This window comes from Elaeis guineensis, chromosome 3 (assembly GCF_000442705.2).
Source record: "Elaeis guineensis isolate ETL-2024a chromosome 3, EG11, whole genome shotgun sequence".
Lineage (NCBI taxonomy): Eukaryota > Viridiplantae > Streptophyta > Magnoliopsida > Arecales > Arecaceae > Elaeis > Elaeis guineensis.
The window spans coordinates 4,637,848-4,782,026 of record NC_025995.2 but is presented as its reverse complement, the minus strand read 5'-3'; the positions used below and the strand labels follow the sequence as shown (position 1 = coordinate 4,782,026).

Genomic DNA, 144,179 nt, shown 5'->3' with positions numbered 1-144,179 from the left:
TTCCGTTAATGTCGTCTCGGGGGAATCCCAGCAGGAGGCGATCGGCAAATCAGCTGCACCCCCAAGCGGCAAAAAGTCGAGGAACCCATAGCCTTCACTGAAGAAGACGCCCAGGGAGTCCAATTCCCTCACAACGACGCGGTCGTAGTTTCCTTGAACATAGCAAATTATGATGTCCGTCGCGTTCTCGTCGACAACGGAAGTTCGGCTGACATCTTGTTCTACAACGCCTTTTCAAGAATGACCACTCTTGGCGGTCATCTAAGGCCGATGTGCTCCCCCTTGATAGGGTTTACTGGTGACGCCGTTCCTACGGAAGGAACGATAGCTCTAACTGTGACCGCGGGTCAGCATCCAAAGCAGTCCAGGGCTCTGGTGAATTTCCTGATGGTAAAGGCGCCATCTGCCTACAATGCAATTCTTGGCCGTCCCGCCTCAATGCCCTCAGAGCCGTTGTTTCAACCTATCATTTGAAGTTGAAGTTCCCCACTGATAAGGGGATTGGAGAAGTTCGGGGAGACCAGGCGCTGGCCAGGCACTGCTACAATATTGCCTGCAAAGAAGCGATCAAGCGGACCTTTGTCCAGTCGACGGGTTGGATGCACGCGACGACCTCACTGAAGAGAGGGGGGGCCGATCGAGGACCTAATACCAATTCCTTTGAATGATGGGAATGCGGAGCACGTGGTGTTGATTGGCTCCAACCTGGAGGAGGAGGTGCGGACGCATCTCGTGGACTTTCTCCGAAGAAATGCGGACGTTTTCGCATGGGTCCCGGCGGATATGCCGGGGATCGAGACAGAGGTCATGAGCATCATCTGGCGGTCGACCCTAAACATCGGCCAACAAAAGAAAAAATCCGGAGTCATGCCCCGAAAGGCAGAAGGCGATAGCCGAGGAAGTGGATAAACTTCTCCAGGCCGGATTCATCAAGGAGGTCAATTATCCAGAGTGGATCTCCAACGTTGTCCTGGTCAAGAAAGCAAACGGCAAGTGGAGGATGTGTATCGACTTCAAAAAGCTAATAAAGCTTGTCCAAAGGACAGTACCCCCTGCCCAGGATCGACCAACTGGTGGACGCTACCTCGGGCCACGAGCTTCTCACTTTTATGGACGCATTCTCCGGCTATAACCAGATTAGGATGCATCGGAAAGATGAAGAAAAGACTGCTTTTTATCACTAGTCGCGGTCTTTACTGCTACAGGGTTATGCCGTTCGGCCTCAAGAACGCAGGCGCAACCTATCAGCGGTTGGTAAACAAAAATCTTCAAAGAACAAAATCGGCCGAAGCATGGAGGTGTACGTGGACGATATGCTCGTGAAAAGTAGATCTTTCGAAAATCATGTTGCCGACCTCGAGGAAGCTTTTGGCGCTCTTCAAAATACAGAATGAAGCTGAACCCGACCAAATGTTGCTTTTGGGGTAACCTCAGAAAAGTTCTGGGCTTCATGGTGTCGGGGCGTGGATTTGAGGCCAATCCGGAGAAAATTCGCGCCATCCAGGAGATGGCCGCCCCGCGGTCGATCAAGGAGGTTCAGTGCCTCACTGGGAGGATCGCAGCTCTTAATCGCTTTGTCGCGAGGTCGGCTGAGCGATGTTTGCCCTTCTTCCAAATCCTCAAACAGCCGAAGAACTTCTGTTGGACCCCTGAATATCAACAGGCATTCGAGGAACTAAAGAGCTACCTTAGCTCACCTCCACTACTGGCAAGCCCGAACCTGGGGAGGAGTTATTTTTGTACCTGGCAGTCTCTCCCACATCCCTCGCGGCAGTCCTTGTCAAAGAAGAAATAAAAATCCAGCGGCCGGTCTACTTACATTAGCCGCGTGCTAAGGGACGCCGAGACCAGGTATACAAATTAGAGAAACTGACCTACGCTTTGTTGATTGCAGCTCGGAGACTCCGACCTTACTTTCAAGGGCACACGGTACGTTGCTCACCGACCAACCGATCAAAGCGGTTTTGCACCGAGCTGATATTTCTGGGAGAATGGCGAAATGGGCAATCGAGCTCACAGAATTCGACATCAACTACCAGCCTAGGCCGGCAATAAAGGCCCAGGTATTGGCGGATTTCATAGTAGAATGCACCATCCCTGAGGAAGCAGAACCTGAGCAAAGCAAAATTGATGACCTGAAGACTCAACCGGACTCCTCCGACGAAGAAGCCAGTTCCTTCGATGGCTTTTGGACCCTCCACGTGGACGGATCTTCCAACATGGCGGGCGCTGGTGCAGGCCTGATCTTGACCAGCCCGGAGGGAGTCGTCGCGAGTACGCTCTGCGTTTCGGATTCCCCGCAACAAACAATGGAGCAGAATATGAAGCTCTAATCGCAGGATTGAGGGTCGCTAAGGAGCTTGGAATAAACCAACTCTGGGTGCACAGCGATTCCCAACTTGTAGTGGGACAAGTCAGCGGGAGCTTTGAAGCGCGGGAGGACAGTATGGCCAAATATCTTGAGAAGGTGAAGGAATTCACCCCCGCCTTCAACAATTTCGACATCAAGCAAATTCCAAGATCGGAGAATGCCAGAGCCGATTTCTCTCTAAGCTAGCAACCTCGGCTCCGGCCGAATTGCCCAAAGGCGTCCTCTTTGAAGTTTAAAGCACCCAAGTACGGAAGAACCGCAGCTCGTAATGGATATTGACCAGAGCCCAGCTGGGTCGACCCGCTGATAACCTATCTTAGAGATGGGATTCTCCCCCAAGACGCGAAAGAGGCCCGGAAACTCCGAAATCAAGCATCCCGGTACATCCTCTATGAGGGCAAATTGTACAAGAGATCGTACTCCTTGCCTCTCTTGAGATGTCTCCGACCCTCAGAAGCCGACTACGCTTTATGGGAAGTGCACGAGGGAGTTTGCGGAAGCCATTTGGGTGCCAGATCTCTATCCCACAAACTACTCCGCCAAGGGTACTACTGGCCAACAATGCATCATGATTCAATCGAATATGTCAAAAAATGCGATCGATGCCAAAGGTACGCCAACGTCCAGAGACAACCTGCTACCGAGCTCACACCCCTGAGTGCCCCATGGCCTTTTGCGCAATGGGGGATGGATATTCTTGGCCCCTTTCCCATGGCGTCCGGTCAAAGGAAATTCCTCCTTGTAGCAATCGACTACTTCACCAAATGGGTCGAGGCCGAACCACTAGCCAAAATCACAGAAGCGAAAGTGCAGGATTCGTCTGGAAATCAATAGTGTGCAGGTTCGGTTTACCTCGAACACTGATCACTGATAATGGACGGCAATTCGCGGGAGCCAGATTTGCTGAATTCTGTGAAGACCTAAACATCTCCCACAAGTTCACATCAGTGGCCCATCCCCAGGCAAACGGCGAAGCCGAGGTAACGAACAGAACCTTTTGCAGGGAATCAAGACAAGGCTTGAAAAAGCGAAAGGAACTTGGGCGGACGAGCTTTACCATGTGCTATGGGCGTACCGAACTACCCAGAGGTTGCCTACAGGAGAGACTCCCTTTGCTCTAGCCTTTGGTACAGAAGCCGTCATCCCGATCGAACTCAAACTCCCGTCGGCACGAGTCGTGGCGTTCGACGAACCCCAGAATGCACAAAATCTCAGGGCCAACCTCGACCTACTGGAAGAAAGGCGGGAGATCGCTCAGGTCCGAATGGCGGCCTACAGACAGAAGGTTGCCCGATATTATAACGCCCGAGTCAAGAACAGGACATTTAGAGCGGGGGATCTTGTACTCCGACGAGCTGCTGTCTCACAGCCGCAGGCCCAGGGGAAGCTAGCCCCAAATTGGGAAGGACCTTATGAGATCAAAGAAGTAGTCCGACCTGGGACTTATTATCTTAAGGAGCTCGGAGGGGCCGACCTCCCGCGACCATGGAACTCAGAAAACTTACGGGTATACTACCAGTGATTTCATCCTAATCGAAAAATGTGTGCCCACTTGTCTAGGGACAATTCAAGCAGACGGTATCAAAAACGAGAATGCAATCTTACAAAAGTCGAAGGCCCGGTTCCTTTAGACCGGATGGGGGGAGAGGCCTCACAACGCCCATATGTGCCCCCACAGCCCTGTTAGGGACAGGAGGAGAACCTCGCCCCTAACTTGAGCAAAGTCGAAGGCCCGGTTCCTTTAGACCGGATGGGGGGAGAGGCCTCACAACGCCCATATGTGCCCCCACAGCCCTGTTAGGGACAGGAGGAGAACCTCGCCCTAACTTGAGCAAAGTCGAAGGCCCGGTTCCTTTAGACCGGATGGGGGGAGAGGCCTCACAACGCCATATGTGCCCCCACAGCCCTGTTAGGGACAGGAGGAGAACCTCGCCCTAACTTGAGCAAAGTCGAAGGCCCGGTTCCTTTAGACCGGATGGGGGAGAGGCCTCACAACGCCCATATGTGCCCCCACAGCCCTGTTAGGGACAGGAGGAGAACCTCGCCCTAACTTGAGCAAAGTCGAAGGCCCGGTTCTTTTAGACCAGATGGGGGGAGAGACCTTACACGCCCTAACGCGCCCCCACAAGCCAGGCTGATGACGAGAAACCTCGCCACGGCTCAAGCGGGAGTAGGCCCGAACTCTACGGGAGCCGGGTTCCGCCCGCCAAGGTAAAGCTTCACCCGGACTCCTACGGGAGCCGGGTTCCGCCGCAAAAGTTCCCCGGACTCCTACGGAGCCGGGTTCCGCCACCAAAGGTCTTCACCCGGACTCCTACGGGAGTCGGGTTTCCGCCGCCAAGGTAAAGCTTCACCCGGACTCCTACGGGAGCCGGGTTCCGCCCGCCAAGGTAAGCTTCACCCGGACTCCTACGGGAAGCCGGGTTCCGCCGCCAAGATAAAGCTTCACCCGGACTCCTTACGGGAGCCGGGTTCCGCCGCCAAGGAGCTTCTTCGAACCTAGCCCCAACTCCAGCGGAGAAAGATCCCAGCAAACCTGACAAGTGGACATCTCCTAACGGCAGGAAAAACCGAAAAGAAGCCCGGCGAAGGACGACCCATATAAACTGAAAAGGTCGCCGACGGTCTTGGAACGGCATGACACAGGCGAAGAGAAAGAAAGAAGTTCGGCAGACAATTATTTGACACGAGAGGTAAACAAGGTACTGAAATCACTATTTTATTTGATAGAAGCACACGTTACAGGACCCGGCGGGTCAGGAAAAAGAGAAAAGAAAATACATGTCTCACAAAGCACCGGTTCGAGCAGGATGAATCGGAGGCCGATCCAAGCTGCAAATTCCTCTTCCCGTCTCTGTTCTTCTCAGTCGCATTCTCCAGTGCGTGTAACATCTCTCGCCCCATCTCCCTTCATTTTGTCCCAAAGTTCCGACCTTAGCGAAAAAGGGGTGGGATTGATCTCCGAAGGCGGGGGTAACGACGGCAGTAACGAAGACCTGTTTCAAGAAGAGCCGTAGCCATGACGGCCGCCACCTGAGACGCTCCGGCAAGGTCGGCATGCGCTACTTCCACCGTCTCCGCAACAAGTTCTACCGCCCCGCCGTCGACCGTCTCTGGTCCCTTGGCCCCGACGGCGTCAAGGATCCCGTCATGACTTGTGACGTCTATTCTGCCCTCTTGACCGGTATTGCCCCGCCTTACTGCTCCGAAATTCGCGGGCAGAATAGCTTCTACAACAGCCCCCGATATTAAACCCCTGTTGTTGAAGGAATTCTTCCTTGGGCCCCCTCTGAGATGACAGAGATTCTCACCGACCGTCGTCCTCCTCCTCACCTTCCTCCGAGCCCTAACAATCCCCTCAAGAACAGCCTCCAGAGTTGAGGACATGGTGTGGAAACCCTCAGAGAAGGATTGAGGCAAAGGCGGCGAGAATTGGCACGAGGGGAGCAAGACTCTCAGGGAAAAGAAGAACGCCAGGATGAGACCGTGAATGGATCGAAGGGTTTAAATAGCCGGCGGATCCTGGCGCAGTTATGACGGCGAGAATTCCTGGGCCAGATGGTGTGTGCCGCGTGTCGCGCTTATCCGCTTCGTTGCTATCGAGGGTTGACCGCTCACAGATTCCCACAGGCGACGCCTGGGATCGCGTTTCAACGGGGGTTCGAAAAGACTTTTCAAGTCGCCTTTGCCAAAAAATGGATTCTGACACGCGCGCATTAAGTGGGGGCAGCTGCGCACAGGATCGAGGGGCAATTTCGGCTGCGCATCTCTCTCTGTGTACTTCCTTCGCTTGAAATTCAAACTTGGAAGTAGGGGGACTGGTGTTGGGTATAAAATACCCGCGGCCGAAATTCCATCAGAAGGCTCCGCCCGGACTCCTACGGGAGCCGGGCTCCACCTCCGACATCAGAAAGCTCCGCCCGGACTCCTACGGAGCCGGGCTCCACCTCCGACATCAGAAAGGCTCCGCCCGGACTCCTACGGGAGCCGGGCTCCACCCGACATCAGCAAGCTCCGCCCGGACTCCTACGGGAGCCGGGCTCCACCCGACATCAGAAAGCTCCGCCCGGACTCCTACGGGAGCCGGGCTCCACCTCCGACATCAGAAAGGCTCCGCCCGGACTCCTACGGGAGCCGGGCTCCACCTCCGACATCAGAAGGCTCCGCCCGGACTCCTACGGGAGCCGGGCTCCACCTCCGACATCAGAAGACTCCGCCCGGACTCCTACGGGAGCCGGGCTCCACCTCCGACATCAGAAAGGCTCCGCCCGGACTCCTACGGGAGCCGGGCTCCACCTCCGACATCAGAAAGCTCCGCCCGGACTCCTACGGGAGCCGGGCTCCACCTTCGCCATCAGAAAGCCTCCGCCCGGACTCCTACGGGAGCCGGCTCCACCTCCGACATCAGAAGGCTCCGCCCGGACTCCTACGGGAGCCGGGCTCCACCTCGACATCAGAACGGCTCCGCCCGGACTCCTACGGGAGCCGGGCTCCACCTTCGACATCAGAGCGGTTCCGCCCGGGCTCCTACGGAGGCCGGACTCCAACCACGGCCGAACCTCAATCGACAGATCCGCACCCCCTCGGCAGGTCGCGACAACAATCATGATCCTGTTCCAGGTCCTACAGCGGATTCTACGCGGCTCCAGCAGCGGACCCATTACTCCCTGACAGGCTGTAGCAAACGGCCACGATTCTGTCCCGCTCCCTGCGGCAGGTGCTGCACGATCCCACTACTCACTGACAGCTAGCGGCAACGGACGCCGCCCCACTATCCGCAACAGGCCATACGTGGCAGGCTATTGTCATTCTTTGGACCCATTAATGGGGGTTATGCATTGATTCTCTAGATCCAGCTGCCAATGAAGATTGTACATTAGTTTTTTAGACTCTGCTAATAGAGGTTATACGTTGGTACTCTAATTGAGCTTACTGTTTATGTATGACCCTGCCATAGGATACAAGTATGGTCATAGTTAAGACTGTTGAGTTATACGTTATTTGATTCAAATCAGATTTATGATTATGTATGCATATGAATATTTAAAAATATTTAATTCAATTAAATAAATATAAATATATTCTATATTTATTCATAATATTTATTTTTAAATATTATATATTATAATAATATCTGTTGGTGCAAAAATCTGCTTGCGTCGGAGAAGCTGGAGTCGAGAGAGTCACGGTCGCCATCGGGACCTTCAAAAGAAGTCTAAACCGGAGGTGGGTTGCTCCGGCAAGACCCTCCGACGCTCAAGTCAGTTCTCTGCCTCAACAAGAATGGAGTGCTCGAACGAAGATTTTAGCAGAATTTCTAGGTAAAAAATAAGAGCTTATAGAATAACGTATCTGGGGTCTCCCTTTTTATAGACGGAGGGGGCAACAAACTGATAGCGATGCCTGTAACCGTTCGCAGTGGGCCACCCAGAGTCAGGGAAGTTTGTTGGGAGAGTAGTGGAGTGGATCCATGGCTATCACCGGGGCATGCCACGTGAGTCTGCCACGGGGATCGGAGCGACGTCCGTTGTCGCAACTTGGAAGAATCACGCGGTATCCGTCGCAGGAAGTGGAGCAGGATCATGGCCATTATTACGGCCCGCCAGGGAGTGATGGAGCCGCGTGGAATCCATCGCAGGAGGTGGAGCAGAGTTGTGGCTATTGCTGCAGCCTGCCAGAGGGTGATGGAGCCGCGTGGAATCCGTCGCAGGGAGTGGAGAAGTGCTACCGTTACTGTGGCCTGCCAGGGAGTGATGGAGCCACGTGGAATCCATCGCAGGAGGTGGAGCAGAGTCGTGGCTATTGCTGCGGCCTGCCAGGGGGTGATAGAGCCGTGGAATCCGTCGCAGGGAGTGGAGCAGTGCTGCCCGTTACTGTGGCCTGCCAAGGGGTCCAGACTTGTCGGTCGGAGTTCGGTTGGAGTCGGTAGCTGGAGTCGAAAGTGAAGTCCGGCACCTATAGAGCTCGGACGAGGTCTTCCTGCAATCGAAATAGAAGACGGAGTCTGGCTCACGGAGTCCGAACGAAGTCTGTCTGCCGTCGGAGTAGAAGGCAAATCGGCTTCCGTGGGAGTTCGGACGAAGTCTGCCTATAGCAGCACGCGAAGTCGTGGGCGGAGCCAGACTCCCATAGGAGCCCGAGCGAAGCCTTCCCGCAGTCGGGTCGAGGATGGAGCCCGGCTCCCATGGGAGTCCGGCGAAGCCTTCCAGCAGTTGAGGTTGGGGACGAAGTCCGGCTCCCGTAGGAATCTGGACGGAGTCTTCTCGAGCTGGGGATGGAGCCCGGCTCCCATAGGAGTCCGGGCGAAGCCCACCTGCAATCGAGGTCAAGGACGAAGTCTGGCTCCCGTAGGGGTCCGGACAGGGTTTACCTGTGAGTGAAGTCGCTGGTGGAGCTCGACTCCCATAGGAGTCCGGGTGAAGCCTTCCAGCAGTTGAGGTTGGGACGAGATCCGGCTCTCGTAGGAGTCCGATCGAAGTCCACCTGCAATCAAGGTCAGAGACGAAGTCCGGCTCCCGTAGGAGTCCGAATGGAGTTTACCTGTAAGTGAAGTCGCGGGCGGAGCTCGGCTCCCGTAGGAGTCCGGGTGAAGCCTTTCAGCAGTTGAGGTTGGGGACGAGACCCGGCTCCCGTAGGAGTCCGATCGAAGTCCACCTGCAATCAAGGTCAGGGACGAAGTCCGGCTCCCGTAGGAGTCCAGACGGAGTTTACCTGTAAGTGAAGTCGCGGGCGGAGCTCGGCTCCCGTAGGAGTCCGGGTGAAGCCTTTCAGCAGTTGAGGTTGGGACGAGATCCGGCTCCCGTAGGAGTCCGAACGAAGGCTGCCTGCAGCTAGAGTCGGAGACGAGATCTAGCTCCCGTAGGAGTCCAGTCGAAGTCCACCTACAATCAAGGTCAGGGACGAAGTCCGGCTCCCGTAGGAGTTCGGACGGAGTTTACCTGTAAGTGAAGTCGCGGGCAGAGCTCGGCTCCCGTAGGAGTCCGGGTGAAGCCTTTCAGCAGTTGAGGTTGGGGATGAGACCCGGCTCCCGTAAGAGTCCGGACGAAGCCTGCCTGCAGCTGGAGTCGGAGACGAGATCTGGCTCCCGTAGGAGTCCAATCGAAGTCCACCTGCAATCAAGGTCAGGGACGAAGTCCGGCTCCCGTAGGAGTCCGAACGGAGTTTACCTGTAAGTGAAGTCGCGGGCGGAGCTCGGCTCCCGTAGGAGTCCGGGTGAAGCCTTTCAGCGGTTGAGGTTGGGGATGAGACCCGGCTCCCGTAGGAGTCCGGACGAAGCCTGCCTGCAGCTGGAGTCGGAGATGAGATCTAGCTCCCGTAGGAGTCCGATCGAAGTCCACCTGCAATCAAGGTCAGGGATGAAATCCAGCTCCCGTAGGAGTCCGGACGGAGTTTACCTGTAAGTGAAGTCGCGGGCGGAGCTCAACTCCCGTAGAGTCCGGGTGAAGCTTTCAGCAGTTGAGGTTGGGGACGAGACCCAGCTCCCATAGGAGTCCGATCGAAGTCCACCTGCAATCAAGGTCAGGGATGAAGTCCGGCTCCCGTAGGAGTCCGGACGGAGTTTACCTGTAAGTGAAGTTGCGGGCGGAGCTCGGCTCCCGTAGGAGTCCGGGTGAAGCCTTTCAGCAGTTGAGGTTGGGGATGAGATCCGGCTCCCGTAGGAGTCCGGACGAAGCCTACCTGTAGCTGGAGTTGGAGACGAGATCTGGCTCCCGTAGGAGTCCGATCGAAGTCCACCTGCAATCAAGGTCAGAGGACGAAGTCCGCTCCCGTAGGAGTCCGGACGGAGTTTACCTGTAAGTGAAGTCGCGGGCGGAGCTCAGCTTTCGTAGGAGTCCGGGTGAAGCCTTTCAGTAGTCGAGGTCGGGGACGAGATCCGGTTCCCGTAGGAGCCCGGGCGAGGTCCACCTGCAATCAAAGTCAGGGGCGAAGTCCGGCTCCCGTAGGAGTCCGGACAAAGTTTACCAGCAATCGGGGTCGAGGACGAAGCCTGGCTCCCGTAGGAGTCCGGACGAAGCCTTTCCGCAGTCGAGATCGGGGACGAGATCTGGCTCCTGTAGGAGTCCGGGCTGAGTCTGGTAGTTGTAGGAATCTACTGTTAGGGAAGTTCAGCTGTTGGCGGAGTCCGGGTAGTTCGGATTGTAGTTGAACCCGACTGGAAGAAGTCTGGAAGGGTTTCGGGGAGCAGCTGATAGTCGTAGAAAGTCGGCTGACGGCGGAGCTTAGTGAGCGCTTAAGGCGGTTTAATAGATAACTGGGGGAACTCATGTTGAAGGAGCTCGGGTGGTGTAGTGGGAGTTCGTCCGTCGGGGGAATTCAGTCAGCACTGTGGGAATCCGGCTGTTGGAGAAGTCCGGGGAGATACCATCTACTGTCGAAAGCCGAAGGAGTCTTGGGAGGGTCAATCCTGTTAAGAACTTCGGCTGAGGGTATTTTATACCCAACACCAGTCCCCCTACTTTCGAGATCGAATTTCGAATGAAAGAAGTACAGAAAGATTGTCACAGCTCCTCCCTCGATGTCCGCGCGCGATCGTCCTCAGATATTTTGGCATTTAATGCGCACATGCTGGAGCCTTTTTCCGATTAGGGCGACCCGAAGAGTCTTTTCGGAACTCCCACCAGGACGTGATCCCAAGCATCACGCCGTGAAAGTCCGCGAACGGTCAACCCTAGGTCGCGGTGAGTGGGACACGCGGTGGCACTGGTTGGCCTAAGGACACCTGCCACCATAACTGCGCCAGCTCCGTTGCCTATTTAAGCCCCCACCTTTCCTCCAGGGGCTTCACTTCGCCTGAGGGCCGACATCCTTCTTTCGCTTGAGAACTTAGCCACTTAGCCGCTCCATCGGTGCCCCTTCCGACTCCGAATTCCTTTGCGTCGGTCTTTGCCATCTCCACCGGCTCTCCGCCATCTCCAGTCCCCCGAGTCTTTCTAAGGGTTCCCCCGTCGGAGCCTCCGCCCCGGAGGCCAATCTCAAGAGGATGCCACGGACTAGGAAGAGTGCAAGGAGGAGAACAATAGTCTGCGAGTTCTCCGATTGTCAAACTGCCGCTGAGGGTTCTGTCGTCTTAAAGGGGCTCGAGGGAGAATTTCTTCAACAACAGGGGTTTAACAACGGGGACAACCGGTGAAGGCGTTCCGCCTGAGAATTTTAGAGTAGCTGAACGGAGCGACACCGGTCAAGGGGGCAGAGCTGTCGTCACAAGCCGTGGCGGAATCCTTGATGTCGTCGGGACTGAGGGACCAGAAGCGGTCGGTGCCGACGGTGGGGCAGTAAAACTTATTGCGGGGACGGTGGAAGTAGCGCATGCCGACCTTGCCGGAACACCTAGGACGGCGGTTGTCATGGAGCATCCGATGGTGGCGCATATCTCCGGTGCCATCGCTGCCTCCGGGGTAACTCCGATTCTTCTTGAAACAGGTCATCGTCGCCGCTGCCGTTGCCCTTGCTACCCCCTGGAATCTATCCCATCTTTTTCCCCCTAGGGTTGGGGTTTCGGAGGTGGAGCGGAACGAGGCGGGGGCGAGAGCCGAGAGGCTTGTCACACGTGCTGGAAAATGCTGCTGGGAAGGATGGAACCGGGAAGAGAAGTCTACAGCTCGAAGTAGCCTCCGGTGTATCCCTTTCGAGTCTTGTAATAATGTTTCCTTTTTCTGGCCCTCCAGATCTTGTAACGTACATCGAGAAATGAGAAGGAAATTTTGTTACTTCGCTTGCGCTTTGCATCGAATTGTTGTTTGCCGAACTTCCTTTCTTTACCATTGTTGTGGTTGTATTCCCTTCTCTTTACTTCTCTTCTTCTTTCTCTCTTTTCTCTTCTCTCTTTTTCTCTCTTTTTTTCATTTGGAATTTTTCCTCCGCTCTTGGTGGGGCTACAGGAGTTCGGCTCCCGCAAGTGAAGTCGAGGCGAAGTCCGGCTCCCGTGGGAGTCCGGACGGAGTTTACCTGCGATTGAAGTCAGAGGCGAAATCTGGCTCCCGGACGGAACTTACCAGCGGTCAAAGTTGGGGACGAGATTCTGGCTCCCGTAAGAGTCCGGAAGGAGTTTGCCTGTAGCTGGAGTCAGAAATGAGATCTGGCTCCCGTAGAAGTCCGATCGAAGTCCACCTGCAATCAAGGTCAGGGACGAAGTCCGGCTCCCGTAGGAGTCCGGACAGAGTTTACCTGTAAGTGAAGTCGCGGACGGAGCTCGGCTCCCGTAGGAGTCCGAGTGAAGCCTTCCAGCAGTTGAGGTTGGAGGCGGAGTCCGGCCCCCGTGGGAGTCCGGACGGAGTTTACTGGCGGCCGAAGTCAGGGATGAAGTCTGGCTCTCGTAGGAGTCCGGACGGAGTCTTATCGCGAAGGGGCCACTGGAGAAGGTCCCCCCTTTTTCTCTTCTGGTCTTGAACGACCAGACTTTAATTGATGCTGGGATGAGGTTCTTTCCCTATTTCTGTCGTAACAGGTTTCAGCTCTAGTTAGGACGAGGTCGACCTCTTGTCTCTAACACGACCGTAGGCGTACATATGGGCATTGCTGGGCCCTTCCCCCCTTCCGGTCTAAAGAGAACCGGGCCTTCGACTTTGCTCAAGTTAGGGCGAGGTTCTCCTCCTGTCCCTAATAGGGCTGTGGGGGTGCATATGGGTGTTGCAGGGCCTCTCCCTCCATCCGGTCTAAAGAGAATCGGACCTTCGACTTTGCTCAAGTTAGGGAGAGGTTCTCATCCTGTTCCCAACGGGGCTGTGGGGGCACATAAGGGTCGTCGCAAGGGCCTCCCCCCATCCGGTCTAAAAGAACCGAGCCTTCGACTTTGCTCATGTTAGGCGAGGTTCTCCTCATGTCCCTAACAAGGCTGTGGGGGCACATGTGGGCGCTGTTTGGCCTCTCCCTCCATCTGATCTAAGAGGAATCGGGCCTTCGACTTTGCTCACGTTAGGGCGATGTCCTCCTCCTGTCCCTGACGTGGCCGTGGGGTGCATAAGGGTGTTGTAGGGCCTCTCCCCCATCCGGTCTAAAAGAACCGGGCCTTTGACTTTGCTCACGTTAGGGTGAGGTTCTCCTCCTGTCCCTAACATGGCTGTGGGGGCGCGTAAGGGCGTTGTAGGGCCTCTCCCCCCATCCGGTCTAAAAGAATCGGGCCTTTGACTTTGCTCATGTTAGGGCGATGTTCTCCTCCTGTCTCTGACATGGCTCAGGGGGCGTCCAAGGGCCGTTATATGGGCCTTTCCCCTGATCCGATCTTAAAATAATCGGACTTTCATTTTGCTCATGTTAGGATGAGGTTCTCCTCCTATTCCTAACATGACCTTGTTTTAATTGTTTGAAGGGGTCGCCTCCAATCGTAACAAGTCCATGCCGAAAGGGAAAGATATGTAAAGTCGAAAGAAATTTTGATTCAAGGTAAAGTCGTGAGCAATACATTTACAGGTTTCTTGAGTTCCATGGTCGTGGAAGGTCTACTCCTCCTTGAGGTCCTCCGGTGATGGAGTCGATGGTCCCGATTGGAGGCCGATCTCTGGGCTGCTCCTCCCTCCTTGGCGGCTCAGGTTGCGGCAGGGCCCTTGGCCGATCTTCTCTACCCTCAGGCCGGCGACGAATGAACCTGTCGAGTCGACCTCGCTGGATGAGCTCCTCGATCTCGTCTCGAAGCTGGATGCATTCCTCCATGTCGTGGCCGTGGTCGCGATGGTAGAGACAGAACTTATTGGGGTTGCACTTCTCGGGGTGTGTGCGCATCCTCTCTGGCCTAGGGAGCTGTTCCCTGACCTCCATCAGTACCTGGATCTTCGAGGCATTGAGGGGGCATAGTTGCGGAATCTTCCTGGTGGAGAACCCCGCCGGACTCCGTGGTCCGGACTTCTCTGTCTGCATACCCGGGAGGAGTATGGACACACTTGTGCCCAAGAGGGGATCGAGAATGCGGTCGAGCTTCTCTCGGCTTTTTTTCGACTGCGGGCTTACTCGAGTCTCCCGCCTGCCGCTCTCTCACAGTCTCCTCATCCTTCATTTTGAAGGCCTCCTCTGCTCGGGCGTACCCTTCAGCCCGAGCCAACAAATCAGCAAAATTCCTGGGGTACTTCTTCTCCAGGGAGAACAAAAGGTCATTCTTCTGAAGGCCGCCCTTCAGAGCGGCCATTGCTACCAATTGGTCCAAATTCTGGACCTCCAGTGCTGCGACATTGAAATGGTTGATGTAGGCCCGAATTGACTCCCCCTCCCTCTGCTTGATATTAATGAGGGACTCCGAGCCCTTCCGGGGGCGCCGGCTGCTGACAAAATGGGCCACAAACTGGTGGCTCATCTGATCGAAGGAAAAGATGGTACCCAGCTTCAGCGTCGAGTACCAGTTTTTCGCCGCTCCCTTCAAGGTGGTTGGGAAGGCTCGACACAGAATGGCGTCGGGTGTGCCATGAAGCAGCATCATCATCCGGAAGGCCTCCAGATGATCGACTGGGTCCGAAGTCCCGTCGTAGCTTTCGAACTGGGGGAGTTTGAAGTTTGGCGGGATCGGTTCCTGCATGATCATTTGAGAAAAGGGAGGATCAGTGCAAATATCCTCATCGTAAGCGGGGGGAGCGTGGCGGAGTTCTTCGATCCGCTGGTTCATCTCCTGGAGTCTCCGATCCAGGAAATCCTCTCGACTTCGGGTCTCGAGGGTCCTCTGGCAGAATGGGGTAGGGATCTTCCAGGGTGGAGTTATGATCCGATTGAGGGCTCTCCACCCTCAGGTTCGTCTTCCCAAGAAAGACGGGGCGGCTGGCCCAAGTGGCCCGCCCCACCGTCGGATTTTGGTGTTTCGGTGACACTCTTTCCAGGCGCACCGATGCCTGCGGCTGCTGCTACTGCTGCATTGCCTGCACAGCTTCAGTGAGGCCTCTGACCTGCTGTGCCAGCAAATCAAATTGCTCCACGCCGACCGCCGTCGCCGGAGGAGGAGGAGGAGGCTGGAAAACTGGAGGTGAGGCCGGAGCCTGAGATCTGACCGCGGAGGCTGTGGATCGCCGTGTGGATACCTTACGGGGAGGCATCGGGCGAAGATCAAGTGGAGGAAGGAGGGGAGGGCACCGGAAAAGATGCCCGGGGGCAATCCCGTTGGTTATATATGAATATATATAAAAAATTACAATGGAATTATGATATATAGGGTTTGATATATGATGGACAATTTAGGGATCTTGTTATTATTAGTTGGATTTTGATCTAAAGTAATTGTAAGAGGATTAATCATAAATTTTATTATGCATTGTGATTATTAATTTGATTATCAGTTATTTAAGTGAATTACAAGCTTAAATTTGATATGAGAAGAATACTATAATATTGCTTAGTTTGAATTTATTGTTTTGTGACAAGATAATTCTTATTTATAATAATGTGTTCCATATTTGGACTAAGAACATTTTTAATATATTTGATTGTAATATTTCTTGAGGTTGAACCTAGAATGTAGATCGTGTATGAAGCTTGCATGTAGAAGAAAATTATATTTGGGGACATTGCTAATAGGTCTATTTTTTTATTGAAGGAACTAATTTTATTTTGAGGTTTGAAAGGATCCACCGTGATGGAATCTTTGATAATTTTGATTACCATTATTGGATAAAAAATATATTTTATTTATGTCTATCATAAACTATGTGGTGCATATGAAATTTAATTCAAAAATTTGAGTTTACGAGTTGACATAAGATTTTGCCATCCTTATTGAGGTCACTGGTGAAATCAATATGGCATGGAGAATTTAATTTTTAAAGGTGTTCATGATAACTATGGAAGGTATTTGATAGATGTTGAAGATTCTAAGAAAAGAAACTCTAGAAAAGATGATTGAGTTAGTTTTATTAATATATTTTGATTTAAGTCTTAATTTGATGGAGCATCAAAAGGTTTTCCTTATTGATTTTACTTATGAGATTTTGATTTGAAATTATCTAACTAAATTGATATAAAAATTAATATTTGATTTATATTGAATTATAGTAAATTTATATGATGATTTTGAATTTGTCAATTGACTGAAAGATTGATTTTAATAGATGTGCTCAATACGTATTGGGGATAAGACTTAAACTTTTTTTATCAAATTTTAGATTTTTTTCAAAACAAAGTAATATTTTGATTGAAACTTATTTATTGCATCTAGAGAATTTTAATGGGTTAAATCAAAGTGCGCAATGAAAGTATGATGGTTTGGATGATTTTAAACTAATCAGCAATATCAACTTTTTGAATTAAAAAGATTATAATAGATTATTTGATTTGATTTGATTTTCTCTATAGAAAAATTTATTGATAATAGAAAGGATAATATTTTAGATTCTAGATTATTTTGAATGTCATTGTATGATTTTTCACAAGCAGCTCTCCTATCTACCATGCTAAGAAAATTTTTTTAGCATTTTGAATCTTAGTTAGTGAACCATCAATTTTGATCTTGGAGTTGAAATATATATAGGTGAATTTCTCTTCTTCTAAAATTGAAGCTTATGCATCTCTATTTGTTGGAAATAATGTAAGATTGTGTATTGACCTTTTGTTCGAATGTTTGTTTACTGAGAGCATATTAGAGTTTGTTTATGATCTTATGATAGATCACTTAAATCATTAATAGTTGATATTTTGGCAAAAAATCTTATATTCCTTTTTAGAATTAAGATATTGATTTTGATTATTAGAGAATGATTTTTATTTAGATCAACTATTGTGTTATTGACCTTTTCCTTGTGAGATGATTTAATCATGAAATTACATTGAGAATTAAAATATCAAAAAGTTTGAGGATGAAATTAGAACTATAAATTTTCAACTTTTGAAAGCATGGATAACAAAAATTTTAAGGATAAAATTTCTTTTCAGGGAATGAGAATATGATATCCCAATCTAGCTCACAAAAAGAAGTTGCACGATTTTAAAGCACCAAAAAAGGGGAAAGAAAGAAGACTCTCAATGGGAGTCTTCTCTCTGAATTCATTGAATGAAGTTTGAATTTGGGTCAGACTCTAGCACCCCTCTGGCTCAATTTAAGAGCCTAATCCCCCTCCCTCTGATCCCTTACCAATAATCTTACATTAGATGGGAAAAATGTCGGTGATTGCCAGATTTTCGTTCGATGACTTTTACCATCACAATGGTTCAAGCACTGTCAGAGACAAAGGTAAGGTTCCCTCAATCTTTCATATTATTTTTATTCATCTCCTTTATGATTGTGGGTCAAGAATCTTGGTCGGCTATCATCAAATTTTTTTTGAAAAATCGAGCCTCCAATTTTCCCCTATTCTTCGCATCTTCTCTTTGATTTTTCCAACTGTTCACCATTGCTGATTTGCCAAGTGAGGAAATCTGATAGTGCCGCCATGGCTGGTGGCTCACATCTCCAACCACGACCATCTTTGATTGATGCCCCCACTTATTTCGGGAAAGAACGGTGACCCAAAGTGCCTTATTTTGTGAAGAAATCGAGGAAAAGAAAAGAAAAGGAAGAAGAAAAGAAGGAAGAAAGAAAAAGAAAAGAAAAAAGAAGAAAAGGAAAAAATGGGGGAAGAAGAGAGAGTTCTCTTCTCTCCCCCCTCTCCTTCTCTCTCTGGAATTATTTCTCTCTCTACTTTCTCTCTATGATTTCTCTATCTAGACCATTTCTCTCTCTCTTTATGTTTCTCTCTCTATGATTGATCTAGTAAAGGATTTTCATTCAATGATTCTGATCTAACTCTGGTGAAGAGAGTTCTAATTCATGATTGTCGGGCAACGTATCTGCACCCATCTTGGCCAAACTAGGTATCCCTAGATTTGATTGTCAATGATTTATATCGAACCATCTATACATTAGTTCATTAATGATTTGACTAAAACCTTGATTGGATTGATGGGGATGCCGACTAGTATCGCTTGGTCAGCTTTGTTCCACTCTCTTAATTCCTTTATCTACTTCTCCATCATTCTCTCTACTTGATTTGTGAATTTATTGAAAGGTATTGAGCCATGTTACTTTGAATCCGAGTTGATGTGATAGATAGATTTTGAACCATCCTATAGGTCGAACAGCATATCCATAATATCTGAGTCTGTGTTGAGCATCGCAGGATCTGATCATTGTTGATCTCTATTAAGTTCTTGTATCTTAGCTACCTTTAATTAGATGAAGTTACTTGATTGAGTTGACTTTTGATCGTTGAACTATATATTGGTCTCCACTTTGGTTCTTGTCAAACACTACTAATTTGATCATAGTTGATCTATGTTGAACCAACTATCTCCTAGCATAATCTTGGTCAATGAAGTTATGATAATTATACTGACCCAAACTGTTGGATGCGAATATCTGTCAATGCTATATTTCATGGTTATTCATACCCTTCTGAATTATTGAACTTAATTCTTTATAAGGATGTGATCATCTTGATAAAATGATATCCAACAGTGAATTCTGCAGTATGATCTGTTTATTGAAGATTGGAAACAAAACTTTTGAATTTATTTGGATCTTTAATTTATGTATGATTTATGAAATTATATTTCAATAGAAAGTGATTTACAAATATTAATTTTTTTTAAATATAATTTATTTATTTATTATGGAATATGTTGGCCAAAATTATGACATATATGTTACCTTGCAAAGGTATTCTTGTATATGCATTGGATTTGAACTCTCAACCTAACTATGTTTAGTGTGCCCTACTAATGAGGGTTATATATTGATATTCTTTAGATCTTGTCAATGGAGATTATGCATTAGTTCTCTAAATCATATCAATGGGAGTTGTGCATTGGTTTTTTTTGACTCTGTCAATGGAGGTTATGCATTAGTTTTCTGGATCCTGTTAATATAGATTATGCATTCACATTTTGATTGAGCCCATTGCTTCCATTCTAGCCCCACCATAGGATATAAGTGTAGTCATAGTTAATATTGTTAAGTTATATTACTTAATTCGAGTAGATTTATAATTATGTATGCATATAAATATTTAAAAATATTTGATTTACTTAAATTAGCATGAAATATGTTCTTATATTTATCTATCGTATTTATTTTTTAACATCATATCTTATCTGAAATGTATATATTGACTCTATAATTAATTTTGATGATTCTAAAATTTTGAGTGATTATGTTACTAATCATGTGTTCATGAGTAAATATAGAATTTTTCAAGTGCTGAAAATGAAGAAATTATCCATAAAAGAAATCTTCTTAAAAAAAGTTAAGTCAAAGAAAAGAATGATTTTAAATGCTCAAGTAAACTTCAAACAAAAAGTTTTTGGAAGCCTTCATGATGGGAAAAACCATAAAAATCAAGATGGAAGAAGTCCTCAAAGATAAAGTCAAAAAGTCACTTATATAGAAATTTATTCAGAATTTTTCAATTAGCTGTCATTCGAATCGACTCAAATTTTATCTAAGTCAACTCAAGCTGAAAAATAAAAGAAAAGAGGGTTTTGGCATACTAAAATTTCAGCCGACATGCACTCGATTTGACTTGAGTGTCATTCAAGTTGACTCAAAGGAAAAAGGATAAAAAATCTGAGTAGACTCACAGAAATTCAAGTAGACTTGCAGAAATTCAAATGGTAGTTTGAGTCGACTTGAATTATTCGAGTAGAAGTTGCAGAAAAAGATAGGGAGGAGTGTTTTGGGAAGGTAGACTCGAAGGTTATTCGAGTCAACTTAAGTTACAATGGCTAGGTCTGCAGAATTTTCAGAAGTATGCAAAATTATTTCTAACAATTAGTTTTTTACTCCAAGGGCTAGTCCAAGCCTCCTAACGATCAAAACTCATTATCCAGCAAATATCAATCCTATTAAAAGTTAGAGAATCAATTTAAAAAGGAAGATTAAGATAGATTGAAGAGAAAAATATTCAAATAAGTGAGGTTCATTAAATATCTTTGAAAAAAAAAAGAGAAGAACATTGAGCACTGATCTTTGAAAGCTTTCAAGAGAAATCCTTACCAACATCTTCCACGTCCTCTCAAACATCATTTGATGAGAAGTCAAGTCTCAAAGAGCAATCCTTCGATTTCTACTTCGAGTTTCAAAGAGTTCATTTCTATTTTTATTTTTATGCTAAAAATTTTTATCTTTGTAATTTATTTTTTTTACAAGTTTCTTTGGAGGAAAACCTTGAGGTTTAGGCCCGTCTAAGTTCGAAATTAGATAAATGTAGGTTTTAGTTTGTGAGCCCATAAAATCAATTGAATTGATTATGAGCCCGAAAAACAATCAGTGTAAAGTTTTGATTAGTGATCCTAAAAAATTAATTGAGTTTGTTTGTAAGTTCGGATAAAACAAACACACTGTAATCAAGAGGATTATAGTGAAATTTCTAAAAGGCTCTTAGAAAGTGGATGTAGGTGCGGAATTACACCGAACCATTATAAATTTTTATATATTTGAGTTTTGCCCTTTCATACTTGTCTTGCTTTTAATTCTTACTTTATATTCTTACTTGCTTTTATTATTTCAATTTCGCTGCAACATAATTGCATACATCCTATAATCACTTAAGATAGCTTAAATTGGAGCACATCATTATTTAAATTATTGATTTAGTTAAAATTTTTAAAGAATCCAATTCACTCTCCTCTTGGATTACTATCTTTCTAGGCAACAAGTGGTATCGGAGCAAGTGCTCTGTTATTTGTTGTTGACCTAATAGTCTAGATCCAAAAATCATGGCAACCCAAATGAAATTCTTTTTTAATGAAGGCCATTCTATAGATAGACCCCCACTATTTAATAGATCAAATTACATCGATTGGAAAGCTAAGATGAAAATTTTTATGCAAGCACATGATTATAATTTATGAAAAATTATAGTCAATGGCCCACATGCACTCAATACATTTATTGATAATAAAGAAATGATCTATTTGAATGCTAAGGCCATGAATATACTTTATTATTCATTGAATTTAAATGAATTTAACTTAATTTTCTCTTGCATTTCGGCAAAATAAGTATGGAAGAAATTAGAAATAACTTGTGAGAGAGCTAATCAACAAGAAGATAAGGAAGCTCACCCCAACTTATGCCTCATAGCTCATGAGGATGAAAAGAAGAAGAAGAAACAAAGAACAAAAAACTTTGATTAAGGGGGACCAAGGCAAAGAAGAGAAAAATATGGAAGAGAAAAAAATATTACAAATCCTTGCCTCATGATTTGCAATAATGAGGTAAATATTAAACATTCTTTCAATTTTACATTTGATGAAGCCTTTGATGAGTTAATGGATGAATATAAAAAGATTGAACTAAAAAATAAGAAACTTAAAAGTTCAAATATATCTTTAGCTAAAGAAAAGAATAAAATTTTAATGGAAAAAGAAGAACTTTTGAAGAAAAAAAAAGTATTAGTTGAAGAAAAAAAAATTCTTTTGAAATCTGAAAAATCTCTTATACAAGAAAATGATAATCTTAGAAAAGAGATTGTAGTATTGAAGCCTATATTTGAAAAATTTACAAATGATTCACAAAAGTTTCAATTGATTTTAGATAATCAAAAAGCTAATTTTGATAAAGCTGGCATTGGGTTCAATCCTTCCAAAAAATAGAATTTATCAAGAACATATTTAGTAAAGCTTCATTTAAAAATCATTCTATCACATATTTTAAATGCAACAAAGTAGATCATAAAATTTTTAAATGTAATATTAAAAGAATTGATCATACTTTAGTAAAATAAATTTGGATTCTGAAAAAAAAACATATGTTCTAACTCCAATAGACCCAAGAAGACTAGGTACCAAAACTTAGAAAATAATTTTGTAGGTATGCTAAGCATCCAATGGCATAAAAGGAGCAAATGCTTAAAGAATGGATGTTTAAGACTCAAAATGGATGGGTGATGATACTTGACAAAAGCTAAACTTATTTTGACATCACACCATTAATGTTTGCTAAAATTATTTTATTGAATTGATTGATTTTGATGATCCATTGACATTTATGCATGTATGCTTATTGTGATTCCTTGCTTTAAATATTTTTTATGTATTACTAAAAATTAACATTATTGATTGATTTTGTTGACTTCAATATTTACAATGATCTTACTCTATGTCACGCCCCTGATCCGAGATGTGAATCAGGGTCATAGCAACCGCGCATACTTATAGAATACTTTTCCATAAGCATGCAAGGCATCTCATCATGATATCTTCACAAACAGTTAAATAAATTTTTCTTTATTCAATAATCAAACCTTGGTTCAAATAACAAATCAAAACTAAGTGTTCAAAAGAAAGTAACTGTCTGACAAAGTCAATACTAAAAACAAAACTAAAGGTCTTGAATCAATTCTGAGAAAAATCCTAAATCAATGAGTTAACTCCATCTCTAATCGCTCTCCCAACCGAAATCCCACATCATGCTAATTTTCTGGATCTGTAAGAAAAACATAAAACTTATTATGAGCTAAATAGCCCAGTAAGCAGTGTATACCTTTAACTGAATAATCAGGCAAATAATACTATGCATAACAAATCAATATGTAATTTCATGAAATCATATTCATACTGTCAATCATATATAAAAGTCAATTCATCATAATTTCTAATTATGCTTTTCTTCTTAAATTCATCAATTTCTTAAATTCTTCTTACCAACCATGACTATGACCACATTATCCCTGTGGCAGGGTCATAATACCGCGTATCTGCTTGCGGTGGGCTGTGAATCATCTGGCAGCCAAGTCCTTTGGAACCGCTGGTCTAGCTGGCGGTTTTGTCGCTGGTCTATCTGGCGACATGTCGCTAGTCTCACTGGCGACATAAATTCTCAGGACAGTCAATTGCCAACGTATATGCCCCCATTGGCGGGGTCCTCAACACAGTCAGGTTGTCAATTTCATATTGTCTTCCAATTCATATATTATTTTCAAGAATAATAAAATTAATTGATATTCGAGTCAAATCAATTATAACATTCTTTGAGATCATATATCATCATAATAATTGCTCAACAAATAACTTCAATCATAAATAATTTTCTACAATTAACTTTCATCATAAATAATTTTCAACAATTATTTCAATAAATAATTTCAATCGCAAGCATGCATAAATTTATTTAATTCATAATATACCAGATAAATTCAGTAAAAGTAAACACTACTTACCTCAAAAGAAAGTCCAAACTAAAATTCTAGGGATCTCGAAAATCTTTCTCAGAACCTGATACGTCAAATATCATATTTTAAATCAAAATTTCATCGAATTAAAAATAACTAAATTATTAAAATCTAATATCCCCACTAGGATCAATTCGTCGACAGCATCCCGGTTTTCGAATTAATCCATGGACATCCTAATTTTATTTTTAATTTAATTTTTTTTAATTAATTTCATAAATCCTAAAATCTAGAGAGAGAGAGAGTTTCTCTCTCTCCGCCCCTTCTCTTTCTTTTTTTTCTTTTTTTTTTCTTTTTCTTTTCCTTTTTTTTCTTTTTCTTCTTTTTCTTTTCCTTTCTTTTCCTTTTCTTCTTTTTTTTTCTTCTTCTTCTTCTTCTTCCCGCGCCGGAACAGAGGACTCTTGGTCCTCAGGCCTTGATCGGCCGTTCGGGCCGCGGCCGCCACGGCGGAGGCCGGCAGCCGACGGGCCACTCCTCCGGTCACGGAGGAAACATGACCGGCGATCAATTCCGATCGCCGGCGTCAGAGATTTCAAGGAAAAAAAAGACTCAAAAACAGAGTCTCTTTCCCATCGGTAGATCGGCGACACTCGTCACCGGCCACCGCGCACAAATGCACGGGGGAAAGAGGAAGGAAGGGAGGAAAAGGAGGGAAACTTACCTTGACCTCCGGTGACTTCGTCGGAGAGAAAACACGACGAGAAACCCAACTGTGCCCGCGGCTCTTCTTCGGGAAAAACGGAGAGAAAGAGAGGGAGAAGAGGCCGATGGATTGATTCCAAAGAGAGGAGAGACCTTCTTATAGAGAGTCCTAGGATTTCGAGGGATCCTAGGACTCCTAAAGTCCCTGGGTCTCGCCGGAGAAGAAGACTCCTACCGGGAGTCTTCTTCCCGGTTTAACTCTATTTTTTTTTTTTTTCGTTTTGGGCTTTTGTGGGCTGTAATGGGTTTGGGCTACAACATTCTTCACCCCTAAAAAAAAATTTCGTCCTCAAAATTTTTCATACCTGTAGTCTCGAAGAGCTGGGGATATTTTTTGCTTCATTTCTTCCTCTAGCTCCCAAGTAGCTTCTCTTTCTGAATGCCGACTCCACTGTACCTTGACATAAGGAATGTTGCGACGTCTCAGCACCTGTTCTTTACGGTCTACGATCCGTATCGGGTATTCTTCATATGTTAGATCCTTCCTGGCTTGTACTGGTTCAAGTTCGACAATGTGACTTGGATCTGGTAAATATTTCTTTAACATAGAAACATGAAAAACATTATGTACTCCTGCAAGTGAAGGGGGTAAGGCAAGTCGATAAGCCACCTCACCAATTCTTTCCAAAATCTCAAACGGACCCACATATCTAGGATTCAATTTACCACGAATGCCAAATCTTGAGATTCCTTTTGAAGGAGATACTTTGAGAAACACATGGTCACCGACTTGAAATTCTAATTTCCATCTCCTGTTGTCTGCATAACTTTTCTGTCTGCTTTGTGCTGCCCGTAGTCGTTCTTTAATTAATTGAATCTTCTCGACTGCTTGTTGAACAAGTTCGAGACCCAATATTTTTCGCTCACCGACATCATCCCAGTGAATCGGTGACCGACATCTTCTACCATATAAAGCTTCGTAATGTGCCATACCAATGCTAGCCTGATAACTGTTATTGTAAGCGAACTCAATCAAAGGTAGATGCTCATCCCATAAACTTTTCATATCCAAAATATAGGTTCTCAACATATCTTCTAAGATCTGAATAGTTCTCTCTGACTGACCATCAGTCTGTGGATGAAAAGCTGTACTGAAGTTCAATTTTGTTCCTAATGCCTTGTGTAAGCTCTTCCAAAACTGTGATACAAATCTGATGTCTCGATCCGATACGATGGTCACTGAAATTCCATGTAGTCTTACAATTTCTTTCATATATAACTTCGCTAGTCTTTCCAAAGTAAATCCAACTCTAATTGGTAGAAAGTGTGCAGACTTTGTCAATCGGTCCACAATCACCCAGGCTGCATCATTTTTACTGGGGGTCTTCGGTAGTCCAGTTACAAAATCCATAGTGATATATTCCCACTTCCAGACTGGAATATCAAGAGGTTGAAGTAGTCCCGCCGGTCTTTGATGTTCAGCTTTAACTTGTTAACACACCAAACATTGAGCCACGAATTGAGCGATCTCTCTCTTCATATTATTCCACCAGTATATTTTTTTTAAGTCTCTATACATCTTAGTACCTCCCGGATGAACTGTATAACCGGTCTGATGTGCCTCCTGAAGTATTTCATGCTTGAGTGCTGAATCAATGGGTACGCAAATCCTGTTGTCGAACCTTAACGAACCGTCTTCATGTATCTTGAATTCAGATTGAACACCAGCTTCCACTGAATTTCTTCTTTTCATTAGTTGTGGATCATTATTCTGGGCAACTGTAATTCTTTCTATGAGTGTTGGCTGAACCCTCAAGTTGGCTAACCGTACTGTTGAGTCATATATTCGGATGTCTAATTCCAGTTTTCTTATATCCTTTAACAATTGACTTTGGTGTGTGATTAAAACCGCCAAATTTTCTACAGATTTTCTACTAAGGGCATCAGCAACAACATTAGCTTTTTTCGGATGATAATGGATTATTAAATTATAATCTTTTAATAGTTCTAACCACCTTCTCTGTCTCATGTTTAATTCTTTCTGTGTAAAAATGTACTTCAAACTCTTATGATCAGTAAACACTTCACACTGCGCACCGTATAAGTGATGTCTCCAAATTTTTAGAGCAAAAATTACTGCAGCTAATTCCAAATCATGTGTCGGATAATTTTGTTCATATGGTTTCAATTGTCTTGAGGCATAGGCTACTACCTTACCATGTTGCATTAATACACAGTCGAGTCCCTTTTTAGATGCATCACTATATATTGTGAAACCTTCATCTCCTGTTGGTATAGTAAGGATAGGGGCTGACACTAATCGTTGTTTTAATTCTTGGAAACTCTGTTCACAATCTTCAGACCACTCGAATTTAACCCCTTTTTGAGTAAGACGAGTCAAAGGTGCAGCTATGCGGAAAAATCCTTCTACAAATCGTCTATAATACCCTGCCATTTCCAGAAAACTTCGAATCTCAGAAATATTTGTAGGTCTGTTCTACTGCATCACAGCTTCCACTTTTGCTGGATCCACAGAAATTCCATCCTTAGATACGATGTGTCCTAAAAAGGCTATTTTGTCCAACCAAAATTCACACTTCTTAAATTTGGCATAAAGTTTTTCTTTCCTCAATATTTGTAGCAGACACCGTAAATATTCTTCATACTCCAATTTACTTCTAGAATATATTAAGATATCATCAATAAATACGACAACAAATTTATCAAGATAAGATCTGAATATTCTGTTCATTAAATCCATAAAGGCTGCTGGAGCATTGGTTAATCCAAAAGGCATCACTAAAAATTCATAATGTCCATAACGAGTTCTAAATATCGTCTTTGGTATGTCCTCTATTTTGATTTTTAACTGATGATACCCTGAACGAAGATCAATTTTAGAAAAGACTTGTGCACCTTGCAACTGATCAAACAAATCATCAATTTGAGGTAGAGGATACTTATTTCTGATAGTATTTTTATTCAACTCTCTATGTCGATACAGAGTCTCATACTACCATCTTTCTTCTTCACAAATAAGACTGGAGCTCTCCAAGGAGATACACTAGGCCTTATAAAACCTTTATCCAATAAATCCTGTAATTGATCTTTTAACTCCTTTAACTCCATAGGGGCCATTCTATAAGGAGCTTTAGAAATCGGACTGGTATTGGGTGCCAACTCAATAGTAAATTCAAGTTCTCTATCTGGGGGTAGTCCGACTAAATCATCAATGAATACATCCGAAAATTCATTTACGATAGGAATATCCTGTAACTTCAATTCATCATGTTCTTTATTCTTTATTGATACTAGGTAACCTCTACATCCCTTTCTTATCATCTGTCTAGCTTGTTCGAGTGAAATAATACGTGGAGGGGTGGTTCCTGTACTTCCATCAAAACTAAAAGTTAATTCTCCCGGTATGTGAAAGTTCACTCTCTTTCCATGACAATCCACAGAGGCATGATAAGTAGCCAGCCAATCCATTCCTAGAATGACATCGAAATCATGCATATCCAGGACCACCAAATCTGTCGGTAATTCTCTTTCTCCTATCTTGATACTACAAGACTTGCACACACTTTCGGTACTCAAAATACCACCAACTGGTGTCTCAACATATAATTTGGTTTTCATGGGTTCACAACCTATATCATGCTGTCTAATAAAAGTAGTGGATATAAAGGAGTGTTTAGCACCAGAATCAAACAAAACTGAAGCATGAATACCAGATACAGGAATGGTACCTGTCACCACAGCATTGGAGGCCTGAGCATCCTGTTGTGTGAGAGCATAGATTCTTCCTTGAGTTTTCGGCCTTTGACCTCCATCCTTTGCTTGTGTTGATCTATTTTCGTCCATCTGGGGGTAATCTGCAATCTTGTGTCCTTTCTGGCCACATCTAAAATACGAACCAGTATTTCATGGGCAATTAGAAGTCTCATACTCTCTTCGGCCGCATCTCGAACATCTAGCTGCCTCATTCTCACGATTCTTATCAGTTGCTGGCTTCTTTGCTGGAACCTTATTGTTCTGGTTTCGTCCTTGAGTTTCACTAAACCTATTTCTCTTCTTCTGATTCCGTTCACGCTCCGCATGAGCTTCATTAGCTTCTCTCTCAATTATTAGAGCTTTGTTCACAACTGAGGCATAGGTAGTTAGCTCATAGGGTACAACCTGTCTCCTGATTTCTGTCTTCAGTCCCATTTTAAATTTGTGTACTTTGTCTTGCTCAATCTCAACTAATCTCGGAACAAATTTGGCTAACTCCGTGAATTTGGCTTCATATTCTGCAACGGATCTGTTACCCTGTCTCAGGTGAATGAACTCCTGTTCTTTCTTATTCTGACACTTCGGAAGAAATACTTGTCAAAGAATTCATCTCGAAATCTCTCCTAAGTAAGTGGTATCCCATCGTGCTCATATTTTTTGTTCCAGTATACGCCACCAGTTGTATGCCTCGCCTTGTAACAGATATGCTGTATAGCGGATCTTCTCTTCATCGTGGCATTCTTGCACAGCGAAGGCCTTCTCCATTTCCATAATCCAGTTATCTGCTTCTTGTGGCTCGATGGTCCCTTTGAAGGCTGGAGGAGCTAGCTTCTTAAATTCAACGATATTGTTTCTCTGCATCGGATGTTCTCCATATCCAGGTATCGATGGAAATTGCTGACGTGGCTGTGCATGTTGTTGTTGAAGTAACTGTTGCTGTGTTTGAACTACTGCGATCAGAGTTTGCATTAGTTGAGTCATGTTCGGCTCCTCCTGTACTGTCGGAGTATTTTCGGTAGGATCATGGATTCCCTCCTGCTGTGTTGTGCCACTGTTTAATTGGGGAGTATTATCGCCAAGTGGATTTGATGTCCCTCCTACCGCTCCTTGAGTATTCCTCACTCATCGTGGAGGCATATTGACCTATGATAGATTTGAGATAATAACTTATTCTTAATAAGATTATAACTTGTGACAGGTCAAATCATAATCATCATAACTAACCTTTCAATTTCCTAATGTCTACCCATCACTCGCTCACTTTATTCTACATGTCCTTATCTATCTACTTATGCTCTGATACCATATTAATTGTCACGCCCCCGACCTGAGATTGTGAATCGAGGGTCATGGCAACCGCCGCATACTTATAGAATACTTTTTTCATAAGCATGCAAGGCATCTCATCATGATATCTTCACAAACATTTAAATAAATTTTTCTTTATTCAATAATCAAACTTTGGTTCAAATAACAAATCAAAACTAAGTGTTCAAAAGAAAGTAACTGTCTGACAAAGTCAATACTAAAAATAAAACTAAAGGTCTTGAATCAATTCTGAGAAAAATCCTAAATCAATGAGTTAACTCCATCTCTAATCGCTCTCCCAACCGAAATCCCGCATCATGCTAATTTTCTGGATCTGTAAGAAAAACATAAAACTTATCATGAGCTAAATAGCCCAGTAAGCAGTGTATACCTTTAACTGAATAATCAGGCAAATAATACTATGCATAACAAATCAATATGTAATTTCATGAAATCATATTCATATTGTCAATCATATATAAAAGTCAATTCATCATAATTTCTAATTATGCTTTTCTTCTTAAATTCATCAATTTCTTAAATTCTTCTTACCAACCATGACTATGACCACATTATCCCTGTGGCAGGGTCATAATACCGCGTATCTGCTTGCGGTGGGCTGCGAATCATCTGGCAGCCAAGTCCTTTGAAACCGCTGGTCTAGCTGGCGGTTTTGTCGCTGGTCTATCTGGCGATATGTCGCTGGTCTCACTGGCGACATAAATCTTCAGGACAGTCAATTGCCAACGTATATGCCTCCATTGGCGGGGTCCTCAACACAGTCAGGTTGTCAATTTCATATTGTCTTCCAATTCATATATTATATTCAAGAATAATAAAATTAATTGATATTCGAGTCAAATCAATTATAACATTCTTTGAGATCATATATCATCATAATAATTGCTCAACAAATAACTTCAATCATAAATAATTTTCTACAATTAACTTTCATCATAAATAATTTTCAACAATTATTTCAATAAATAATTTTAATCGTAAGCATGCATAAATTTATTTAATTCATAATATACCAGATAAATTCAGTAAAAGTAAACACTACTTACCTCAAAAGAAAGTCCAAACTAAAATTCTAGGGATCTCAAAAATCCTTCTCAGAACCTGATACGTCAAATATCATATTTTAAATCAAAATTTCATCGAATTAAAAATAACTAAATTATTAAAATCTAATATCCCCACTAGGATCAATTCGTCGATAGCATCCCAGTTTTCGAATTAATCCATGGACATCCTAATTTTATTTTTAATTTAATTTTTTTTTAATTAATTTCATAAATCCTAAAATCTAGAGAGAGAGAGAGTTTCTCTCTCTCCGCCCCTTCTCTTTCTTTTTTTTCTTTTTTTTTTCTTTTTCTTTTCCTTTTTCTTTCTTTTTCTTCTTTTTCTTTTCCTTTCTTTTCCTTTTCTTCTTTTTTTTTTTTTCTTCTTCTTCTTCTTCCCGCGCCGGAACAGAGGACTCTTGGTCCTCAGGCCTTGATCGGCCGTTCGGGCCGTGGCCGCCACGGCGGAGGTCGGCAGCCGACGGGGCCACTCCTCCGGTCACGGAGGAAACATGGCCGGCGATCAATTCCGATCGCCGGCGCCGGAGATTTCAAGGAAAAAAAAGACTCAAAAACAGAGTCTCTTTCCCATCGGTAGATCGGCGACACTCGTCACCGGCCACCGCGCACAAACGCACGGGGGAAAGAGGAAGGAAGGGAGGAAAAGGAGGGAAACTTACCTTGACCTCCGGTGACTTCGTCGGAGAGAAAACACGGCGAGAAACCCAACTATGCCCGCGGCTCTTCTTCGGGAAAAACGGAGAGAAAGAGAGGGAGAAGAGGCCGATGGATTGATTCCAAAGAGAGGAGAGACCTTCTTATAGAGGGTCCTAGGATTTCGAGGGATCCTAGGACTCCTAAAGTCCCTGGGTCTCGCCGGAGAAGAAGACTCCTACCGGGAGTCTTCTTCCCGGTTTAACTCTATTTTTTTTTTTTTTTTTCATTTTGGGCTTTTGTGGGCTGTAATGGGTTTGGGCTATAACAGTTTCGATCCATGGCCATCAATATCAAAATACCATATCTCATCTTGAAGCTATCAAATCATATATATCACATTTCTATCACCAATCGGTTAGCTCAAATGTCAGGTTCCGACATCAAGTTAGCTATAGTTGCAACTAAGATTCGCCATCTCGACATCAGGACCCATACCAATGAAACTCACTATAATATCGGTTTGCGGTCCGATACAATACATGTGTATCGATGCATGGTAGTTCGATGTACTGATACGCTACCGATACAATATGATATGAGATATACTGGATGGTTCAATTTAGTACGGAATTCTATGATTGTAATCTTGCTCGTAGGAACCACCACATAGCTATGTTTTAGCTCAAATGTGAGCCGCAAAACAAAAATATTATGTTCAAGCAGCTAGTCCAGATGTCTCTTTTCTTGTTCAGAAAATTATACAAGTTTTTAGCCCAAGATCGGCAATGAAAAAAACTTCGTTGCAACAATCATATCACATCAAACTTATCATAACTCAATGAGAATGTTTGTATTTCATTATATTTCATCGATTCTTGTGACGATATCCACATGGTCTCACCGAATTTTCATTTTTTATTGGGTTGTTGCAAATTCGACATGGTATCACCATTGAAATGAAAATCTTCCCGCTGGCGACGGTATGCTTGCCGTATTTAAAATGCATATACACGTGTATGCGCATCTTTGCAATGCATCCAGCCAGGTTTCTGGGATTAGTGCTGCTAGCTGTAATTGTGGATTAGTGCTGCCGTAAGCCAGTTGCTTTTTAGCAAGAGAAAGCTTTACGCGGCGTCCAACCCAAAGGTGCGAGCATGCGCTCTAACGGGCACCGATCGCTACGAGATCCTTTGTCCTATCCAAGAAGCTTGAGTGTTGGGTTCAACGGGCACAAAAGGCATGTAGAATTGGACGGATTAAAGGATAGTGTGTGAAAAATGGGCCACCCACATTCAGAGTATGATCTCACTTGAATCCTTTTGTAGTGCCAGTGGTCTTTACACCGACACATTTCAATTTTGGAAGTGCCAAGAATACAAATTTAAGGAGCTGCAGACGCCCATAAATTTAAGCCCAGAATTAAAAAAAGATCATTTAAATTTAAGCCTATGAGAAAGCTGTTGCATACACTTCCTGAAACCCTCCACGGGTTGCTGTCACTTCTTCTACCCCCCCACCACACCAAAAAAAAAAGCCAAAATTTTCATAGAAATAAAGGTTTGAATAATGAAACTTATTCTTTAAGTTGGGTTAAAAAATAAGCATATAGACTGTGCTCCTTTAGTCAATTGAAGTACAAAAATTGAAGCATAAAGTCAACGAATGTAAGAAAACGAAGGAAAAGTATAAATATTAAAAAGAACTTACTTAGGGTTTGCTTTGGAAATTTAGCTGCCTTAGATTCTATCTAAACGCTCAAACAGGTCCCTAAGTTGGATTGTCCAACTTCCTTGTCGAACCTTCCATGAAAAACTAGGTGATCCAATAATTATCTGACTACAAATTTGATCAATTTAAAGCGATTCTTAGATTAGTTTTCAAATTCTTAGTTATGATTGTTGGTACATTTCAATAGGAAAAATGTAATTCATGTGAAATAAAAACAAACAAAATTTAAGCAAGCCCTGTGATTCAACAACATCCTACAGAATGACGAGTGCTTCCTGTAACTTTACCCAGAGGACAGCTTCCATTGGATTGCTGTTCTCTTGCGTCATTTCACCATTCAAAGGGGGGACACCAAAGAACATCATATGCACAACATACTTTATAAGGTTGTCATGATGAAAGCAAAGGAAAAGTCACTGCCACAAGGCGAGAGATCGAGCAATCATCTTTCAAGTCCGAGAAATGTGGTTGCCCGAGAGTGTGTTTCGAGGGTGAAAAAGAAGAATCGGCGATTCGATCCAACAAGGTGTAGTTGTAGCCACGTAAGCCCACTAAAAGCTAGCAAAAGAAACCATCGTCATCAGACGCAGCGGCAGAATTGGCAGTTTCCACAACCAGCATAAAAATCACATAAAATGAGGTTACACGTAAGCAAGATTGTCTTGATCTCCCAATATTTAGAAGTCATGGAACCGGTGGGGCCTAAGTTCCATCGGCCAAATCACCACATGGCGTACTTGACTTCTGATCAACGCAGAAATGGCCACAGATTGAATCAATCCAATCGGGAAAAGAAGACAATGAGATCCGGCGCAGAATTCGCAGTTTCCACAACCAACATAAAAATCACATCAAATGAGGTTACACGTAAGCAAGATTTAGAAGTCATGGAACCGGAGGGGCCTCAGTTCCATCGGCCAAATCACCACATGGCGTACTTGACTTCTGATCAACGCAACAATGGCCACAGATTGAATCAATCCAATAGGGAAAAGAAGACAATGAGATCCGGCAAAGGTGTCAAGTTGTTCTTGTAACAAAACAAGCTACTATGAATACCTCAAACACTACCCACATCTCAAAGGTGAAGGTTTATTGCTTTGATCACAAAAATTTAGTTAAGGGAACCAGATTGTCCATTGCGCCTGACGGAATAATGGAAGTCACCTTTGCACTGTGGATTGCTTTGGTTTCTTGTTTTGAATTTTGAGAAATAGCTTTTTGGTCCATTTTTAACTAGCATAGGTCACTTTCGCTAGAAGTTCAACAGCACCAATTTCACAAGGGATCTTTTCTAAAAGATGCAAGATTGAACAATTGTCATACTCTAATTCCATGCCAATTGATTCTGTGCTGACAAGAAACACACGTAAATGATGACTTTAAAAGTTTAATTTACGAAGTCATATCGATATGGAAGTACATATATTTCAGAGACCACACTTTAATAGATGACAATAGCCTGGATTTTTGAAGATCTGATTCCGTTAGTAAACATCAAAGAGTCCCAAAGCAACAACACTCACATGTGTAAGCTGGTAAAGCCGTAAAAATACACCATCCCTTGCAAGCTTGCAAGAGAATATACCCCTTGTTCCGAGCTTCATCCCATCAGAACAGGCAGCCAACAATGCATTAAGGGCGACAGATCAGACACCACCAAGTCAATCCATCATTACACTTCTGAATTAGCAACCGACCTACATGCTGCCTGCTGCTGCGCCACCATCCGTACAAGAATTGCTAAACAATAACAAGAGAGACTGGCATTGCTATTAGAGTGCCAAAAGCTCCATCAAAAGCTCCTCCGATGATTTTCAGATGTTCAGTAAAAATTTTGTAGCAGCTCCCTCTTTTCGAAAAACTGAATTTTAAATTTTTAAAAAGAAAACTATAAGAAATTTATAACTTTCAGGCAAAAGCTCAATCTAAGACACGTCATAAAGCTATCTTGGCCTGAAAAACCCAAATCCAAGTCTTGATAATAATTTTTTAAAACAATATTTTAAAAAATTATACATTAACAACACTTTATCATAATAATTTCTGATGGACAATAATATAATATAATATTTTTGAAGCAAAATATAATATAATACTGTACAATTATCATCATCATTATTCTATTATAATAACCATATTATAATACTATTGTAAAATACTAAAATAATATTAATTTTTAATAATCATAATAATATTACTACTATAATATAATAATATGCTATAACTACTTTTATAATTATAATAAATGTAAAAATTTATTACTCATCATGCTATTTAGATTTAGCATTAAAATAAATATTTTATAAATTAAAAATACTTTATAACAATATTTTTAATAGTATAAATGATTAAGTAATTAAACACATATATATATTATTTTGTCATTATCTTCTGATGCTTAAAAATATTTTATTAATTTAGTGTTTCAATGTTTAAAAAATATAATTATCAAACAACAAACAGTTTTTTATTAAAAGCACTGCTAAAGAGGGCTCAACCATCCAAAGCTCTATAAACAAAAGCACTACCATTAAGAGCACTGCCACATAGGGCCTGATTCATTGTGGAAGGCAATGGCATCCAAACCAGTCATTAATGACAAGGCTAACAAATATATTCACCAATACGAGTAAAAGAACAAAAGATGTAAGAACTGGATATCCTATATGACCTGACACAAACTGCTTGTATGTCATAAAAAATTTACATGGTACAATGATCAAGTGAATGACATAATAATCTTAGAGAGCCATTCAAAGATCAAGATGGAAAGTCTCTTGTGAAGCTTCGGGTGCGCATTCTGCCTCCTAAAGGAGGCGTAACTTTCCGACGTTTGCAAGCTTGCTGTTCTGATCTCTTCACGGTCTGCTGCCCATCATTGTTGCCATCCAATGAATACCCATCATCAACTATTACGATATCTTGACTGGATGCGGCAGGGAGATCCTCTTGGCAAGGACCAGCATGCAGCCCACACTCCGATTCAGTGGCATCAACCTTCTGACATTCACCATCCAGACAATCCGCTTTAATAACATCATTCTTTTGGCACTCTTTGCCATCTCCATCATCCGCCCTGGTAGCATCCGGTTCCTGGCAGTTTCCACCATCTCCATCCTGTGTCTCAGTTGTACTTGGCTCCTGGCAAGCTCCACCAATCCCAATCTTGGCCTCAGATGAGTGAACTTCCTTGCAATCTGCACCATCCCCACTGTCCCACTTCATTGGATCAATTACCTGGGAATCTTTGTGATCCTCATTCTTCACCTTAACAGTATCGGTTTCCTGAGAGAACTCGACACAACCATCCTGTTTCTCCGCAGAAGAACGGGAAGGGCTATCTGAAACATACCCTAAGCTTTCAGGCAAGGCAGACCCTGACTTTACGGCTTCCTGGTTCTTATCAGAAACTGTATGGTTCATGGTAAAAGTTTCAAGTGATGTAACAACTGCTTCATTTTCTTGCACCGAGCTCCATGATGTGCCATGTGTTCCAACAACCTTTGGGGAATATGTAGTTGAACAAATCTGGGAATTGGGGCTTCCATCTTGTGGTCGGGAATCATCCTTGTCAGGGCTTGAGGAAACTACTTGCATGTCTGCATCCACTTGTTCCTAGTCCACAAACATACCATGTTACTACAGTGATAATGAGTAATAGACGTAATGAAAGAAGTCATGCACCAAACAAAGTAACATTTTCAATCTTGGAGAATTACAACATTAAATAGATATTGAAGTGAGCCAAACTAGTCAACATTCAGGAAGAATATCACTACCAGATATGCTGTAGATGCAAGTTTCTGAAATGGTTCATCCTGTTGACAAGAATTTTCTTGGAGCTTAGGATAAGACTCTTCAGTTGCTCCTGGTTCAAGAAACTCCTGCAAAACCAATCCCACTTGTTTATCACATTGGGTGACATTACAAGATAGTTCAATTTGAAGTCCTCTGTCAGCAGCAGGCCCTAATGAATCACAAATTACTGGCTTAGCTGGACTGCACAACTGGGGAAGAAATTCAACCACTGATACTTGCACAACATCATTTTCATTTTCTTTGCCAGTAGGAGCTATTGAATCACTAACTGCTGGCTTGTTTTCACGGGAATGCTCAGGCGAAAATTCTATGATGGGTTCATGATCAACATCAATTTCCGGAAACCCTGAGGAAAGATGTCCATTGCTACATGTAGCTGGGACAACCTTTGGAGAGGAGTCCTTGAGAAGATCATGTATCAGCTTCCGAATAACAGTACGCTTCAGAGAAGCCTCGACTGGTGAAAACCAATCAGCACCAAGCTGAAAAGAAACCGACATCATCTTTAGAAAATCCTGGACCGGCACTTCTTAACTTACAACAAAAATGATGAGTTCCGAAAGATATAGTGGTAATTGGAACTCCACATAAAAATTAGGGTCTTTCCAATAAGTAGATTGTTCTCTTAAAGTGACGTGGGAACAGAGTAATAGAGGTACATGTTCTTCAACTGCTAAGTAACCTATATTGAAAAGGTTATCTACAGACATCCCGGGCAAGTCCAGGTGCCGTCAACTTTTCTAAGTGAAACAATCTTCCACCATTAGCATCCTAGATGTTCTCCCGTGCTTAGGATGATATTTTGTGCCCCACATGCATAGGTACGAAGAGATGCGGCATTAATATTGCATAGTTTTCTATAAAGATATATATATGGACATAATAAAACTAGCAGTCAATAATCTTTTGCATTAACAGAGTTCTAGCTTAATATAGGAATCAATAAAAGTTGACCATCCAATGTGACAATCTGATCCAATCTGGTAAAATTGCAAGTTCGTGGGCAAGGGTTCTTCTTCTGAACTCGAGTTTTGGTCAACACAAGCATGTCAGCAGTGCAGTAACGACTGCAGGAAGGAACATGGGTGAATTTCAGCAAATAAGAGGGGTTGACTAGGATCCAGTCGAATGGATCTCTACTCAAATCTAGTTAGGTCATGATTAGAGAATAGGTGTCCAATATCGATGATCCAAGTCGTTGGATGAAATCTAACAAAAATTGTGATTAGGAAACCCCAAGCATATGCATCAGCTGGTCAAAAACATGTATTGTTTCATATTATTTAAACTGCTCATTTTTTTTGACCACGTGATGCATAAGCTAAAGATCTCCAAATCACACAATTTTTGGTGTGTAGGCATTTTAAAGGCAATAGATCACATCCAATGGCTCAGCTTATCAACATTGGAACCCCATCCCCCAATAATGTGTGTTTGTATACATATCATGTATCATAATCATTTAGCTCTTTTTCTCAACTACTAGGGGTTGGCTTTATGGATCCTCGTCCTCCTAGTATACCTGTCTAATGCCACACGAAAAAACACACACACACACCAATGTGTGTGTGTGTGTGTGTGTGTGTGTGTGTGAAGAAGTGTATACATATATATATCGACCGACAGATCGAGGAGGTTGGGATGCTTCTGAAAGCATTTGACACCAAAAGCTCCATAGTCAGAAATAATAAAGGGCTCTCGAAATGAAAATCAGCACCATTGATGACCATCTATGACATTGAATTAGCTAGAAACCAAAAATCATGCAATTTTAAGGTCTTTTACACATGCACCGAATAACAACAAAGTTGACTATTTCAACAGTATGATATCATATTTCAGTTGGATGTATAGTTTAAAAGAATCCAAATTAGTTAAGTACATATTTTAAAATATTTAGATCAAGATCAGCCATTTATAATTGCAAAATATATAATTTATACTATGTTTTTCGTCACTAACTATATTCTACCATTCATTTTTCTAGGCTTAATGCATAAGCAAGAGACATCAAAAGTGAAAGGAAAAAAAATAAGTGTATAAGTATTTTATATATCATAAATCATGATCAACAACATTGATTTTCTTTTGAAAGGCCTTTTGACTAGGAAGCATGCCAAATGCTCTCATATGCATCCTAGCCTCCCCGCCCCCCCCCCTCCCCCCACAAAAAAAAAAAAAACAAAATCTATATGTATATTATATATTATTAAATAATTATTGTAAAATATGTTATATCACGTACACATATACATATATAGTCAGATCATTACCAGATTGGATCACCATTTGAATTATATTTATATCTTTATATCTATCCATTGATCCATGAATCTATCTATCCATCTGCAAGCAAATATTATTAGAAATTATTGCAAAATATGCTATACCAGGCACATACATACATACATACATACATATATACCCATTCAGATACGTATATAATGATTGGATCGCTATTTGAATCATCTTTATAAGTGAATTGATCAATTGGATGAGATCCTTAACAAATTACTGTACCAAAAACTCCCCATTGCACATAGGCTTGGATCAGGTTCTTGTAGATTAAGATCAAAATCTGATCTATCGGCAGGTTTATTAACACCATTCATGTTACACCATTAGCTTTCTAGACAGCTCAAGCAACTGTTTTTTTAAGAAAAAGACCTATTTATGATTAGACCACAGATTTTTATTTAAATTATAAACTTTTTTTTTTACAAAATTAAAAAAAGGCACCCACACAGTCGTCCTGAGGTTGCAATTCAAGAGACTCCATATTTAATTAGAGCTAGAGGTGAAGCAAAACTCCTGCTTATCCTGCCTACGTCTCTGTATACTTCAGCCTATGAGCCTTTGCAGAAGTGGGCCAATAAATCATTCTCTTCCTTAAATTATCTCTTTGTATAACAGGATAGCCATGACTCCAGCTAGGGCTGGAAGTGGGCTCGGGCCGGCCCGAAACCATTCAGACCAAGCTCGGGCCAAAAAAAATCGGGCCCGTTTTGCTTTCGGGCCGGGCTCGGGCAAACCTTTGGCCCGGCCCGGGTCCGAGCCTGAAACACAACCCAAAATTCAGCCCAGGCCCCCACACTATCCATTGTGTATATTCTCCCGGATTTGCCCTACTCGGTGAGTAGCGACAGCCAAGCCCAGCAACTCACGGACTAGGCGTGGGATCTGGGAGATGTGGGTGGCCTTGGCAGCGTGCTTGACGAAGGGCATCACGGTGGCCATTTGGTCAAGCTCTTGGAGATCACCCTTTCCAAAGTCGGCCTAGTCGCAGAAGCCGGAGATGGTGACCATCCCCAAGCCCTGGTCTCCCCTCCGCCTTCCTCCCCTCTCGCATATCTCGTCCAGTCGTCCTAGCCTCCCTCCCCTCACCCTCCGACAAGCCCCCTAAGAACCCCCTTCTCTCTCACTCATCCAATCAAAGAACGCCAGCCTAGGGCTTGCTGACCCATGGCGGCGAACGCAGCAAAGGGGGCCGAGGAAGAAGGCGAAGGGGGAGGACACATCCGGGCCGGAGGGGAAGTGGGATCTTCCAGCAATATAGACGGTGACAACGGCCATGGAGGTGATGAGGCTGGACATCGCCACCACCAGGTACATCCGCTGCTCCGCCTGCTTCCTCGCGATCTTCTCCACCGTCCGGTCCAACAAGATCCATCGCGCCTCGTCCTCCACCGCCAGATCAGAGCTCTCTATCCCCGATGCCTCCATCTTTGAATGCTGGTTCTGCCCCACGACGAAACAGACAACAGCACAGTGTGAATTGTGGGCTGGCCCAATTGGGTTCAGACCGGGCTCGGACCTGAGTCTTTTAAAAAATTTCAGACCTAAGCCCGACCCAAAGTCCGAAAAAAAATTCGGGCCAGGCTCGGAAAAAGGTATAACCCAGCCCAGTCCGGCCCGGCCAACTTCCAGCCCTAATTCCAGCATACATGTTGGACTATGGGGCCTCCCTGTTTAGCATACAATTGCATGCTGGCTTTTGGGGCAAGTCCCCTATAGAAGCTGAAGCAAATGCCTCAGATCCGCGGCCTCCCTTACATTCCGCGCACGGATCTCACATCCAGAAATATCATTTCAATCAAAAGCACATGCAGATCCAGATTCTAGTTCTCACAATACTAGAAAAGCCTAAAGGAACACCCTAACCATCAAAGAAAGGTGATCGTGGGTTTCCATTTTGTGGTTAAGAAAGAATGTTGATTTTAGTAGCCTTTGCATAATTTCCATTTCTTGTAACAAGAAATCCATTGCCTGATAGATTAAGTAGGAAGACAAAAGAAAATGTGATAAATGGATATAGTTATATGCAATGAGATCTCACAAACGATGCTACACTAACTCAGAAAATTACACAATAAAGTCAGTGGTCTTACACCACCCAGTTTGCTTCATTATGTGTGCAAGAAATTCACAATGCCAATACGAAGGGAGAAATGAGAATACAACAAACCAGTTAAGTGACTTATTAAAGTTTGAAGTTACTTTAGCATTTTCCATGTCTCATACTCAATTGAATGAAAATTAAACATGCATTCCATGGAAACATGTGAAAAGAAGACCAGAAAGTACTAAGGATGATAAATTTAGTATTCCAAGGGACCTGGGCAAATCCACTGCTAAATTTAACAGTGGACAGATGCAGTGTCAAAGAAGTATCCACAAGACCGATCACTCGATCATGTACAAGATTCTGCTTATTGTGAATGGAGTAGGAATCTATCATTTCCTATGCAATACAATTTCTTTAGACCTCTTCTGCTGATTTTACAGCATAAGCATGCAACTTCCATGTGATAATCCTAAGAGAAAGCATGACATTTTCAATTGAAAATGAAATACTTGGACATTAATGCAAGCAAGAGGCATAATAGGCCAAGTAAATTTAAAAGAATGCGATAAATAAATAAATATTAAGAGGATAATTATATAATTCGATATAGTAAACATACAGGCCTTTGTAGGAGTTAATTCCAATTTTCAGACAAATGAGTTACGTAGAGAAAAAGGGACTCACAAAGCTGGAGAATTTGGTGATTTTGAAAGGGCTGAAATCTGCTGGAGCTTCTTCCAGAAACAACTCCACATAGTGAAGTAAGAAAAGGCCGCAGTCAAATGAATTCTCCTGTTGCGGCAACTGTGACATAAAGTAATAAGTTAGTAAGGAACTACTAAATCAGAAAAAAGAAAATAACAGATATTATCCCAACATAGCTACTCAACCAAGAACTGAATGAAAAATTAAGCTAAGAGCGGCAAATAGAAGATTAATGCCATGCAAATGTCAGATTCATAAATACGGATGAAAAAACATAAATTTTGATAAAATGCAGTGGAAGTCAGTCAGCATTACGAGCATAAATTCCATTGAAAATAAGGAGGCACTATTGAACAATATTGACTTTGAGAAATCTGTCAGGCAGAAAAGCAACATACTTGTCAAACGCCATGACAAAATCTGATTTAATAAGCCAACAAAGAATAAAACAAAAGTAGTAATCAGGAAAACATTATGCTTCAAGAAACAAATAACAAGAAACACAATGTTCAGAATTTGTATCCCTTAAAAGAATAAAAAATAAAAAAAATAAAAAAAGGAAAATCATAGGACACAACAAGACCCAAATAAAACAAGGCTGTCAACATGGCTAGGCAAAGCCAGGCAGTGGACACACTTTATGAACCAGGTGGAGGCCCAGGGACTTAGGCAACGGCCTAGGGAGGAAAGCAACTTCAGTTCTTGATAATGAACACCATTAGATATACATAAATAAGTAGTTATTTATGATACATACACTCGATTTTCACAATATATGGCATCATGGAACCTTTTCTTCATGCCAAAAAAAAAAAAAAAAAAACAAAGATCAAAATCCACGAGGAAAGAACCAATTGCACTGCTGCTACTGCAACACCCAGCAAATTAAAGAGCCATGGCGAAGCAGCCAACACCCGGTAAGGCATAGAAGCAGCAGGAGGACAGGGAACTAGTGAAAAGCAGGCTGCAGGGCCATACCAAACACCCATCAAAGAAGAAGCAAGCAGAATAGGGGCTAGCAAGCATGTGAAGGGGAAGAACATGAAAAAAAGGGTAAGCATGGCCTGATGAAAAAGTAATGGTATTAGAAGGAAAGGAGGAAGAAAAGCCAAAGGAAGGACTAGAAGAAGAAGAAGAAGATGAAGACTAGTCTGCAATAGAAGAATAAAACTAAGGAAAAAAAGTAAATCGAAAATAAGCACACATAATTGGCACCGATACTAGTGACCCATCATGGCCTCCATTATCCTCCTAGATGTCCCATAATGGGTTCAAATAAGGAAAGAAAGATATAAAAAGATATCTTCAAAGAAGTAGGCTTTTGGCCAGCTTGCACTAGGTGAATTGGCGGAATTAAGCACCTACGCAACCTCCTTTGACAACACAGCTCCTAAAAGTAACATTTCTAAAAAAGAAAACTAAATATCAAGAACTGCAATGGTAGTGTCGAGAATCGTATCAGTATGTTACTAGTTTGACCTGGTACACATCCTATGCCAACACAAGCTCCCAAAACCTTTTGCTCACTCCCAGCCATGGTACCGCCAAAATGGGTGGTAAGGGTTAGTATCAGGTGGTACAGGGAGGTTCTGCCAAGTACAGGCATGTATGGACCAGTTCAGCTCATGTACCAAGCCGAACCTCAAGTAAGGTACATCAATAGGAGAAGGTACAAGTTACAGAGGAGACCTTGCTAAATATTGGCTGGAAGAGTGCAGCATGTGTACTTGATCCAGTTGTAGAATGTGGAACAGTGGGGAGGTAGCATGCCAACATTATAAGACTAGATATTGCTTTTGCGACTAAGGTATGATATGAACCAAGATGGCATACAATGTCTCACACTCATATATTCTTAAAAGCAGGGTTTTCGGAACTGTCCCGAACTGTCCGATTCGGGACGTTCCAAACCGAACCGGGCCCGGTTCGGCCATGAAAACTGGCACCAAAAAAATAATAATAATAATAGTGAACCGCCCGATTCATCCCCAAACCAGGCGGTATGGGGACCGAACCGGACGGTTCGGCCCTGTTTCGGACCGACCCGACCATTTCGGCTGTTTTAAGAGGGGAAATGGCCTGAGAGAAAGCCGAAAGACTCTCTGTTATTTCGACACAACAGAGGCATCTTTCATCCCTTTTCCATTTCAAGAACGGTTGAAAAAACGCGCGATCAAGCTTGATTAGAGGTACGTATCCGATCTTAGCTCCCATTCTTCACCTTCCCTCTTTTTTAAATTCGTGAAAAATGAAAAAACAAGGAGAAACTATGTCAAAATTTTATTTTTTTGTTTGATTTTAATATATGTTGTAGATCTATGGAAGATCTACACAATGACACTAAAATCATTAATTTTCATTAAGTATATAATTTTAGAATTAAAAATATATTTGCGAAATAAAAAATTATTTAAAAAAAATAAAACTCGAAAAAAACTGTAAAATCAAATTATGAATGAGGGTCTTACAAGCTACTTTCAACATAAATTTGGTGTCGATTGATCAATATTTTGACGCATTTTGCGCATAGTATTCTAGGCTTAAATTTCCAAAAAAAAGCATTTTATTGCTCTTCACGGACTAAGAAATTTATATGTAGCATAAATGGTGGGATCCTACGTGGGTCTAGGATCAATTTTTTTCATAATTTTTTATTTTTATAATATAAATATTTTTTAAAAATAATAAAAAATAATTAAAATATTAAAAAATATTAAAAAATTAGATAAATGAAATCTATCATTTTTACGTAGTTATTAAAGTAACATGCTTGTCAATTCTCAAGAATGCATCCACCGTGGAAGAAGGATGTCTGATTTATGTATTGATTTAAGTATTTTTTCAGTGATACAAACATTAGTTCGAATACAAGCACTAGAATTATGGAAGTACCTCAGACTTTATAGTTCAGATATCACTAGTTATAGTTCGGATATCGCTAGTTAAAAAGTGAACAAAGAATTGCAAGATCATAGATATACTTAATGAAATTGAAAGAGAAAAAGGGTTGTCAACTTGTCAGGACTGTCAATCCGAACATCTGGCCTCTCCTTTAAATTATTTGTCAATTCGTAAAAAGATAGCTTTTTTTTTTGGATACTCATTCTTTCTAAAAACACAATTTAGGATCAAAGAATAGTTTTATTAATCAAAATTTCTCAAAAAATAAAAAAAATCATTAAATACTCCTTTAAAAAAAATGGCGTGCCAGTTTGACCGGCATGCCTGCCGTATCGTGTCAGTATAGTACCGAATCGGTACCATATCGCACCGAACGGCAACCAGAACGGCATCCGGTACCAGTTCAGAAAACCTTGCTTAAAAGCATAGCCAGTAAACAAAGGCTGACCTATAGTAACCGAGATACTATAACATAAATTACACCCAAAGGCAGAACAGAACATCTGATCAGGTGATCTCTATATGCTGAACTTTGACAAATTTATACGCTCATATGTAATATAACAGTGCTGTGTTTCTAGGGGAATAAGAAACAGGGTTTCAAAATAAGCAATTTTAGTCAGCAATCACATGAAAAGTCTCTTGAAGAATATATCATACTTCAACATATTGGCCATGACCTTATGCATTGTTTCATTCAAAAAACTTCATTTGGATGGAAAAAGATAAGTATAAATTCGTTGGAGAACTCTAGGCTCTTGAGAAGATAACATATTGTCATGAAAGACTTGCACAATAAAAATACCTAAAATTTGCTTCAATGCTGATCCAATGTGCATCATAGCCTGATTCTTAGATGCCAGAAATGGGAGCAGGTGCAAAAGTAGATTCAGTTGCAGGTATGGGGATGGGTCTCTCAAAGAAAATAAGGAAATTAAAACAAGTGCTTTGGTAGTAGGCATGAGGACAAATTTTTGATGTGGATACCCACCCTTAGTAGAAGTTTTTAGCTATTAAGGCCCGGCTTTGGCAACTAGAATGTAGTTTCGAATTTTTGACACTACATTAATTGCTTTCAACACTATGGTTGAAGGGTTGCAGGCATGGGTTCAATAACACTCTCATTTAAGGTTCAATTAACTGCTAGAAGGAGACAGTATGACCAGTACCAAATTGTCCCGACGCAAAACTAGCACCAATGCAAATGCCAGAACACCAAAACCGTGTTCCAGTATCTACCAGCCAAACAGATGCATACTGGTCCACATCACTGCATACAAGCCGTATCATACCAACCACACCCATGCATGCCAAGAGTCTTTCATTTTCCTAAGTTGTCAAGTTCAGTGTGTACTGTCAGAAACAATAACATAACAGTATGATAATGGTACCATACCATGCCAATCAAAAAATGTTCTAGGTTCAGTATCAGCTTTTAAAACCTCCATCTCAGGCATTTAGGCTTCAGTTGGTCCAACTTAGGTTGCTTTAAAAATTATGGAAGCATTAGGGAGTAAGTTCCCAATCAAGGATATAGAGAGCCAGTTTCAGGACCATTGTTTATGAAGCTGCATTTAAAAGGTTAATGCCTCATTAGACTTCAACATTATGATTTAATGTTGCACCAAGATGTGTTATTTGCATTGCTAATACCGAGGGCATTAATAAATAAAATCTAAGCTAAACGGATTTGCATATAGTCTCAAAATTTGGTTGCCCAAAACTTTGTAATGGATCTATCACATTCAGTTCCTTGCTGGTTGACAAGAAGGCAGTACAAAGAAACTCACAATAAAGGAGCTGAAGTTTGTGATGCATGCAATTCTAATCACAAATCTTAAAAGAATTGAATCATACAAGATGCTATAAAGAGTTTCACCCTGTTCCCATTATACTGTCTGTAGCCTGAAATATGTAGAAGTAAACCAATTAAAGCGTCTGGGCCAAAACAAGCTGAAAAATCAGAAATCAACCACATGATTGTGGGAGTTTTTCTGACCTTTCAGACCATGATTCACCAAAATCAGATCTAAAATTGAAATTATTACCTAATGCCACTGACACAAAAGAGCCTTAACCTGAAAAAGATTGTAGTAATTACATTTGGACTGGTTTAATGGGCCCATGAATCATCCAAAAGAATTCAGTGGATCAAACCAAAATACAATGCCAAACCAGCAGGTTCGGGCATATGCAACTAGACTGAACCGGTCGGCTACTGGCACGGTTCGCTAATATCAATTCGCTTTATAACCGCTCGTCCTAAGCATTTTTTCCGTTCAATAGTAGCTTCACCCATCCCCCTCCCTCGAAACCCTAATCTCCATAACCAGTGCTCAACAACTATGCCAAATGACCATGAGATCCAGTAAGTCTCTCTCTCCCCCTCCCCACTCTCGACAACAATAGTCTCTCCCTCCCTCTCCTTTCCCTCTCCCTCCCTCTCTATGTTCCTCTCACACCCCCCCCCTCTGATGATGACAGCCTTCCGGCCCTTCCCTCTCTCTCACAGCCTTCTCTCTCTCTCTCCCCCTCCCCCTCTCTTTTTTCCTCTCTCTTCCCCTCACTCTCCTTCTCCATCTCCCCCTCCCCTATTATGGTCCAGCCCCGGAACGGCACGACACAAACCGATACCATGCCGAACTGGTCACCAACCGGTATGCCCTTTGATACCAATTCGACGAACCTTGATACCATGTTTCTTCAAAAATAAAAAAAAAAATCTAACCACGGAAAGCCATGAAGATATTCTCCTCTGCAACTTATCTAACATGCCAATAATTTAAATAAATATAACACTCCCCTTCCACCTCACTTTTCTTCTAAAACCAATGTTCAGATTTATGCTAACATATGACCAACTTCTACAATAGATTATCAATATCATTAGATTAACAATTCCAACACATAAAAGCACTTTAAACAAAGATACAAAGTATCCCGAGTTAAAAATATATCAGGGATCATGAACCAACAAGAAGTATGCTCACCAACACCTATCTCTTTGTATATACGCCAACAAACAAGTAAAGCATTCATTTATTCTCAAGAGCATACACAAAGTTCCAATTTGAATTGTCCCTTAACATTAGTAGCAAAAATTCGATTATGCATAACCTGTTATAGTCAATAATAGCAGCTTTTCCTAGTTTCATTAAGCTGTCATGAAAACAAAGAAACAAACCTCGAGTGAGACAAATCTTAAGTTCGAGAACTTTGATGAATTATCCTCCGATGATTCTGGGTGTCTTTCTTTCCATTCCTCCCATAGGTAACTGCCACTCTCCAGAAAAGAGAAGTAACTAAGCATTGCATTCATTTAAGCAAAGTTTCTAGTAAAACTGCTGGATATCACGTCAAGGGTGAAAGAAAAATAAACAGTTTCATAAATGGGAAACATATAAAGAAAATATGTCCTCCAAACAACAATTCTACCAGGACAAAGGACATTCTAAGTCCTTTAAAGCTTTTTCAAAAGTTTAGTGGACATAATGAATCAAAAGTCGGATTGACCTCAGGAAGTTTATATACTACAGTTATATATGTGTTAGTGGTGAAAATCTTTAATAAATGGATATTCATCCAAACAATTACTTGGGTAGATTGCATAAGCTTTCTATGCCTCTACTGTTTATCATATGCATTGTAACCTGTAATTTTACCAAATAACAGTATCAATAACATCCACAGCCAAATGCAAGATGGGCAATTACTCACTTTATATTGTATGCAAAATGTTAAATGCATTGACAAATTAAATGAGGTTTTTTGAATCATAGTAAGGCCTTCCATGGGCCAAAGCTGTAAGGAACACCTCTTGGATTTACCACCAAATATTAGGAACCCTCCAAAACTAGATACCATTTCCCAAACCTGAATAGCTTATGCCCCGTTGATCACTTAACACTCCCCAAAAGAGTAAACCTCAGAAGCATCCCATTCAATTTAGAGTTGCCCAAAAACCAATAACCCCCCACCTGACGCTCTTTACTCAGAACCCAATACCCTATAACAGCATAACTTACCTATCTGTTAAACTCATATCTCCAAAAGCCTAAAAGCCTATACTTGTGAATCCAACCTCAATGTATCATCAATATAGCCCATGAAGCCCAACTGACCATCTTAGTCCAAAAACCAATCCCAACCATCATAGACCCAAGGTCAAACCATATGGCCACCATTAAAGCATCATACTAGACACTTGAAAGATGAAAACCTACTCATCTATTTTGCATAGATGCATTCAAAGATTCCGGTAATGGCAACTTCAAAAAAAAAAAAAAAAAGAAGGCACATGAAATTTATTTTATGCCTTTGAAAGTTTGAATGTTATAACATGGTTTTAGCGATAGAAAACTACCATACTAATATCCAAGTATGCACATCTACTAAAATATATGGAAGAATATTGCTTATTATCCTATGTTCTCCACCAAAAGCATCTATGTATCAAGGATTTTAAACTTGGTTTTGGTTTCGGTTTTGATCCCTTGGATATTCGGTTTCAACAGTTTCTGTCTAAGCTTCGCAGTTTCAGTCTAAAAAAAATAAACAGAAAAGACGACAACAGTTATCATACAACAATTTAAATTATTTGAGTTATACAGGTTATCTACAGTTTCTATAATTTAAGGCTGAAGTTGGAGTTGCAAGTTAATGAAATTAGGCATATTAATATTTTGTACTATGAATATATGTGTATGCATGTGTGTTTGTATATATGAGCGCAAGCATACATTATTTATTTTTTGAGCATCAGTTGTTTAAAATTCATTCCATTTGATATTTAGTAGAACTGAGCAATACATTGAAATTTGGCATTTTTCTCACATTTTTTAGGCTAGGACTCTATTTAGTCGAATGCATGCACTTGTCGGATGTGACATTATTTTAAATAAAAATGTGTTATTTTTGTGTATTGTGTTGTGTCCAGTTGTTCGCGTTAATCCTAACTCTCTACAGAGTACAATGATAAAGGTTTTTTTGAAGGCCTTGGTTCATCAAAAATCTATCTCCTCTTTTAACTCAAGTAAAAGAATAAAACAGCAAGAAAAAAAAATCCCTAAACCCTAAAATCGATACTCCATAACATATCAATGTTTTTGGTCAGTTTCAACCGAAACTGGCCAAAACCACCAAAATTGGACCAAAATCGGCCAGTTTCAGCTGAAACTGACCAAGATCACTGAAATTTATTGAAACCAAAAACTGAGGTCGATTTCTGTTTGTGTTTGTTTTTGACTGTGTTTCACTATGGCCAAAATGAATCGGTTTCAGCTGAAACAGAAAAACATATCTTTTATCTTGTGCATAGAATGCACAACAAAATCAAAATCCATATGTCAGACAAAAGAGGTAAACTTCGACAAAATTTAGCAAGCATCACAAGATAGATCTTCCATTGCAGGAAATGCACATGTATATATAACATACTTCAGATGTCTTGCTCTCACTAGTTAACAACCTAAAGTCTCCACCCTTTTCATCCCAGCAGCAGTTATGTGTAATATATGGACAGACCTACTTACCACATCAACCAGAGAGCACACAAATATGTGAATGTCACCATGATTTTAGCAACTCCAGCAAATTCTCAGCTTATACAAGGGTTTAACTGTATCACTGCCTCATAAAGCCTCAAAAATATAATAATGCAAAATCAATATAATTGGTGCACATATTCCAAGTTATCATACAGAAGAGGGAATGAAAAATAAAATAAGGAAACTTTCATTAAATAAATTATCACATATGAATGACAAAAATCAAGATGAAAAGGCATTAAGAAACCAAACATTCTGTGAACACAGAAGATTACAGTTGCATGAACAGTACAGAAGATTCATTACAAGCTCCCGACAATCATGGACAGTATGCACCTAAATTATTTTTTAAGGTTAAAAACATGACATATTTATTTCATGGATAGTACACACTGTATTCTGTAGTTGTACCAATTGCTGGAGCTTTGCCTTTTCTACGCCATACAATATGATAGAATATATCCAGCAACATGTCTATCCTTGGATGGAATGGACATGATATACGATACCCTAAAAACCATGAGTATAGAAGGATTTTCACACATGAAGGCTGCATAAGACATTAGAAAAGGTCAATAAGGTACAAACCTTTGAATAATATTCTTGAGACCAGTATGACTGCCCTTAATGGAATCCATATGCAATATACAAGGTACTTTAGAAGACTCCTTTATGTCATCATCTGCAAAACAAACAAACAAAAAAAAACAATTGACTACAAAATGATACTTGTAGGATGAAGTAAAAAGATTCACACAGAAACTCTTACCTCTGAAAGTTGCAACTTCTCCAGGATGACAAACAACAAGCAAACTCCAGTGCAGACTGTGCGTTGAGGTCGTAATTCAAATTAGCATTTGATGATTAATTTCTTCAAAGTTATATAAAAAAATGTGAATAGTATTCTTACTTGAAGTTAACTGGTATGAAAATGTAATCTTTCGCAAATATATCTACTTTCCTTGTCCATTTATGGACACGTAGGAAGGCGGCTCTACCTTCCGAAGCATTGCCCTGATCTTTGTCTAGATCCGCTAGCTTACGGAAGAAAAAACTGTTGAAGAAATGGAATCTATGCTTCTCATTAGGTTCAACCTTGTTCTTCAAATATCTGCAATCAAGTACATCACAAAAAACTCTAATTTCATAAAGTTCCACATAAACAGGACAAGTGATAAAAAGAACATCCATAATAAGAATAAAAGATACAGTTTATTCCAAATTCAGAAAAATGATGGTATATGATAATAATTAAAAAAAAAAAAAAAACTGTTTCATAACCTTATTGCTTCTTTTTTCTACTTCATGGTAACTGCAAAAGATATTTCTACAACAATAGATTAAACAGGCAATTTGAGTCACAGAGCGATGTTAGCATTGTCTTTTAGAAAATCTCTTTTTAAAACCACACAATGATATGGTATCTATGCAATATTGATGGTCAAACGAGACACATGACCATATAAAGGACCCAGCAGACAGTCAACAACCCTGTCATCTTGGTGATATTGTTCCTAATTTGTAATAATGCTTGAATAACCTTATCCAATAACTACCAGCAAGCTAAATCCAGGGAAAGGAAAATATAATCAAAAATCAGCTTTGCTCGAGTCAGTTTTGTTCCAAGGCTGACAAGGGAAAATTACTATTTCACACAATCATTCAAACTGAAGGATCAAACACAACGCCTTTATTAACTTTGCTATGGATGAAATATCGCATGTATGCAATATGGCATCGTTTGCTTCAAGATGTAATAATCGACATAGTAAAAATATTGCTCCATAAAACATGCTGCAACATGTGATCATCAAACATCTCTGAAAGTAATACTTGATGACAGAGGAGCAATGAAGTGACCATTTTGGATCAGCCCATTTTGGAGAATCATATATCATCCTAAGTCAAAATACAGTAAAATACATTTATTAGACAGCTAATAGCTGGTGTTTAAGATTGATGTGTTCACAAATTTGGCATGCGACTTTTTCAACACTTCAGGTTTCACTAGTAATGGTTCATGTCAAGGATTGTGGAACCGTCCCAAATCGCCTAGTTTAAGGTGTATCGAGCCATGCCGGCCGCAGATTGGTATGGTCCGGACATTCAAAACGAGAAACCGATGAAGGGGAGAGGGAGAAGGGAAAAGAGGAAAAGAGAGAGGGGAAGGGAAGGAGAGGTAGAGGTAGAGGGAGCGAAGGCAGCTGGAGGGCCACTGAGGCTGCTAGAGGGTTGGAGGAAGGGCTCTGCCCTCCTCCCAATCGAAACAAGGCCCCTAATTCATTTTTTATTTTGCTAACTCTCAGTGAAGCCAGGAACCATGTTTCGATCGAAAGGAGGGCAGAGCCCCTCTGACCCTCCAACGGCCTCCATGGCAATCCAGTAGAGCTCCCTCCCTCACCCTCTCTCTCTTTTCCTCTCTCACATTCTTCCTCTCCCTTGCCCTCGCTATCGTGTCGAGCCGCATTCCACTGGCTTCTGCCAGCCTTCACCATCTCTATCCCTCCCTTATTCCCTCTCCCTCCCCCCCCCTCTTTTCCTCTCTTTCATTCTCCCTCTCCCCCACCCTCTCTGTTGCGTTGGTACGGGCCAGGCATGGAATGGCACAAGGCCGTACTGAACCGTGCCATCGACCAGTTGGTCCAACCATCGATACCAACATAGCGAACCTTAATTCATGTGTTTGTCATCTAAAGTTCTTAAAAGTAGTTAATTTTTGTCTTTCAAAAAGTTGATGTATTAATGCAAGGGTTATGACGAGTCATATGATGTCCATTTATAGAAGAGAGAAAGAAAGCAATAAAGATTGCTATATTTAAATTTATACCAATTTCAATCTAGCAGAGGATTCCACTTGATATCTTCCTTTTCCAACTTTCTTCTCCTCTATCCCAGTTCCTCTTCCTGCTTCACTAAAAATCTACACTTTATAGTGACCCTTGGTAATAGAGCAACCAAGGATCATCAGAACAGAACCAAGGGTCATATCGGCTAGCAACCAATTTAGCATGTATGTATAGGTACACATACCATACTAACCCGATATGTACCAAACCGGAGGGAGGGAGGGAGAGGGAGAGGGGGGAAAGGGAGGAGACAGGTAGAGGGAGAGAGAGGAGAAGAGAGCGAATGAGGGGGAGAAAGAGGGAGAAAGATAGGCTTACGAAACGGGGGTAGAGGGAGGAGAAGAGACAAAGGAAGGGAGAAAAGGAGGAGGGAGGGGACGTACCTCATCAACATTGCTGGACGGAGGATGGGAGCCATCTTGATAAGGTACAATGGCACAACATAAAAGAGTAGTCTCGACAAGGGATGACAACGGACACAAGGGTTAGAGCTCAAGGAAGAGAAGAGCAGAGTAGAGTAAACCCTAAGTTCGGGGGGTGAGAGAGCGAGTGGGAGGTCGAACGAGAGTGAGAGGAGACTTTTATAAACCAAAGCAAATCAAACGGCCAAAGCATCCTAATTTCATGTCCAATCAATTCACTACACACCAAATCACCCGATTCAAGTCGGTTCAACAACATTGAGAGCAACAGTTGGATTGTTCATTCTTTCTTCTATTGTCCTCTTCATGAGAATATATCCTTTCCTAAACCATGGTTTGCAACAATAAGGAGCTTGAGATAGTCCATCAATATCATGATAAATTACCTAGACATCATGAAGCAATGTTTTAAATCCTATGGGATGGGAGCGTCTCAGGTTCTCGGTGAAAGGGGATGCCCTACATCTTGTCCCATCTTGGCAGCCATCCTCGTCAACTATCGCAACACTTACTCAGAACACCCTTCTCTATTTTTTTTAAATTTTCCTTAATTTATCTTAGAAGTTTCATTGTTTCATTTCTTTTATAAATATTTGAATGGGGATTTGATCATTGACGGGAAACAAAAGGGACCTGGTCCCACTTGAAAACCCAAAAGTAGAAATGCCTTGGAGGATTAAGTCCCACTTAAAGAAAGACATAAGAATAGAAGGGATGAACTCAGTGTAACAGAAGCAAGCGGACCCTGCACCTAGATCTGATTCTCTGCTCTTTCCTTCGCCTAACACCGGGTAGTTGCCCTCTCTTTCCCATTTCGTCTTCTTTCTTTCCTCTCTTCCTTCTTTCCTTTCTTTCTTTTCTTTTCTTCTTCTTTCCTTCCTTATTTTCTTTTGTCCTTCTTTCCTTTCTTTCTTTTATTTTTCTTTCCTTTCTTGCTTTTTTTTTGTACACCTGGCTGATTTGAGTGTTGTGTCCAACCAGTCCATAAGGGGGTTCTATCCAAAGATTGGAGGCAAGGAATGCATCTCATAGGCCTCAATAGACCGAAATCTTATCCTCCAAATTCTCCTCCTAGAGCTTGCACACCTTTAATTCTGGAAGATCCAATGACCTAAAGACCTAAAAAAGCTTATGAGCACATTAAACCCAAGATATTCAAATGTCCAAATAAAGGGAGTAAATTTAAAGTTACATACTTCTATGGCAAAATGAAAGTTAAAGATGTCAAAAATTAGATTTTATGCCTGGAACAAAATTTCAATTCACATCAATTACCAAAGGGGTAAGGCTCAATGTATCAGCCAAATTCACGAGTTTTAGCCCAAATTTGGTGCCAATGCCCAAGGTAGCTAAATGCACAATCCAACATAGAAGATATTACAACGTGGTTGCATATGAAACAAGGTTTTCAAGCTCAAGTCATTCCAATGGATTACATTCAGTCCCCTCACATGAGGATCTAATCATCATGTTTGATAAGAACTTGGAAAATTGATCATCATTCCAATGGTGGCCATGCTAACATGAAACACTCATGATACAGATGCAGTTATCAAAAAGCTTCAATTTAGTAAAGACTACTGGAAAATTTATTGCATCAACAAACTTTCCAATGCAAATTAAAAATTTCATGACATGATTTATGAACTTGGAATACCTATCATTAAAATGTAACTATGACTATGGAACTTCTGAAATACACGTTCAAATGATACCAATGAAAACACTGTTTGCACATGTAAACAATCTCAGGGTCAAGTACATGGATCCAACAGTGGTTAATCCTGTTCCCCTTGGTATGTCCTCATTGAGAATTACCTATATTTTAAGAATAACCAACCTTATAAGGTGGAGGTCAGCTGGTTCAAATATTTTGTATACTGGTGAAAGATTACACCTTAATGGCACTATTTGCTTCAACAAGCAAAAATGGCTTCTATACCAGTCATGCTCTTAGTACTCCATGGTTACATCAATGTAGAATGCTGAAAGAAACCTTGCAGAATAGAAATTCCAACTTGCCATCCAAATTTGTCCAGATGATGTGGTCCCATCTGTTTGTGCATGACCTCCCAACCAAAGAAAAGTCATGCTGCGCATGATTCAAACCATGGGTAAACTTAATGTTTTTGAGGGGCAAAGATAATGCAAACATGGAGGCCTTTAAAGATTCCTACATACTTGTTAAAAAGCTTTTTACCTACTAACCATAAAAAATACTTGGGTGCATGTGTGAGCGTACATGATAATCCAAGCATCAGAAAAATCAAAGTCATCCAAATAATCTAGATCAAATTAATAACATGATAACTACTCAGGCATCAATTGCAGGTCATACAACAAAGAACGTTCCTTACTATAGCAACATTACCAAACTTAAATTTGTAATTCAAAATACCAGAAGCATTTAATTACACTTACTTGATATAAAAGTCGATAATGGTGTCGTTGATGAAAGTTTCTGGTTGTAACAGGTCAATATCTCTTTTACTTAAAGAGACAGCATCAGGATCTCCTTTAGGGTAGATGACATCTTCAAAGGGCTCCACAACTCTGCAAAGTCCACAATTCTTTTCTTTTTGAGCAAAGAAGTCCACAATGTTTTGTAGTATTAAAGAACAAATTAAATGCATTAAAAAAAGGATAAAGTAGTAATCAATTGTCAAGGTCAATCTAAAATCAATAATACAAACTACAAAAGGTTAACATATTTCTATGCATTGGATAAAACTATGTTGCAACTAATGGAATCATCATGTACAAATATCAAAATCACCAAGTTCAATCCAAATCACGAAGTGGCATTTACTTTAGCAAAAGAAATTCAGAAGATACATAAGTTGAACCTAGACCCTATATGGCAAAGCTTTAAGTTCAACCGCAACAAATCCACTTTGGCTGAAAGTCATTGTTTGTGGCTAAGACCAAAACAAAACTAACCTCTAGTTTTGGATTTTGCCAATTTCATCCAGAACCAATTGCCTTTGGTCCAGTTTCAGTGTTTTCAGTCAATTTCATCTGAAACTGACCGAAACTACTTACAAATGCTTTTTATTTGTTTTATTTAGTATTTACTATTGCATTGGACTCATTTATATTTGCATACAGGCTATATTCATCAGAAAACGAATATCACATAACTGAATGTGAGAAAATTAAGACTACTAACGATGTGCCAAAAGAAAAGGTAACTTTGGGGATGTCAGCGATGACTTTTGAAAATGGCAACTGACACCAAATAGAGCACTCCAAAAATTGTTATTTCTCCAAGTGACCCTTGTTATGCTTCCACTGAAGCAAAAAAACAAAACTATCAAGGATTCAAGCACCTCAACATTTTAAAAGAAAAAAACGATATCCTAGGGCATAAATTCAAATCCATGACTAAAATTAAAGAGCTTTAAATGTAAATTAGAATTTAACCAATAGAGAGTGAATTATCATACAACTCTACATCAGATCCGAATTTATGCAATGGCCCCTCAATTTCTAATAATATCATAAACAAATCCTTCTCTTTTTTATTAAATATAAACCCTTATCCATCAAAAACACTCTCCCAAATTAACAATGCTTTCATGGCCACAATTGTGAACAACACCTTCCTTAGTTGTTATTAGGATCAGACGATGGATCAAGGATTAAGGACCCAGACTACCCCAATAGTATTGTAGTTGATCAAAGATAGACAAGGTCACAGGAACATCTGCGACCCTGGATCTCTCTAGAGCATCTTATCCTGGGCACATAAAACTCGGGCAAAGTACCATGGTAGTGTTCTGACACTTGGGATGGCTTGGCATCATGGGAGATCATTTTTCCAATTTATTTTTATTTTTTTCGCTTCATTCTCTTTGCTAAAGCTTGTTCATGTCCATCTCAATCAACACCAACCCAAGACCAAACCAAGATGGGTCCTGGTACCATAAATCATTGTGATTGTCATCTGTTCCATAACATGTTTTGGAAGTCTTTGATCTATGTGAACTACTAAATGTACTCACACCCTCGGAGAGTAGGGTGGGAATAGGCTCAAGCTCACACAAGGCCCTTCAGGCTAGGCCGATTTTTTGATGGGATTTGGGCCCAACATGAGGTTTTGGTCTGGCTTTGGCTAAAATTCCAGGCCAAAATGGGCTTCAAGTCAGATTCATATTAATCCTAGGCCGAACAGTGCCTGAAGCCCAAGACCAAACTTTGAGTTCGAAGCCCAAACCTAAAAGCCATTTTGATTAATCATCAACCTAAAAATCCTAACAGCCTCCTCTCAAAACATCATTGCCCTTACCTATGCAACTCTCAATTCCCAACAGCATCTGCTACCTCTCCACCATATCCTTGTAAGTTGTAACCTCCTCCCCTATGCCCTTGCGGCACCCCCTCCATGAGGTCCTCTCAGAGGTTCGCTCCTCCCCTGGCTCTCCTCCCTTCCCCCTCTCTCAGGTCATCAAGTCAATGTCCTGACCATCAAGTCAACAGAATGGATCGAGTTAAAAGTAACAAAAATATGTAATAAATTTAAACATAATTAATATATTATTAGAAAAATATGTATAGTTAGTGATAATTTTCTTTTAAACATTATCCTTTAAACCACATGGGTCCCTATTTTATAGTACTCTTTAGTTTAGCAACATGAAATAATCATGAGTCATCCCTTATCACCAAGAAAATGTTTATATATAATGTAGAAAATATTTAGAACTTGCTAATATTTTTAGCAAAGTTTAAAATTCAAAATAAATAAAATGAAACAGTGTTTCAGTTTCAGTTTTGTACCAATAACAAGAGAATTAATTTTTTTATGTATTGAGTTTTAGAAGTTTTTTAAGTTATTTTAGATAGTAAGGTTTTAAAAATATCCAAATGAACCAAATGAAGTGGACAAACTTTTCTGAATTTATATCAAAGAGAAAAAAACCAATTCTTTTATTTTATGAATTGATTATGACTTTAAAGAGGCAGAGGTTTGAATCTAGGGATTATTATGTTTTTTATATACTTATCTAGATCTGGTTAATTGGGTCTAGATAGCGCAGATCATCAATTTGTCCAAAAAACCAACCAGATTGGACGTTTGAAACAGGTCCCACCATAGTTCCAATCCTAAGGAAAAACTGGATCATCCGAGGGTCCATTTCACCAGTTTCTCGATTAGACCAGCTAGTTCAGTCCAATTTTATAACCACACCCTCAATTACTGAAGTTTCGCCTAACTTTCTTTCACCAACACTAAGCAAGCCATTATTTTCCCTCGCTTATGCTCCCCCTCTTTTCTTTTAGTTCCCGGAGTCCATCCACTAGAGGCCACTCAGCTCTTAGCGTACAATAATCGGAAGGCCAACTTGAAGCCCTTGATGGCAAAGGTTTTTCAAGTGAGGGTGGGATTAAGGATATGTGTGGATAGGGATAACATTATGGGATAGTGGATTATGGCTTGTAAGGGGGAAGGATGAAAATCAAAAAAAGGGAAACTCAGGCCAGATTCAAATCCATGCCCCATTTGGGCTATGGGCTGGAGCTTTGATCAGCCTCAAGCCAGACCGTACCTAAACTTTGCAGGCCTAGGCCCAGCTGAAAGCTTGAGAAATTTTCTGGGCCAAGCTCCAGCAAGGGTGGCCCAACCTGGCACATTTCCACCCTACATTGAGATGGGATTTCGACAGGTTAGTGCCCCTTTCTTTGACACAATTCCAAAACAGGCCATCTGCTTCTAAAAGGGTAGGTAGCACCTGACTTTTGGTAACTAAGATAAAATGGTCCATGCTATTCAACTAGAACTGATTTGATTAATTTCCATCTTCTTGATGATCATCATAGCCTTCAATCTTTTATTATCAAACACAACTCTTAAGTAAAGGTGAGAGGAGTGTAAATCATCTATCAAAATAGCATGTGTTGTAATAATGGAATGTTTTGAAGCATAGTCATTGCAAAACTGGATGGCAATTAATAAAAAAAGGATTGGATCAAAAGAAAATGCTATTTTGGAGTTTTATCAACAATTTACATGTGTAGGCTGGGATCCGATATTTTCTTAGTAGTTATGTAAGGAATTACAAAAAAAAAAAAAATCAAAAAAGAAGTGAATTATGAAGGATTGGTTGATGAAATATGAACTAGAGATTGAATCTTGATATACCTCAGAACAATATATTTTTGTTACCACGAGATGTATTGGCTGCTGCGAATCATTTGATAGGAGTGAAATTTGGAATGGTTTGTACCTCACCCAAGTTCAAGAGACAAGGCAGTTGAAGCAAATGAAAGGAGGCTAAAGAGCATAATAGAGGGCCAATGTATTAGTGGTGCTAGCACCAAGTCCATCCGAAAGCCTACGGGTTGAATAAAAAAAGCTGCAAGATGTTCAGAAGCATCATGAAAAATCAAAAGTCAAATCCTCAAAGTCAAATAATATAAAACTGAGTTGCTTTGGAATGCCCATGTCAACGCCATGTTGTCCAACCAAGGGTGAAATTGGATAAGTATCCAAAGTTAGAGGTGAAGCATTGGTCCATCTGATGCGATGAATTCACTTCATTGCAATCTAGGCCCACAACTTATAACCAGTGGAATGCAAGCTCAAGATGCATGCTGGAAGAAAAAACTGAAGGAATTTGTCAAGCTACTGGACCACACTGGCACTAAATCCACCAAAAGCCAACTGGTTGAAGCAGAAAAGACCAAAACATGTCCAAAAGCATCAAGAGAAATTCAATGTCAAACACTCAAAATCAAATATATCCAGAACTACCTAGCTTATCCCACAAGTCAAAAGCCAGCATCCATGGTGACATATTGGATCCATCTTATGCAAAAACTCAGCATGGGAAAGCCCAAGCATAGGGTATTCTGATTTCTAGCTGGTTTATTCAAATAGAATTTTCTTTATAGTCTTACTAGTTTATCTAACAAGCCAAAAGTGCAATAAAAGACCCACCCAGTTTCGGAGGCGTCGTGTCAGATCCATCTTATGCAAAATCTTAGCATCCAGCATAAGGAATTCTGATTTCTAGCAGGTTTATTCAAATTAAATAGATCTTTAGTTTTAATAGTTCGAGGAATATATTTAAGGCAAACATGAGTCTCGCTAAAGTATCCCTAGGAAACCATAAATATAATCTTTATTCAAGCTTGGACAACCAATGAAATTAACCACTTTATCTCAACTCCATGAGTGTTTATTCTTCATAAGGTGAGGTCCTCAAAACCCTTGGTGGATTCTGAGGGCACTTGTTGGTGGATTAAAGCAAGCCAACAAATGTTCCATCAAAAACAAAGGTGGTTTAAAATAGCGAATAGGTGTTTTGATAGCACAGGTTCAGTATCAATTACTGAAACAGCAAAACCCAAAAACTTATTTCTCAATAGTCACTAGCTAGCAATTCAAACTCAAAAATTATAGTCACAAGCTTGTCTGGTCTTATTCACGATTTGATTTGTTGCTTTAATACTATGCAACAACAATCATGATCATGATATTACCATTCTGCAAAACAGTTACCCTGTTAGCCCATCCTGTGTGCTGACCAACATGCCCAATAAAGACAGTTCTACCAGTCTTATCAAGCCATATCAAACAGTACCAGTTCAGTATTCTACCACATCAAATGTGACCGACCTTTCTTTTGTTTTGATGCATTCGCTTGTTTTCTTTTGTTTGGGAGGTGAGAAGCTTGGTTTCCAGAATGGAGAGCAACCAACTATGCCAAATTGACAAGTCTTTATGAAATTGACAAGTGATCATTGCCAATGCATGATATCAGCATTGCCATGAGATCTTAGCATTCCAAGAACTTCATTCTTATTTTAATTGACTCAATTAACTTATGTGTTTTAGCAAATGAAAATCATGTATATTCATCATTTAGGGGCCATTTGGTTGCTTGCAAATACTTGAAGACAAATGATATGCCAGCAAATGAGTTACATGTAGAGTTCTGCAACTGTTTAGTCACCTACAACTTATTTGCAAGGCTACAACCATATTAGAAAAAGGCCCTTTTTTCATTCAAATTGGGTTCAAAAGACTTAAACTTAGAGTTGCACATTCGTTGGGAGACCTCTCAAAAACCCATTCAAAATAAAGACAGCAACACCACCACCCGTTTCCATGCCCAAAGGCTTCTCTGTTCAGTTTGCATACTCCATCTTCTCCAACAACCTCCCTTCTGGCAACCCCTGGCGAGAAATATAACTCACTCATTTATCACCCTCTCTCTCTCTCTCTCTCTCTCTCTCTCTCTCTCCATGTTCATCCTTTGATAAGCTTCTCATGGCCAAATCTAGCCGAATACAATGACCACATTAATAGCTAGCCAGATCAACACAGCACACTCCCCTCTCATGCCACTATTGCCAAATCCATGACTCTATAGCCACCTCCCTTGGCACCCAGTTGGACCATCCTCTTCTACCTTCTCTTCAGTCATCTTCGATCACCTTTCACCACCCTTCTCTTCCCCCGCTAATGTCAACTGCCTCCTCCCTCCTCTTCCACATCTCTCCCTCCCCTTTTCCACTGCCACCTCCACCCTCCACAGTCAATTGCCCACCATCTTCCACTTCTTTCTTTCTCTGGTGATATGGTCACCAGCATGACTCATGAAACTTGGCCTTAATTAATTAGTTCATTGGACAAATCATATTCACAGTACTCATATTGGTTTAGGAATATAAACCTTTTGATCAAAATTCATATTGTGGTTTAGTTCTTGAATAATATTGCATATTCTAGGAAATCATATGTCCAAGGGTGTAACTTTACCAAGTCACTTTATGTACACAACAAATGGAAAATTACAGTTTTCAACACTATGTTCACATGAGTACCTGAGGTTCAAGGCATAGCTAGGGGCGACCTCAAGATCTTGCCTACCTGAAGCCAAGGCTTCATCAAGGCATCAAAAAGCATGCAATGTGCACGCCTTGCTTGGGAGTTGAGACACAAAAGATACATGCATTGGTAACTCTGTATGCACTCATGGGTGGCTGAGATTGTGTTATGATGTGCAATAGGAGATTTTTGACCTTTTATGGGTGTGGCAGAAATTTTTGAGGTGCTTATATCTTTTTTCTTTTGTTTTCTGTTTGTTTTTTGTTTCTATGTATATAAATACATAAACACATAAATATATACATATGCATTTATATATATGCATTTATAACACATACATATGTAACATATACCCATAAATACATGAACCAATGCATATACAAAAATATATGCACGCACGCGTGCACATACATATAGTGCCTTCTTTTACGCCTTGCACTTAGGCTCCAAAAAACCTTGGTGCCCTGGCATCCTATGAGCCTTTTTTTTTTTGGGTAGGAAAAAAATAAAGGAAAAATTTGGTTATCATTGACATGCTATGATGCTTTAATAATTTTAGTTATCATTTACATGCAACAAAATGGAAAATTTTTTTTGCAACCACAAATAGAATTGCAGCATTGCTATTTGCAATTACAAATCCTGTTGTATGACATATTACCTTATAAAATGTACTGCATGGTAATTAGCAATCATGCAAGTCCTGCCTTCTGATTTTAGTGTAAACTATTTTAACTTTGATCCTAGTTTTCTTCTTCTTTTTTTTTTTGTCATAAGACAAAACCTAAGATCCCTACAATTGTTTAAAAATGAAAAGAAGGCGCCAAATATGTGCTTCTACCTATGCCCTTGGATGCCCACTGTGTGCTTATTACCTATTTTTGTGTCAGAGAATGACATTCAATTCCCAAGGGACAGCAAGTCCCTGGTTTATATGAATGTTTTACACTTAGTATTTAAAAAAACAAGCAGCAACAGCATATGCCATGAACAAAAAAGGGAAGCAGAACTAGTTGGTACACTAACCAGTAAATAAAGAGCAATAAAACTGAAATAAACAAGAACTCCATGATCATGACCAGTCAAGAACAAAAATTCAGTTCTCAAATCACTACAAAATTATGCCCATTATACTCTGCATCTCACATTTACTGGGTGTTAAGTTTCACCTGCCTTGGCATATCTTTGCCATAAAAGGTTTGGTGGCTTACTTATTGTTCAATGTTCATCAAGTTTTCTCTTTCACTACTCACTAGATACCATGTTCCAAGTGTTAAATCACAACCACGTACCTCAACATGAAAGTTTCTTTTTTCCCTACATACTGTACATTAACAAAATGAGACAGAGCTAGGAATGCATGATAGAAATAGATCCCATGCATGCACAAATGAGTGTATGCATGCATGTCTGCCAACACAACACAGAGAAACCAATCTCCATATATAGACAAGCCTACAAATAGCTGTGCAAGCTCTTATTTGCTTCCACATACACAGTATGTGTGTGCATGCAGTGTTTAAATAAAATATATACGTGAGCAACGGATCTCAAAAATTTCCAACCAAAAAGAAATAGACATGCCGATATGAGTCGCACTCACTCAGTAAAGCACTGTCTTGAAAACAACATTTCAGGGACCAAGGCGCCGTCTTCCCCCACCAGATCATCACTGCAAACACAGAATCATGAGTTGCCAAAAAAAAAAAAAAAAAGATCAAAACATGCTGAGTTTGATAATCTTTAAGGGGAAAAATAGTTACATATGTGATAGCTAACAGTATTCATCTGCAGGAGAAAGCACTATCTGGAAAACAAATAGAAGAAAGCTTTTGGTATTTGTAGTAAATTTATTGGTGAAGTTACAGAGCAAACTAATAATGCATCAAAACATGTGAGGCATCAAAAAAACCTTTATACATACAAATATGCATGCATAGTTACATATATACATACATACACACATATATAAATACATACATACATATGTTCACACATACATACATATGTATGCACGCACGCATGCACATAGAATATATAATTACCTTAAAAATAATATGCATTGAAGTGCATCATTGCATTTCATTATATTCATAGCTGAAACATGTTGCACAGACACTAGTCATATTCAACAAAAGCACAGTTGATTATTTCATCTTTTAGTGCCCATTTTTGAAGCATGTTTTCATTCATTTTAATATATATGGGTAATTACTATAGTTCTGGGTCATTTTTACAATTTCAAGTTAAACAAAGAGATTCTGACTCGCACAGTTGCAGCTATCATCTAACCAAATTACTCACTCCAGTAAATTTTCAGATAGTCCAAGACATGTCAAATGCGTTAAGTATTTGTGGCTATGAAAAATACCTAAAATGCTACCACTGACTCTTGAGTGATAAATTCAGTCACCAAAAAAAAAAAAAACACACACACACACACACAAAAAATAAATAATAAATAAATATAAATTATTGGGTATAAAATACCCGCAGCCGAAATCCTCAGCGGGTAAGCTCCGCCCGGACTCCTACGGGAGCCGGGCTCCACCACCGACATCAGAACGGCTCCGCCCGGACTCCTACGGGAGCCGGGCTCCACCTCCGACATCAGAACAGCTCCGCCCGGGCTCCTACGGGAGCCGGGCTCCACCTCCGACATCAGCACGGCTCCGCCCGGACTCCTACGGGAGCCGGGCTCCACCACCGACATCAGAACGGCTCCGCCCGGACTCCTACGGGAGCCGGGCTCCACCACCGACATCAGAGCGGCTCCGCCCGGACTCCTACGGAGCCGGGCTCCGCCTCCGACATGAACTGCGGATAAGCTCCAACCGGACTCCTACGGGAGCCGGACTTCACCTCTAACTTTGGTTGCAGCACGGCTCCGCCCGGACTCCTACGGGAGCCGGGCTCCGCCCTCGACAACGGCTCAACTCCACCCGGACTCCTACGGGAGCCGGGCTCCGCCTCCGACATCAACAGCGGCTCGGCTTCGCCCGGACTCCTACGGGAGCCGGGCCCCGCCCTCAGTGTCAGCTGCTGGTAAGCTCCGTCCGGACTCCTACGGGAGCCGGACTTCATCTTTAATTTTGATTGCAGAATGCTCTGCCCGGACTCCTACGGGAGCCGGGTTCCACTTTCAGTATCCACTGCAGGAAAGCTTCGTCCGGACTCCCACGGGAGCCGGACTCCACCTACAACCCCAACCGGAAGGAGGACCCTTCTCAGACTCCTACGGAGGCCGGACTCCAACCGCGGCCGAACCTCGATCAACAAATCCGCGCCCCTTGGCAGATCGCGATAACAATCATGATCCTGTTTCTCGTCCTGCAGCGGATTCTACGCGGCTCCAGCGGCGGACCCATTACTCCCTGACAGGCTGTATCAATAGCCATGATTCTGCTCCGCTCCCTGCGGCAGGTGCTGCACGATCCCACTACTCGCTGACAGCTAGCAACGGACGCCGCTCCACCACCTGCAACGAACCCTACGTGGCAGGATATGACAATAGCCACGGGTCTAGCCCACTACCTTTCGCAATCAATTCCCCTGATCATGGGCGGCCCACTACCAGGCGGTTACAAACGTCACCATCAATCCATCGCCTTCTCCGCCTATAAAAGGGGTACCCAGATACGTTATTTTCTAAGCTCATTTTCCTTATCTCTAAACTCTGCTAAATTCTCCGTTCGAGCGCTCCATTCTTGTTGAGGCAGAGAACTGACTTGAGCGTCGGAGGGTCTTGCCGGAGCAACCCCACCTCCGGTTTAGACTTCCCTTGCAGGTCCCGGCGGCGACCGCGGCTTCCCCGACTCCAGCTTCTCCGGCGCAAGCGGATTTTTGCACCAACAGGATTGGCGCTAGAAGGAGGGCCTGTGTCTTCGCAGCACCCTTGTTCTTGAAGGAGCGCTCAACGGATCCGCTTCCGGTCATCTTTTCCGGCACCCAATCCTCCTTTCCCCGTCCGATGCCTTCTCGCGGGGTTTCTGCACAACTGCCTCCGGCTGTGGTCGCCGGTAAAGGGTGGCAGGGCGACCGATCTCCGCCGGATTCCGTCAATGTTATCTCGGGGGAATCCCGGCAGGAGGCGATCAGCACATCAGCTGCACCCCCCAAGCGGCAAAAAGCTGAAGAACCCATAGCCTTCACTGAAGAAGACGCCCAGGGAGTTCAATTCCCACACAACGACGCGGTCGTAGTTTCCTTGAACATAGCAAATTATGACGTCCGTCGCATTCTCGTCGACAACGGAAGTTCGGCTGACATCTTATTCTACAGTGCCTTTTCAAGAATGGCCACCCTTGGCGGTCATCTAAGGCCGATTTGCTCCCCCTTAATAGGGTTTACCGGCGATGCCGTTCCGACGGAAGGAATGATAGCTCTAACGATGACCGCGGGCCAGCACCCAAAGCAGTCCAAAGCCCTGGTGAATTTCCTGGTGGTAAAGGCGCCATCTGCCTACAATGCAATTCTTGGCCGACCCGGCCTCAACGCCCTCAGAGCCGTTGTCTCAACCTACCATTTGAAATTGAAGTTCCCCACTGGCAAGGGGATTGGAGAAGTTCGGGGAGACCAAGCGCTGGCCAGGCACTACTACAATATTGCCCTGCAAAGAAGCGATCAAGAGGACCTATGTCCGGTCGACGGGTTGGATGCACGCGATGACCTCACTGAAGAGAGGGGCGGTCCTATTGAGGACCTAATACCGATTCTTTTGAATGATGGGAATACGGAGCATGTGGTGTTAATTGGCTCCAATTTGGAGGAGGAGGTGCGGACGCATCTCGTGGATTTTCTCCGAAGGAATGCGGACGTTTTCGCGTGGGTCCCGGCGGATATGCCGGGGATTGACACAGAAGTCATGGAACATCATCTGGCGGTCGACCCTAAACATCGGCCAACAAAAGAAAAAATCAGGAGCCATGCCCCGGAGAGGCAGAAGGCAATAGCCGAGGAAGTAGATAAACTTCTCAAGGCCGGATTCATCAAGGAGGTCAACTATCCTGAGTGGATCTCCAATGTTGTCCTGGTCAAGAAGGCAAACGGCAAGTGGAGGATGTGTATCGACTTCAAAAAGCTGAATAAGGCTTGCCCAAAGGACAGTTACCCCCTTCCCAGGATCGACCAACTCGTGGACGCTACCTCGGACCATGAGCTTCTTACTTTTATGGACGCCTTCTCTGGTTATAACCAGATTAGAATGGCATCAGAAGATGAAGAGAAGACTGCTTTTATCACTAATCGCGGCCTTTACTGCTACAGGGTTATGCCGTTCGGCCTCAAGAACGCGGGCGCCACCTATCAACGACTGGTGAACAAAATCTTCAAGGAGCAGATCAGCCGAAATATGGAGGTTTATGTGGACGATATGCTCGTGAAAAGCAGGTCTTCCGGAAATCATGTCGCCGACCTCGAGGAAACCTTTGGCGCTCTTCGAAAGTATAGAATGAAGCTGAACCCTACCAAATGCGCCTTTGGGGTAACCTCAGGAAAATTCCTGGGCTTCATGGTGTCGGGGCGCGGGATCGAGGCCAATCCGGAGAAAATTCGCGCCATCCAAAATATGACTGCCCCAAGATCGATCAAGGAAGTTCAATGCCTCACAGGAAGAGTCGCGGCTCTTAATCGCTTCGTCGCGAGGTCGGCCGAACGATGTCTGCCCTTCTTTCAAACCCTCAAGCAGCCGAAGAACTTCTGTTGGACCTCTGAATGCCAACAGGCATTCGAAGAATTGAAAAGCTACCTTAGCTCGCCCCCACTGCTGGCGAAGCCCGAGCCCAAGGAGAAATTATTTTTGTACCTGGCAGTCTCTCCCACAGCCCTTGCAGCCGTCCTTGTTAAAGAGGAAATGAAAGTCCAGCGACCGGTCTACTACATTAGTCGCGTGCTGAGGAACGCCGAAACCAGGTATACTAAATTAGAAAAACTGACCTACGCCTTGTTGATTGCAGCTCGGAGACTCCGGCCTTACTTTCAAGGGCACACAGTGACATTACTCACCGACCAACCGATCAAGGCAGTCTTGCACCGAGCCGACACCTCTGGGAGAATGGCGAAATGGGCAATCGAGCTCACAGAATTCGACATCAACTACAAACCTAGACCGGCAATAAAAGCCCAAATATTGGCGGATTTCATAGTAGAATGCACCATCCCCGAGGAAATCGAACCTGAGCAAAACAAAATTGACAACCTGAGGGCTCAACCGAACTTCCCCGACGAAGAAGCCAGTTCCTCCGATAGCTTTTGGACCCTCCATGTGGACGGATCTTCCAACATGGCAGGCGCGGGTGCGGGTCTGATCTTGACCAGCCCGGAGGGAGTCGTTGCGGAGTACGCTCTGCGTTTCGAATTCCCCGCAACAAACAATGGAGCGGAGTACGAAGCTCTGATCGCCGGATTGAGGATCGCCAAGGAGCTGGGAATAGGTCAACTCCGGGTACACAGCGACTCCCAACTTGTGGTGGGACAAGTGAGCGGGAGCTTTGAAGTGCGGGAGGACAGTATGGCCAAATATCTTGAGAAGGTTAAGGAGTTCACCCCTGCCTTCGGCAATTTCGACATCAAGCAAATTCCAAGGTCGGAGAATACCAGAGCCGATCTTCTCTCCAAACTGGCGACATCGGCTCCGGCCGAATTGCCAAGAGGTGTCCTCTTTGAAGTTTTAAAACATCCGAGTACGGAGGAACCGCGACTCGTAATGGAGGTTGACCACGAGCCCAGCTGGGTCGACCCGCTAATGACCTATCTCGGAGATGGGATCCTCCCCCAGGACGCGAAAGAGGCCCGGAAACTCCGAAATCAAGCCTCCCGGTACATCCTTTATGAGGGCAAATTGTACAAAAGATCGTACTCCTTGCCTCTCTTGAGATGCCTCCGACCCTCAGAAGCTGACTACGCTTTATGGGAAGTACACGAGGGAGTTTGCGGAAGCCATTTGGGTGCCAGGTCTCTATCCCACAAACTACTCCGCCAAGGATATTATTGGCCAACAATGCATCGTGATTCAATCGAATATGTCAAAAGGTGTGATCGATGCCAGAGATACGCCAATATCCAGAAACAACCCGCTACCGAGCTTACACCCTTGGGTGCCCCGTGGCCTTTTGCACAATGGGGGATGGATATTCTTGACCCCTTTCCCATGGCGTCTGGTCAAAGAAAATTCCTCCTTGTAGCAATCGACTACTTCACCAAATGGGTCGAGACCGAGCCACTAGCAAAAATCACAGAGGCGAAAGTGCAGGATTTCGTCTGGAAGTCAATCGTATGCAGGTTCGGTTTGCCTAGAACCCTGATCACTGATAATGGACGGCAATTCGCGGGTGCCAGATTTGCCGAATTCTGTGAAGACCTAAACATCTCCCACAAATTCACATCAGTGGCCCATCCCCAAGCGAACGACGAAGCCGAGGTAACAAACAGAACCCTTTTGCAGGGGATCAAGACCAGGCTCGAAAAAGCAAAAGGAACTTGGGCGGACGAACTTTATCATGTGCTATGGGCTTATCGGACCACCCAGAGGTTACCTACAGGAGAGACTCCCTTTGCTTTAGCCTTTGGTACGGAAGCCGTCATCCCGATTGAGCTTAAACTCCCGTCGGCACGAGTCGTGGCATTCGACGAACCCCAAAACGCGCAAAGTCTCAGAGCCAACCTCGACCTACTGGAAGAAAGGCGGGAGATTGCTCAGGTTCGAATGGCAGCATACAGACAGAAAGTTGTCCGATATTATAACGCCCGGGTCAAGAACAAGGCGTTTAAAGCGGGGGATCTAGTGCTCCGACGAGCTGCTATCTCACAACCGCAGGCCCAGGGGAAGCTTGCCCCAAATTGGGAGGGACCTTATGAGGTCAAAGAAGTAGTCCGACCTGGAGCATATTATCTTAAGGAACTCGGAGGAGCCGACCTCCCGCGATCGTGGAACTCAGAAAACTTACGGATGTACTACCAATGATTTCGTCCTAATCAAAAAATGCATGCCCATTTGTCGGGGGACAATTCAAGCGGACGGTATCAAAAACGAGAGGGCAACCTCATAAAAGTCGAAGGCCCGGTTCTTTTAGACCGGATGGGGGGAGAGGCCTTGCAACGCCCTTATGTGCCCCCACAGCCCTGTTAGGGACAGGAGGAGAACCTTGCCCTAACTTGAGCAAAGTCGAAGGCCCGGTTCTTTTAGACCGGATGGGGGGAGAGGCCTTGCAACGCCCTTATGTGCCCCCACAGCCCTGTTAGGGACAGGAGGAGAACCTCGCCCTAACTTGAGCAAAGTCGAAGGCCCGGTTCTTTTAGACCGGATGGGGGGAGAGGCCTTGCAACGCCCATATGTGCCCCCACAGCCCTGTTAGGGACAGGAGGAGAACCTCGCCCTAACTTGAGCAAAGTCGAAGGCCCGGTTCTTTTAGACCCGATGGGGGGAGAGGCCTTGCAACGCCCTTATGTGCCCCCACAGCCCTGTCAGGAACAGAAGGAGAACCTCGTCCTGACATGAGCAAAGTGGAAAGCCCGGGCTCCTACGGGAGCCGGGTTCCGCCGCAAAAAAGACTTCGCCCGGACTCCTACGGGAGCCGGGTTCCGCCGCAAAAAAGACTCCGCCCGGGCTCCTACGGGAGCCGGGTTCCGCCGCAAAAAAGACTCCGCCCGGACTCCTACGGGAGCCGGGTTCCGCCGCAAAAAAAAAAAAAAAAAAAAAAAAAGATTTCGACCGGACTCCTACGGGAGCCGGGTCCCTACGCCAAAGAAGACTTCATCCGGACTCCTACGGGAGCCGTGTTTCAAAAAAAAAAAAAAAAAAAAAAAAAAAAGAGGGGGGGAAAAAGAGACTTCTCCCGGACTTCTACGGAAGCCGGACTTTACTTATGACTTTGATTACAGAAAGACTTTGCCCTGACTTTTACGAAGACCAAGCTACTTTAACTTCCGAGGACTTCTCCGTTCGGATTGTCAAGAGAGCCGAACTTAGCCCCGACTTCAGCAGAGAAAAATTCCAGCAAAACCTAGCAAGCGGATATCTCCTAACGGCGTAAAAGCCGAAAAGAAGCTCGGCAAATGACGACCCCACATGAACTGAAAAGGTCGCCGACAACCTAGGAACGACGTAACACAGACAAAGAAAAGGAAAAGAAAATGAAGAAGTTCGGCAGACAACTATTTAAACACAAGATGCAAACAAGGTACTGAAATCACTTTTTCATTTAACGGAAGTACACGTTACAGGACCCGATGGGTCGGAAAAAAAAGAAGATACACGTCATCGCAAGTATCGCGAGCACGGTTCGGGCAGGACGAACCGGAGGCCGCTCCGAGCTACGAACTCCATCTCTATCCTTCTCAGTCGCATTCTCCAGTGCGTGTAACAGCTCTCGCCCCATCTCGCCTCATTCTGTTCCCGAAGTCCCAACCTTAGCGGGAAAGGGGTGGGATAGATCTCCGGAGGCGGTGGGGGTAACGGCGGCAGTAGCGAAGACCTGTTTCAAGAAGAACCGTAGCCACTTCAGGAGCGGTTGGGACACCAAAGATATGCTTCATCTCCGAATGCACCACGACGGTCGCCACCCGAGACACTCCGGCAAGGTCGGCATGCGTTACTTCCACCGTCCCCGCAACAAGTTCTACTGCCCCACCGTCGACGCCGACCGCCTCTGGTCTCTCGGCCCCGACGGCGTCAAGGATCCCGTCATGGCTTATGACGTCTATTCTGCCCTCTTGACCGGTATCACCCCGCCTTGCTACTCCGAGATTCGCGGGCAGAATAACTTCACCAACAGCCCCCGCTATTAAACCCCTGTTGTTGAAGGAATTCTTCCTTGGGCTCCCTTTAGAACGACGGAGATTTTCATTAGCCGCCGTTCTCCTCCTCACCTTCCTCCAAACCCTAAAAATTCCCTCAAGAGCAGCCCCCCGAGTAGAGAACATGGTGTGAAGGAAAGAGACAGGGACTGAAAAGCAGGGCTCTCAGATGAAAGAACAGCGCCAGGATGAAACCACGAAGGAACTGGGGGGTTTTAATAGCCGATGGATCCTGGCGCAGTTATGACGGCAGGTATTCCTGGGCCAACTGGTGTGTGCCACGTGGCGCGCTTATCCCCTTCGCAGCCATTGAGGGTTGGCCGCTCACAGATTCCCGCAGAGCGACGCTTGGGATCGCGTTTCTGCGGGAGTTCCGAAAAGACTTTTCAAGTCGCCTTTACCGAAAAACGGATTCTGGCGCGCGCGCATTAAGTGGGGGCGGCAGTGCACAAAGATCGAAGGGGCAATTTCGGCTGCGCACATCTCTCCCTCTGTGTACTTCCTTCGCTTGAAATTCAAACTCGGAAGTAGGGGACTGGTGTTGGGTATAAAATACCCGCAGCCGAAATCCTCAGCGGGTAAGCTCCGCCCGGACTCCTACGGGAGCCGGGCTCCACCACCGACATCAGAACGGCTCCGCCCGGACTCCTACGGGAGCCGGGCTCCACCTCCGACATCAGCACAGCTCCGCCCGGGCTCCTACGGGAGCCGGGCTCCACCACCGACATCAGAACGGCTCCGCCCGGACTCCTACGGGAGCCGGGCTCCACCACCGACATCAGAGCGGCTCCGCCCGGACTCCTACGAAGCCGGGCTCCGCCTCCGACATGAACTGCGGGTAAGCTCCGACCGGACTCCTACGGGAGCCGGACTTCACCTCTAACTTTGGTTGCAGCACGGCTCCGCCCGGACTCCTACGGGAGCCGGGCTCCGCCCTCGACAACGGCTCAACTCCACCCGGACTCCTACGGGAGCCGGGCTCCGCCTCCGACATCAACAGCGGCTCGGCTTCGCCCGGACTCCTACGGGAGCCGGGCCCCGCCCTCAGTGTCAGCTGCTGGTAAGCTCCGTCCGGACTCCTACGGGAGCCGGACTTCATCTTTAATTTTGATTGCAGAATGCTCTGCCCGGACTCCTACGGGAGCCGGGTTCCACTTTCAGTATCCACTGCAGGAAAGCTTCGTCCGGACTCCCACGGGAGCCGGACTCCACCTACAACCCCAACCGGAAGGAGGACCCTTCTCAGACTCCTACGGAGGCCGGACTCCAACCGCGGCCGAACCTCGATCAACAAATCCGCGCCCCTTGGCAGATCGCGATAACAATCATGATCCTGTTTCTCGTCCTGCAGCGGATTCTACGCGGCTCCAACGGCGGACCCATTACTCCCTGACAGGCTGTATCAATAGCCATGATTCTGCTCCGCTCCCTGCGGCAGGTGCTGCACGATCCCACTACTCGCTGACAGCTAGCAACGGACGCCGCTCCACCACCTGCAACGAACCCTACGTGGCAGGCTATGACAATAACCACGGGTCTAGCCCACTACCTTTCGCAATCAATTCCCCTGATCATGGGCGGCCCACTACCAGGCGGTTACAAACGTCACCATCAATCCATCGCCTTCTCCGCCTATAAAAGGGGTACCCAGATACGTTATTTTCTAAGCTCATTTTCCTTATCTCTAAACTCTGCTAAATTCTCCGTTCGAGCGCTCCATTCTTGTTGAGGCAGAGAACTGACTTGAGCGTCGGAGGGTCTTGCCGGAGCAACCCCACCTCCGGTTTAGACTTCCCTTGCAGGTCCCGGCGGCGACCGCGGCTTCCCCGACTCCAGCTTCTCCGGCGCAAGCGGATTTTTGCACCAACATAAATAATAAAAGAAAGACTTATACATTTTGACATTGTAAACCATTGGGAGTTAAGTTCCAAGAAACTCGAGTGAAAATCTACCTTTCTTTTGGATGTGACTTTTTTGAGTTTTGAGAAATTGTATGAGAAGGGAGAGAAAACGGCCCCCATCATTGAGACAACATTCACGAGATTTTAACACAATTTTATGTGATATTTGCTCAAATCTTATAAAAAATTCATGATCTATGCATAATTGTAGTTTCATTTTCCCCTCAAACTTCAGATTTGTGGTATATATGTTTTGCATTGGTATTTATTTGATGGTAATCCAGACATAGAGTAATTATTTGCATGCAATTCTATAATTGCATAGGTTACTTTTTTAGATATCAAAATAGTTAAGCATTGGATAACTTGACTGGTGAAAAACGTAACAGTGTATCCTCCTTCAAACTGATTTGTCACATGAGTTTGTGGGAATTTTTGTTGTATTTTATTTATATTAATTTTTGTTATACTTTCAGGCATTCCTTTTTTTTGCTAAAATTGTTTTCACTATCCATCAGAATCACCAAAACAGTACATCCAATATTTCCAAACAAAACCAGATATTCTAAATTCTGTAATATAAGCTTTCTAATGTTGCTCTGAAATTTTTTTCTTAATTTTTCATTATATTGTTGTGACCTTCAGACCAAAACCACAAACAGATCAAAAATGCTGAAATCAGAACCCAGTAGGCCTGACAAAAAAAAAAAAAACTGTAACTGAGTTTCCAGAGCTTGGGTTTGACAAAAAGATAAGCTACATTATGTGGTTCGTGGCAAGAAATCCCACTGCTACAAAGAACATGAACATGAATATACCGACATAAGGGAGTTGGCTTAAATTTCCAAAAGCATGAACCCTTTTGTTTTCTAATAATTTTAATCTTAAAGGCTTACCTAGGAAGAACATTCCATATATCTCCATATCTTTCTGCCAGATTCTTGATTTTCTGCTCCTTCTCAAACCAACGCATATCAGCAACAGCAAATATTATTTTCAAATCTACAAGTAATTTCAATTTGAAAAGAACATGTTAGTCAACTCAGCAAAAAGAGCAAAAACAGGAGAAAGAGAGTCAGATAGAGAGAAAGAGAGGTTAGCATTAGTAAAAAAAATAATTGCAATAACCAGTAAATGGGAAAACAGCAATAAATGGAGGATATATGATTGACAGGCTCCAGATAGATTTAAAGGCACTAATAATATAATAACCTACCTGACTAACTACATATGAAATCCATGCTTGCAAGATATGCATATGCACATATCCAGAAACATACATGAAGCAGAGAGACAGATAGCACTTTCATTTGTTCTTATATTTGTGCAGCTTGAAAAGTACCTGTTAGTTCGCATATGGAATTACACAACCTGCTAGAACTATTTGTAATTTTTGAGCACTCGGAGACATGGTTCAAATCATTGAAGACAATGAAGATGACAGTATAGAGCAATGGTCAAATATATTTTACTCAACTAATTGCAGTATATGACAGCAATTCATACAGAGTTCGCGAACAAAAAGCTAGTTGACCTTTCAGAATATTCACAACTTATTGCCATTTTCAGATGTAGCTAGCGAGGAAAGAGAATCATTTTTGACAGTCAAAACCAGTGTTCAGAAACCAGGTCAAGATACCGGTTGACCCATTCCGTCACCTGTCAATCTTTATGGTTTAGGTCAGATGAAAACCTGAAAATTGGTAAAATCGGTTCAACCCAATGAACTGAATTGTTCAACCGTTTGAGTAATCTGATTGAACAAAGTTTGACATATCCAAGTAAACCAAAAATCAACAAACAAATATACATACACGCCCCCCCCCCCACACACACACACACAGAACAAGGATCACCGATTCGGAACCGAACCCATGCCAACTGACCAGCGGTACAAGTTGGTATGCCCCCATACCAGATTGTACCGGATCCGAACCAACACAGAAACGAAAGATGAACCAAGGAGGAAAAGAGTGAAAAAGAGAGAGGGGGAGGAAGAGAGGAGGGAAGAAAAGTGAGGCTGGAGGAGTCATCAAAGGTAGCCATCCGCAAAGGCCACCAAAGGGCTGTCAAGGCCTCTCGTGGTCCATGAAAAAAAAAATCAGAGTAGAGGGGGGGGGGGGGGAGAGAAGCAAAGCGAGGAAGGCGGAGTAAAGCCGTCGGAGGGCGGCCGTGACCACCGAACAGCCCAAAACTACCCCACGGCTACCGCGGGTTCACATTTTATAGGCAAACCCATTACCGACTTCATTGTTTACTATCTTTTCTAAAAAACACTCCGAAATAAGGATGAATCCCCTGTTCGAACCCACAGCAGCCGTAGCACAATTTGGGACAAGGTGGCCACTATCCTAAGGCGATTTTAGGCCGTCCGACAACAATCCAACAGCCCTCTAACGGCCTCCCTATCGCCTTTCCCTCTCTCTATCTCTCTCTCTTCTCGCATCTTGCGAAGCCTCAACAGTTCCGACGGCCCTCCATCAGCCTCGGTAAACCACCGCCAGTCTTTCCCTCTCCTTCTCTCCCCTCCTCTCTCTCTCTCTTCCTCTTTTTCCTTCTCTCTCGCTCTGTTTTCGCCAACGTTCCGAATCGAATGCCCAAACCGCACCGCTTAACTGTCGGTATGGTTCAGCATGCCCCAATCGGATAGTTTGAGATGGTTCGGCAAAACCTAAGAGAGAGAATTCTAGTAAGATCGATTGGAGCAGTGGACAAGGTCGCAATTGAACCACCTTGAAGAGCCAAGCATGCAAGGCATCCAAGGAAATAAGGACGTTCCTCAGGTAAGCACGAAAGGGAAAGGAATAGGAATAACATTTTCGTTGGAAAGAGAGAATAAGGAGTTTATTCACTATAATTTGGAGACTAGCGTGCCCTTGAATGACCAATTGCCCAAATCATCTCACGAAACCAATGATGATGACATTGACAATTCATGCGACGATGCATCTAGTGGCCAAAGAGGTAGCGAGCGGCATGGCACAGCTACCTATGCCCACAGTGTCACAATCTTCGATTCATCGATGAATCTCTCTTCAATCACGCCAAAGAGGATAGGGGCCACAGTGCACAACCTGATAGAGCTTACGAGGATACCAGCCCTCAAAGTCGTTAGAGATATGGCGCTGCTACTGTAGATCAACTTGCATGTGCAGTGGAATCCTTGGATGCATTCGAATCTAAATCGTACATCGAATCCTATTCCATACATCCAAGCTATGATCCATATGGATATCCCTTGATTGAGGCATCACATTTGAGTAAGTACTACCCTCCATGGCCTCGGACAACTTATGGGTCAGATTTCATTGCCATGATCTTCAGATGGCCAATCCAATATCAAACAGAGAATCAGTATCAAGGTGGCCATCCAGCAAATGCAAGTTATGGGATGCAGAGATATAGGGTATATTATCTGGAAACTTGGTATAATATCTTCGGCCCAGACTATGACCGGGTTGCCAATGTTTACGAGGGGCATAGACATGATAAAATTTTAGATATCAATACGTATTTTGTACGTTAAGTCCATTATTTTATTATACGTATATTCAATTTACGTACTTTAATCGTACTTCAAGTCCATTTAATATTTTAAAAAAACTCAAAACAACATTAAATCCTAAATTAAACCACATGATTATAATAATAATTGAAAACAAAAAATTTGAAAAAATGAGAAAAATAAAGAAAAAGGACTATCGGTCAGATGACCCATAAGCTGTACTCATACCATACCGTGAGTCGTTATGGCACCAAACCATACCAGTCACCAACCGATACAACATCAGTACCAGTTTGGTGGACCTTGATTTGATGAGGTTGGCAATACTAAAGCTTCAATCTCGACAAAGCTTGGAGTAGCCTAATAAGAGGTTAAAGAAATCTCCTCAAAAGTATCTAGGAGAGGAAACCATATAGAGAATCTGATAGCATAAATAAATAGTCAAATGGCATTATTCTTCATCTCCACCCCTCAGTGTTATGAAATTGCACAAGCATAAGTAGAAGCATAGCGAGCTATTCAATCTCCCCTTTCAAAGTCTTCTTCTAAAGTTTGGAAACCAAATTTACATTCTCTCGGGTCTGAACAATGAAAGTCATAGGAAACATATTGAAACAATTATTTGGATGAAACAGGTGTTAGCAACCAGATAAGCAACAGTGGACTTTTTACATTACATCTTAGAGATCAAGCTACATAGCAATTTCTCCTCTTACCTAATGTGGTCAAATATGAATTCTTGAAATCGTATAACATTCACAAACAGCACAAAACAAAAGATAAGACAATTTTTATACATTTAAGAAAAAAACTGGAATCAAGTTGTTTGACTAGCTAGGACTTAATGCATCAGCTAATTAGCAGTCATAGGCTAAAGTAGACTCCGTTAGCTCTACACAGTCCAATCTGGATAAACAAAAATCCACTTATCATTAAACTGAAATTTTGATTGCAAACACAAATTGATAAGAATAATAAGAGAAAAAGGAATGGAGGATGCTGTTGCAACCCCATAGATAATAAAACAAGACACTCACAATAAATGAGGTAATTTTAAGATTGAACTGCCAACAGATGGAATCGGGAATGAAAATATTTGGAAAAAAAAGGGCATACCACCATCCTTCTGAGGTTTCTCAATTCTAGTAGCATCAGTTGCTCTAAGACAAAGTTTAACCAAAGCAGCTTCAACCTGTAATAATAAGAAGATTATATCACAAGAAAACAAAAGCAACTACTTGTGGTGCAATATCCAATTTGATTTCTAAATCAAAGGGAGCAGCAATACCCACACTTCCGCTCCATTGGCGATGAATATAAATGATATCAGCAACTGCACATTCTAAAACTAGTTTCTCATTTCCACTGGCATCTGAACACTCGATCTTAATGAAATCTGCAAAGAAGGTTAACCGAGACTCTCCATACAACATGTTCTTATATATAACATAATCAGGGAAAACTATGACAGTCATGCCATCATCCACCTGCAGGCAAGAAAAAAGAGCATTAATCAAGTATATTGAATGGTGTTAAGAAATAAAACAAAAAAGAACATACAGAACCGAAAAGGTTCCAAAAAACAATAAGATCAACAACTAGAACAAATGACCAATACAATCAAAGATGGGAAATGAAAATTTAACAGCGCAATTAAAAAAATGACGATAAAACATATTGCCAATGGTTATTTACATTACAACTAAAGGCACACCATCAAGAATAACAAGCAAGGTTTACTGAACCATGCCAAACAGCCAGTTTGGGGTGTATCGAACCAGATCGGTTGGGGACTAGCACAGTTCGGGCTATTAATTCATGACAGCCCACTCGCAATTTGAATCTCCCTTAGCTCAAGATATTCAAGAGAACCCCATCCCCCACGACAAAACCAAAAAAAAAAAATCTGCCAATGGTAATTTAGATTACAAACTACAAGGTACACCATCAAGAATAGCAAGCAAGGTTCACCAAACCACACTGTACGGCCAGTTTGGGGCATAACAAATCAGATCCGTTAGGGACTGACTCAGTTCAGGCTATTAATTCAAGATGGTCCGCTTGCGATTCAAATCTCCCTTGGCTAGGGATATTCAAGAGAGCAACCCCACCCTCCGCACACTGACCCCTCTCTCTCTCTCTCACTTAGGGCTTCTCACGGCCCTCCCCCTTCCTTTCTCCCTCCCTCCCTCTCTCTATGGCTTTCTCTATGTTCATATGCCTCAAAACAGCACAATACGGACCTGTATCGTGCCAAGCCAGTCGCCGGACAATATGCTCTAGTGCTGCTTTGGTGAACCTTCATAGCAAGTGTTACCCAAAAACTTGGCAAGAGCTCTCAAATGTCCAGCATGTCAACAAACACAAAATCTGATACAATACTACTTGAACTACCATGACACACAACATCTGTACCCCAACAAACCTAAAATGCCTCAATTCCATATAACCAAACATCAAATATAATTTCTTGCCTACAGCATTCGATATTCGCATTTCAATTAAATGCAGCTTGTTCACAGACTGATTTAAGTAGAGGATGTGTAAGAGAGTCTGACAGTATAGCTACTAAAAAAGCACAGCCTCCTGACCGATCAGTCAAACAAAAAATGCTGCAGCTCTAATGACCAGAAAAATCACTCCATCTCATATACTGATTTTTCATTTCTAGGCCATATTGCCAATTGCAACTGTATTTCATCAACTGGCATCAGAACCAGATATACCTAATGAGTAGGCTATAGCACCACAAATAGCACACAACCTTGGTTTGACTGAATGCCTCAAGCATGACAAAGTGAATTGCACAGTTCGGAACTACGCCATTTTATAAAATGGATCTACCATTTCCTCTTCCAAGAACCCCTTCCAATATATAAATTCAACATGCCCGCCTAAAGGTGGACTTTTATATCCAGCATTGCATCTGTTATGGAAACTCACTACTATCACAACTTCATCCATGTCACTTTTAACTTGAAAAAAAAAATCCTACAATTAATATATTTGACTCACCAATCCTGGATCAAGATATTGAAAAATCATTGGAAAAGGAAACATAATATTTATCATCATTCATTTTTATATAGACAATTCTATCTGTTCCAACCATCTACCAATTGAAGGGCAGTAACTATCCTACTACTAAACTTAGTTCCATTTTTTGCTCTTGCTTCATGTAACTGTTAAGTTCACACCCAATAGTTCTTTTGTCCTTTTCTTTCCACTTGGGATGATAAATCCATGGACTGATGAATACAATGATTTAATGACTGCAGTTGGCATTGAGTTCCATCAGAGACAGAGGATGAGCTCCATCAGTTTAAGTTCATCATCTTAAAGTGATAGCTCTAACTCTATCTGATACTGCAGATAACTATGTTTTGGTGGGTTGATAAACCCATGGATCCAATCAGCTGGATCCAGAAGAGTTTTACCACTTACACTATGGATTTTTCATTCCATGGATCAAATAGTGTTATATGGAAGTCCAGACGATGAAAAATTGCTGACAGTTGCTTAGATATTTGTGGAAGTAGTGGTATGATGTAATTTCCCTAGGCTGTAGGTAAGCAGAATGGAGCATAATTTCAGTGAAAATCGCTAGCAAAAAGTCTTAGTAAGGTGTTGCGAAGGGACCCTTCCCAATTTTTATATTTTAAATAATTTCTAGTATATGCTGTGAATTTTACATACAGAAACTTGGAAGTGGTATCTTAACAATCATCAATAACACTAGCAAGGCAGAGGTCCACCACCTTGTCATGGAAATTAGCAGGACACAGGAAGAAAAGAACTGAAAACATCGAATATGTAACTTCAAATGGGGTGGAGCATTTTCCATTAATAGATAAAAAGAAAGGTGGTATCCACTATTACTGGTATTATTATAGCAAAATCAAGGAAAGTGGCTGATGAAGTCGTAATTCGTAAATGATAGACCATATAGTATATGAATTTAGAAATTAAGATCAAAAACAATTCTTTAACTCCAAACCTAAAGGGCATGTGGGCAGAGGGCATATTCAAAATTCTGGAAAAACAAAAAATTAGGCTGCATTCAGCATTGCTGCCACTATTCATTTTGAAAAAATTTAGAAACAGAAAATTTTGTTCCATTTTTCCAGATTTCTGACAACATAAACATATTTGGTCATCACTACCTTTTTTCTTTTTAACAACAAAACTAAGAAAACATGTTTAGTAAACAGGGACAGAGGTGGAGATGGCGGAGGAAGAGGCACTTGAGGATGCACTCAGCCTTGGGGAAGCCAGCGACCATTGTGTGGCGGCAGTCAGAAAAGGCACAGATGAGGGCGGAGGAGTGGGAAAGGAAGCGGAGGGCGTAAGCAATGAAGGTCTTGGTGGTGGTGTCTGAGAGACGGAGAGTGTCGAGGACAAGAAAGTCAGCAATGGTGGAAAGGGGAATGCGGGAAGTGAGAAGGTTGGTGATCAGGATGCATGGGGTGATGAAGAGGGCAGCATCAGAGTATTAGGCAGTGGTGGGATGGAAGGTCATCGAGGCGTCTGAAGGAGTTGAGAAGGAAAACAAATAAATGAGGAGTCGCAGGAGGGGGGGTGTTTGTTGGGAAGGCTACAAATTCACTTCTAAAAAATGTGGAAGTAAAAAATTGTTTGTTGGGAAGGCTACAAAGTCACTTCTAAAAAATGTGGAAGTGAAAATTTTTCACTTCCAATTTTTCCAGCAATAATGGAAGTTACTCTAAAATTTTAAAAAGAAAGGGCAACCAAACAACTTTTCAGCATCACATTCCATGTTTCTACTTTTAAAAAAAAAATAGAACAGGAAAAAAAATGATATCAAATGGGCCCTTAGTTACTCGTAGCCTGGATACCAATATAGGATACAACAGGAATGAATATCAAATATATCATCATTAATCCGGTTCAATAAAAGTTCACCAGTGTATTATCCTAGAATGAGTCATGAAAAAAATTCTTACCACATCTCCATATGTAGCATAACAATTATCCGAGATCGGGGGTTCTAAATAACCTGAAATTACAAAGTAAGCTGTCATGAACAAGGTATTAAGCAATAACAACAGAAGTTCTATTAGCAAAAGCAGACCTTCATTCTCAACATCAGAAACTGTAGTTGATGGAGATTCAGATTCTGACATCCAGCTCCCTTCATCATCTGAAATCACATCAACTGCTGTTCCCTGACAGAATTTCAATATGAGAACCTAATGACAATATTAAAAAGCCAGAATAGAACAAAAGATTCAGGTCCAATGAATTCATCGAGAATATTGAATACATCTGATGGGATCTCTGAGAATTCTTTGTCCCCTACAGAAGGTACTGTAAGACTAGAAGTTCCAGTTACTAGAGGATCTCTTCTTGTGAGAGTTACAGGCTCATTGTCATCTTTGCACATATGACCATTGTCTTCACAACTTGCTGAAGATGCCATAAATTCATCCAACTCGGTTTTCCCATCAACAGAAGCCAGATTTGTTTGAGGTGTATCTACCATGCATGACTCTCGGGTATCCTCTCTTTCGTGCAAATCTATACAAACAGTAGTCACATCTGTTCGCTTTAGATTCAAGCCTGAGTGGACTGCAGCAGAGATTTAAAAGAAAAAAAAAAGAGGGGGGAAAGCAGTAAATTTACTGATAAATCATCAGCTAAAACAAAGTTCAATTTTTTAAGCAAAAACAGAATTAAATAAATTAAGAAATTTCAATGATTGTTTGCTTCTAGTGATCATCATAAAACTACCCAACTAATAGGCAGGGAGACAAGACATAGTCCATCAAATAAAAGTGACAAAAATTCAGTTTGAAGTACAATAAATAATTTACAGCAAATATATATTATATGAGCATCAAATGATAAGACTCCATAGAGGACCCAAGATGCTCGTACTTGAAAGGCAGCACTCAGAATCCCCTTAATATTTTACTAAAGATGGCATTCAAGTCAACTTGTGCTTTCACCCTCTTCTCAAGATGCTCATGCTAGAAGGGCAGCACTCAGAATCCCCTTAATATTTTACTAAAGATGGCATTCAAGCACCACCTTGTGCTATCACCCTTAAAAAGAGTGAGACTTCAGCCCTCAGCACAACTGCAAGGTTGCACCATTGCAGCCTAGGTGTCATGAGTTCGAAACATGAAATCAAACTCTCCCAAGGGTAAGGATACACACATCTGACCCTCCCCAAACCCTACAATGGCAAGATTCTGATGCACTAGGATGCCATTTGTTACGCTTAATAAGAGTGATTAAAATCCAATTTATACTTTTATTTCCTTTTCTTTTATAAAGGCTAAGATTTCAATTATTTGGTTTTTTTCTAAAAATAGTCAAAGTTATTTAAATTAAAATTTATAACATATTGCAAGAGTTCTGGAGGCATTTTTGAAGGAAAAATGACAAAAGAAATCATAATAGAACATTCCTCCAATTCAAAATTATTATTTTCACATACAATATAGATATATATTTATCATAACTATTAGAATTTAATGTATTAATACCATACAACATTGATATTTATATAGTTATAAGATAATGTTATAATATTATTCATAAATGATAAATCATATAGTTTATAATAAATTTGTATTATCATAACTTTAGATCAATTGCAGAATATATTGTGCTTTGTTGCATAAATATTATATAAACACCACATATATACTAATAGTGTAATAATTGTATTGGTAGAAATGTTGTGATATTAGAATTTCATATAATACTAGACCATCATAAAATTTTTAAATAACTTATCACATTGCTAGTATATTACACCATGATGTATAAATTTTAATACATATATATGTAGACATATATGATATGTTGTAATATAGTAAATATAACATAATCTAATATGATATGGCACTTTATCTAATAGAATATTAGATGTTGATTATATATTTTACAATATCAATTATTACAAAGTTAATTGAGAACTAAGAAAAGATGGAAGCAGCTTACTAGTAGGGAGTAGGTTTGTCGAAGATGGAGCGCAAGCGCGCACAGGCAGGAAGAGACCCATAAGGTCAAGATCACAAGAGGGTAAGAAGATACAAGAAGGGGAAGAAGGGGACATTTCTTTTGCAAAGAAATTGTGGTCATTTCTGATTGCAATGTCAAATAACAGAATTGGGGCTCTTTCTGCAAATTCCATTGCAATTTGTACATGACTTGCAAGCAACCAGACGACTACAATGGCTATCTGCAATTCCAATGTGATAATCGGATATTCAACATGCGTAATCGCAAGAAATGGAACAATCCTTAACAACAAATCCAATTCGGAATTCACTTGTGAATTATTTTATTGATTATGTCACATTCATGATAACAAGAATGTTTGGTAGTTCTTCATCACTCATCTTAACAGTAGCTTATAAATATCTTCTTACAATTTGGTAGTTCATTCCATTTTTCTATAATGATTTGACACTTTTAATCCTCCAAAAACCCATGGCAATAACTTTCTACCTTTCAAATTCTATTAAAAAAATATTTTTAAACCAAAAAGTTATTGCTGAAATCAAAAAATATCTAGCTAATCTATCATGACATCCATAATTTGTAAACTGAAAAGGTCTATTTTGCCCTCCAATATTTTTGACACCTGAAAGTTTGATCACAACCATACAGAACCAGCTTTCATTCCAAACAATTAAAAGATATTTCTTTTTTTAACCAAAAAAATGATTTGGTAAGGTCAAGAGAAGGCAATATAAGATATGGAATATAATGGGAGACAACGTCAATTTTGTCTGTTATGTTTCGTTCGTTATGTTAAGAAATGTGATATCAAATAATAGAAACATGCCTGACAATTGTGAGAGTATATTAAAGTGCATTCAAAGAATAAACTTAACATAATGAATCAGTCCAACCATTAAGAAATGAAACTTCTGAACCCCAAAGTAAAGTGATTATTAGGACATGATGGCATAACAAGCACTTGACAAATAAGCCAAAGTTAAAACTAACTTGGTAATTTACAAAAGTGGCATTACACATAAGTATGCAAAACTGTAATAGGGTCTTAAAAATAAGGGGCCCTACTGCATGTGCATATGAATGTGAACAAACTAGGGAACGCAATACATTCAAGAACTTTTATGCATAAAGTTAAGAAAGGAACAATACAAGTCATTAGGATCGATGTAGATTTAGAGGACAAAACTGAAGGGAAAGAAGCAGATGATTCTGGAGCAAGATCAGTTAAAATCTACATATACCAAATTCAGAGTTTTAAAACTAACACATGAAATAATTTAGAAAAATTGCAGTCACTGGAGAACAGATACAACTTCCCAAAATGTTTTCTGTTCTATATTGCAAAAGAAAGGAACATCTACAAAGAGTTCAAACATTAATAGATAATTAAGTGTTTCAAGCCACTGGTTATATGTAAAAGATAAAATGTGTATCATAGAATTCCTTGAATGCAAGACACCTTGAAGCAGAGATATACAAAAATGCAAACTATGAAAACCACACAAATTACCTAGATCCAAGAAGTGAGATGCTATACACAAGCACCAAGCCAAATAAATTCAACCAAGGTACAGCACAATTGCAACACGAGTATCCAAGCAATATTTGCTACTTAAAATCCCAGAATTCTTACTCTTCAAAAGGAGAGGTGACTTCTAGATGAAAGTGTTTTAGCAGGCTTTGTAGTGCAATACTAAAAATTATATTGAACGGTGAAATGTTACATAGATCAAATCATCAAAATATGTGGTTAGGGCATAAATTGGTCTTGCAGCAACACAAGTTCCTTTTCCCTTTAAGAGGCCTGATACAACTACATAAAAACAAAGTTTTTCCATAAAATGGATTTTGTCCTCAACATATAGAACATCACGAGATGAGATTTATTCACAAGTTACAATGATTTAGTTCCTTGCACAGCTAACCTTAGAAGAGATAGCAACTCTCGGTATTCTCTTAAAAGGTCAGATTTAGAACAACTTTTATCAAGCTATGTCAATCAACATTCTAGGTAATCAAGTAATAAATTGAAGACTGAATTTTCTTGTATGTACTTCACTCTACCACATTAGTTAGGACGAACCAAATATGAATGACTATACAATCATGGTTGGCCAAACTGGACCAACCCATCCGGTTCGGCCCATATCGAATTGGACCGGCACGGAATCAGTTGGTTCGGCCATGGGTTTCAGAATTGGGTCTGAAGCAATGTGAAGTGACCCGAACCAAGCAGTTCCAAATGGTACGGGGCTGAAACAACTGGTTCGGCCATTTAAAGATGGGTAAGAGGAAGAGAAGTCCCCTTTGGAAAAAGAACAAACATCCCCGCTTCTCCACAGTTAAAAAAAAACTACAAAACAAGAAGCAGCCATCGATTAGAGAAAAGCATGCTTCTCTCTCGCCTCTCTTTTTTTTTGGAATTTTAAAATTCATAAAAGCTTGGAGAAACAATGGGAGATCATGCCAAAATATTTGATTTTAGCAAGATTTTATTAAATGTTGTAATCTATGGATAATCTACACAATGATACTAAAATCATTAATTTTTATTAAATATATAATTTTTAAATTAAAAATATTTTTTGAAATAAAAAATTATTAAAAAATTAAAAAAACTATAAAATTAAAATATTATTTAGGGGCTTGTAAGCTATTTTTGACATAAATTTGATATCCGCTTATCAAAGTTTTGATGCATCGTGCGCATAATGGCCTAGACCTAAAATTAAACAGCATTTACATATGCCCACTGCCTTAGAAGAATATATGTAACATCCATCGTAAAATTCTACATAGATCTAAGATCACATTAATTTTTCATAATTTTTATATTTCATAATATTTTTAATTTTAAAATAATAAAAAAAAAATTAATTTAAAAATATAAAAAAAAGGATAATAAAATTTTACTATTTTACATAATTACTGAACTGATGTGCTTGTTCAACCTTCAGGAATGGATCCATCAAGAAAAGAATGGACCTAGAGCATGATATTGGTCGGGACGACAGGCAAATGCTCTCAAAAATGACACCATTGAAAATGCTAATGATGTAACATAGAATTCAAGAGAGGGATAACAAGGTTTGAGCAGCACTTGGCTAACGAGCAACCTGATATAGCTATATACCGAAAATGTCCATAAGAAATCCATGTCAACTGATGGAGAAGTATTTCACTGATTTCAAAACAACGAAAAAGAGAACTTCAAAGAAGAAGACGGACGTGGACTGCCGAGCCGCAAAACCACCTTCCTATCACTCTCGGAGTCAGAAAAAATGTCCACTCCAAATGATGAGGCACAATCCAGACTGCCATTCAAATAAAAGTTTGGATGATCTATGACAGCTTGAGGAGGTGATCAGGCATAAGGCTCAATTTAGACTCAGCTTATAAATCGGGGCCAGGACTGTGAGCACTGTAGCAAAGTCAAAGTTTAGTAGGATCTCCTCTGTTAGAGAGTTCACTAGTAGGGGCACAAACTGTATCGCATTTATGCTGAGAGCTTTTAGTAGCAAAGTCAGAGTTTAAAAGAATCTAATCAGTTAGAGAGCCCATTAGTAGCGATACAAGCCATATTGCATCTATGTTGATACTTTTCGACAACAAGAAAAGTCCTCCAAAGAGATTCTACCATGAACCACCATCCATAACTTGGATCCACATGCCTTCCTCAGCATGATTCTAAACAACAAAGGGTTGACAGTATACTGAAGAAGAACAAGAAGAAAAATGTGGCAAGCTATTAGGTACTGATTTCACTTCAGTCACATTCTAATGCATGAGATAGAGAGCACATATTATCGCTCTACCATTACATTCATACAGACTACTAGTCCGAACATAGATCCTCTAGAATTGAAGAACATCTATGGTGAGCTTCTTGACAATAATAAGAAACTACAAAAATGGATTGCATCATTATCAGAACAAATGGCCGATGCATAGACTGATAGTGATGTGTGATGATTAGAGTGATCCTATCAGATGGAGCATAACCAACTTCTTGATATATTATGATGGAAAAATATTTTTTTCAAGGTCTATTAATGCTTCAAATTAGGTGCACAACACCATGTACATCCTTAGATTGATGGAAGAGGTGTTCGATCAGATAGGAGAGCAAAATATCATGTAGATTATCACTAACAATGAGCCACAATATAAAGCCACAGGAGAGATCCTGATGGAGTGGCGACCACATATTTTCTAGACCCAATATACTGTACATTATATCGACTTTATGTTGATGGATACTGAAAGGCTTAGTATAATGCCAAAAACAGTAGGCTCAGCATAGACTATTACTAGATCCATCTACAACCACACATGGATCCTATCATTGATGCGAATGTATAATAGAGAGAGATTAAAATCAGATGTCACAATTCGCTACAAATTTTATATCACTTCATAGCCTTGTTAACAAGAAAATATAACTGCATCAGATGTTTATGGTCTCAAGTGACAAGAGAATAGATATGCCAAAGCAGGTACTGAGAGGAGCAATGTAGAGAACTTAATGACAATATCGACATTCTAGCAGTGGATTGAGAAAATAATGAAGGTTATCTAGCCTGTATACGAGGTGCCTAGGACTGTGGACAGCAGAAAATACCCTCAGAAGGACTTCTTATATCATATGATGGAGAGGGAAAAAGATTAGATCAAGATAGTAGATCCAAAACATGCCTATAAGTACATCTGAATCATTAAGCGATAGCAGGACTATCAAATGGAAAGGGACTTACATCTAGCAGATAAGTAGCAAATCAAGAACATACTAAAAATTTGACTGTTGTTGTATTTGTACAAATATCCTAATCAATTCTTAAATTTATCTGCAGCTTACTATCTGAACCTGAGGTTCCAGTACTCCGTACCAAGGATAGACATAGATGAGGAGCTTCTAACCGTCCTACGAAATATGATATACAAGACGGAGGTTGATTCAAAAATCGTAGCTATATGCCTAAAAGAAATAAATTTGATTGAATGATTTTTGTTAACTTAGCCATATCTTCAACCAATAACATGTTATAACAAATATATTTTTTACAGATGAAAATGTTTAAAGAGGCCATCGATACCTTTGGAGACAGTGCAGTTTGCAAGGAAAAAAAGATGAATCTGGATAAATTAAATATTAATGATGACAACTCTTATTTAACATTATGTAACTGCTAATAAGTATAATATGATACAATCTTATTTTTAATTTTATTCAATCTCAATACTTTTGCAGTTGAATGGTGGGTTCATTTTGGTATCGCGGCAAAAAATCTAAGTGACTTGCCATCCGGATCCTCTCCCAAATGGTCTCCTCAAGTAGCTATGAACGCAATTAGTCGACCTCCACTCCTATCCCCAACAAGTAGGGGAACCATCTGATACAAATGCCTCAATGACCTAATATATATTTACTCCAATCTGAAGTTGAGACTCAAATGAATTCAGAAGGAAGTTGAGCCGCAAAACCCAAATCCGACTACTGATGACTTTGTTAATGATGATTAAGATCCGATAATTAGATGGTTTGTGGACCAGCAACAGGAGCTGGAGCTTGATGAGTTAGGATTGCCTCCAAAATCAGCTAGTTTTGTAACTAATGAGGTTAGGATGGATACGGAACAACAGGCAAGCAACAACATTCTACACAAACTTCTAGCTAATCGGCCATAACATCCATCCTCGCGACACAGGCAGCCAGAAAAGGCACAACAAGAGAGCAAGCAACTGCTCAGCGCAAAGACAGTAAAAGGAATAGCAATTGCAGCCCCCCGATGGAGAGGGTGGAGCAATCAGTTTACTCATATTTAGAGACCAGATAGATTGGTGATGCTTATTCTTGTGATGGTCATGGATCTGATATTCTGAGAGAAAGCGAACGATAGGAGTTTCATCTATGAGATGTAGCCACAATGTGATCTTCGATTCACTAGTGAGTCTTAATTTATGCCACACAAGATAAAGACCACGATGCACGAACTGGTAGAGCTCACGAGGATGCGATTATATATAAAGTAGGATCTATAGATATATCAAGTTCATCCTCGTATTTTGGATTCTCTTATCCGCAGTCACATGCAACTTATAATCCATACAAATTAGATGTGGTGCATCCGAGGCATAGTCTTCCAGTGCCTACCATCCTATGCAGTCTGAAGCATCTTATAAATTGGATTTTGCTGTCCGCATATTTGGATGGACCCCTCCACAATCATACTATCAATCCAAGGACATCTCTCAAAACCAAAGCTTTGACGAGAGATCTAGGACAAGTTACAATCCAGCACGCATACCTTATGGAACGAACACATATGACTGCAGTGCTGTTTGGTTAGAAAGATGAGCTAATGTTCCTCCTAACTATGTAGACGATCTAAATATTTATGAACAACATCGATGCTCGACGAAATTCTAAAAATCTCGAAACAAATTGATCATTTATTTTTTATATTTTTTAATTGATTTGGGCATTTTAGGGTTCCATAATATCTAATCGTTGTAGGGTTGTCCCCATGCTACTACTTCAAACTTTTAACGCTGCCCCCATTTGACATAATATCATGTCAAATTCAGATCCGCATCACACATGATTAAGGGTGTACCGAAGTGATACAAATATCAAATAACATCAACAAACATCAATTTGTGCTTAAAATCATTCAAGAAATCCTGAAAATTTGATTGGATATCTTAAAAATCCTACCAATTCAAACAGGCACGCACAGCTATCGATACGATACCAAACCGATCGCTGACCAGTATCAATCCTAATGCTTGTTTGGCGATACATTCATAACATAGGTATTTATATTTAGGAAACATGGTATTATTAAAATTTGCTTAAAAATAATATTTAGGCAACATTACCTAAGAACATCTTTTCCAAGGAAAAATACTTTCTGGTAAACTTTCTATTTAATAGCGGATGGTGTGACCAGATCAACTTGTTTGATCAAGTCAACAATGTGGTTAAGAAATCAATTAAGCTAAGGAAACATAAATCCATGCTTGAATTAAGAGGGCCTCACTATTTTTTATAGAAGCATAGGTCAAGAGGCCAATAACCCATATAAAAGAAAAGAGAGAAACAAAGAATAGAGATGATATGGACAATGACTTTTCATTTGATATGGAAGTCAGATACAGAAACAAGATTGGACTTGATGTCAACACCAGCATCTGCTCCAATCATAATCAATTCTGTTGCTCACAACCCCCTCAAATGATAAGCTAGAAAAACACTCCTTTGTAAATAGGATGCAAGTCCGCCAAGGACTTGTTGCTCCAACTCCACACATGAGAAAGTTGGACATCATGGACATAGGAACTAGGAAATACTCAAGTCACTCCCTCGATGGCGATATGGTATTCTTACGCAATGTACGGCTTTGAACCTAAGGAGATATCAAGATCAATGTGTGTAGGCACCTTCTTTACAAGCTCATCTCAAACCAACCCAACCTAAGCCTCTGAAGCAAAGCAAAACATACACTCTTGGGGCCTATTTTGATGCAAGGGCAAGATCTTCAAAGAAGATACCATGTATGCTAGATGATGGGAAGAGGTTAGCAAGGGAGAGTAAAGATTGTCTATATTGATTCCATAAATCTGAGGGTAGTGAAAATCATCTCGAAGAAGGAAACTTGTGCCCTAATTTTTGCGATTGTATGATCTACAAGCTCCCTCATGTATCAAGTTTTCCCTATTGTCACTAAGTAATTTTTCTATGTCAATGCTGCCTCTCTCTCCCCCCCTCTCATCCTGAAATAGCTTGTTCGAGCATTCAAACAAACCCTTGAGCAAGGTGTCAAATACAAATACCAGACCTTGGACCACTTTTTTGCCAAAACAATATCGTACCAAGTACCAACTCCCAATATGAACAATCCCATACCGCACACCATGTATCGATGTCAAAAACTGGCCGAAACAATATGGTATCGTTCATATCAACCCATTCCGGGAATATTTGAAACCTTCCCCTTAAGGTATGTTTGGTCTAAGATAATCGCATTTTGTAGTGCAAATCACTATGCGATAAATGCATCTTGCTTTCACTTTCCTAGTTCATGAGCTTCTACAACATCAAGTTCATATGCCTCCCTACTCTTGCTTAGAAGCCTTCAATCCATGATTAGCAGTGGCAAGTCACGTAACTCATTTTTTGATTTGGTCAATATCCTCCTATGTTGTTGCAAGCTCAAGTTGAATCCAACACAAACTACCAACAGGTTAGTGCGGGAGTGTCATCCCTTACAACCTACCTAGCCCAAAATACAACACATGTCAAGAACAGAGTAATCTTACTGATCTTGACTCGAACCAATGTTTCAAAAACCTAGTCAACTACCCACCCACCTATTTTAAATCTTATCATTATAAGTAGTAACAAAGTGTTGCCTATAGTTTAGAGTTACCACCAGAGGTTCCTTTTCAAACTGCAGAATGTTATAAAAGATGTTATAAGAAAAACAAAAGCAAAATTCCTGCAATAATAGTCATGATCATAAAACAACATAAAACTTCTTGCCTCCACTTTCCAGCCTATGATACATCTTTATTCTCCATCCATCACTAACAACAAGAAAAGTCATAGCCAAGGAATGGTAACAAGAAGAAAATGAATCTAGGTCCAGGTGAAGAAAAAGATTGGGTGCAAATATCATGGGGGCTAGTCATGGTGACAGCCCAACAGATGGGGCAATAGTAATGATTTCAAAAGCTAAGGTGGTCCAAAAGGGGTCAAAAATATGAGGATATATAAGCGGTGGCTATGGAAGATATAACAAAGGAGTTGTCATCGAAGATGGCCAAAAGAGAGCTTAAGGATAGATAAGCAGACAAAGATAAAGGCCACTAGCATGAGGCATGCAAACTAGAAACAAATGGAGTAGAAGAAAGCTACCCAAGCTAAAAGTGAATGGAGGTGGATTGTTTCTCATGTTATTTGGGTGAGGAGATATGGTGGATGGAGAGGAAGATAGAGGGAAGGAGAGGAGGGCAGCTAAGGAAACTTCTTATAGAAAGGAATTTAGTAGATTAAGTATGAAAGAGAATCGATAGGAATGCCCTTGATAGAATTTCCTTCACCTATAAAGTTGCCAATACAAGAGTTCAAACATGACGATAACTTTTTTTTTTTAAATATCAGACACCCTGTAACGATATTATTCAAAAGTTTCAAAAGTTACTGGAATATACTCCTCTATCCAAACAAACCCTCAATGGGCCATTGTATCATTTTGTAGTTAATAATGAAATAGATAAAGTTGATTAAGGAAAAAGTGAGTTCTCAACAATAGTAAATTGAGCTAGGCAATAAGCTATTCAAGAACTTTTCAGTTTGAAATATGGGAGGTGTTCCCAAGTGTTTGGCCATGGATGATTAAACTAGATGGATCTTCCCTTCATTCCCCCAGAAATAAAAAGCCAAAATCATATAAGAAAACAAAATTTCTTTATTTGGAAAGGCAAATCACTATGGCTCTGACACTTTGACTTGCTAGAGATAATCTTTGGTAGATAGATATATGTGGTACTTACAATGTAATTCCAAACATGAGATGGAGTAGTAATAATCCCCCATAACAGGCCTAATTCCCATCTCATCCAAAGTTGACCCCGCGTACCCATACAATGAACATCATCATGTCTCCCATGCACAGGTCACTTGCACAGATTGCATGAAATTCCTCGACAATGGTAAGCCACAATACTAGTGACTCATAAATATATTTAAAACAGGTCAACATCCAGCACATCAATGCTTGTAAGGATGTGTCAGTGGCCAAATCTTTCTGTGTGAAGGATCAGCTTTTTCTAGTTGGTTGACTACATATCATCCATAAGACAAAATTCTAAAAGTTGTCCAACCGAATACCTACATCTCAAGGATGATTGACGTCACCACAGCAAAGCCCAGCATAAATTTTGAATTTTTGATGGTGCAATTGAAAGACAACTGTCTAGAACATACCAGAGAGTTTGCCAAGTTGACTCACACAGTTTTACCAACATAGTAGAGAAAAATAACGCTTTAAATGGAAAGAAACCATAAACTTCCCTTTCTAACTGCGATTGGTCACTCGAATCATCAAAACACACACCACCTATGGGCTACAGATTCACAAAACGATTCAGAAACGTAATTAAACAACAGAATGAACTGATTAAAGAAGTCGAGATTAGGGTTACGGGTTTCGAGTGGGAAAGGGCATACAGGCCCCAAGGAACTGATACTTGGTCTCTGCTTCCTTCAACCTGGACTGGATTCTGGCCGCGAACTTCCCGGACGCCGCCTCCACGGCCTCCTCCTCTTCGTTGAAATCGTAGACGGCGAGATCTTTTTGCAAGGAACTCCTCATAGCCCACAAGAATTCAGCTGATCGGGGCCTGGAAACCCTAGAATAAACCCTAGAACCGGACCCCGGTCGACGGATTTCCGCTCGGTGACGGTGCTGGAGGAATCCACGCTAGGGTTTTGGACAGGAACGAGAGGGATACGAAGGAACACCAGACTAGAGGAGAGGAGAGGAAAAGGATCGCCCTGTTCTAGGGCATCGCTCGAGAAGAAGAAGAGCAAGGATCGATTAATAAAGGAACGATTGGTCGAGAGGGGGCGCAATTTGGATAGGTAAAAACCCGATTTTATCCCTAATTTAAAATTATATTTATGCGATGGATAAGGGGCCGAATGTATCATAATTTACGGGTCGGGATGGATATGTCCGAGGACGGTTTGGTCGAATTGGATATATGTCGCGGGTTTATCTCGGGGATCTCATCCCCATTCGATTTTTTATGAACCCAAAAATACCCCTCTTTAAAGGAAATACAATTTCACCTTTCAAGTTTGTACAATTCTTCCACCAGCTAATTCCATCTTTAAAAATTTTCAAAATAATCCTTCAAATTCCTAAAATATTCTAAAATTACTTTTCCACTGACCCATTACCCAATCATTTCAAATAATCAATATATCTTCACCGGAGATGACAATCGAATCAGATCGAATTAATACGTATCAAATCAAAAAATCATCAATCCAAACCCGATCTGTTTATTAAACGGATCAAAAATTCAAATCTGAACCCAACCTTTTATTGATCAGGCAATCCGATCCGACCTGTTTAACCCATTATTAAATATATCAAATTAGGTTAAACACATTAAATAGGTTAAACAGATTAAACAAATTAAATAGGTAGGATTAAATGGGTCAGAAATAGGTTAAACAGGTTTTAGACTAGTTAAACGGATCTTAAATGGGTTAAACAGATTAAACAGATCGGGTTAAATGGGTCAGAAATAAGTTAAACAGGTTAAATGGGTTATCTGACTCAACCCGACCTAAATATTAAATGGGTTAAACGGATCAGATATCTAAAACCCAAATCCGACCCACTTATTAAACGGGTTAAACGAGTTAATCCGTTTATGACCCAAACCCATTTAGCTTAAATCCAAACCTGCTTATGGCGGGTTGAATACGGATCGGATTGACGGATCATATCATATTTTGCCAATCTTAACCCTCACTTTCTTCAAACATAAATATCTTTTCTGTTATCTCTCTCAATTTTAACCTATTCCAACCAAGATCCATGAAATCGGAATCAAGACATGTACTGGCCAATCGATTGTATAAATTGGTATGAGTCTGTACCAGACTAGACAGACATAAACCATGTAGAAAAGAAGAAAGGAACCAAAGAGGAGGATAAGAGAAAAAGAAAGGAGGCGAAAGGAGAAGAGGAGAGGGAGGAAGAGGGTCGTTGAAGGAGATACCGATGGTGGCTATAGACAAGCCAATGGTGTACTTAGAGAGCCACTAAGTTTTTTACTTTCTTCACCAAATCTTAGTCGAGAGAGATAGAGAAAAGGGGGGAAAAAAATGAGAGGGAAAGTCAGCAGAGAAACCGTCGTACTGACTGCCATAACGGTCGAATGAAGAAATCATAGTTTGCAGCTCCGCGACATAAAATGGGAGTGATCTTCCCTATTTCATGAGATTTTTGTAAAAAACTTTAATCACGATGAAGCCAGCAATAGGTTTAAGTGATGTGGCACACCCGTTACCAGCTTCACCCTTTCTCCAATTTTTTTAAAAAAAAATCTAAAATAGTAAAGTCAGCAATGGGTTTACTGATTTTACTATTCATCGTCATTTAAAAAAAATATCCGATGGCTCTATCCGTACCTTTTCCACCACTTAGTGGCCACGGTGGCAATCCGGTGCCCTCCACTGACCTCTTCGCTGCTGCACCTTTTTCCTATACTCTCACTCCTTCTCTCTCTATCTCTTTCAATTAAATATTCTATCGGACAACATAGAGTCATGGATGCCTTTGTGGCCCTCTGACAGCCTTGGCGGGCCATCGTTGACCCCCAACGATGTCATCCCCTACTTTTCTTTCCTACTTTCTTTTCCTCTCTTTTCCTGTTTTTTGTTCTATGTTCCGATTTGGCCAGTCCAACCGTTCCGATTTGTAGCTGGTATGACTCACAATGTCCTAAACCATCCAGCTTGGGATGGTTCAGCAAACGCTAGTTCCAACCCACCATCCTCATCCTCTCTTCCTCAATGATTATCCAACATTCATTGATTATTTTCAATCCTCTGACAACTTGCACTATTTGAAAGAGATCCTTTCTGAGAGAGGGAGAGAAAAGAAAGAGGTGGAGAGTGTAAGATGTCTACCTCAATGCTAACCACTTGAGAGAAGAGAGGGGGGAGATAGAGGCATGTGACATTAGCCTTATTGCCAACTACTTGAGAGAAAAAAGAGAGAGAGACAGTGCAACTTCAATTAAGATCAATGTTGAGGCCATGTAGCCTCTGTGATAAGGAAATGAGAAGGAGGAGGGGAGGAAAAAGAAGATGAGGGGAGGAAGGGGAGGTGGTTGGTTGGTTGTGCTAGCCACAAAGAGAAAGAGAGGAGACCGAGAGAGAGAGAGGAAAAGAGGCATAGGAGGGGGTGGACAAGGCTTTCGACCGCTGATTTGTGGCATAGCCATCGAAAATTAAAAGGGAGAGAGGGTGGGAATACAGAGAGGATGTGGAAGTAGAAAGTATAGATATAGAGAGGGGGAGAGAAAGACGGGAGGGAAGAGGATGGGAGGGGGAAAACAATAAGGTAATAGCCTAATGTATTCGTTAACAAGAATTTAATTGATCGAAACTTGGAAAACCTAGAATAAATCTTAGAATCAGACCTCGATCGATGAATTTTCACTTGATGATTATGCTAGAGGTAGCCCACACTAGAATTTTGGTCAAGAAGTAGAGGGATAGGAAGGAAGATCAGATTAGAGGAGAGAAGAGAAAAAGAATTGTTTTCTATTCTGAGAATCGATCGAGAAGAAGAAGAACGAGGATTGATTAATAAGAGAAGGATAGATTGAGAGGAGGCACAATTTGGAAAGATAAAAAATTAATTTTATCCCTAATTCATAATTATATGATGGATAAGGGATCGAAAACATCGTAATTTATAGGTCATAATGGTTATACCCATGAATACTTTGGCTAAATCGGGTATGTAATGTAGGTTCTTTAGTGAATCTTGAAAATCTTGTCTCCATCTTTTTTTTTTTAAATCCAAAAATATCCCTCTTTAAAGAAAAATATAATTTCATCTTAAAGTTTGGACAATTTTTTGGCAATTTTTTCAATCTTTAAAAATAACCATTCAAATTTTCAATACATTCGAAAGTTATCCTTTGACTTGCCAATCAGCTAATATTATCAGCCCATCATTTCAAGTAACCAAAATATTTTCACTCTCTTCAAACATCTTCAAATATTTTTTCCATTGCCTCTCAATTTTATTGTATTCTAATCCTTTACTCTCGTCCTCCCTTCCTTGATGATTATCTAACATTCATCGATTATTTTCGACCCTCCGACAACTTGTACTATCAAAAGAGATCCCTTCAAAGAGAGGGAGAGAAAAGGAAGAGATAGAGGGTACGAGATATCAGATTTAGTGCCATCTACTTAAGATTGAGGGAGAAAAAGAAAAAATATAGAGGGTATGAGATATCAATCTCGTTGCCAACCATTTGAGTAGAGAGAGAGAGAGCGAGGGAGATAGGGCAGCCTCAATCAAGATCAACGTCGAGGCTATGTAGCCTCTTGTGATAAAGAAATGAGGGTGTAGGGAGAAAAAGATGATGAGAGGAGGGGAGATAATCGGTCAATCATGCTAACCACAATGAGGGAGGATAAATAAAGAAAGAGACAGAAAGGAGGTGGTGGGTAAGGCCTTTAACTGATGACTTGTGGTATAGCTGCTCGCAACGGAAAGGGAAGGGCATTGGAAGAGAGAGAGGGGGAGAGAAGGATAGAGAAACGGATAGATAGATATGGAGAGGGGGGAGAGAGAGAGGTTGGGAGGGGAAGAAAGAGACAATGGGATGATAGCCTAATGCATTCATTAACAGCGGAGTCAACAAGGGAGGGAGGGGGGAGAGAGAGAGATGAAGGTGGGAGGTTGGTGATTATCTGATACTAAAAAGATTTGATGAAGTGGTTAGGATCTTTGGGAACATGATAGAGGTGGTGGTTCCAGTCATAAAGAAGAAAAGCATAGAGAAAAATAAAAAAGGATTAGTCTAATGAGATTCATTGTCATGTTCTAATTTTATTAGGATTGTTGTTTCTTATGTCGGTTCTAATTTTATTAGGATTGTTGTTTCTTATGTCGGTTAATATTAAGTTAGGTTGACTCTCAAACTCAAAATACTGAAGTGTGTCTTTCAATGAAAGATAGAAATATTTTTATATTTATGAAGGAGTGAAAGTGTATAGTTTTATTAAGAGAAGAAAAGAGTATTTTGATGAGATATCTTAAAGATGCGTTAGACTTGTTAATAAAAATAATCAAACTCATTGTTTTGATTTTCATTTTATTTTAATTATATTTATTTTTCTCTTTCAAATTTTTCTTCCACTAATATTTTTTGATTTAACCAGTTCTTGTTTTGGATCATAGGCTGATATATTTGATCTACACCAAATCGGATGTCATTCTACATGATATCAAAGCAAGTTTGGAGTGTGGTCAAATGGTTTGTAGCTTTGATTAAATACTTTAGAGCACATCTTTTTGAAGCAAAGCATTGCTTGTTCATGATTTTGAAGAAACATGATTCGAAAGCTTCCAATAATTTATTTTGCATGGGGGAAAACATGTGGACTTTATAATGATCCACGATGATCAATTTCACCAACATCAACCAATTTCACCAACACCAACGTGGCTAACTTCACCGACATCAACATAGACAACTTTTATATACAACAACATAATTATTTTTATTACTATCACTTGTTTATGCCAGTTGAACATCTGTTATCTATTTTTGAAGCCGCATTTTGATCATGACCTTGTGACACGTCAATGGCAGGCTCATATATGCACACATTGGATTACCACATCAGTCCACAATACAAGCGTTAGGTGAACAGAAGCACAGGATTTCAATATATGTCATGGTAAAACAAGTTTCACACTCAAACTTGGATTTCTTCTGAGATTCAAGGAAGAACAATCACAATTACTCGACAGGAACAGGATACAATTGTCACATTCTCAAATATGGGAGAGGTGATAGGACACTGCAAAGTGGATGGAGTACAACAATAAATGCAGGTGTCTGTTCACAAGGGTACACTGGAACCATGCCGTCAGCACTGGAATTATAACCCACGTCATCAGTTACGAATGTGGAATCAATCCAAACATTCTTCAACCCACACTGGTCCTCATGTAGGCAGAGATGGGGCCATTTGGTGCCGACAACCTCGTGGTATGAACATCTTTCTAATTTCGTACATAACCTCGCAGCCAACGTTTTGATCCACCAAGACAGTTAAGATAGCCAAAATGGCGCATAGAGCAGGGTTACATGCACTACAAAATCCCTGTTGCAATGCTGGAAGTTGCATATATCTTCAATGACTGCTCTGGCATATATGTCAGCCCTGTTATATCAAAAAGCAGTTCATGAAATTTTACTACTGCGAGTAAAATACAAAATGTACATTTAATTTCTCAAGAAGATTTTTCTTCGTCAGGTTTTTCTCTCTCAAATCTGCCATAGTCATGGAAAACCATGCAGAAACTGTAAGATCTCATCTACAAATAGTTCAAACTACAAAATACAAATTTAATCTCACGAGAATATTTTGCTTCATCAGGTTTCTTTTCTCTCAATCGGCCAGTGTCCATGGGAACCATACAGAAACTGTAAGAGCTCATCTACAAGCAGTTTTTGGACTCCAAAGAGAAGCGAGATCCATAAATGGCATTCATAATTTATAGACTTTAGTCCACACACACACACACACAATTTGAATTTGAATATATGCTTAAATAATTACAATTCAAGCCAGATTCTTTCTCAAAGTAACTGGAATAATAATGAAGTTCAGCAAATTGCCTTTACATGTATAAAAAATCTCACGCTGGAAAAGTATAACAAGACAATCATGACCTAGTCAACTTGCAGTACTAACTGACAAGGACACATCATATCTAAATAAAAATGATGCAGAAATAATTGACTGTTATGATTATACTATATATCAAATGCATCTATAAGACAAAACTAGATTCAACTTCCAATTGTATCCAAGCCTGCTCAATGTCTTTGAAGCACAAAAGTTATTCATTGTCATGCACTTTCAAAATATAATGCAGATGCATGTCCGACAGGTGCTAAGACAGTCTAACTGGAAAAGCAGACTCTACCACATTTCTAACCAACTCTTTAAGAACACATCCAAGTAGCACCTGAAATTTTTCCAGTATGCAACAAAATTCCTTATTTCGCCCAAATGCGCAGAACTTTCTTTAAATGATAGGAGTGAAACAGATAAATGAGCAACAAGCACAGCACCTCCTCATTTAGTATGCATAAAGAAATTTAAAGTGGCTAATTATAAATCATGAAATTCACATTAGGGAAACTCAGCGGTTCCAAAAATAGAGAAAAGTCAGTTTTGGCAGGCAAAACAACTTGTTCACAAAAACGTTGGCAGTACGTTCCTTTTTAATTTATAAATAGCCCGAGTTAGACTTAAAAAACATCCAGCTTCACTTTCATGATAACCTTGATTTCTATGAAAAAGATCACATACCTAACTTGAATTTTGACCAAAAAAAAAAAAAAGACAGCACCCAAAACTTGAGGATTATTTCTAAGCTTTCTTGTTTGTTTGGTAACTATGATTTACATCCAATTCCAAGCCAAATAGCTTCAGTAAAAATAAGATTTATTTTTATAAAAAAATAAAGAATAAGAGAGATGAAATATTAAGGGGTAAAAAATTACAGGGGATACTGTTGAGTGCTGACGAATACGATGAGATGTTGAATAAAATGGAGGATTAAGGGCCTCTAGATGCAGGAAGATCTTAATAATTCGCTGTCTCAATACCAAACCCTATACTGAAACCATCCTATTACAATGTCCGTATATGGTACAGTATGAGATGACGAGGCATACCGAGTGTCAATACGGTATGAGACTGTATATTGGTTCAGTACCCATATGGTACGGTACCAATCAGGTACAGCAAATGTTATATCTTGCAGCAGGGCTCTTGTTCCAAAAATATGTGGAATTGGGGTGTCTTAAAAGAATCGATAAAGTTGGGTGACAACTAATCCATATTTTTCATGGATAAGTTAATCACCATCAGAAGGGACCAAGTATCCCAAAAAAAATAGGGATAAATTGTCGCTGGCTGCTGCATCTCTTGCTAAGGCATTCATTCATACATAGTTTTAAAAGAACAGAACCCACCAGGAAGATCTCATCCAAGCAGACAATAAATGACTGCAAAAGCTAATCAATGCCCAATAGTAAAGTCAACATACAAATTTAAATAAAAAAGCCAAAATATCAAGGGAGATTTGATATAATAAGCATTTAACCAACAAATTAAAATTAAGATTGAGTTGGGAACTTAAATAAGTGACAGAATATGTGCCCTTATTGAAGAATATCAACCAAAATAGGTTACATTGCATAATTCTGAATGAAGTCAAGGATTCAACTTATACTGAACTTTGTATATGCATAAGTTGCCAAAAGAACAAATCATGCTGGAAGATAAAAATAAGATGGAAATAGTACAAACAGTCACAAAGACAAGAAAAGGCAAAAAAAATGAAGACAGAAAGGTGGAGGTGATGAAAGGAGGCGTTCTATTTCCACAACTATATACATCATAAGCAGCCATTCAACAAAAACAAAGTTATGTTCTTTACTTGGTTCTTGTGCACCTGCATGAGGTTCCCCTTTATGAAGTCAATCTCTTCTTTCCCTTCATTTTCGTGTTTCTTTTTTTATTATTTCTTGACATTGATGTGTAAAAAAAATAGACAACATTATATCTCCTGATGAGCCAGAGATGGCATCGACGGTTTAACAGCGTCACAGATACTGGGAAAAAAAGGTGTGCATGCTTTTCGTTTGTGGTGTGTCTGTCTGTTTCTTTTGTCATCTTTTTTTTTTTTTTTTTTTTTGGGGTTGAGGGGTTGTAACCAACTATTAAAAAAAAAAAAATTCCTTTACTTTGTTCTTGCGCCTCTGCTTGAGGTTTACCTCTATGAAGTTGATCTGCCCTTCCCCTTTTATCTTTTTTGCCTTTCATCTTTTATTATTTCTTGACATTAATTTATAAAAACAGACAACATTATATGTCCTCACAAATCAGGATCACTAGTTGTACAGCATCATATTTGCAAAATATAATTAAATTTTAAAGCCCAATAATCGTCATGTGCAAACAAGACAAGATTATGAAAGAAAAGTTGGAAAGATGAATTTGCAAAATTATGCAGAGCGATACCTTTCTCCCTGACATCTATTTGAAGCGTATCAAGTGTAATAATCCCATCAGTTAACGGAAGTAACTCAAGCTTGACCGTAGCGCTCGAATGTGCAGGAACACATCTGAGTTGATCATGAAGAATAAAAACCTCAGTAATTTTTCCAAAAGCTATATCTTTTCCAGTTTTGGATAAAGAACAAAAGTTGCATATGTTATTACCCTAAAGGTACCGCACTCTGCAACCATAGATGTGTACAACCTGAGTCATCACTTGAAATCACATCAGACACTGTACCAGTTTGATGCTCAAGGGAGCTTGATCTTATGCCACCACCATCACTCGCTTTTTGAGATTCTATTGTGATGGGCATCGAACTCTGTCTGTGCATACTAATACTGTATCTATCTCCACCCATCCTTCCCATATACTCATGAAAACCAATAAAAGGGCTCATTGGGGTATTTGGTGAAGAGTTCAAGGATAAAATGGAAGGTGAAGAAGTAGATGATTCTGGAGCAAGAACAGTCAGTGTAAGATCTTCAGATGTTAAATTTGTAGCTTTTAGGGTTAACACCTGAAACAATTTAAAAATATTAGATTAATCTGAGAACACATTCATGTCCCCTGTAATGACATGTTTGTCCACATTACTAAGAGAAATAAGCACTCAGAAAAAGCAGGAGAAACCTGAACAGGAAGTTGGGGTGCTCTTGCATTTGGTCTAACAGCTTGTTGATATGATTCTGATGCTACTGTGATCATGAGGTCTCTTGCAATGCGGGGTCGCCAATCTGTCAGCTGCTTGAAAAATAGTTTTGATTCTATTGCAAAAGAAATCACAGGTTACAAGCCAAAAAAATAGCACAAATTCTTGAAGAAAGCATTTAGTGTCAAACAGTATAAAATATTACCAGTATAGTTGCAGCGACATGATACTAGTATTGCATACAGATCTGCACTTGAAGGAGCCCTTCCCCTTTCACTGATTCTTGATATCATATGCATATTTGGCATTGTCGTACTCATCTTAGAATGTGGTTGCAATAAGCTGGTCTCACCATTACCCCTAAAATCTCTGTTTAGTGTAGATGCTGGTTTGAGAATGAAAGAATGTTCCTCACCTCTCCTGCACAGATATGTACTCATGAGAGCAAGCGTAAAACGAAGCTAGTACTTTTTTCACTGAGTGTGGGTGACAATCTAATGGATGCTTAAACAAATTGTCTGGATTAATGTATGATACTACTGACTGCACTTAGAATGAAATTGTAAATATTTCTTCCAAGGAAATAATCTTGTGTGTTTCAAATGCCAGAAAATGCTAGACAATGTTGTTAATATTGGAATCAAGTCCTAAACCATAGAGGGGACTAGATCAGATCAAATAGTGAATTAGATCATCACTCCCACCACAGCTAGGTCTGGTGAGGGTCACATGTATGCAGCCTTACCCCCACAAATGAAGAGGCTGTTTTTGTGCTCCAAACCTGAGACAGCTAGGTCACAGTGGAGCAACCTTACTCTTGCCCACCAATCAAATCGTAGATCATAAGATTTTTCCTGATTTCTTTTAGAAATTCCTAAATACAAAAGAAATATGAAAACTGAAATATGAGTTAAGAATAAAGTGGATGCCTGAAGAATAAATAGCATACATACAACAAGTACAGTTTTCACTAATTTATTTCCTTACATGGTATTTCAAATAAAACAAATATTCTGCAATTTATTCAAGATGTTTAGATACTAGCTATCAATTTAATTATCCTTTTATGTAGAATGTTGGAATAAAACAGGATAAGACTTTAACATATGGGTGTCAATGTACAAAAACTCGCATGTTATCATTAACTCTATGAACTCCAATAACAAACTAGCTAATTTATCATTCAAGATTTATTAGTGATACGTAATTTAAGAACCATATAGTCAATGAAATTATAGAAATAGACCTAAATATAATTTAATATGTAAAAATTAACCAAATTGGCTATTGTGATCCAAAGGTATGTACAGTCCATTGTACGGAGCTAAATCTTGTGATCCTAAACTGACCCCCGATCCAGGATGATATCTAGATAGTTTAGGGCCGTTTTGATCTGGATCGCAAGATCCAAATAGTGAATGATAAGATTTAAACAACAATGATATTGGATTTACCAAGTATGACTTTATATGCATAGATCCCGTCCAAATTTTGCAAGCAACATTCCACATATCCATATCTATATGCATCATATTAGTTCTAGAGATATGTCTGAATAACATTTATAAAAAAAGACTTGCGAATGAACGGTATAATAGATAAGTTAGCAATCTGGTATCCAGTTTTGACTGACAGTGCTCAAGAGGTATATATAGCTGGTAGATAACAGGCAACAAAATCCAGCCGTGAAAATCATTCAATATGCAACTGCCTCTCTATGTGCACACATTGTTTGCAAATGCACTCGAATCTAGACATGTGAACCCCTGGGACATTCAGTAAGTTCTATTTATTTCCATCTATCTAAGTTATAGGCTTTTGAGTTTCACTATACTGAGCCATATTTAAATGATTTTATGTATTTCATCATTATCAATTCTTTGTAATTACATAATAGCACATAGTCCCAGATTCTCTATATGCCTCGTGCCAGCATCACACATTGAAACCCATCTTCAAGTCAATGCAGAGTTACCAATCAAGGTAGCTATAAATTTGGATAAGTACAAGTTTGTCGATGTACAGATGTACATGCGTACATACAATGCATGTATATATGTGTGAAATAAAAGCAGGAAATAACCACATTCTTGATAACAGCGAGATTATTTGAGACCAACCTGAGGACAAGATTGGGTAGGCTATGACCATTTCCTGCCTCAATACTTGCAATTGGGAGGGACAAAGATGGACCTCCTATCGAAGCTTCCCCAAAGACAACAGTTATCGCATCCAAGAAAATAATAATATCTGGTATATGGGCTGGCGCAACATTCTGCAGAACAAAATATAAATGCTATCCTGTTAAGATTGCAGAATTAAGTAACATATGATTCCCAGAACAAAATAAAGAATGTAATGCTGTCAAAAAAAGGTAATCATAAAAAAATAATTAAATGTAAGAAGGAAAAAAAACTGAACTTATACCTTTATTTGGACACAAATAAGATCCTCCGTAATGCACTCAGCGGCAAAAGAACAGATTTCTAATGGTTGAATAATTTCAAGTTTTTTTGACCATCTCCTGCCAGGTAAGTATATACCTTCCAACCCACAGTGAACAGAAAACCGTTCTGGCTCCAAAGAAACACCCCGAAATGATAAAAGATCCATATTTCCCACATCTCGGCTCCTTGTTGGCTTCTCTGGTGAAAAACAGTCAAAATCTTCAAGATCAAATGCTGGTCTTGAGTTGGAAGGAGGAACAGCAGATGAAGGTGGTCCAGAAACTTGAGGAAGTGAAGGCATAGAGTAGCTTCTAAGATGACCAAAGGAAAAAATTTGTGCGCCAGGGGATGAATATGTTTTTTGATACACACTTGAGCTTAAAGGAGGCGATAATGGACGTGGAGGAGATAGAGTGCGATCCAAAGGGAGCAACCAGCTAAGCAGTTCGTTACATGGATCCTCATGATTTGGAACAGGTGAATCGTTGAAGTTATCAGAAACAGAATTGTTAACTTGGCACTTCTCAAATTGAAGAACCTCAAGAACAGGGTCCTTTATATTGCTATTTCCAACATTCACCTGTAAAAGAACCTGAATCCTTCCAACAGACAAAAATAGACATGATAATCAGTACTTGTAACAGTGTATGGTTAACTGAAAATTTATTATGTGATGCTTAAGGAAAGCTACTGGCATTTAATGGTTAGAGTATCAACAGTGAGTTATATAATCATGAGCAATGCAATCCATCTTAAAAGGCACTTTAATATTTGTCCTAAACATGCTTGAATTGGATCCTAGTACCATAATATAGGAGGAAGTTTAAGAAAAATAGATTTTAAGAGGATGCTTCTTTTTTTTATAAAAAAAAATAAATTAAGAGGACATTTCATATACCAAAGAAATAACTTTCCAGCAATGGTCAATTGGATTCAGGACCTTCTCTTTTAGAAGTTCCCATGTGGAATGGATCTACTGGATTCAGGATTATTTTGATTTGGAGCTCCAAATTGTCCATCTTTTTGCCGATATTGTACCCCTGTCAGATACATCTTCTCTGTCTTGACAGTTATGCGCTAAATTTATTTATTGAGGTCTCTTTGGACATCAAGTTGTATTATCCAGCAAAATGATCTTAGGATGGTTCTGAGAAAGGAACAAGCTAGTTAAGAAATATCAGGGATTGAGAGAGGCCACAAATTTATTGTCCCACCATATTTTTTATGGACAAGAAAAACCACCTTATTGATGGAATCTATTGTCCGAGATTAACAGGGTTTTGACTACCTCTAGTAGTCACAATCCCGATACTTCTCTTAAGTCTTGCACAACAGCATCTGTTCTCAACAACTTCAAATGGTTGAGTATCTTGCATAGATGGAATGAGTGCCATCCAAATAGACCGTTTTAGATAATGGTATCCAGCATATGCAATGGAGAAAAACAACATCCCATGCTCTTTGAACCAAGGTATGCTGAACGGGTACTGCCGGCCGTATCGGCCGGTCGGCGGTACAGTTCGATACGATTTCGTACCGTACCAAACCAATGAAGGCAAGCGGACCCGAACTGAAAGAAAAAAAGAGAGAGAGAGAGAAATAGAGAGAGAGAAAGAGGAAGAAAGAAAAAAAGAGAGGGGAAGGAGCCAGGGGGGCCGCCAACCGACGGCCCCCCTGGCCGCCGCGATTGCCGGAGGGCGCAGTCCATGCGCGCGGCGCCGCGGGCGTGAAACAGGGGCATCGTCTTTGTTTCACAAATTTTTTAAAAAAACCTAATTTTAAGTGAAGCCGGCAAACTGCCGGCTTCACGATTTTTATGTTTTTTTTTTTAAAAATCCCTTAAGTCGGCAACTAGGTTGCCGACTTCATAAGTTTAAAACCAAAAAAAAAAAATCGAAAGAGATGGTCGTCTGTTTCGAAAAAGAAGGGGGCGGAGCCACGGAGAGGCTCTGCCCGCTCGACTGCCCTCAGGCCGGCGAGCCGACTAAAATCGAAAGAGATGGTCGTCTGTTTCGAAAAAGAAGGGGGCGGAGCCGCGGAGAGGCTCTGCCCGCTCGACTGCCCTCAAGCCGTCGGCTCGCCGGCCACCGAGGGCCTCACGACGGAGGTGCCGTCCGTCCGGTAGGTCCCTCGCCCCCCCTCTGAGCGCTCTCTCTCTTTTTCTCACTCTCTTGAAAGCCCTATCGGACTATACGGGGCTCGGAAGCCCTCCGGCGGCCACAGTCGGCCACTGCCGGCCTCCGGCGGCTCCCACCTCTCCCCTCTCTTCTTCTCTCTCTCTCTTTCTCACTTTCTCTCTTTCTTCCTTCCGTACCGTCCGTGTACCGAATTTATCGGCCGAATCGTGCCGGTTCCCTGCCCGTCCGGTACGATACGGGGTGTACCGACCGGTTCGGCATGATATGAAAAATCTTGCTTTGAACAATTCATTGTATTGGATAATCATGGCATGCCGTACCCGTATGTATCGGGCATAATCTATCGGCCTATTACCAAACCAGCACGTGGTGCAAGAGGGTCCGAGTATTGTTATACCCAACCCAACCTCGATACCAGGCATACCAACGTCGTACCAAGCTGGCACCAATACAAGTTAGGTACCAAGATAAAATCTTGATTGGACTATTTTTTCATATTTTTCCTCCTCAACTTGTCTGGTTTCCTAGATGGCTTCCTATTTAGAGACTCCAGTCGATCCAACCCCTCGCACGCCCCCCCTCCTCCCACATGGAGGAAGGGAAAAAAAACTTTTTTTCTGATTTTCTCTTATTTACCCCTTACAATTATTGACTCACCTTGTCCAAACTATACACAGCACAAATACAGATATAGATCTTCTCAGTTCGACCAATTGACCTGCCCCTTAGCTGGGGTAGTGCTTGTTATGCATGCAAATTCTTTTGAATATCAGCAATTAGTTCATATGTGGCACATGTAGGCAAACACATGCCTTCCATTAACTCTTTAAGGCAGGTTTACTGCAACTGGAAACTTGCTCCCCCCGCACCAGGCTCTCTCTCTCTCTCTCTCTCTCTCTCTCTCTCTCTCTATATATATATATATATATATATATATATATATATATCTCACAATAAACACCTTTGGTTTACTTGTTTCCATTACTCTTCTCCTCTATCATGAGAAGTATAAAACAGATTCAATAACTATTTTTTTTTCATATGCATAGCCAAACTTATTACTTGAACTAAACATTATTTAGCAAGAAATTGGATACCAATAAGAAATGAAACTAAGGTACTGAAATCATTAGAAGAGCTCTTCATATTAATTATGTTATGTTAATACATATGAAGTCTCCTTGTTTTTGCATATCAATATCCAAAAGCTTGCATAAGAAATAAAAATTATGTGCATGATCTATCTTCCTCACATAAAGCTAGATTAATTGGACAAAATCTATGTCATTTCTCTTTGTTCCATTTCATTCATAACTCAATACCATGGCCTATAACTTTAATCTAGCAATAGTTAGCACATTTTTGAACATCAATAATACCAAAATTCATCTCCAATTATTGGCATCTCATTGAAATCTCATTAAAATAAACAATAAATAAACTAACAATTTGACCCACATAGTCCAAACACAACTCGTCCTCTTCTGTTGTGTGATGACAAGTCTAGACCTGTAATGGTATCTATAATTAACAATATCCATAAATCACACCACTGTCTTCCTTGCTCTTGTTCTCTTCAAAGAAAACCACATGATTCTTATAATCTACACTCTAAGCACATTTCTGTACATCAACAATACCAAAATTCATCTCCAATTATTGGCACCTCACTGAAATCTCGTTAAAATAAACAATAAATAAACTAACAATTTGACCCACGTAGTCCAAACACAACTTATCCTCTTCTGTTGTGTGCTGACAAGTCTATACCTGTAACGGTATCTATAATTAACAATATCCATAAATCACACAATCGTCTTCCTTGCTCTTGTTCTGTTCAAAGAAAACCACATGATTCTTATACTCTACACTCTAAGCATCTAATTCATTTATATGGCAATTTTTATCTAGCTGATATTTTTAAATAAATTAGTATAAAAAAAAACTATGTAGATCATTGGAAACATAACAACAGAAAAGTGCTATGTTGGAAATAGAAGAAATCAAAATGATAGAGAAAAGTGAAGCTAGCTGATGCAAGCCAAAAATGCCCCTACATCAAGATTCCTACAAATGGCAAACAAATTGTACACAAGCACCATGGAGAACCTTGGGAAGATGATTGCTAAACATGACCAGATGGTGGCACTTGACTCAAAATTACCTACAGAACTTTTGCAATGTCGGGATGTTGGCAACTTCAAAGCTTCAACATAATCAGCATTGACAGAGTTCTTGAGTAGGACCACTTCCATTGCATCCAGCATCTAGGACCTAGGTAGTTTTCCAATGCATCCTGAATCATGTTAATTGGTGATATAGAGGAAGTTATGACCAAAAAACTAGGTTGTGACAGTGTTGCTGAGTATGTATATTATGATGGCAGACATGGATGGCAGACACGGGCGGTAATCAGGTTGGGTCAAGCTAGATGTGGGTTGGGTCAAAACCTGTCAACCCAAATCCGATCCATTTATTAAATGGGTCAAAAGTCTAGAACCAGACTAAACCTTTTTACTGAATATGTAGCCTGATTGGACCAACAACCCATTTAATAAACAGATCAAAGTAGGATGAACAGTTAAACATATCTTAAATAGATTAAATTGATTTTAAAAAGGTTAAGCAAGTGTAAACAGGTCAAACAGGACCCAACACAACTATTAAATGTGTCAAAATGGGTTAAATGGGTTAAGATTCTAAACTTGAACTTGACAAGGTTAATAAATACATTAGGTCAAGTTGACCTGTTTATGACACGGACCTGTTAATGAAAACATGAACCCACTTATGGCAGTTTGGGTTGGCGGATCATGCTATGACTTGCCACAATGTAGCCCTTATATGGTATTCTAGCAGCGTAACCCATGCCATCAGACTGAAAACTGCATTATTTGAGTCTTATTTGGCTAAGGAGTCATCTAATGGCAACCATATGCCTATATAGTTGAAACTTGTGACATCATTAGATGTCGCAAAAAATATGAATTCACCCTTAAGGAGCGAGGTTAATGCTAGATTATAGATTCTTGTCCTAGTTCATTTTTAGTCAAATTCTAGAGGCACCAAAGCATCCAATTCATTATAAGACGCCTTATAACACTATAAATACCCCATGTACCCTTACTTTTCCATTTAAGTTATTACTACAATTGTTATTTATGCCTCTAAATTGTTCCCATTAGCCCATGCATAATAACTAACACACAGTTTATATTACTCAATTTAATCACTTACATGCTTAACAGTGAGCCAAGAAAGGTTTGAAAACTGACTATGCCACAAGTCATAAAGCCTCATGCTGCCACTGTACCACCATGTATCAGCAAATCATGAGCAAATACAAGGGCATACCATGGTACATAAATACAGAGGCTGCCAATACCTCACTAGTACACCACCATGGTATTTCAAACAGAGATCAAGTCAAACGAAATTTCTAATTAATTCCTAAGCATAAATCCATTTTTCAAAAAGCTTTAAAGTTGAACATGGAGTCTTGAAGTGCTTTCTCCAATCATATCTTAATATGATTGATATGAAATTTCTCCCATCAAAATAAGATCAGTTTTAGCAAAACTCTAACCCAAAGACGCTCCTATAAGGATGGAATGGATCTTTATTGTAGCTATCAACTTTTAAGAATCAGTTTCAAATTCATGGCCAAGGAAACTTTTGGCAAGCGTAGGGCCTGTCATGACACCCAGAAGATCAATTACCCGGTCAAGAAACCTTCCTCATCAGTCATCATTCAACTTCATGCTTCTGCCTTCCAGGTAGTGACCATCAGAAAATTTCTTAAATTTGAAAGATTCTAGACAAGAAGGGAAAATAACAAGGTTCTGTATAAACTATGAAGATTGTGTTCACCTCCTAGCAGATATTTTAGGTCCAAAAGTCAAAGTGAAATAGAGTCCCATTCTTCTAGATTATGTTGAAAAAAATGGAATAATCTCTACAGAAATAAAATAGTGGCAGCAAAAAATAGAATGATTTGGTTGTAACAATTTTCTTTACTAAAAATAAGAAATATGGACCTCAGAAAGTATTGCACGTAAATTTCCTTGTAGGATACCAGATTTAACAAAATATATTTAATGTAGTAGGTGAAGGGAACGCAAATGAAATATAAATGTGGAATCCTGATTTCTCAAATTATGAACTAGAAAACATATTTATATGTGAGGGGCTCTAAACAAAAATGGATGTGCTTGCAAGTAACATGTCACACAAGTGTTTGCAACTTTGCATGCACGTGTTATTTAAGAGTAAAAATGGAAGACAAAAAGAAAGCACACACGATAAGGAAAGATTTACATAAAATAGTGAAACCCTACTGATCAACTACTAACACCATTTCATTACAAAAGATTTACCAATGTTGTTCTCCAGAGCCAAACAAATAGGAATACAATGTCAGCTATATATTCATTCACAGTCTAAATAAATTATCTTCCTTATCACAAGTTTGGCATGCCATAAAAGTATGTAATTTGTCTAATAATGTACTCAAACCAGCATTATTCATGAGAAGTATTAAAATAAAAAGATTCAGCCAACCAATGGGAAAATATGGGAAGAAGAACAAATGAAAAATAAGGAAATGAACAGATTTTATATATTATGACTATAATTTTAAAAATGTTATCTAATCTCTTGATTATAAAATGCATAAAAATAGAATGCTCTCTCAAACATACCACTATGTCACCATTGCACAAAGAGTAGCATTTGACAGTATCTCGAGCCAGTCCACCGGATGTGTTACCATCAAAGTTTCCCTTATCAACAACTGCATTAAGAAGGCTTGTTGAAGTATTCAATGATCCTCCAATCGACTGGAAGCTTCTCCCTGCCACATCAGAATTCGCCAAAGATTGTTCTGCTACATTTCTTTTACACCAAAGTGGTTCACCCGACCGGGCGACTCTAACAAAGAAATTAGAATTTTTAAATCTTTCCAACAAATTTTCAGTCTGCTGCTTATGATCTTCCATCCTAAGGAGAGATTTGGTTGCAGAGATAACTCGTCGAGGAGTCATCTCATTTCCAGTTGATATAGTTTCCCCATCATCTTTTATACTGTGATGAGCAGTTTCTTCATGTGTGCCATTGGCATCACCCTCCCCACTGGCAGAACTGGATTTAATCCCCAAAATCTTCTCTTGTTGGTTTCCATTCTGACTAGATTTACTATTTTTTGACATCACTGCAGCAACTCTAAATGGAGTAATGATTTCTGTGTCCTGCTTTGATGCTGATAAACATACCAGTATATGAATCTGTTCACCTGGGGGTAGAAATAGATCAGACACCCCAAAAAAAAAGTCTTTTGGATGTAATAGAATCAACCGAGAAAAAATATTCCGGAAATGTGCTTACCAGGAAAAATGAAAGAACGGTCTAACAACCGCAACTGCAGTACATCCGATGCGTTGCTCCAATTGTCCGGCAGTTCCACTATAAGTGTAAAGTCAAGTACCAAATAAACAATAAGAAAAATCTTTTACTGTAATAGAAGTATGGAGAGTATCTCATGGACATGGTAATCAGAATAATTTATAGTAACCTAAGCTTAGAAACCTAAGCAAAATGTTTCATTTTTAATGGGCAAGATGTGAAATTATGTGAGTCAAAATGATCAACTTTGGTAGATGGGAAAGTGTATATTTCAATAAGGAACAAAAGTAATACGGATATAGTACCATTACGTAGCAACCAACATCCAATGAAGATCTCAATATCAATTCATCACCTCATTCACAGGCATCATCAGATGGCTCATGTGTGAATGATAATCATCTCCCTTTTATTTGTTCAAAGTCCGACACACAATATCCACTAATTGCTTAAGTAAATGAATGCCGCAGGATCAAGGATGAAAGTTCAGCACAGTTAGAGGACAATACTGGGTCTGACTTGAACAGTATTCAAGGAAAAAGATACAGAAAGCTCAAACACGAAAGTTAAGGTTTAACAATAGAAATACATGGTGTAAAAGGATTCATGAAGCCATCACCAAATAGGATAAGAGTAAATAGTATAGCATAATTCATGAAGCCATAACAAGTATGAAGATTCTTGGTTATTTTGGTCTTTGTGTATACTGTTGATCAACTGGCTCACAACAATCTCAATTTGCATAATACCCAAAAGTAGACTAACTAATCCGGCTTTCTACATCAGTCAGAATGTTAAAAAGAAAAAAACATAAGCTGCATATATGTATGCTAACACTGGATATGCTCCTGCGAGTCCCAGATAATTTAGGGGGAACACACCCTGCCCAAGGAGACAGTAAGCTGTCCCCATGTTCCTGGGCACAAAGTCGATATTGTTAGAATATAATAAAATCCAATAGCCACAATAGGGGAAAAGTTAAGAAAAAAAGGTAGGGTCCTCAAACTTTGTGAAACCAATAAATTAACATATCTGTAGCAAAGTGGCACTTCTTAAGTTCATCAATTCCTTTAATAGTTCGGAATTTCAACCTTTGGCAGTTAACTTATAATAGGCTAGGCTCCTTATTCCAACTGCACAGTCTCAACCGTGTTCTGAATTTCTTCTTGTCATCCACATATTTCTCATTTTTAAGAATGACCTCCCCTTAAAGATTTGCTTCGTCTATTCCTTCCAGATATATGACAAACAACTTTGGGTTGAAGATCCTACATTCAAGATCTACTGACACATCTACACCAGATCCAGGTTTTAACCTAATGCTATTATTAAGGCAAGTAATGGTGTTTGTGCCCAACAACTATTTGTTCGAAACGTACTTTGAAAAAGAACATAGACTAAGAGCTCTATACACTCTTATATCTTTATGATGAAGTTTGCTCACTTCCACTTCTCTAATGTATGCAGAAGCACAGGCACCCCCAAAAACAACTTGTGGCTGTATCCAATATGTATTAGAAATGGACATGGCCTGGGTACAGCTCCAATATGTATTTGATATGGGAAAGAATTATCCTGAATTTTTTAAATTAAAATAGGATCTGAATACTTCTGGGATACATCCGGATACTCCCCAAATACTCCTAGGATATGTTTGGATACCTCTAGGTTACTCTAGGGATACTTCTAGGATACTTATTGATATGCTAATGCATTATTAGGCTTAGCCCAAGTCGGCTTTTAACTTGGATTTGTCTCCACAGCCAAAAAGTTATTGTAAGCTACCATGTTTTTCTCCCCAATGTGCTAACTAAGGTCAGTTTTTTTCCCTCTAGTTCATTCAAAGCCTTTTTTGGTTTTTCCCTTTCATTCACCTCTACCAGCACTATAGACCCTTCTTGTTATGTCTAATGTTGGTATTTATCATCTATATGTATCACACAATGGTAAGGATGTGGAAAAATTGGAGAGTTGTTTCCTCATCTCATTTTTTTGGAGATAGTGTGATATTTTCTGCATATGATTTTACTATGATGCGGATGCTGCTGAATTTTTTTGCATAATAGAATTACATTGTTGTTTTGCCGCATATGTTTTAATTATGTTGCTGCCTTGCTAAATTTATACTTCCAGGATAAAGAATTTTGCTGCATTTATATCTACTGACATATGTTTACTAGATTTATCTTGATTATACTATTAAATATTTACTGAATTTTTCATTTGTGAGCTATCTTAGATTCCTTGATGTTGAATGTTAATATACAGTGTTATATGATAAACCAATCATGCTTTTTGGATGTTCTGTAGCAATTATGTAAATAATAATAATATTTACTATCATATCCTATCCATATCATATCTTATTTTTTCTAAATTTGCCATATAAACGTATCCATGTCATGTCATATCTGTATGCTGCATCCATATCGTGCTTTCTAGATGTATGCAGAATTGCCCCAGCCAAGACCTTCCACTAGATAGTAACTTGGTTGGACAATTGGAACTTCAAAATATTTCCAGTCTGCATAGCCGCATTTGGATATCATATCCTATTATCCCTTTGATAAACCAGAACTTCATGAACCAGCTTTGCATGGCATCCTGTCTCCAACATCCCAAGAAATCCATCTTGGAAGAAAGTTGGCATCCATGTCAATTCCCAAAATTCCCCATGTCTTGTATTTCTCCTTAGATACACGCACTAGAAAATTTCTTTGACACATTAAAAGTAATCACATATTTAGAGCTGTCAAAATTGGCCAGGACCCATGGGCCAGCCCATTTGGCCCTAAAAATGGGCTGAGTCGGGCTGAAAAATTCTGGCCCATTTATGAAAATGGGTTTTTTGGCCTGGCCCCTGTAGCCCATAGGCTGAACCGGGTTAGGGCCGGATCAACCCGTGGGCCGGCCTATATTGACAGCCCTCCGCCCCTCCCCTCAGTCCCCTAGGCCAATCCCTCACCTAGTCGCCCCCTTCCTCCCCCACCTCTCCCCACCCTTTATCACTCCCATCATATCCGCCGTCATCGCCGGCCCCTCCTTTTGCAGCCCCGGCCCCCTCTCCTTCTACAACCTCTATCGCCGCCGCCTCCCGGCCCTCTCAAGCAACCCCGTAGCCGCCCTCCCTTCCCTCCTCACCCTCCTTCGTCCCCTCCTCAACTTCCACAAGTTCGCCGATGCCCAGTCCCTCCTCTCCTTCATCCCCCTCGACCGCCCTCGTCTCCTCCACCGTCACGTCCTCCGCCCCAAGCACCCGCCATCGAAGGCCCTCCTCGACACTGCAGTCTCCTCCTACACCCGCAGCCCGCCTCCACCAGCCCCACCTTGCCGAGCAGCTCTTTCAGTCCATGAAGCGCCGCCGCCTCCGCCCCTCTCTCGGCACTGCGAATATCCTCCTCGACGCCCTCATCCTCGATGCCCTCTCCATCCCCCCCCTCCGCTCCCCCTCCCCTGCCTTCGTCCCCCCTCATCTGCTTGCTGAAATGAAGTGGCCTGGCTTTGCCCTAACCCGTAGCTCACATGGGCTAGGGCCGGGCTGGGTTTATACGCCCCATTTTAACAAGTGGGCCGAGCCTGGCCCGGCCTACATAATCACAACCCACGTGGGTTAGGGTCGAGCCGGGCCGGCCATTTTGACAGCTCTACACATATTACAAAATTACCCATTTCAAATGCCAGGAAGTAAGCCTAAGAATAGCAAACTTTGGAAGTAGTAGGGACATCATTAAAAGTTTCTCCATCACTTTATTGCTTAAGCTAATTACAACTTTGTAAAATCCTAGCTTTCCATGCAAGACAAGATCTTGATGAACTAAAAGCTCCCAAACCCTTGCTCACGCACCCCCCCAATGCCCCACCCCGCTCTTTCTGCAAAAAGAACCACAATTTAACAACCTTGGAAACTTCTCCTCTTCCAAATAATTCAGATTCATTTTCCAAGCAATGCAAGGTTGAAATATCTTCATAACCTTACAGTAAACTTAGAAAAATGACTTTTGGCATATTGTAAACTAAGAACTTGAACTATATTCACAAATATTTGGAATTTATGGTGCACATGTTTGACTCGTGGGAAGCAATATTTGATGAATGACTACAATCTCCTTAACTGATGAAATGCTATTTGACAGTTGCAGTGCCAATGATTGATTTAGAGGAAAGATTATTTTATGGATGACCTTGATCCCATCAATTGATGAAATGTTACTCAGTAGATGCAACAGAATCAGACATATGGGCAATTAAAGGGGAACTGGTAATTGATGAACATTTGTAATCCCATCGAATAATCAAGGAGTGTTTGCCCAATAGTTTTGATCCCATCAACCTATAAAATTTCATGCAACAAACATAGTGAATCCTTCAAGAAATGTTTCAAGGACAGCTATAATTTCATCATCTAATGAAGTGATGCTCAGTCCAAGCAACACAAAAAGGTAGATTATGTGTCTTTCTAATAGTTGTGATTCAAGAGCAAAAAGTAGTTGATGGATTGATGTGATCCAGTCATAAATGAATGTTAGATATCCTAGTTTGCCTTGAGAAACCTTTTGAATGTGTATTGATGGACAGACTCCCACTATTGATGCCCGTAGTCCTCCTTCCAACACATTAGAGAGAAAGAACCCCACTTGTTACGTACATAGGATCACTCAATTATCTTTCAGTGTGGCTCAACCAAGCCATCTAGATATATGACAATTCAACTTGTCACTACGTTGGCCACATCAGGAAGCCCTGGAAGAAACACCTGTTCCATGAAAATCTTTGATAGGTCTAAATCATCAAAATCCATGGCAGCTAGACACCCTTGAGAGTGGAGACTCAAATCTCCCTAACAAGCATTTGTTTCCACCATAAGCATCATCCTGCAAGCCGAACACATTGTACTGCAATTGCTACCAGGAAATGCATCATGCCCGTCAGTTAGTAGCAGAAACTTATGTGCCTACAGTACCTAAACAAGTCCAAAACCAATGTTCCTCTAGATTGAGGAGAATAACAACCATTGGTCCAAGCCCCTAGAAACACTTTGGGTTGTTCTTTTAATTGGACAAAGTCTAAGTGATAGTTGCCCATCCTAGATGAAACCTTTTTCTAAGTTGCTCTCTCATAATGAATACGCAAATAAAGCAATAGTTCATTGGTCTTCCTTTGAGATAACAAAGAGTACTAGGTGTAATGGACCCATTAGGGGAGTGTGATGAGAGATTCATAGGTTCCTATTCAATCTTTACTGCAACATGAAATATCTATACAGACAGCTTCCCCCTTCTGCTCAAGTATATAATCCTTTACATGATATTGTGAACAGATATATATTTCAGATGCAAAGCAATTTCCACTACACTTGTAGCAGTATAAGGTTCAGCTTCAGCCTAACTGATCCAGAATCAGATTGGACAGTCCAATCTGATTTTGGTTTCAGTTTCAGTTTCGATCAGTCCAATTAAGTTTTAGTTTCAACAGCCTCACTCCAACTTTCGGTATTTCAGGCAAAAAAAAACTGACGAATGAGATGTATATGGAAGAACAAGATGTAATGCACTATTGAAATCTATATAGTTGAATAACCTACCAAAGCTATGTTTATAGATTCTGAAATTTATATTCTGGAAATATTTATAGAAGTGTTATTCAGCACTCAGGTAGCAAATTCCTATTGCAGCTATGGAAGAAGCATTTACAAAGATTCTCAATAGTCACAAGAAGGTTCTGTAGATAATCAATTTAACCATGAAACCTCCCTTTATTTTAGCAACAATAAATCAGAATTCTTTGTAATCCAAGTTGCATTGATACAGTCATCATTTAGGTTTATCCATCTATCCATAAGCTTGTCAAAAAGAGGACATACTGTTCGGAATTATGATACATCCTTCATCTTCTGTAACATCAGTGTGGTTCCCAAAAGCAACTTGATTTTCTGAATCTTGTGCTTCAGCACCTACAGCACTAGCTCCATCATTGTCTTTGCCATCATCTTTTCCTGTGGGGGACTTTGGAAATCGATCTTCAGCAATAAGACCCTCCAAAGTAGTAGCTCGCTTCTGTGTAGGCTGCGTTTCTTTATGATGTTCAGCTTCAGGAACACTGGGTAGGTCTGAAGTTACAGGTTGGGCAGTTCGCAATATAAAATTCATAGTTCCACCCAAGGTACCTGCAAAGTAAAAGCTTTAGATCCCATCAAGGAATAGAATATATACTTTCCCATCTTAAAATTCAGAATATTGAATGAGAAATATCATAATCCCCATTCCATGGGACAAAACTGAACAAGCCTTAAAAGATTTTATCAGGGTCCAACATGAACTCAAGGAATCAATTTAAGATAATAGGTACATAGAAATGAAAGTATATATGAATGAGAATAGGGAAGAAAATATCAATTAGTTAGAAATTGATATAATATTCCCATCAAAAAACACGGCCAAAGGAAATCACAGTGCTATGAGCAGGACATCAGTGAAAACAGAAACCGACATTTTGCCCCATTGAACATGACAGCCAAAAGATGCCACAACACAACCATTTTGGTATAATGGATATATTATTACAGGAGCATGGTAAGATGGGTAAAGACACCTATGATAGACTGAAATCAGATGGATGACTAAATGATTCTAGAGTGGTATGTGATAGGTGCATGCTTAGGCAACATCAACATTGTATGTTTCAAAAAAACTCAGCCAAAAGAAAGTGGAAGCATACGAAAGTATGTTTAGAATGCTAAGTTGATGGTGGCAAAACTAGGAATGACAAGGTGCCGAATAGCAGGAGCCTGGAAGTAACTATAGGTGAGTAAATATAATGAAGAATTAAATGAAGAGGTATGGGTATGTGCAGCTAAAATCTGGGGAAGTCCCAACAGGTAGAAGAGCTCAGATCACACCAAGGCAGAAAAAGATTAAAACATGGAAGCTACTCATAAACGAGATCTGGAAAAGCTTGGGATGATAATGGACGTGATCCTGAATATAAATGATTTGCAAATATGGATCTGTAAAGCAAATATCAATTAGACCCAAATAATTAGGTTTATCATTATATTCAATATGTACCGCACAAACAAAGCATGAAGCAATATATGTTCCATGCAACACGATTACATGAAAAATACATGGACATTTAATTAGAGTAAATAAAAATATTAACTACAATAATGAGATGATGCAAATAAAGACTGCTAGCACTGGAATCAGTAGCGGTGAATTTTGTTAAAGAATGACAATGTACGTAGGAATTGGAATCTTTAAGTCAAATGCATAAGCATGAAATATTTTGGTTAATAAAGGATAAAAGAAGTATTCTTAATTCTTCAAGCTTCAAAGTGCAATGGAGAATGCAAATTTCTGAGTCAGTGGGTGATAGTAACTGGCGGAGTATGACACAATTGAGTTAGAAGGCAATAATAACATTACCATAGTAACCCCAACGCACCGCTCACCAACAATATTCTAAATACAAAACTATTGACTACTGTCGCAAGAGTTTATATAAGTAACATAGAGCAGTAGTAGTTACATAGCTCCACCTCTGCATCGTGTCAAACACAACAGTTCCACTACAACTAAACCCCAATTTAACTCTTCCGAACCATCAAAAGAACACCACCAATCAGAGTTTTCCCAGGGTCATATCAGGAAACCATAAATCTAAACCTAGACAGTCCAAAAACCTCTCCAGACTCGACTGAGACGAATATAGAGTAAAAACTAATCAAAAACAACCATTTATGGCGATCCTGTGGCTTACTCAGGCACAGTAGAAACTCCATCAAAACCCAGAATGCATGAACGAAGGCGTTTATTCAAAGGTCCATCAAAGTGGCACGGAAACCAGAATTTCGCAAGAAATCGCTATAAATCCAAGAAAAATAACAGCGTGGAATAGAAGAGGATCCCTATGATCCACTCTCTGTCAGGCAATAAGCAACTGCGATCCGCAGCATTAGGGATTCCATCGACGATCTAGGGTTTTATATACCAGCAATTCGAGAAAGAAGCTTGAAATTCTGGTTCCGGCGAGAGAGATCGGAAAAGGAGCCCAAGAATTCTAGGGTTTCGATGGAAAAAAAAAAAGGAAGAGAAAGGGATCGGTGAAATGAGATCTCACCGGGGAGAGAGGACGGGGGTCGAGCTCGGCAATTGTTGGAGAGGTCTTCGGAGTGGAGTCCGAAGGAGGATACGAGAAGAAAGAAGAGGAAATGGAAAGAAGCGGAAAGCCGCGGGGAGACCGAGAGAGAAGGTGAAGCCGCCCAACCACCTCCAAGGTGCGCACGCCCATCGCACGTGCTCTCCCGTGGCCTGGTTCTGGTTGCGTGGAACCGTCCACGAGTAAAGTAGCGCTCATGGCCCTCCGACGGCAACGCCCGGAGATAGTTCTATCATGGAATTAACGGTACTCTCTGGCAAATGTGTGCACGTATCTTTTTAAATTTTAATAAAATGATGACGATGATGATATTTATAACTGAAAAAGAGAGTAGTAAAATTGGTGGATGATCTACAGTATATCTAAGAAATTCAGCATCATAGCAGATTATGGAGAACTCAAACGAGTCATGAACCAACTACATGGATAGCTATGAATTTATAAGATATTTAGAGATTCTTAGGTATAAATATATGGAAGAAGAAATAGAGCTATAAGTACTGGTATGTATTAATTTGTTGCATTGGCAGACATGGTTGCATGGCAAAGATGACTTTCTTGGCATATGGCAACAAAATATGGTAAATTATAATGTCACCATCTCACAAGCTACATTATATATGAGTTCAAGAACAATAAATTATCATTACATGTGTGAAATAGCTCTCAAATATCTAAACCAGATAAAAATATTATTTCTCTCTCTTGCCCCCTCTCCCGAGTCCCGATTTTTTTTTATAAGCAAGTAATGAGATAACGGAAATCATATCACCTACAAATGTGAGATATCGTTATGAGGCTAAATAAATAATTCAACGATTAGAGGACTCATTTCTTTTTGAAACTTATAGCTATATTTTTTGTTTGTTTTATATCTTTAAAATTTCAATGTCATATCCATGTGCCACAATAATCTTGTATTAGGATATCATAAGTTGATTGAGCTTCCAACTACATCCCAGAGTCATGAACAGTATTTGTGAAATTGAAGAATTCATAATGTTATGCTTAAATTGATCAGAGTTGGAAGACGAACACCTGAAAACCTTGTGAGGCGGTGCTGGTGCTGGAGTCACCTGCAAAACAAGTCTCAAACCGGAGGTTGTGGCTTTGGCGAGGATCCTTCGATGCTCAAGTCAGAAAAATAGAGAATAAAAGAGCAGCAACGGATTCTCTGAGAGAGATTTGATTGGACTTACCTAAATCCTCGGGGTACTGATTGTTTATATAGAAGAATGTTGGATAGCTGGATTGTTAGCTATGAGATTGCATAATCTTGAGATTGCCGGACCGTTGGACATATCAAACTGAATGAGATAATTCGACCCTTAATCGCTCCCGTGAAGTGAGGAGATCGTTGCTGGTAGCATACTGAGTGGAGGATTTGAATATCCTTTTTGAATAATCTTGAAGACCATGCCTGATCTTTTGATCTTGTTGAATGAGTAGTGTCACCTCATAGCAGATGAGGATTCTACCTATTAATTGCATAGGTTGTCAATTAGGAGAAATTTTAGCCTGTCTTCATGTGCTTTTCACGTGGGGACATTTATTATTTTTGACCTTAGCTCATATCAGCATAGATGCTCAGGATACCTCGTATTAGTATAAAAGAGCTCATATCAGGATCAGCTCAGCTTATATCAGGATCAGCTAAGCTCATATGAAGGTAGCTCTTCATAGCATGTATATAGCTCAGCTCTTCACAGCATGCATATGGCTCAGCTCTTGACAGCATGCCTCTTCACAGCATAGTCAGAGCTATAAATCTGAGGCATCCATAATACCATCATAATATATCCTCCTACTCCTGAGTCTGAGAATCAGATGAAAGGAGTACTATTGACATGATGCCTTGGACCTAGGGATGTCCATTCACGTATCCCATTAAGATGTTAATACGAATGATAGAAGCAGTTGAGAAAATAATCCTGAATTTTGAGTTGATCATAGGCCATTTGGAGTTAGGGCTAATGAAGGGCTGTTAATTAGTTGAGTTGAGGTTCTTTTTAGTTAGCCTTTATTCGTCCAGAGGTTTGACCTGGATGAAAGTGATGGACTGCTCGAAAGAAGAAGCTCGACAGATTCGAAGGAATATTTGATGGATGGCTTGGAGGAAGAAGCTCGACAGATCCAGATAGAGATCGATGGACTTCTGGAGGTCCCATGAGTTGTCCTCAAAAAGAGATCGGCTCGGAGGAGACTCAACGAGTGGGTCCGAATAGAGATCGGAGGTTTCATGGGTTATCCTTCGCTTCTCATGTGACTTGGGCTCTGTAGAGGTTTGGTAAGTTAGCCTCACCTTAGAGTCATCGAAGTCTTCTTGAGGGTCCGGTAAGTTAGTCCTCATGAGTGGCATTGTATTCTTGCAACGATCTTGTGTCTACAGTATCTAACATTTCTCGTCTTTGCGCGAAAGATAGTGTGTGCCAACGGTGAGCTTGTGCCTACGACTTCTTGCACTTTCAGCGGTATTTTATGGGTCTGATTAGTTATCCCTTCGGAGGTTTCTTCAAGGATCTCCCTCCGCTTCTTGTGCGACTCAGGCTCTGCAGGGGTCTGATAAGTTAGCCCCATCTCAGAGTCGTCAAGGTCTTCTCGATGGTCTGATAAGTTAGCCCTTTGGAGATTCTCTAAAAGTCTTCCTTCGCTTCTCGTGCGACTTGGGCTCTATAGGGGTCTGATAAGTTAGCCCCGCCTTAGAGTCATCGAAGTCTTCTTGAGAGTTTGGTAAGTTAGCCCTTCAAAGATTCTCTAAGGGTCTCTCTCCACTTCTTGCATGACTCAGACTTTGCAGGGGTCTAGTAAGTTAGCCCCGTCTCGGAGTCATGGAGGTCTTCTCGAGGGTATGGTAAGTTAACCTCCTTCAGGGTTATCCTTTGCTTCTCGCACGACTCGAGCTCTGCAGGGATCTGATAAGTTAGCTCGACCTCGAAGTTGTCAAGGTCTTCTTGAGGGTCTGATAAGTTAGCCCTCTGGAGGTTCTCTAAGGGTCTCCCTCTGCTTCTCATGTGACTCAGACTTTGTAGGGGGTATGGTAAGTTGCCCCGCCTCAGAGTCATCGAGGTCTTCTCGAATGTCTGATAAGTTAGCCCTCTAGAGGTTCCCTAAGGATTCCCTTCGCTTCTCGCATGACTCAGACTCTGTAGGGATCTGGTAAGTTAGCCCTGTCTCGAAGTTGTTGAGGTCTTTTCGAAAGTTTGGTAAGTTAGCCCTCCGAAAGTTTCCTAAGGGTCTCCCTCCACTTCTCCTGCAACTCGAGCTCTGCAGGGGTCTGGTAAGTTAGCCCCACCTCAGAGTCGTTGAGATCTTCTTGAGGGTCTGGTAAGTTAGCTCTCTGGAGGTTTCCTAAAGATCTCCCTCCACTTCTCGCACGACTCAGGCTCTGCAGGGGTCTGATAAGTTAGCCTCACCTCAGAGTCATCGAGATCTTCTCGAGGATCTGGTAAGTTAGCCCTTCGGAGGTTTCCTAAGGGTCTCCCTTTACTTTTTGCATGACTTGAGCTCTGTAGAGGTCTGGTAAGTTAGCTCCGTCTCGGAGTTGTCGAGAACTTCTCGAAGGTCAGATAAGTTAGCCCTCCAGAGGTTCTCTAAGGGTCTCTCTCTTCTTCTCACGTGACTCGAGCTCTACAGAGATCTGGTAAGTTAGCCCCACCTCAGAGTCATCGAGATCTTCTCGAGGGTCTGATAAGTTAGTCCTCTAGAGATTTTCTAAGGGTCTCCCTCCGCTTCTCGTGCAACTCGGGCTTTGCAAGGGTCTGATAAGTTAGTCCTCTAGAGGTTTCCTAAAGGTCTCCCTTCACTTCTCGTGCGACTCAGACTCTGCAAAAGTCTGGTGAGTTAGCCCCATCTCGGAGTCGTCGAGATCTTCTTGAGGGTTTGATAAGTTAGCCCTTCAGAGGTTCCCTAAGGATCTTCCTCCACTTCTCACGCAACTCGAGCTTTGGAGGGATCTGGTAAGTTAGCCCTCCAGAGGTTTCCTAAAGGTCTCCCTCCGCTTCTCGTGCGGTCGGACTTTGCAGGGGTCTGATAAGTTAGTCCCACCTTGGAGTCATCGAGATCTTTTCGAGGGTTTGGTAAGTTAGTCCTCACGAGTGGCGTTGTGTGCCTGTGACGATCTTGTGCCTACGGCATCTAGCATTTCTTGTCTTCACGCAAGAGGCAGTGTATGCCAGTGGTGAGCTTGTGCCTACAGCATCTTACACTCTCGACGGTATTCTGAGGGTTTGATTAGTTATCCCTCCGGAGATTTTCTAAGGGTCTTCCTCTGCTTCTCATACGACTCGGACTTTGTAGGGGTCTAGTAAGTTAGCCCTGCTTTGGAGTCGTCGAGATCTTCTCGAGGATCTAGTAAGTTAGCCCTCATGAGTGACATTGTGTACCTATGGTGATTTTGTACCTATGGCATCTAGCACTTCTCGTCTTTGTGTGAGAGGCAGTGTGTGCCAGCGGTGAGCTTGTACCTACGGCATCTTACACTCTCGATAGTATTCTGAGGGTTTGATTAGTTATCTCTCTGAAGGTTTCCTAAGGATCTCCCTTTACTTCTCATGCGACTTGGACTATGCTGGGGTCTAATAAGTTATCCCCACCTCAGAGTCGTCGAGGTCTTCTCGAGGGTTTGATAAGTTAGCCCTCACGTTAGTTGACCGTAGTTATAATTCAGGATCTTGAATAGGAGGAAGCAACTCTTGGAGAACTTGGATGCCAATTACAAATTGATGGCCTTGTAAATTTTATTTTTATAGAAAATAGTTACATCATTGGTGATATATGTGGAGATTCACTGAGCTCTATGGCCTTGATATTGGAATTCCACTGAGCTGTTTTAGCCTATAAGCTTTTGGGCATACCATTTCATCCACTCGATTGGGCAATAGCCTTCCTTCTAGCACCTGCTTGGTGGGATGTGAGACTTTGGCTCATTGCATCATCAGGTCACCAGATCAAAGTTGATCATCAGGCGACAAGACCCATATTTTTTTGCAAAGGATTAATTAGTCGGCATTTGGTTACCTCATCTAAATGTGAGCCGATTTTCACCATCCGACTCAGATTTCAGGTGACCCTCCAGTAATCATATATATTTCTCCTCGGATGGGTCGCTCTTCTTCCTCCATTTGCTCTATGTCCTGTTGTCGTTTCTGCTGCACTGGTGCCTGTTGTGGCTGAGGTTGAGGTAGTGTTGCTGAGGTTGAGGGGGCGGCTGCTGAACTTTCGGAGCTCGACGTTAAGGGGCCGCTTTTCGGACAAAATGATTCAATCGCCCATGCCAGACAAGCCTTTCGATCTCATCACGAAGCTGGTGGTAGTTGTTAGTATCGTGACTGTGGTCACGATGGTAAAAGCAGTATCTATTCGGGTTTCGATGGCATTCCGACCTCGTTCTCATCAGCTAAAGCTCAGGTAACTCAGGTCCCACTTGTAACAACATCTCTCTCCGAGGAACATTCAGGGACGTGTAGCTATCGTACAGTCGAGAAGGTGATGGTTGTTGAATCCTTCTCGGAGGACTGCAGGATCGATGATTTCGACCCCCATTATTCCATCTCAAGGGTGGAGATCAGGAGCGTTGGCATCTTTTCTCCTCTCGCCTTAGATGATGCTCTTTGCTGGATCCCACCGCGGCTGAACCAGCAAGAGTATCATCGGCAAAGGCTTCTTCCATGCGGACATACTTCTCCACATGGGCAAGCATATCTGAAAGATCCCGATGATAAATCTTAACTAATAACTTTTTCAAGTTATTTTCAAGAAACTGCTCATCATTGCAGCCATCACGATCGACTGGTCCAGATTTTAGATCTCCATTATCGTCATGTTGAATTTATTTATAAAAGAGCGAATTGACTCACCCTTCTTTTGCTTGATGATATGGAGGTAGTCAGACTACTTCTGCTGTCATTGGCTGTTGATGAAATGACTGACGAAAGATCGACATAAATCTTCAAAGGAATGGATAGATGCCGGCCTCAATCTCGAGTATCATTGTCGAGCAGTCCCCCTTTAAGAGTTACAAAAAATGCTCGACAAAAGATTGCATATGACGCTCTCTGAAAGAGCATGACTACCTCGAAGGTCTCCATATGATCGACGAAATCGGTGGTCCCGTCGTAGACCTCCAACTGAGGTAGTTTGAAGTGCAGGAGGAGTGGTTCCTGTACAATCCTCGAGATGAAGGGCGGCTGGCTATTATACCCTTCGTAGGGCAGCATCGAAGAGCCATTATTGTTGAGAGCCTTTTCAATTTTCTGGCCCAACTGTTGGTTGAGCTCTTAGAACTATCTTTCAAAGTCAACTTCATGGATAGTACCAGCCTTAGAGCGTAGAGGAGATCGATGTTCGAGGGTCGAGTCATGGTTCGACTGTGGGCTTGGAGATTGCCATCTGGCTGGTTGTTGGGCCCTATGGCGACTTTGATGAGTTAATCTCCTCTCTAGACTTCAAAGAGGTGCCTGCGACTCTGGTTGATGTGGTGGCTACAGAGCTGCAAAAAAAAAAGGATTCTGTGGGGGCACCGCTATGGAAGGCACAGGCAGCACCATTGAAGAAACTGCATGACGTACCATTGTACGGGGTGCAAGAATAGTTTGAGGAGGTTGTGGCACCGTCTGAAAGAATGCAAGAAAGGTTTGGACTGCTTGAACTACAGTCGTCAGATGTTGAACTTGTTGGAAGAGCTGACCGACTTGATCGATCGTGACTGGCGCCGGCAAGGCCGGTTGAACCGGTGGAGAGATGATCGATTGAACTGACAAAAAAATTTCCGACACCAGTGGCTGAACTTGATTGTCAGCCTGACTGGTCGTCTGTCGGAAGGCAGCGATATTGGAAAACCGAGAAGATGTCCATCTTGGAGCCATAAATATGAAGGTTCAGACCCTTCCTTTATTTGTTGCTACTTAAATCGATCAAAGTCGGAAGATGGACACTTGAAAACCTTACGGGGCGGTGCTGGTGCTAGAGTCACCTACAAAACAAGTCCCAAACCAGAGGTTGTAGCTCCGACAAAGACCCTCCGATGCTCAAGTTAGAAAAATAGATAACAAAAGAGCAGCAACAGATTCTCTGAAAGAGATTTGATTGGACTTACCTAGATCCTTGGGGCTATGGTTGTTTATAGAAGGATGTCGGATAGCTGGATTGTTAGCTATGAGATTGTACGATCCGAAAATTATCAGACTGTTGGACATGTCAATCTGAGCGAGATCATTCAACCCTTAATCGCTCCCGTGAAGTGAGGAGATCGTTGCTGTAGCATACTGAGTGGAGAATTTGAATACCCCTTTTGAATAATCTCGAATATCATGCTTGATCTTTTGGCCTTGTTGAATGAGTGGTGTCACCTCGTAGCAGATGAAGATCCCATCTATTAAATGCATAGGTTATCAATCAGGAGAGATTTTAGTCTGCCTTCATATATTCTCCATGTAGGGATATTTATTACTTTTGGCCTCAGCTCATATCAGTATAGATGCTCAAGATATCTCGTATCAGTATAGAGGAGCTCATATCAGAGTCAGCTCAGCTCATATCAGGATCAGCTCAGCTCATATGAAGGTAGTTCTTCACAGCATGCATATGGCTCAGCTCTTCACAGCATACATATAGCTTGGGATAGCTATGACGATAGTTCTTCACAGACTATGACGAGATATTTTCTCCTATGACAATACTCAAATCCATTCAGATTATGCTTGCGATAGCTGTCCATCTGGACTATGAAATCTGGCAGATTGATGTGAAAACAGCTTTCCTAAATGAAGAACTGGATGAAGAGGTGTATATAATACAACCTGAAGGATTCACATCCACAGATGAGTCTAAGGTGTGCAGGCTACAGAGGTCCATTTATGGACTTAAGCAGGCATCTCGGAGTTGGAACATACGTTTTGATAGGACAATCAAGACGTATGGCTTCGTTAAGAATGGAGAAGAACCCTGCATTTATAAGTGGACTAATGGTCTAGTAGTAGTATTTCTTGTATTGTATGTGGATGACATTCTCTTAATCGAGAATGATGTCCCTGCATTACAGGAAATAAAGATTTGACTGTCGTCACAGTTCTCCATGAAGGATCTGGGAGAAGCTTCCTACATCCTAGAGATGAGGATCTATAAGGATAGATCTAAAAGGTTGCTTGACTTATCTCAGTCCACGTACATTGATACTATGCTGAAGAGGTTCAGCATGAAAAATTTCAAGAAAGGCTATCTACCGATAGGCCATGGAATTTCTCTCTCGAAGAGAGATTGTCCAACAACACCTCAAGAGAGAGAGCGTATGGGTAGAATTCTATATACTTCGGCAGTGAGATCTATCATGTACGCCATGACATGTACACGACCAGATGTGGCATACTCACTAGGGGTAGTGAGTAGATACCAATCTGATCCAGAGGAGAATCACTGGAAGGTTGTTAAAATCATCATGAAGTATTTAAGAAATACTAAGGACCAGTGGCTTGTTTATGGTGAATCATACTTGAGACTTATAGGGTTTACAGACTCTAGTTTCTTGTTTGATCACGATGACAGCAAGAGTGTGTCGGGATTTATTTTTACCCTTAATGGTGGGGCTGTCTGCTGAAAAAATTTCAAGCAGCACACTGTGGTTGATTCAGTTTGCGAGGGGGAGTATGTCGCTGCATCAGATGCTGCCAAAGAAGCGGTGTGGCTGAGAAAATTCATCATCGAGCTCGGAGTAGTATCCTCTCTCATTGGTCCAGTTTTGCTCTACTGTGATAGTTCTGGAGCCATTGCTTAGGCGAAGGAACCGAAGGCATACTAGCGGACGAAGCATATTCTGCGCCGCTACCATCTCATCCGGAAAATCATGGATCGAGGTGATGTCGACCTTCAGAAGATCGATGGAAAGGAGAACCTGACCGATCCATTCACTAAAGCCATTGCGGTGAAGGAGTTCAGTGACTTCAAGTCGAAGATGGGTATTAGATACTACACCGATTGGCTTTAGGCCAAGTGGGAGATTGTTGGGAATAATGTTCCAAAGTCAATCGTCAGCTTATTGACGGTTGTGCTCATTCTTGTATTAGTATATGAATTATAAATAAATAAAAATTATTTTGATATTTTTCATCACAAATTGTATCATCTTCTAATGAACTCCTGTGTTGTGGTGAAGTCCTTAGGACTATTTAGACTCGACAAAGGAGAATTTATCGTTTAGTCCTTAAACCTGTTCGCGACCAAATGATACGTTGTAACCAAGGACAACAATGTTTATCAAGTATAGGTCGTTGTGTGCCATATGGATTGGTTGTCTTCTTAACCAAGGAGTGTGGAGACACTGGTATGGCATACAGGTGAGATATAAGGGTACATCTGCACTAAACGTGACCGACTCCGGAGTTATTTTTGCTGTCAAGATTTGCTCCGATGGGATATGGGTATAACTGTCCCTCTGACCTGAGACCGCCATGGTGACTTGCAAGCAACTCACTGCACTTAGGCACTGGAATACCTAAATTTCTAATTTAGTAACGGAACGATGCTGGGTGTAGTCAAGTACTTGACTTGTCGGTGCGTGTGTCAAGATGGGATTGACCACTCCAGTTTTGAAACTGTGTACAGTCATATTTCAATTTAGCAAAATTTTGGTCAGGGTAGTCCTAGTGAGGAGTCACAGGACTGTTTGAGTTGAGCACGATTCGGATGATCTAATCAGAGTTGACAGTTTAACCCTGAGTCGTCCTAAACACAGGGGTCAAAAGGGATGAATTATATAGTAACCATATTCACGTAGGTTCTGAATGTTGCGATTGCAACTATTCGACCTATCCGGATGTCGGATACTATTGCTAGATGGTCACTTCGATTAGTATAGAAATTGGTTCCTGTGCTACCGGCTTAGGTTCGAACCTGCGGGGTCACACACATTAGAGGTTCCTATCTGATCTGATGGCTGATGAAGAGTCCTAATGCTCGTGAACTTTGAGTCCTACGTGTTTGAGACTCTGTGATCAAGAATCAGGATTCTCTGATCACGAGTTTCACACATTTTGGGTACCGGGGTCAAGAGTTTCACTGGTTTGAGACTTTTTTTATCAGGGTTTCATATTGATGGACTCTGATACCCGATTGCCCATCGGATTTAGACTCAATATTTATGAGAGATTTAATTAGTGATTTGATCACTGATTAACTCAATTTGATTGAATAATTATTTTTGGATCAAGTCCAATTGAATTGGATTCAGTTGGGTTTGACCCGATTAGGTTAAGTGTTGACCTAATCGCTAAGGTATTTTTGGTCCTTGATTTGATCAGGTGTTGGACTTAGTTAATTTTTGATTTGATTAGAATTTTATTGAACCTAATTAAGCCTAATTATGTTGGGTTTAAATTAGTCTAATTAGACCTAACTTATTTTAATTAAGTTGGTTCAATTAGGTTGATTTAAAATTAGAAACCACTTTGACCTCAACTCCCTGCGCCACCTCACTTCTTCTGTGTCCATTTGAATTCACGAGAAATAACTTCTCATAAATTTTCTCCCATGCAAAGGTCTTCCCACGCCCACACTTGTGCGCCAATTATTTGGATAAACATGATTTGTTAGCCATTCAAATTCAAAGGGTGTTTGAATTTAAATGGATAACTAATCCCATGCGCCATGTCCTTATCCATTTTGTGCGCCCCTTGCTTTACACGAGAAAGAGTTTCTCGTATAAACTCTCCACACACAAAGAAGCCATGCCTCTTCTCTTCTCACGCCCAGAGTGGATAAGGATGAGTTGGTTTGCATTTGAATTCAAATTCGATTTGAATTCAAGTGTGCAACCACCTATCTTTATCCTCTCACACGGATAAGACACGTCTTGCACTATTTTAAAAGAGATGAGAAGGTGGGGCATACATAGAATTTTTTTTTGAGAGAGAATAGTGGGTGTGAGGAAGCTTTGTGCATGAGTAGAAAGTTCAAAAACTTCCGAGAGAAAAAGAAAGAAAAGAAACAAAAGTGGGCGCAGGGTTTTCAGTGTGTACCCTAGGGTTTCAGCCTGGGGTTCGGGAAGTGAGAAGGTGAGCTATGAGTATCGTGAGCCCACCAAACTTCAGGGAGAGCATCATCAACCTCTCAAGTATATCTCTGACGATCCGAAGCATCCGAGGAGTCAGCAGACCAAGATCGAAGGAGTTCGATCAACATCGACCATCAAAAGGGTTCAGCCGCGAACTAGCATTCGTGAGGAGCCGATCAGATCGAGAGCTTCGTGTGGACGATCTGCAGAGGTCAGACATACTGTGTGGCTGCGTCATGATGATCAGACCCTTTCGACGGTGATCAGATTGCGACGATCGACTACCCGCACAAAGATAATATGTTCTGAACACATAACAGTAAAATATTTACTGTAGAAGTTTGAATTTCAAATTTAAATGCATGCTATGTATATATCATATTTAGATCCTTGTGTAGGATTTATACATGTTAATTAATTAGATTAATTAATAATTTCTGCTGTAAAATAATAATTTTGAAAATTTTTTTAAAATTATCGTTTTACCCCTGCACTCAATTCACTTCAAAAAGAAAATAAAAATTTATGACAACTTTTTCTTTTCTAACCCAAAAGAATTTTCAAAACTTTAAACATGCCATAAGAAGCGTACATACCATTGGATGATTGCTTATTCAATGAATTGATGTAATGACTCAACAAAATCTAGAGAAATATTTGTCCATTTTTTTAACTGAAAGAATTATCTAAATCATATAAATAAAGAGATCTATTCATTGATAAGAAAAAGAAAAAATATGAATGGTAATTAGATTTATGATAAAATAGGATTTTGGATCTTGAATAGTGATTTGATTGATGACGAAGAAAGAAAATTCTTGATTTAGTTCTCCACCTTAACTATTAAAAAAAAGGAATGATGCTTAAGTTGCAAAAACTTCTGGATATATATCCTAGATTTAAACTGAATTTTAAAAAATCTCCTTCTAGTTGCTTTAGAATAATTAGAAGTTTCTCAAGAAGATCAAGAAAATAAAAGTAATAATCTGTATGTTGGTTATTTTAATCTAGTACATATAAAAATTTAGATTTTTTTCTTTTTTTTCTATTCTATCAAAATCAAATTGAACTTGACTTTATATTTACAAGATAGATAACTACGATCCCATCCACTAACGAAATGGATGGTTATAGGATATCTAGTTTAAATTTTTTTATATATATGTTTTGATTGATAAATTTCATTCCACTATTTTTGTACTAAAAAGGATATTTTTGTTGAAGCATAATATTCAAAGATAAATATAAAGCAATGGAAAAATTATACTTATAAGCATCTTTATATGGGAGTTTTTCATATGAAAACATGGTTGGACATAAAAGGTAGCATACTGGGGTTGACTCCAACAGGAATCAAATCCCTATCCTTTCTTAAGTGATAAAATCCTAGCAAATGCTTGATCATAATATGAGAAATTATTTAATTATCATTACCATATGGTCAATTTGTGTGGCCTCAAAAATCATAAGCATGTAAATGATTCTACGTTGAATACAATGATGCTTAAATATTTAGTAGATTCGAAGAGAGGTGATTAGGACTATTTGTCTTTCTTTCACCATACTCTTCTATATAGGCAAGTAATGACCGAGGGAAAAGATGTACGAGCACATGGACATTGAGCTAGGTAAAGAGTTTGGTAGTGAAGGGACTTCCTCTCTTTTTGAGTATTTTATAGTTATTCTAAAGAGTATTTTATTCGTGATATTATATCTATTGATATAGATTTTCATCTCGAGGTTGGATCACTTGGAGTTAAGCGGTGACGTTAGATCGATAATGGTCGGACGGTGGCAACAGAATCTGCAAAAAAAGTCTCTAACCAAAGGTGGCTCCAGCAGAGATCCTCCGACGCTCAAGTCAGAAATCCGACAACAGAAGAAAAGGAGTGAGTGTGTTGGGAAAGAGGAGATTTCATATGTTAATGGTCTCCTGTAGACCTCTATTTATAGATAAAGATTGAAGAGCTATAAGCAGAAACAGGATCAGATGGTTGGCCTTGTCTTGCTGGATGAAATATTTTTGTTATCTTTTCTTTTATTGATTGAGATATATTTGTTATTTATTTCTTCATCAAGAATACTGGCTTCGAAGAAAAAATTAGGTGGTTGATCCTACTTTATCTGAGGAGATATGATCCTTATTTGCTTTGCGGCAAGCTGTCACATTATGATTGTTTGAATTTTTGAAAGAGGTCTGAGATTTAAAGATCTATGGGGGTCAATCTTTGTAGGCTTCACGTCTTCGATCAGGATGAAATTACCTCCAACATTAGCCCCTTACTCTCGAGTCCAAATCAGAATTGGATCGAATGAAGGGGGCATTTTAGCTTTATCGAAGACGTGCTATTTCTATAACTATCACTGAGGTGAGGGGTTATATCATCTCGATGTTTGCAACTTTATAGTCGTCAAGATCTTCATCGATTTTATTCACTGAAGAGTGAGGGGCATTCGAAGATCTTGTGGATTACTCCTCATTTGTTGTCAGAGTATTCATGGGCATTGGCCTCGTTGAAAAGCGAGCACAGTCTTCAGGGGTCTTTATCCGTTAGGCCAATCAGAAGCCGTCTCATCTAAAAAGTCGATCAAAAGCTCCTTCAGCTGATTGGCTAATCAAAGGCCATCCCTTTAATTGATTAAGCCGATCAAAGGCTGGCTTGTGGTCTTTAATATCTAAGCTGATCAAAGACCATCTTGTTATCTTCAATTGACTAAGCCGATCAAAGACCGTCTTATTATCTTCAATGACTAAGCCGATCAAAGACCGTCTTCAATGATTAAGCCGATCAAAGACGGTCTTTAATTGACTAAGCCAATTAAAGACCATCTTCAATTGACTAAGTCGATCAAAGACTATCTTTTGTCTTCAATTGACTAAGTCGATCACAAGCCATTTTATGTCTTCAATTAACTAAGTCGATCAAAAATTATCTTTTATCTTCAATTGACTAAGCCGATCAAAGGCTGTTTTATGTCTTCAATGATTAAGCCGATCAAAGATCATCTTATTATCTTTAATTAACTAAACTGATTAAAGATCGTCTTATTATCTTTAATTGACTAAGTTGATCAAAGGTCATCTTATGTCTTCAATGATTAAGCCGATCAAAGACCATCTTATGTCTTCAATGACTAAGTCGATGAAAGACTGTCATATTATCTTTAATTAATTAAGTCTATCAAAGACCGTCTTATTATCTTCAATGATTAAGCCAATCAAAGACTGTCTTATTATCTTCAATGACTAAGCCGATCAAAAAATATCTTTAATTGACTAAACAGATCAAAAATCATCTTCAATTGACTAAGTCGATCAAAGGCCATCTTTTCGATTATTGCTGGAGTTGACGGACTAAGAATCCTTGTATGTTACCTCTCGTTTGTCGCTAAAGTCGGTGGACTGAGGGTCCTTAATGATTATCTCTCCGAAGGTTCGTATAGATTAGCCTCAACTTCTCATACGGCTAAAGTCTTTATGGGTGTTGACTCGCTGAAAAACAGAGTTCAACCTTCGGAGGCCCTCGTAGGTCATCTTCTGCTTCTTAGCTGTAGAGATCTGTTACTGATTTGCATACAAAGGATGAAAAAACTCATCGGATCGGCTCTGACTGGGTCTTTCGATTTTTAAGTTGAATTGGACTTTAGAAAAAATCATAGATGGTTAGAATCTTATTACCCTATTTCAGTTGGTTTTTCTCCAACTGACTTTCATTGGTTGGCGCTTTGGCTTCTAGGAGCTCGGCTTCAAGAGGTTGTCCTTTGGGAGTTCGGCTTTCAAAAGCTTACTCCTGGGGGGTCAATATTTGGAGGTTGATCCTTAGTCTGCATCGGGGCTTGGCCTTCTCAGATCGGCTTTAGACTTCATCTTGGTGGTGAGCTCTATTTGGTCATTCTTTCAGCTATTGACCTTTTGCTTGATAGTCCAGCTTTGGTTTGCTTAGATTGATCCTCTGATGATTTTAGCTTTCTGATGATGTTGACTCTTTAAGATTAATTTTTTGATGCTCACAAGCTTCATCTTAGTCCTCACCTCGTCTTTGTGGCCTTGGTTCAATCTCCACTTCAGCTTAAGTATTTGAAGATCTATTGCTCAAAGAGAACGATACAAAATAGATAGGGTTTGAAAGCCTTTTACTATGAGAGTTGTGAGCTCCGTTTGAGAGCTTTTGGGTTTTACTTGACTCTTCCCTGTTATTTATCTTAGTTTGAACTAGAGCTTTACCTCAATTTTAGCTTATTTTTGCTTCGGATTAGCATGATTTTCAGCTTTAATCGATCTGGATCTAGGCTCTGGTCGGTCTTGTTCTGAGCTCTGGTCGGTCTGGATCTGAGCTCTGATCAATCTTGTTCTGGACTCTGGTTAGCTTGGATCAGAGCTCTGGTCAGCCTTGTTCTAGCTCTGGTCGATCTTATTCTTCTCTGGTCGACCTTGTTCTGGACTTTAATCGGTCTGGATCTGAGCTCTGGGTCAGTCTTGATTTTTGTCTTAGCTCGGACTTGACTTCTCCTCGACTCGGATTTGATTTTCTCCTCAGCTTGGACTTGATTTTTTTCTTGGCTCGGATTTGATTTCTTCTCAGCTCGGATTTGATATTCTCTTTGGTTGGGCCTTGATTTTTTTTTCGACTCGGATTTGATTTTCTTCTCGGCTCGGATTTGATTTGTGCCTCAGTTCGAACTTGATTTCTCTATGGCTCGGATTTGATTTTTTCCTCGATTTGGATTTGATTTCTCTTTGATTCAAAATTGGTTTTCTCCTCGGCTCGGATTTGATTCTCTTTGGCTACTGGATGTTAATTTTTAGCTCAGTTTGGATTTGATTTCTCTTTGGCTCGAATTTGATTTTTTTTTTTCAACTCGAATTTAATTTCTCTTCTGTTTGATCTTGATTTTCTTTTCCGCTCGATCTTGATTTTAATCACGGATTGATCTCATCTGACTTCGGATTCTCCCGACTCGGGCATTTGGTCTTCAGATCAGTTTGGTCCAGCTTTCCTCATAAAGGCCCCTGCATGCGATGCCGATCCAAGGGGGTCATCTGCCCTGTTACATGACACGAGCCCCATCCCGTACTAGGCCTCGTGATGATGCTCTGCATGCCTATCAGCCGAGCTAGAGGGTGAGGTCCTCGTGGATGGAGATGTTGCCGGGAAGCGATGACTGTGCTGCCGACCTCTCCGAGGCAGGCGGTGGGGAGCGACAAAGATGGCGACTCTGGCTTCCTCGGTAAAGGAGTCTGCCTTATTGTGAGATCGACAAGGTTGGGTAGGGAGGGGATGATGGATCAACAATCGAGGAAGTTGTTGATGTCGCCGCCAAGGTCGCTGCTGAAGAAGTCGGAGATGGAAAAGATGGTGCAGAGGGAAGTGCTGACGGCCTTGGAGGCTCGACCCTCAGAGGCTTCGAGGGTGAAGATCGGTGTTATGGAGGTGATAAGCTCGTGGGGTGACTTCGGATGCCCAGTCTTGAGAGCGGTTGTGCCTTGGAGGTTCAGTGTGGTCCACTTGCTGGCAGTCTCGATGTCGGCACATGCACAAAAGGGGGCCTTCAGGGCTTATGCGGAAGTTTGATGCACATCTGGGCGTTGGCGATGAGCTCACACTGGACATTGTCGTCTTGACTTCTGGAGGCCACCGTGAGCTTTCATTTCCTCCTGACCCACGTCGCCGAACCACATCTCACTCTACCAAGATCGTACCAGTTTCACTGCCCCAGCAACATGGACAACTGACATGGTTCTGTTGCACAGCAAAAGACCATTTGATCTGATGGATCCTGGTGAGTTGTGTGGCTTTAGGCAGCAACCAACATGGATTGACGTGTCTGACATGGTCAGTAGATGGGATGCTTTCCCAGAGTCCTGCCATTCTCCATTTTTGTCGGCATACGTCTCAGTTTGTTTTCTTAGTTGGCCATTGTTGTGGCCAATCCCCCATCGTTCGATCATCAATATCGTACATCTACAAAAAAAAATTCTCACAGATCAAAGATGTCTTCGACAGGATCCTTCGACGATCAAATCAGAGAAGAGACTAGACAACAATAGAAAATCAACGGCTCAATGGGAGAGAAAGAAGTAGAACTTAAGAGCTTAGAGACGCTTCTCGAAACTTAACCTTTAAACTTTAGGACTTACCAATACTGTTGTCTTACCCCATTTTTATAGTAGAATGCAGTATGATTCCATCATTAATGGTGCAGACAATTGAGGAGTTATCAAATCATCGGGGACTGTCAAATCGCCGTAGGCTGTCAAGTCACTGGAATCCATCTATGTCCTTGGCAGGACAACGCTCCAGGACGGCCATGCCACATGCCTTTGACAGGACAACTGCCCATAGCGGTCGTACGGTGTTTGGGTGGGCTGGCCGACTATATGTCGGTGTTCAGCTGCCGGGACGTTGGGTGATGATCCGAAGATACCGTCGGCTGATCTGGTGTCTTATGAAAATCGGACGTCGGCTGCCACCCCCGACAGTGAGTCGGTGATTTAGGCTCGGCCGCGTGGCCGGTCGGGAACAGCATGGGTCTGTCCGGCCGACATACCTTCGGCCGGACATTGTCGGCAGCCATTGTCGGCATCCATCGTCGGAGTTGTCGGTCGGTAGAGTCGGGCGTCGGTCGGACAGGTTCAAGGGTAAGTCGGCGTACAGGGGTCGGTCGGTATATCACAACAGTTGCCCCCCACTCCTGAGTCGGATGTCGTGTTGGCCAGCGTTTTCATGTGGGCGACGGCTTCGGACGAAAGGAGTGGTTACCCATCGCGTCATGCTCTGACTCTGGCGATCGTACCAACGAACGATCCGGTGTCAGACGTCTCATTGGGAACGTGAACTGCCGTCTCCTAGGGAACATGAGCCGCCGTCTCCTTGGGAACATGAACCGCCGTCGGTTAATGAATCCCGAGACGCGGCTTCTCCACCACGTGTCAGGGGGCTATTGGGCTGGAACTGTTCACGCGGATGAAGACGACGTGGCTCGATCTGGGGGCAGGTGCGTCGAACCGTCGGACTGAGGAAGGGCCCAGGTGCTGCCACGAGTCGGCATCCGGGAAGCCCTCATTCGGCGCACTTTCAGCTTGACCGTTGAAGGCCCTTATATATATGCGGCTACTTACATCTAAAACTTCACTTTTTACTGCAAATCCATTCCTGGCGCTGAGGCCTTGTCGAATTGTCTCTCAGTTCCAGGTAGTTATCTTCGTGCTCTCCCTTCAAAAGCCCTTCTCGAAGTTTTGCCTGTTCTTGTCTTCTTGCACCCTTCCTCCTTTGCCATTTTCTTTTTCTTCTCCTTTTTGGGGCTAGCATTATGGCTAGAACCTCTCTTCGAGGGAGTCAGTCGGGGAACCCGACTGACAATTCCTGATCGACCCCGGAGGTGGAGGTTTCTTCACTTTCGGGGGTAAATATCAAACGGCTCAGGGAGCAGTACAGTATTCCGGAGCAGTTCGAGCTTTTCACCCCTGGGACTGAGGGTCGGGTTAACAACCCGTCTACGGGCCAGGTGGCCTTCTATGTCGAGGACCTTCGAACAGGTCTTCATTTTTTGATTTCGGAGTTCATCCGGAATGTCTTGGATTACTACGGGCTTTGTCCGGCGCAACTGGCACCGAACTCAGTTCAGTTTAATAATCAGTTTTGCTCTGCTATGTCGGCTTTTGCCGACCTTCCCTCATATTTTTCTCTTCCGGACGTTCTTCGTCCTCCGACCCCACCTGAAAGCTCGAGGGTGGTGGTTCTTCAATCCTCGGAAGGGTCTTTCGTTCATCACCGATCTTTCCTCGTCGATCCATGGGTGAAAGAATCAGTTTTTCTTTGCTTCCTCTTCGCTACCTTGGGGGTTCCCTTCCCGCTGGGGCGACCCTCGGACTCAGCCGAATGAAAATAGTCGGGTGGAGGCTGGAGATCGAGAGGATTTTCATCGACTGAAAGATGTGTCGGTGCCGAAGCAAAGGAAGCTCGTCACCGAGAAAGCTCTGTACGACGCCGGCCTGAGTTCGATTCTCTGTTTAGGTATAGTTCGGTCTGTCGGTCGTCTTTTTATCCTTTTTATTTATTTTTGGACTTGTGCTGATCTTTTATTAAAATTGCAGGCATGCCACCGAGAGTGAGGCTGACAGATACCGACATCCGACAACATGCGGCGAGGAAGAGACCGACGCCCGGGGTCGGACCCTCGCGGCCTCCCAAGAGGCTCCAGATATCATCGCCGACCGACATTGCGACGGTGGCAGCGCAGCCCGACACTGAACGTGCATCGGGCTATGAGCCGGTTATCGCACTGTCGGCGCCGGCGGTGCCACCCGAAGCGCCGTCCGAGGAAGGGGCGACTGAGGGGGCAGCGGAAGGAGTGTCGGCTCCCCCACCCATGGAAGAGGTTCGGGCCGAAGCACGTGAGCCCGAACGACCTGCGGCGGCGGCCGTCACGGCCTCGGGAGGGACCCAGTCGAGCTCGAGCTTCCCATCTCTTTTTGACTTTCGGGCCTGGGTGGCTGAATGAGGGAAGGCTCCGATGGCACCGGGCGACGACACCAGGTCGGCGGGCCACACCGCGTCATCCGACGTTCAGCTACCCGAAGGAGCGTCGGCCCTAGCCAACCATAATTTGGCCAGGATGTTGTGTCAGGCGACCATCCTCCCGGCCGACCGGGAGATCATGAAGAGTCGGCGGTTGACCGACATGCTTTCTTCCTTTTACCCGACTATGATCCAGGTGAACTCCTCTTCTTCCTCTTTCCTCTTCGTTATTATTTTCTATCAGTTCAGTTTTCTGACAACCGGCCTTCTACCTGCAGCTGATCTACAATATGTCCAAGCTGGAGGCCGGGTATCGAAAGTTCGGCGATGTCCGGGCGGCCTGGAAGAATAGGGCCGAGGCCGTCGAAGCTAAGAAGGCGACGTTGGTCGATCAGCTGAAGTTGTCGGTCGACCGTGAGGTTAGGCTTGAGGAGGAGATCTTCCGACTTACCAACGGCCTAGTCGCCTCGGAGGCCGAGCTTCAGTCGGCTCGCGAGCAAGTTCGGCGCAAGACCAGCTCCATTCACTGACTGTAGTGCGAGTGGGACGGCTGCATCAGGGAACTCGAGGTCGAGCGCGAACAGCTTCGTGTTAGCCTGGAGAACCTTTCTAAGGTCGAGGAGAACTTGTCCTCCGCCCAAGCCGACGCCGACATAGCGAAGGCGGAGGCAGAGTCGGCCAAGGAGGCGCTGAGTCGGGGGGTGGAGGACTTCCATGGCTCGGACGAGTACCGGGAGGAACTCCTAGAGAGCGGCTTCGCCTCCTATCAGGTGGGGTACGAGGATGCCCGGGACACGATCTAGAGCCTGCACCTGGAGCTCGACCTGAGCGGCATCATCCCTCCAGGGTCGGAGGATCAAGCCGCAGAGGAGGAGGCCGACCCACTGCTAACGGGATGAGTTGCCGAAGTGAGGCGGCTCTAACCCCCGGTCCCTCCCCGACTCGAGCGGGTACATCGATTGCTCTCGAACTGTACCTGGTGTAAGAAGTCGACTCCGACGAATAGTCAGAGTGTCCGCTTCGTTATCTTCGTATTTTTCATTTTCGTTTTGTCTTCGGGCTTCGTCCCAATTTTGTAGCCGGGCTTCGGCCCAATTTTGTAAGTCATTTCAACTTAACAAAATCAAAGACTTTTCACATTTTTCTTGCATGCAGTTCAAAGTGTTTAACTTGCCGAGCTATCGTCGAGTGTATAGGTCATAGCTCCGACACATCTCGTTAGGACGTTCGGTAGGGTGTAGCGTAGCCGATCAAAGTAGTCAGTAGCGTGCACCGTGCCAAAGGCAGCGCAAGCTCCGATCGCAGGCACGGCATCCCGACCGTCATACATACAGTGTAGGATCCGATGGTCGAGTGCCGCACTGATTGTAGGTTGAGGGTCCACCGCCCGGACCTTGGTCGGGCGTGTACGTTAGGCCGAGTGTCGACCAATCACCGAATGTGGCCCGTCGGCACGATTATTCCGTAGAGTCTGGTAGTCGAGTGGCATCCGATGCATTTAGATAGGATAACGATGATAAGTCGAATATCCATTATTCGGTCCTTGGTCGGGCGTGCGCGTCGGGACATATGATAAACGGTGGCAAACCGAATATCCTTCGATCGGTCGTGATCAAGTTGGTTTGTCGCAAGTCGAATACCCGTTGCCCAGACCTTGGTCGGGTGGGTACGTCATGGCGTATGATAAATGATGGCAAGCTGAATATCCTTCGATCGATCGTAACCAAGTCGATATGTCGCGAGCGCGACTGCGGTCGTCCTGGCATTTTGTCCTTCTTAGTCAAAGCTAAGTGGGCAAGTTAGCCAGCCGCATTGGTCGAAGCCTTTTACCTTTAGAGGCGAAGGCCATTGGTTCGACGATCGAGCCGTAGGCTCGACGTAGATTCGGCGATCAAGACGTAGATTCGGTGATCGAATCGTAGATTCGTAAATTTCCAACGAGACATTGAAACCAAGTCGGGACGTCGAGGCTCATACTCCTGGCAAGAGCCGATCTTTGGTGGAGAGCCAAACTTTGTAGACCCTGGAGTTTTGAAATTGTATTGTATTCCGAGCAAGAAGGGCATACAGAATTCATTGATAATACGATTTCAGGTTGTCAGCATTCCAAGTCTGGAGAACGACTATCCCCTCCAGAGTTTCAAGTCGGTAGGTGCCCGGCCTGCAGGTGTCTGCAATCTTGTAGGGTCCTTCCCAGTTTGGGGACAGTTTTCCTTGATCTTGAGGCTTCGAGATTTTTGCCTTCCTCAAAGCCAGGTCGCCGGGTCTGAAAGATTTTGGCCTAACTTTAGCGTTGTAGTATCGGGCCACTCTTTGTTGGTAGGAAGCCATGCGGAGTTGAGCCTCGCGTCGAAGCTCAGGCAGGAGGTCCAAGTCGGCTCTCCGACACTCGAAGTTTTCCGGTTCACAGTATTGCTTAACCCTAGTCGATGGTAGCCCGATCTCTACTGGGATCATCACCTCCGTCCCGTAGGCCAGGCTGAAATGGGATTCTTCGGTCGGGACCTAGGGTGTCGTTCAGTATGCCCATAGGACCGAGTGCAACTCTTCAACCCAGAGATTTTTGGCTTCGTTCAGTCGGGTCTTCAACCCATGCAGAATGGTCCGATTGATCACTTCGACTTCCTCGTTGGACTGCGG

General features: G+C 41.5%; 2 protein-coding genes across 5 annotated transcripts; both read right to left on the bottom strand.

The window, feature by feature from the left end:
- Positions 1-35,187: 35,187 nt before the first annotated feature.
- Positions 35,188-94,877, bottom strand: LOC105042270 (uncharacterized). 3 transcript variants are annotated; one of them, XM_010919402.4, is made up of 16 exons: positions 94,503-94,877; positions 82,560-82,813; positions 82,368-82,461; positions 82,240-82,292; positions 78,568-78,762; positions 78,392-78,467; positions 74,667-74,772; positions 63,681-63,749; positions 55,663-55,794; positions 50,884-51,084; positions 50,743-50,798; positions 50,562-50,655; positions 47,612-47,702; positions 41,506-41,625; positions 36,437-36,958; positions 35,188-36,272 (listed from the first exon to the last, which is right to left on the bottom strand). In XM_010919402.4, the coding sequence occupies exons 1-16, from the start codon at positions 94,645-94,647 to the stop codon at positions 35,418-35,420; spliced, it is 3,063 nt and encodes a 1,020-aa protein (XP_010917704.1). In that variant the 5' UTR covers positions 94,648-94,877; the 3' UTR covers positions 35,188-35,417. The 3 variants fall into 3 exon arrangements, with proteins under 3 accessions (XP_010917704.1, XP_010917703.1, XP_010917705.1); XM_010919401.4 differs by having other exon boundaries at positions 82,560-82,864; positions 94,503-94,876; XM_010919403.4 differs by having other exon boundaries at positions 82,560-82,864; positions 94,478-94,617.
- Positions 94,878-99,748: 4,871 nt separating this feature from the next.
- On the bottom strand, positions 99,749-122,182 carry LOC105042268 (uncharacterized). Of its 2 annotated transcripts, none has more exons than XM_010919400.4 (11): positions 121,941-122,180; positions 119,683-119,985; positions 113,805-113,882; positions 113,123-113,712; positions 106,265-106,876; positions 105,958-106,112; positions 104,043-104,257; positions 103,819-103,952; positions 103,350-103,705; positions 103,149-103,252; positions 99,749-100,271 (listed from the first exon to the last, which is right to left on the bottom strand). In XM_010919400.4, the coding sequence occupies exons 2-11, from the start codon at positions 119,966-119,968 to the stop codon at positions 100,201-100,203; spliced, it is 2,601 nt and encodes an 866-aa protein (XP_010917702.3). In that variant the 5' UTR covers positions 119,969-119,985; positions 121,941-122,180; the 3' UTR covers positions 99,749-100,200. The 2 variants fall into 2 exon arrangements, with proteins under 2 accessions (XP_010917702.3, XP_073109692.1); XM_073253591.1 differs by lacking the exon at positions 99,749-100,271 and adding an exon at positions 100,278-101,082 and having other exon boundaries at positions 121,941-122,182.
- Positions 122,183-144,179: the final 21,997 nt, after the last annotated feature.

Excerpts from the sequence above, each read along its gene's own strand:
- LOC105042268 (XM_010919400.4), bottom strand. The coding sequence starts at position 119,968 with ATGAATTTTATATTGCGAACTGCCCAACCTGTAACTTCAGACCTACCC. Across the intron at positions 103,953-104,042 it reads ATGTCGCTGCAACTATACTG|AATCAAAACTATTTTTCAAG; the intron begins GTAATATTTTAT and ends CTTTTGCAATAG. Across the intron at positions 103,253-103,349 it reads CAGAGTGCGGTACCTTTAGG|ATGTGTTCCTGCACATTCGA; the intron begins GTAATAACATAT and ends TGATCAACTCAG.
- LOC105042270 (XM_010919401.4), bottom strand. The coding sequence starts at position 94,647 with ATGAGGAGTTCCTTGCAAAAAGATCTCGCCGTCTACGATTTCAACGAA. Across the intron at positions 74,773-78,391 it reads GAAACCTCAGAAGGATGGTG|ATTTGAAAATAATATTTGCT; the intron begins GTATGCCCTTTT and ends AATTACTTGTAG. Across the intron at positions 47,703-50,561 it reads CTCAAGAATATTATTCAAAG|TTACCTATGGGAGGAATGGA; the intron begins GTTTGTACCTTA and ends GGAGAGTGGCAG.